The following is a 144179-nucleotide window of genomic DNA, read 5'->3' as shown; positions in this document are numbered from 1 at the left end:
CACAGTTATCTTAAATAATCCTGTGGGAACCATGCCAGAGGCCCTGATAGTCAAGGTCTTGTTGTTAGTACACCGGAATGGCCAAGGCCACTCTGAACACGGAAATCTTAATCAGAATGCTCAAAGCTAAGATACCATAGCAGGCGCAAGGTCACAGCAATCTCACTGTATACTGCACACATGTGCCCTTCGATAACCCAGATGATGGATGTCATTGTTCGCTTGAGGCCTCTTTTGTGTAATGGTATAATACATGGTACTGATCAGCCAGAGTGAACTGGAGAAGCTGAGGTAGGCACAGAGGGTGTAGCTACTATGGAAGGCTGGAGAGGTTGGAGAAGGTGCTGAGGCAGCAAGCTCAGGTGCCGCTACTATGTGAGGTGGTGAGTCTAGGAGCATCGTGCGGCTGCTCAGATAATAGCTGTGGGTACAGAGACTGATGCTGCTCAGTGAGAAAGATGTATTTTGTTCACCAGCCAGTGTGCGGCTACCTATATGGAACTTTGCTGTAAAGAACTGTTTTGTCTGATGGCTATATGGCCACTGGTTTCTGCAATAAAGACTCATTCTTATACACCCACAACTTCTCATGGCTCCTCCGTCTACCACCCAGCGTCCAAGAAGGTCCAGCCCCTGGCAAAGGGGTTCGGCCCCGACAGTTAGTGCAATGGTAGGGTTTGAAAAGAAAACTGCCCTGACAGGTGGCGTAGTCGTTGGCAGAATTCAGAAGAATATACGAACTCAGAGCAGCAGTGCTGTGCAGTGCTCCGTTTCTGACAACCCTCCTTGGAGGATTTTCTTCCTACAGTTGCTAAGACACAATGCCCCTTAAAACAATGGTGGGGAAGGGCCATCTGCTCTGCATTGAAGATCATGAAAGCTACCCTTTCAAGAGGGACCTAGTAACCAACGGGCTGCAATAAGAGCTCCTTACAAGTGCCAGGGAACGCCAGAAAGTCCTCACGCCTGAAGCCACCAAGCCCAGGCTTGTGAAAGACTGGGTGTGGTCCTGGCTCCAAGTGGCCCTCTTTTGTGCCTTCCTCCAGAGAATGTGTCCAGTCCAAAGAGACTAGCCTTTCTACTAGACATCTGATCTTGGACAAGTTGCTTAACCTCTCTGTCCCTCAGTTTCCTGAGCTGAAAATGGGACAATAATAGTATCCACCTCAAAGAGTTGACGAGAATATTAAATGAGATATTGCATCGAAAGCCCTGGAACACGGGACTTGCTCAGCAAGCTTCACCTATTGCTAGCTATTATTATTGAGTGCTACCAAGTGCTAGGCACCACTGAGCTTTTATCATAACGATCTTAAATACAACCATGAGGCAGCTTTCGTGTTGTTAATTTTTTTAACTAATTGTTGTTGATTGATTTGCACATGCATGTGGCTTTGGGGCCATAACCATTTAATGAGGAGTCTCTTTGGTTCCCGTGCCCACACTTTGCTGGAAGCCCTAGCCCAGTGCCACAGGAACACTGGGGTAGACACGACGACCTGGAATGTACGTGGCTTTGAACAAGTGGTACAGCGAGTCCGTGGTGGAGTCATAACTGGACCCACAGAGTTTTGGTTCTGTGGCACCATGGGGCTGCCTCTGCTCCTCCACCATCCCCCACTCTTCACAAACACCCGTGGGAAGCAAAGACACAAACACAAAAACGTGGGAAACCTAGCCTTTGTGTTTTACGCACGCGGTCATTTCCTATGTGCTCATTCTCTCCGCTTATGTAACTGTCACAGCAGCCCCACGTGGAAGCTACTAGTAGTGCCCCCATCTCCCAGGAATCCCAGAGACGACTGAGCACGAAAGTAGGCCATGGCCCCTGGAAATAGCGCTCCTGGTCCAGCCCCTTCCCCGCTCACCAGCTGTGGGAACTGGGGTCAGTTAAGGATCCTCTGTGTCTTGTTCTTAAAGACGGGAATAACGACCTCTACCCCACATATGTTCACTACATGTTGATTGAACAGCAAACAGTAGGAACTGTGCTATGTGCTTGATATATATATATATATATATATATATATATATATATACACACACACACACACACACACACACACACACTAGAGGCCCGGTGCATGAAATTTGTGCACTGGGGATGGGTGGGGGGTCCCTTAGCCCAGCATGTGCCCTCTTGCAGTCCGGGACCCCTCCCTTGTTACTGCCCAGCTGCTTGCTGCTTCCTACCGCTTGGCTTGCTGCTCCTTAGTGCTGCCACGAAGGCCTTGGGTCTGCTGGGTGCTGGGCCTGCGGGTTTGTGTCTCTGATACCCCCAGCAGCCCCAGCACCAAGGTCGCGGGCCTTGGGGCTGCTGGGTACAGGCCCCCCGTTGCGTGTTTGTGTCTTCTATCAGGCCCCCAGCAGCCCCAGCAGTCCCAGCACCACCTAAATAACTTAAGGGAAACTTTATTTAGTCTTCTTTTAAAAGCAATCTAGTTTAAAAATGAGTTGCAGTTAAGACAGAACAAAGAACATGGTACCTAAGAGTGAGATAGACTGACAGAGGAGAGGCTGGGCACTGGTCAGGGGCTTACATGCCAACTGTTCTCCACCTGGGAAATGATGTAAAATCGGTTTCTTTAGTTTTCTGCTTAATGGTCTTCTCCAGCACTGAGGTCAGAGGAGCCGCCTTCCAGTCCATAGGCTGCTTCTCAGAGTCGAAAATTTCACCATAGGCCTCTGCCTAGGACAGGACCTCTGCACCCCCAGGGTGCATAAACACACAGGGCTTCCATCAGGCTCCGCTGATCCCGGGTCGGGAGGCCTCTCGGCTCCGCTGATCCCAGGGCCCTGAGGCCTCTCGGCTCCGCTGATCCCGCGGCCGGGAGGCCTCCAGGCTCTGCTGATCCCTGGGCAGTGAGGCCTCTCTGCTCTGTGGCTTCAGGGCTGTTTGTCTTCGCTCTACCGCTTGGAGCCTGAGTATGCAGATTAACCACCATCTTTTAGCTTCTATAATTGAAACATTGTATCTTTTGGAGCTGTTGCTTCAGGAGCTCAGAGCCCAGCAGCTGCAGGCGGGAACCTTGGTTTCCTCTATCGCTGGGGCAACCAAGCATCCTGTTCTCAGCTGCCTGGCTGCCGGCCGCCATCTTGGCTGACAGTTAATTTGCATATACTCACTGATTAGCCAATGAAAAGGGTAGCGGTCGTATGCTAATTACCATGTTTCTCTTTTATTGGTATACTAGAGGCCCAGTGCACAAAAATTTGTGCACTCGGGGCGGGGGGGGGGGGGGTGTCCCCCAGCCCGGCCTGTGCCCTCTCGAAGTTTGGGACCCCCTCGGGAGATAACGACCTGCTGGCTTAGGCCTGCTCCCGGGTGGCAGGGGGCAGGCCCAATCCCTAGGTGCAGCCCCTGGTCAGGCTCAGAGCAGGGCCGATTGGGGAGTTGGGGCACCGCCCCATCATGCACAGAGCAGGGCAGATCGGGAGGTTGCAATGCCACCCTCAGTCACGCTCAGGGTAGGGCCAATTGGGGGGTTGGGGCACCGCCCCCTGTCACACTCAAGGCAGGGTCGATGGGGAGGTTGCGACGCCACCCCCTATGACGCACAGAGCAGGGCCCATCAGGGGGTTGGGGTGCTATCCCCTGTCACGCACAGAGCAGGGCCCATCAGGGGGTTGGGGTGCTGTCCCCTGTCACGCACAGAGCAGGGCCGATCAGGGGGTTGCGGCTCTGTACCCTGTCACGCACAGAGCAGGGCTGATCAGGGGGTTGAGGAGCTCCCCGCTGTCACTCACAGAGTAGTGCCGATAGGGGAGTTGGGGGTACCGCCCCCTGTCACACACAGAGCAGGGCGGATCAGGGGGTTGGGGCGCCGCCACTGTCACACTCAGGGCAGGGCCGATGGAGAGGTTATGGCTCTACCCTGTCACACACAGAGCAGGGCCCATGGGGGGCGGGGGGGTTTGGGGCGCCGCACCCTGTCACACACAGAGCAGGGCCCATGGGGGGGGGGGGGTGGTGCGCTGCACCCTGTCAAACACAGAGCTGCAGGGCAATCAGGGGATTGGGGAGCTCCCCCCTATCAGGCACAGAGCAGGGCAGATAGGGAGGTTGTGGCCCCGCCCCCTGTCACACACAGAGCCGCAGGGCGATCAGGGGTTTTGGGCGCTGCCCCCTGTCACGCTGATCCCGGTGCCGGGAGCCTCGCTGCTCCGCTGATCCCGGTGCTGGGAGGCATATTACCCTTTTACTATATAGGATAGAGGCCTGGTGCACGGGTGGGAGCTGGCTGGTTTGCCCTGAAGGGTGTCCTGGATCAGGGTGGGGGTCCCCACTGGGGTGCCTGGCCAGGCTGGCTGAGGGGCTGAGGGCTGTTTTCCGGAAGCGAGTGACTGAAGCTTCCAACCGCTCCTTGTTTTCTTTTTTCTTTTTTTAATTCTGGGCCAGCTTTAGCTCTGAGGCCTCGCCGCTGAAAACATCGATACAATGTTGCTAAAGCCCGGCTGACTGAAAGCCGGTTTCTGGGCTTTTGTTTCTTTTCTTATTTGCAACATAGTAGATAGTTGCTTAGAGTTGCAACTGAGAGGCCGGAAAGTGAGGCGGGAACGTTGGAGTCCGTAGTCACTGAAGCAAGCGAGCCTCCCTGCTCGCTTCAGTGCCTGGCTGCCAGCCGCCATCTTGGCTGACAGTTAATTTGCATATACTCACTGATTAGCCAATGAAAAGGGTAGCGGTCGTACGCCAATTACCATGTTTCTCTTTTATTAGTGTAGATATATATATATATATATATATACACACACACTGGAAAACAAAATGGGCTTAAATGAGATTTCTTATATAAAGCTCTTAGCACACAGCCTGGCAAATAAAACATGCTTAGTAATAGTTGATGTCATTATGATTACTATTATTGTGGCTCAGTCAGCGTTGGAATGAAAGTCTTTTTAAAAAAATATGTTTTTATTGATTTTTTAGAGAAAGAGGAAAGGAGAGGGATGGAGACTTAGAAACATCAATTGGCTACCTCCTGCTTGCCCCCCTACTGGGAATCAAAGCCTGCAGCCCAGGCATATGCCCTGACCAGGAATCGAACCAGCAACCTTTTGGTGCATGGGACGACACCCAATTAACTGAGCCACACTGGCCAGGGCAAGGTCTTTTTGACTCTCAAATCCTCTCCATAAAGAGGAGGTTTTATAGGGACCAGCATGAGATAAGAACAGAAGAGGACCTGGGGTTGTCCAGAGAAGACGACAAATGCTAGATTTTTATTATGTGCCATAGCCAGCTGCATGATTCCTTTTACTTCCAAAGCATTTAGGTCTTCTCCTTCCCTTCTCATCGTCCACCTGTCAGATGTACACATGTCTTTCAATTTCCATAAACATCCCCCTCTCTGTGGGAATAAATGCATGAACCCTTGAAAGTGAACCCCGTGTGTTTGATTCTCCGGAAAGGTGTAGAAACCACCCAGACACGGTGCTAATGGGATGTGACAGAACTCACAGCTTCTCCAGGCCTGGGAGGAAAAATGTTGACAAAAGGGAAGCTTAATGAGCTTCCACCCACATTTCAATTATCCTAACAAGCTGCCAGAGGAAGCCCTGTTTGCGGTGCCGTAATCCGGAAAGTTTTGACAAGCCTGGGAGGAATCTATCTGCGTGGCAGCTGAGAAGGCTCACGGAGGGAAAACAGTCTTCCTCTGGGAGAGATGCATACAGATGACAAGGCCACGCTGGCAGCCAGCTTTGCCACCTGGAACTGGAGAGGGCCCTCTGCTCAAAAACCTCCCTCCTTAGCGATGCCCATTCAGTTGTATCGGCTATCACCTGCCACCATAATGCCGCGTAACAAGCACAACACCTCCGTGGCATACAGTAATTATTGGTAATCTCAAGCCAATGGCATCTCAAATCACACAGGGACTCTTGATCCCAGGCTCAGAAAACGCATGAGATGACTTCTGCCGCGTTCTATTGGTCACAGTAGTAAGGTCAGCTGAAATCCAAGGTCTGGGAAATAGACTCCATCCTTTGATGGGAGGGACTACTGAGCACATGGCAAAGAGTCTGGGGTCAGGAAGACCACTGACTGGGCCCATCAGTACATCAGTCTCTCCCAACAATATAAACATAACACCCACCATTACTGAACAGCAACGACGTGCCTATGCTACGTCACAATGACAGGCTCTGAGTCTTGGTTTCAGCTGAGACACTCAAACCCTTGATGTTCCTAATCAAGAAGCCGGCCCTGCAGAGGCTCCAGGTGAAAACAGTTTTGTGCCTTTCGGTCCAACACCCACGCCCAGGGTGTACTAGTGAGAAGGCTGAAGTGGGGAACTGGGGAGAGGAACTTTTTTGGAGGAAGGAGTCCGGTGTGAAATGAGCCTCGGTCCCTCTTGGTGAGGACAATGACTCCTGGCCACAGCCTTGTATGAGGAACTTCAAGGGGACAGCTCTAGTTTGCTGTTTGTTCTCTGGGACCTGCGGGGGCTGGTATCTGACTCAGACCTGACAAACGTATAGACTAACAGACTGTGGCTGGAGGCTGTCAAGACCAGAGGACGAGGATGGAGGGTAGAAGTAGAAGAAGATGCCATGTCCATCTTGGGGCACCAAGGAAGCAGGAGTTTCCCACGAGTTGAGGAGATGTGCAGAACCTGGGATGGAGACAGCTTAAAAAATATCCCACCTGAAATCAATAGAAAAGGGCACTGACATCTACTCCCTGGCCCCCATGTCCCACCTTGTCCAGGACTGAGCCATGTGGAAGCCACTAGAAGGGGCACCAAAGAACACAAAGCACAACTCAAAAAAACACAAAAGACTCAGCTTGGACACCTGCCAACCCCAGAGGAACATTGAATGCCTGCCAAGCAGAGAGTGCCAACACCACTCCTGCCCTCGTCATCCTCCCTCTGTTCCCTCAGGCCTGTGGGGTCATAGGGAAGCCAACTACAACCCCTGTCCCAAAGCCTGAGCTAAGACAGGGGCAAAGCAGCGCTACCATTACCCACACAAACACTCCACCTTTGTTGGAACGTGAAAAAGGTGCCCCCCTGCAAGAAACTTTACTTCCGTCTGTCTGATGTTTGTCCTAATAAACTGTATGAGTTATCTATTGCTGCATAACAAAGTTCCCCAAGACTTAGTAGTTTAAAACAACAGCATTCATTACCTCCCAGTTTCTATGGGTCAGGAATCTAGGCACAGCTTAACTGGCCCTCTGGCTCAGGGCTTCTTACCAAGTTACAATCAAAATGTCAACTGGGCTGTGGTCTCAACGGAAAGCTTGACTGGGGAAGGATCCACTTTTAAGCTCATTCACATGGTTGTTGGAAAGCTATTGGTCTGAGGCGACATTCTTTGTTCCTGGCCTTATGGGCCTCTCCATGGAGTCATTCAACCTGGCCGCTTGCTTCATCAGAACAAGCACAAAAGAAGAGGAGAGAGGAGAGTACCAGCCAGATGGAAGACTGTCTTTTACCATCTAATCTCAGAAGTGACATTCCATCACTTTTAATGTTTTCTATTAGAAGCAAGTCACTAGGTCCAGCCCTAAAGGCTAGGGATCATACAGGGCACAAAACCAAGAGGAGGAGATAACTGGAGGGGGGGGGGGGGGGCGCACTGCAGAAGCTGGCCTACTTCATATACTGATTTTATTAGAGCAACACACCACTTCTACCGGCCAAAGACCTGCTATACGAAATGCACAGATCTGTACTGCCTATGACGTGAACATGCCCTCTAGTCTTACGTGCTATACAACCTACCAGTCATATGTGGCTGCCTGGAGGAGCTGCTTTAACATCCTTTTCAAATGTTTCATCGTAGGAGTTCCCAAGCATTTATAAAAGCAGGGGAAATAATGGAAGAAACATGGCTATTCTTGTTTCCCTTATGCCCCACCTTTTCCTGCAAACCACCCGTTATTGAAAGCAAATCTCAGACATCGCGTTATCTCGTCTCTAGTAATTCCACACGAAGCCCCCACCCCTATTTACCGTCCCACAGTGAGCACACGCGCCTGCATTTCACCTGCTGCTCAGCCAGGGCTCGCAGTTCTCAGGTCAGTTCAGAAAGGTCTCTCACAGTTGGTTTGTTTGGAAGAACCTTTAGCTTTAACTGAAGCCCCCGGTTTTAATCAGTCCTTCAGAGTCGGCATTTTAATTACCGAGACAGAGCTATTCTGTGAGTAGAAGTGACTGTAGGATGTTTTATTATCCAGGAATGACCAGCAAAGTGATGGAGGTGGCCCAGGACTTCACCCAGGGGCAGAGAGAGCCTCGCTCCCCGCGCTGTGTCCGTGGACAGTGGAGAAATGAACGAGCTGCCTTCTTGCCCGCTCCTCAGGAGGGCGACCTCTAATCCTCCTCCCGCCCTTCGAGGTCGGGCGTTATGATCCTCGTCTTCACCGATGAGAAAATGTAGATGCGGGAGAATTTCGTCTAAAGTCACATAGCTATTGCTTACAGCCGATACCCAACTCACGTCTGTTTCACCTTCCCAAGGGACTCTGGGAGCAAGCTAAAAACCGACACTCATAGGACATGACAATACTGTGAATGCCTTTTTTAGTTGTTTTTTTAAGATTTTTTCATTGCTTTTTAGAAAGAGAGAAAGGGAGAAGGGGAGAGAAACATGGATTGGCTGCCTCCTGCATGCCCCCTATGGGGGATCGAGCCTGCAACCCGGGCATGTGCCCTGAGGGGAATGGAACTGGCAACCTGTTGGGGCACGGGACGACGCCCAACCAACGGAGCCACACTGCCTCATCTCTCCTTGCGAAAGCCTTTTACTTGACATCGGCAAAACCTGAACCATATCGGCTATTGACTTTGGTTTCCTAGTACTTGGCACAGAACAGGGTACACAGCAGGTGCCTAATAAATGCAGCCTGTGAAAAGCCTGGCTGGCCAGCTTTAGCCCTGAAGTTGCCATCACACAGAACCCTGTACAAAGAAACCCCAGTTCTAACAGCCAGACAACCTGTCTGAAGAGCAGTTTTACTCCACGACCCCAGCCCCCCTCCGCTTTACCTCAGCTCTCACCCCTGGACAACGGTGGCAGCAACAGAGGGCGCAGCAGACGTGGTGAGCAGCGGATCCATGCCCACACTTTCACATTCTGGGAACACTCGGTTTTACTTGCTTTCTGGAAACTAGGTGTCGGGAAGAGTCTGGGGGAGGAGTTCCCAGAATTATTTCTTTTAACGGGGCAGCAATGGCCAAGGGAACGGCATTCTTTCCTTCCATGAGACCGTCTCCCAAGCTGCCTGAAACCTCCCACGCACCCCACTCCTTCTCTTTGCCAACGACTCCTAATCCTTCAGGACTCGGCATAAAGCTCATTTGCTCAGTGATGCCTTCGCTCCCTCTCCCCCCCGTGAACTTTCATTCCTCTACATGCCTATCACCTGCCCCATCTGTCTTTCCCTCAGAACCATCAGCCCAATGAGGCACAGCTGGCCTCTGTCTTGCACTGGAACACAGTAGGCACTCAAACACTCATTCCTGGCTGATTGATACTTTTTAAAAAATAAAGCCATATTAAAACGGCCTTTTCTGAAGTCTCTTAAAAATAATTACAGAGCCCAGAGGCATTCTATTCATAAAATAGAACAAAACTTGAAATTCATCTTTTCTCCCCATTACTGGTCCCACAGCCCATGACAACCAAATTCCTTTCCTCTATTTTGTAAACTCCCTACATCTCCGAACATAACTATGCCAGCTGTTTTGTGTTCTGACTCTCTCTTCCTATAATTTCTCTTATAATCCTTTCTGTCTACTTTGAGTTGTCATATCCATCCATTATCCAGATTCCAGAAAGCAAGGAAGGGCTAGACACAACCCAATAATCCTTAGAACGTGGGGTAGGACTGTAAACCTCTGAAGGCTGGGCTGTTTGCCCATTCTGTTCCCTGCTGTGTTCTCAGTTCCTAGGATAGTGCCTGGCACCTGGTTGGTAATCAATCAAGATTTATTGGTTGCACCCTAGCCGGTTTGGCTCCGTGGATAGAGCGTTGGCCTGCAGACTGAAGGGTCCTGGGTTCGATTCCTGACAAGGGCACATACCTTGTTTGCAGGCTCCTCCCTGGCCCGGGCCCTGGCTGGGGCACGTGCAGGAGGCAACCAATTGATGTGTTTCTCTCACATCGATGTTTCTCTCTGTCTTTCCCTCTTCCACTCTCCCTAAAAGTCAATGGAAAAATATCCTCAGGTGAAGGATATAAAAAAAGATTTATTCGTTGAATAATATATATTCTTTTAAATTTGTCACATATTTTTGTAGTTGTTAAATGAAATGGATGGACAAGTAACAAGAGGTGTTTCGGCAGAAAAAAGAAGGAAAAGATGAACAAAGCCGTATGAAAACTGCATCTTCTGGAGTCTCTTAAAGATAATCACAGCCGAGTCCGGTTTGGCTCAGTGGATAGAGCGTCAGCCTGCGGACTGAAAGGTCCCAGGTTCGATTCCGGTCAAGGGCATGTACCTTGGTTGTGGGCACATCCCCAGTAGGAGATGTGCAGGAGGCAGCTGATCGATGTTTCTCTCTCATCGATGTTTCTAACTCTCTCTCCCTCTCCCTCCCTTTCTGTAAAAAAATCAATAAAATATATTAAAATAAATAAATATATATATAAAGATAATCACAGAGATGGGAAGTTTGGCTGCCGAAGCAGAGCCATACCAAGTGGAGCACAGCCCTGGGCATTCTCAGACTAGAGGCTGCTGTCACCTGCTGACTCAGCAGCAAACAGCACTGGGGACCCGGGCAAGGTGCGGCTGGCAGCCTGGCAGCGATTTGGCTGACAATGTCCTCCTATGCGTCAGCATAATTGGATTAGCATCCATGGAGACCGTCTCCCAGACCCCGCAAATGCAATACCGAGAGGCAGGCGCCGCAATTCATCTGGCATTATGAGGCACTGAATTGCCATCCAGTCCCGCGCCGCTCCTCGCTGCTTCGTGTGTGCTCGTTAGAGGAAATGAGGTGGATGCGACGAGCCTGGGAACAATTAAAATCCCCCACTTAGCCGGTTCCCAGCAGCGGCGCCCACGTTCTCCCGATAAGCACTGTGGTTTGCCGAGCTCTTGTGCACAGACGTTCGAGGAGTGGGGGTGGAGGTTTCAAATTCTGAGCAGTGGCTACCAATTCATTTTGCTGTATCCAAGGATATTAGGATGGGTCGTCAGGGCAGAGGGAACGAGGACCGCCGTGATATGAACCAACCTGAACAGCATCCATAACAGACAGTGCCACGACCAGCAGTCCTGGGCTCAGGCCCACGGGGAAGAGTATTTCTCAGGATGCGTCTCAGCAATTCGGCTGGGTGCTGGGCCACGGTCAAGAGCCAGGAAGACAGGATGCAGCCTTGAGTCCAGAGGGTGCGTTAAGACTAGGAGTGGGAGAACTGGGAGCAGGAGGAAGTGGGGAGGAGAACATGGCGCTGGGCAGATGACTCAGAGCATCAAGAGACTGCTAGACTGAACTTCCTTGGAGGCTCGGGGTGGCCACTTCAAGGACTGTGTTTTGCTGGCTGCAGGCAGTGGCTTACAGCTGCTGGGGTGCAAGGCAGTGTGGGAGAAAAAGCAGATTCTGGGAGAAGTATGGATCCGAGACTGAATCCCAGTCCCACCATGCTCGATGGTTTAACCACTTCAGCCCTTGGCCCTTCTGATGGAGGAAAGACACCCATAGAGCACAACAGGAGAGGATCACGGTTGTGGAAAGGACTAGACGCAGTGGTTCTCAACCTTCTGGCCCTTTAAATACAGTTACTCATGTTGTGACCCAACCATAAAATTATTTTCGTTGCTACTTCATAACTGTAATGTTGCTACTGTTATGAACCGTAATGTAAATACCTGATATGCAGGATGGTCTTAGGCAACCCCTGTGAAAGGGTCGTTCGACCGCCAGAGGGGTCGCGACCCACAGGTTGAGAACCACTGCTGTAGAGAGAGCTGGTGGAGAGCTGTGACAGTTTTTTCTCCCCAACCCCCTGGGGGAGAAAGGGCTGTGCTCTCCTCATCTGGAGCCCAGTGGGAGGAGCTTGGAGAAGAACACATTGAGCATGATCTGTGTCCCCTGAAGATCCGAGGACGCTGTGACTAGAGAAACCTAAGGGAGAACTCTAAGGGCTGGAGTCTGGCAAGCAACCATACTCCCACCAAAGGCAAGTGTTTTCCTTGGGGAAGGAAAGGGAGAAGGAGAGGGAGAGATGGGGGGGGGGGGGGCAGGGGGGAGAACAGCTAGCTGACCTGCAGGTAAATGAAAGATGCTTTGCCTAAGAAGGCCTCCAGGAGGGATGCTGAGCCCGCAGTGTGGGGTGGCAGACTACAGAGAACCAATGTCAGAGGGAGCATCCGTCCTGGACAGTTGGAGAGCGCATCTCGAGTGCCCGCCAACTACAGGTGCGAGATGCGCGCCGAGTCCCTGCAGACAGGTGTGCCTCCGTGCACTGAACCAAGGCGCTGGCCCAGGAGGGTGTGAGCTGCAGAAACCCAGCCCCGTGCGGCTCTCAGGTGCACACTCAGTCCCTGGGAGGGGCTGGCATTGGGTTACCTCTAGGTTTGTTGTCCTGGGGGGCGATGGACTCCACCTTGGGCCTGTTTCTTTTTCTTAACACTCCGGTGTGGGGTGAATTTCCCGCCAAAATATAAGATGGCGCGGGCAATTATTTAGGTTTCCCGCGCAAAATCAGGGATTTTTATGATACCTATTACCCCAATGGGTATGAAACGGTTCGCATACGCAGGTAGGTATCTTTGTGAACGGCAAACAAACAAATATTTGGTAATACGCAGTTACAATCGGCCCGGGTTTACACGTTTCCCGCACTCCACCGCAAATCTATATGAACCGAGTTAAGACGGCTCCCGCGGAGTACGCGCAATTCACGCGAGCCGACTTAACTCGTTTCCCCCACTCCAAGTGTTAAGCATCATCATTTCCCTTTGACATCTTCTCATTTCCTCACAGTTATGTTCAGACAGTTGTGGTTCTCGCACCAAATTTAGTACAAAAATGGCCAGATCATCTATCGACTGAAGACACTTCGCATTGGGGGTATAAATCCTGTTACACAGTCTGTAGATATTGCCAGGGTTGCAAATAACCTGTTCGTGACCAGATAAGATCTTGTCCCTTCGGCAGTCTCCTCAGGCTCTCATTCTTCTCCCAGTAGGTCCTGGGGAAAGTAATCTGGCAGCAGACTTCAGCTTTCAAGCCAAAATTACATTTAGCATTCAGTTCCCAGTGTGGCAAACCTGACATTTTCAGACACTTCCAAAATGCCAAAGGGAAGAGCTGCATCTTTTGTTTCAAGCCAGTGTCTTCCAAGTCAGTTTTCTACTGAGTAATTTATCTGAGCCTTGATTGTTCCATCTGTAAAACGGAGCCACTGATAACCGTCCTCTCTCACAGGGTTGCTCTGAGGATGGATGAGTGACCGGAGAACTCGAGTTATTCCCACTGTTGCTTCCATCATCCCCTACGAGTCAGGGGGGGGAATCAGTGTGTCTGGTCCATGACCGCTGGTGGCCAACATTGCATCCAGGCTGAATTGATCAAATTCACTGTATTGAGCAAAACTGACCGACTGTGACACTTTGGGTGAATTCTGATCAAGTACGCGCCAACTGGTACGACGGCCAGGTTCTGTTTGGTTTTGGCTGTTCAACCCTTTCCGAGCTCTGGAAGCTGCAGAGAGAACAGGAAAGGCAGCCGTGCTCTAGGGCAGTGGAGGGGCCAGGCCACAGGGTTTGCGGAGAGAGTGGTGAAGGACAAAGCTACACGGAAGCAGGACAGGCCCTGACGGTGAACAGCTGGCTGCCAGGAGGAGGTGTCCAGCTATTCTCCCCTGAGCATCAGGGGCTGGGGAGAGAAATCAGGCCAGAAAAGAGTGCCTTTCCTCTGTGTGACTCAATGCAGGGACCACACAAGGAAAGGGGTGCATTTCTGCTATGAAAAGCCCCTAAAGAAAGAAAAAGGAGAGGTGAGAAAACCACGTCCTGGAGCCTCAGTGTCTCCATCTGTAGAATGGGAACTAGACCACAGAGTGCTGGTGAGACCTCACACACGGGAGAGGTGCACACTGTCCACACTCCTCCCTTCTTGGGGCGGGGGGGGGTCTCCCACCCCATCCTCACTGCTCTGTGGAAAGTCAAAGACCCAGCAGGCCCTGGAAGGAAAGGCTGTCGCTCTTGGGACCTAGAGGCAGAGAGCTAGGTCTCATTCATCTCTTTTCCCCACAGGGCTGCTCCCAGGACAGCAGTCAATCAATGATTCTTTTTTTTTTTCTTTTTTTCTTTTTATTGATTTCAGAGAGGAAGGGAGAGGGAGAGAGAGATAGAAACATCAATGATGAGAGAGAATCATTGATTGGTTGCCTCCTGCACGCCCCCTACAGGGGGGTCGAGCCTGCAACCCAGGCATGTGCCCTTGACTGGAATCGAACCTGGGACCCTTCAGTCCACAGGCCTATGCTGTATCCACTGAGCCCAACCAGCTAGGGCATCAGTGATTCTTCTTAAAACTTGCACACATGCCCGCACGCAATCAGGAGAGGGAGGAAATACACCAGCACGTCCCCGTCATCGCTCAGTGGTGGCACTCTATCTCCTGTCTGCTTATCTGCATTTTCTGGCCTTCCTAGAATACACGTGCATTTTTTGCGGCATTATCCACGATATTGAAAAGCACCCCTCCCCCACTGGTACTAGAGGTTACCTCTGGGAAATGGGATGGGAAAAATAGTTAATTACGGTAGGTTTTGTTTTGTTTTACATTATGTACATCCTGACTTTTCGCCTTACTTTTGTAATATTTTAAAAAGAAAAAGATAAGCCCTGTGCACAGGTAGCATCAGTGATGCCATGTGAAAGACTTGATTCCAAATCCTGGTTCATCCACATAGTAATCTCTCTAAACCTCAGTTTCTTCATCTGTAAAATGGGGGCAAAACCTCTCCATCTCACTGTGGTGAAAACACATTAGAAAAATGAAGGTGCATTTGAAAGAAATGACAGATACCAGACCTCTCCAAGATGGACAAAAAAACTACTTTCATTATCTACTTCCATTTCTATCCCACCACAAAGTCTTCCTCTGGAAAATTCATCAAGACCCTCTCCCCCGTCCCCAAGAGATCACCAGGAAGCGAGCTTTATCGCGGATAGGAAGGCAGCGCTGAGCTAATCTTTTCTATTGTCTTTGGGAGTTTGCTTGCCTGTGCGCCTAGGTGCCCCACACATGCTCAGTAAGCCTTCTGCCAAAGTTCATGAGCCATCTAGGCTTCTGTGATGCTATTCCGGGTCTCTTATTTTCTGGCATTAATTTAAAGCAACATCTTCTCACCTCTGTCGGCAGGCTGCCATGAGTTACAGGCTTACAAAAAGAATTGCAACAGATTTTGTCACAAATTGCCCAAAATAAAAATGTTTGGTTTCATTTCCTGTTTCATTTCCAAATGATTAAGCTGTAGCTGCCTGTGACACCCGTGAGGAAGGACTCTAAGACCATTCCCAGGCTAAACAAAAACAAAATAAACCAAACAGCAACCAAAGAACGCCATAGCCTTAGTAATTCGTGTTTTCCACTAATGAATGACTAATGTCGCTCGGGGCTGGTGACATAGCTGGCATCTCAAATCTAATAAAGCTTTTTCTCTTTTCATTGCAAAGAAGAGAACTGGTGGGAGTTCCATGTGCTACAATATGGCAGAAACAACAGCTATGGTTTATGGGGCGCCCTAAGAGTTAGGGGGCTCCCATACATAATAGTGCATATTATTGCAGCTCCCCCTTTATCAGGATAGCTTTGGTTACAAGCGTCAGACAACCAATTCACTCTAACTTAAGCAAAAAGGGAACCAATTGGGCTCATGTAACTAAGAGAACTGAGTTAGTGCTTAAAATCACAGGAAGGGTTTCAGAAACCAACCTTTGTGACTAGCTACAGAAACTTCCTCTCCCCATCTCTCATATTTAATTCTCTCTGCTGGCCTTTGCCTGTCGATCACATGGCCTGCTATAAACAAGCCCCTTCCTTATGAAGGGGAACATGGCTACCATTCTCCCAACGGGTATAAAGTGCTGCCTTCTCCCAACATGTGTATATCAGTCCCAGGATAAAATGCTGATTGGATCTTTTGGGTCACACATCCATTCCTTGCACCAATCGCTGTTTGTTGCCAAATGACTTGGTCAGAACTGGGTTACAGTCTCATCCTTTTGGCCAAGGGCTCTGTGTCCGTTCATAGGAGAAAGGTTTAACAAACTAATAGGTAGGTAAAAACAAGGTCACTATGAATAGCTGTGCATGTTGCATGCTGCCCACGGTTGCCAGCGGAGGGGCTAAACAGGGAATAAAATCCTGCCTCTGATCTGCTCAGTGAGGCATGCACCCTGGCCCCAGACACATCTGCTAGAAGAAGGGATGCCATTTTCCAGTTCATACCAAGATGTCATATAGGCCAGCAGCCGCCCTGAGCAAAAGCAACAGCAACTTCGGGCCACCACAATCTCTAGGAAGCCAGTAACAATGATCGCATTTTCAAGACGAGAAACTAGAGGTCCATAGAGGCCAAGTGACTCGTCCAAGGCTACACAGCAGGAAACAGTAGAGTCAGGGTTGGAACCCACACCCACCTGGCTCCAAAGCCCGTGTTTCTCCCTTAGTAACCCATTCAGCCGCCTCTGGGAAGTAAGAAAAGTGGGTTATGTGTGTCTCTTTTCTCTGAAAACCCACTCACTGCATGGGGACAATCTAACCAAGAAAGCCAAGCCCAAGACAAGACACTTCACAAACCCTGTGTTTGCAAGCAGCTTGCAAGTCACGGTGTTCCCCTTAAAAAGGTAATCTCTTGCTTGGAACGGTAAGAAATTAGATGCAATCTGTTCTGATTTCTTCCCAATTTAGGACACGCTTTAGTGACCCATCTGAAGGCATGCCAGCATCCTCGTCTGGAGGGTATGTTCGCTTGGTTTATGTCTGCACTCATCAAGGGCATCTAAATCATCCCACAGGAGAGCCCGGAATTGACACAGCAGGCATGGAGACGGGCTGCGCTGCCTTTTCCTGGATATTAATAATAATAATAATAATAATAATAATTACCATTCACTGGGCATTTACTGTGTGTCATGCCTGGTGCCAAAGACACCCATCACCACACAGCTCTATTAGAAAGTCTGGGCAGGGGATGGACCGGGGATTTGGGCTATTCAGCATTTGAACACTCTTCCTGTTGGAAAACCCTTTATTGGGAGTCTTTTTAAAGAATATTTTATATTATTGATTTTAGAGAGAGAGTAAGGGAGATGGATAGAGAGAAACATCACTGAAAGAGAAACATCCATCCGCTGCCTCCTGCACTCCCCCTACTGGGGATCGAGCCTGTAACCTGGGCATGTGCCCTGACTGTGAATCGAACCGGTGACCTCCTGGTTCATGGGTTGACACTCAACCACTGAGCAACACTGGCCAGGCTATTGGGAGATTCTTGGTGGGAGCTGGACCTGTTTCTACCACAGAATCAGAAGAGACCGGACCCCAATCGCCTTCCCGAACATCCCATTTTGCTTAAGTGTCTATGTCTGTTGTGTGCATCCAACACCTGCTACATACGAGTGTTGTTAACATGTTACAGATAAGACTCTGGCACTCAGAGGAGCCCAAGACTTAGAGAATAAAGAGCCAGAGGAGGGCAAAGCAGAGCTACGTGAAGGTACAAGAGGCACAATACAGCCAAGGTACGCATCGCTGTGTAGCCAGGCTGACTTGGCTGTGGATGTCAGCGTCACCAATGCCACGGGACCTCCAGCAAGGGAGTTAGCCTCTCTGTGGGAGTTAGTCTTCATCCAAAACACATGCAACTGTTATGTCAGTAGCATGGGATTCTTGAGAGCATTAAAAGAAATCATGGATGTATTGCTCACAACACAGTGTCTAACACACAAAAGGCACTTAACACATGTTAGCTATCACGTCTGTTATTACTCTTACAGGTTGGGGCAAAGTAGCTGTATGAGAACCACACAGTGTCTCTGTATTATTATTTGCTAATCATTATATCATTTTCCATACGAACAGCTGTGCACCTACTTCTGCCCCAGCCTGGATGTGTCCATTATTCCCTTTCTATCACATCCTGTTAGAGGTGAGGGCTCGCTGACGTTCTGGTGGGATTGATTTATTTCTGTCGTCCCTCCCACCTCCCAGAGACAGGGATGAAGGAAAGCAGAGTAATGCTTCCACTGGGAGTAATAGTCCACATCGGCGCACGAGGGGGATTCTGAAATCAGACGCGCACTCTGGTTCTCCAGGCGCCTCAGGAGGACCCGGCACCGAGCAGAGGTTGGTCCGCGCTCATCAATCACACTAATGACGACGGATGGCCAGCCCTTTGCCTCGATCGCCAGCTGCCCAGGGTTTTATCACCATTTCCCAGGGCAGAGCAGGCCACCCCCAACTCGTGCCCAGGCGGTTTTTTTCTTACTCCCTGTCACCCAGAACAGAGCCAATTAAAGCGCTCATTCATTTCTCCCCCGTCCGCCCTTTTAATTGCAAACAGTGCTGAGGGTTGAATAACGCAGAACAAAGGACAGATTTATTTACCCCAGGATATAAACACGATTATCAGAAACAAGCATTCAGAGCCCTTCGCTCCTGGGAGAATTTTAATTTGCTGACCCCTGCCTTACAGAAATCTCAGGTCTGTTCACGTAATTATAAAACCCCAAGAGTTTCGTCCGCTTGAGCTAGTTGTTGGCACACATGCATCACCCTGGCTCCTGCTCTCATTGGCCAACTCTGAGCCTCTGCACTGGGCTTCACACCAGGCTCTCTGAGCCCAGGCAGGAAGCCTGAAAGAACTTCTCTTCCCCTGGTGACATGCTCCTACCACAGGCCTCCTGGAGCGACCGAGGCAAAGTTACACTGGTGAGTTAGCATGCTTTTGGTTACAAATCATTTAACCTCACAGCAAAATGACATTAAGCCAAAAAGGGACACTCTATCGCAGGGGTGGGCAAACTTTTTGACTCGAGGGCCACAATGGGTTCTTAAACTGGACCGGAGGGCTGGAACAAAAGCATGGATGGAGTGTTTGTGTGAACTAATATAAATTCAAAGTAAACATCATTACATAAAAGGGTACGGTCTTTTTTTTTTTTTTTTTTTTAGTTTTATTCATTTCAAACGGGCCGGATTCGGCCCGCGGGCCGTAGTTTGCCCACGGCTGCTCTATCGGCTCCTGTAACTAAAAAGTTGACCATTAATGCTACCTTCAGGCATGGTCAGCTCAGGGCTCTAAGCAGGTCATTGGGCTCAGCCTCTCTCCCTCTCTCTCTCTCTCTCTCTCTCTCCCCTGGCTTCTCTCGCATGGGGCTATGTCTACCTCACTGGACAGCCTACGTATAGACAAGCATGTCAAACTCGCGGCCAGCAAATGCAGCCCACCGGCTGTGAGTTTGACATTCTTGGTCTACATCTTTCAGATTTAACCATCCCACCGGAGGAGGAAAATGGACCTTGAGAAAACTCCTGCCCAGATTGTCTGGTATAAGCACGGTCCTGAAGGTGCACATGGGCCTGAATGTGGGAATGTCACCCGACCCCTGCCTCATGTCTAGGAAAAAGGTACAATGACATAAAAGCTTCCAGATTCTGAGCTCCTGCAGTTTAACCAGTTCCCCACCATGTCCTTTTCCTATGTCATTGCCATTCCTCTCCTCAACTCAATGACGTATTATCATTATCCCCATTTTGCAGATGTGAAAACCGAGGCTTTGCAGGAATTTCTAATAGTAAATAACCAGATGTTATTGTTCTGTTTCTTTGTATAACACAGAGGGCCAGGGCCATAGGATGACATCATCTCCCTGAGGACAGGGTGAGATTTTCCCTGAAGGGAGTGGACAGACATCCGGAACTGAGGTCAGGCAATGGAGACACCACGAGGCTGGGCAGGAGTCGGGGCCAGCGCCCAGGCAGGCCACGCCCCAGCACTGCAGGCCTCACCAGGATGGGGAGCTCTGTAAGTGTTGGGTCCCTGGGCTCCCAGCACATTACCTCCCATGGCAGTTAGAAGCCACACTGTGCGTCTGCCTCCCTCCTACCGTCCTGGGACATTCAGGCAAGTCAGGGTAAAGTTGCAGCCTGTTCTCTGCTGCCGGGTGGGCAGTGAGGGCAGCAGCTGGAGCAGGAGGGAACGAGGGAGGGAAGCAGAGAGGCACCTGGAGGCGGGAGGGGGCTCCAGAGACCCCCACAGCTGAAGTAACAAGAAAGATGAATCTGTGAAACATGCATGGGTTCCGGTGGGGGAAACCTGGCTTCATGAAGGAAAATAAAAAGAAAAAAAGGGGAAAAACAAAAACAGAAAGAAAGGGGGAGAGAGAGAAGCTTATAGAAATTGAGTGGGATGGAGCTTGAACATCATAATTATAGTAAACATTTAAAGAGAAAGCAGCACCATAGACTGGTAAAATCTGAGGCCTACTGGTGAGCGAATGAATGAATGAAAAAATCCATGTGCCCAGCTGCTGGGCTAAGGCCTTTCCATGACTCATCTAACTTACTCCTCACAACAGCACCAAACCATCTCATTCGGTATGGATGAGGATACCGAGGCTCAGAGAGGTTAAAGAAATGAATCAAGCCCTAGCCAGTTTGGCTCAGTGGATAGAGTGTCAGCCTGTGGACTGAAGGGTCCCAGTTCAATTGCAGTCAAGGGCACATGCCCAGGTTGTGGGCTGGATCCCCAGTGGGGGTGTGCAGGAGGCAGCCAATCAATGATTCTCTCTCATCATTAATGTTTCTCTCTCTCTCTCTCCTTCCCTCCCTTTCTCCCTCCCTCCCTCTCTGAAATCAATAAAATATATAATTTTTTTTTAAAAAAAGAAGTGAATCAAGGTCACACAGCTAGGAACTAGTATAGTCAAGAATTGAATGTGAATCTGACTCCAAATCAGAGGCTCTTAACCACTACACTTGGGCTCCTTACTAGTAAGAGCTGTTCTGAAGAACACCATACCCAAAAGGTCTCTGTTTAAGGGGGCAAGTGGGGGGGGGGGGGGTGGATGGTTTGACCAAACACAGTTGGAAAATGCAGCGTATTCCCTCCACTGGGAAGGTCGCAGCACACAGCACACAGCAGCGCTGTGAGAAGCTGTTTACCTTGTCTGTGTAACAAACCAGCCCATGATGGTTCACCGTATGTCCATACCCAGCTACTTGGTTGAACGTTCGTCTCCATGTTACTGGGAAGGTGTTTTTAGATGAGGTTAACACTTAGGTCAGTAGACTTTGAGTAAAGGAAATTCCCCTCTGCAATGTGGGTGGGCCTCATCCAATCAGTTGAAGGCCGTAAGAGAAAAAGGCTGATGCCCCCTGGGAAAGAGGGAATTCTGCCTGCAGACAGCTTCAGACTTGAGCAACAGCTTCCCCTCTCCCCTGGCTCTCGCCAGCAAACGCTGAACTTGCCAGCCTCCACAATCACAGGATCCAACTCCTATATGTCTTACTGGTTCCGCTTCTCTGGGGGACCCAGTCGTATACGCAGACTAAACTTATGATGCCCCTGAAGTCTGTGGCTCAGGATTCAGACGGGGCACAGCAGGGACCACTCGTCTTTGCTCTATGGCTGGGACTACAACTGGAAACCTCTAACAGCTGGACTAAACAGTGCGGGCGGGAGGGAGCATCCCAGGTAGCCTTCCCCAGCTGCCTGGCTCTTTGGCAGGATGATGGGCGGGCTGGGCTCAGCTGGGACTGCTGGCCAGAGAGTATACCATGCCTCTCTGAGGGTGGCCACCTGGTGTTCCAACTCGGACATGGTGACCCCATGTTCCAGCCTCGGAAGTCACATAGTGTCATTTCCACCACACCTATCAGTCTCAGATTCCAGGGGAGGGGACAGAGGCCCCACCTCTAATGGGAGGAGAGATTTTACAGCAAGATTATAAAACCACCATAATGGCCCTACGACAAACACACGTGTTTCCTTTTGCTTGACGCAGCTTTTCTCCATCTTCTAACTGCGTCTTCCCAGGGTCGTAAGTTGAAGTCTTAACCCCCAGGATCTCAGCATGCGACCTTATTTGGAAACAGGGCTGTAGCAGGTGCAATCAGTTAAGATGAGGTCGTGCTGGAGTCCGGCGGGCCCCTCAGCCAACGACTGAGTCCTTTTTATAAAAAGGGGACATTTGGACACAGACGCACCCAGGCAGCATGCCATGGGACGATGCCGGCGACTAGCGAGGTTTTGCATTTACAAACCAAGGAACCTCAAAGATGGCCCGCAAACCTCCGGATGCTGGGAGGGAGCCATGGAACAGACTCTCCCAGCCTCAGGAGGAACCAACGTGCCAACATCTAGCCTCTAGAACCGTGAAACAAATTCCCATTGTGTAAGCCACCCAGTTCATGATACTTTGTTACTGTAGCCCTAGGAAGCAAATATATATTAATTCATTAACTCATTCACTCACTCACTTAGTTGAATTCAAGGCCCTTCGCAGCCGGGCCCCTAATGCTCGCCACTCCCTTCTCTGCATGTTCTGTTTTCTAAAAATAATGTACTCAAATACCTGGTAAACAGGATGCGCAGTAACGTCTCCGTTTGTCCTCTCATCATTCCTGCTTGTTGCACTGAGCCTGCTCCGGGGGTTTGCCCCGCCCCTGGGCTTCTCTTCCACACACACCTGAGCTCCCAATTTCCTAAAGAGGCTGGAGACTGGTTCCTCCCTCCCTCCGAGCCAGCTCCTCCTCCTGCTCTAAGCCGAGCCCCAGGCAGCCCCAAGGACTGGGCAGGGGCTCACAACACCGCTGTGGGAAGGCTGGGAGAGGGGTGGGCGGTGGCTGAACAAGCTTTTGGGACTTTTCTGGGTCTGATGGAAGCAGCAGAAAAGAGGGAATGCTGCAGGAGCCATGTGGGGGAACATCGCTGAGCGTCGGTAGGAGATGGTGCCCAGTCCAGGCCCTAATAAAAATCAGCTGTGTGACTTTAGGCAGGTCTCTGAACCTCTCTGGGCCTCAATCTCCCCATTGATGGAACCCAAATATCCATGGGGATCTTCTTTCCTTTAAACTCCAGACGAGATCAATACAGGTACCTTTAGTACAAATTGTAGAAAATCTGGTGCCCTCCCCCAAATTTCTGTGAATTCCTGGGGTGGGGTCGGGGGGCTTTCCTTTTGCTGTTAGTTCTATTTAAGGATCATCACTAATGGAGTCCCTTTCAACTGTGGGGCAGGCAGGTGAGGAATTCAGCTCCTTCCTCCACCTCCACCAAGCTAACCACTCACATGAGGTATCATGTGAATAAACAGGTATATTGTGTTTGCTGCCCACCACTGATTCTCCCAATATGAACCCAATATCCCAGAAAAACCTCTCCTCCATCTCAAACCAAGTGAGTGTGAATGTGATGCCACCTCTGGTTCCAAGGGTGAGCATGTGACCCAGTCCTGGCCAATCAAAGCATTCCATCCCTCCAGCCACAGTGATTGGTTCAAAGAAGTCATATGATCCCAGTCAATCAAATGAAAATTCATCCTGAGTCTTTTTTGGAAAAATTATTGAGAATCAATACATAAGAATGAACACAAAAAAAAAAGAAGAAGAAGGTATAAAGGGTCAATGACATCATTTAAGGCCCTGGGCCCCAGTCATGCCTGGTGTATTTAATTTCATAAGCAAATAAACACTCCTAACTTATTTTTTCTTAATCCAATTTGAGTTTTATTTCTATCACTTGCTCTTGAAAGAGACCTAATATTAAACCTTGAGAGGCTAGATGAATTGACAGCATAGCAACACAAACAATATAAATTCAATATTAGATATGCGTGTTTCTAGAAGTTCTTTGTTTCGTTGACTCAGGTCCTGCCCCCTCTGCCACGAGGCTCATGTGCTCCGTTCCAAATTCCTGTTTATTCCTGGGGCAGAGCGGTTCAGCCACACCCACTGCAGCACCCACCCCACAGCAGTTCCCCTTCCTTCCCTCGGGGAGTTCTTGTACCAGCTATCCACAAAACACACTCTTCAGTCCTCTGCATATAAAACGGAGGCTGGGCAAGGCCTCCTCTATGTTCCTGCCACTTTAAAACTCTGGAGTTCAAAATACAACAAAGCCATTAAAATTGGGGCCTAGGAGGCTGTTTTTCAAAATGCAAGTCACAACCCATTAGTGGGCCTGGAAATCAATTTATGTAGTCATAACCAGCATTTTTAAAAAATGAAAGCGAACAAAACAGAAAATAACGGAGTACATCATTCATAATAGAGGTGAGTAGTGGTTCATGAAACGTTCACTTCAATTATAAATATAGAGGTACTGCACGTACACTGTACTGGGTCAGAGTTTAAAATATATTTTTCACTGTGGGATCAAAAATGTGAACGCTAAGGGTGAAAATCAGCACTCGCTAGCAGGGAGAGATGTCAGTAAGTTAAAAATTAGTATATTTAATGTGATCTAATTTTTGTCAAATCACAGAAGGGATAAGCTATTGTTGTATCTGGAAAAATTATGAAATTGTGTATACCAAAAGGCTAAATTATTATCCCTGGCTGGAGAGATTGTGGTGTTTTTTATTTTCATGTGTATACTTTTTGTGTTATCTAATTTTTAAAAACAGATGTGTCACTTCTACAGTCAAAGATTTCTTCCAGCCCTAACCGGTTTGGCTCAGTGGATAGAGCGTCGGCCTGCAGACTCAAGGGTCCCAGGTTCGATTCCGGTCAAGGGCATGTACCTTGGTTGCAGGCACATCCCCAGTGGGGGGTGTGCAGGAGGCAACTGGTCGATGTTTCTCTCTTATCAATGTTTCTAACTCTCTATCCCTCTCCCTTCCTCTCTGTAAAAAATCAGTGAAATATATATTTTTTAAAAAGATTTCTTCCAGCTTACTTTTATTTGTAAAGGTATGTATACCCCTAAAAACCCTCTAAAAATATCTTTAAAAATTATACCTAAATATATGAATATATGCTGTTTTGGCTGGTTTTAATTTCCCGATGCTGCAGTGGGAGAAAGAAGTTTGCAAACAAAACTTGGAAAATGGGAAAACATCGTAAGGGGTGGGGCTGGTGGGGGCTAGGGGTGGCAGGCTATGCTAATTCTCCGAATGGATTTTCCACATCAGTGAGTTCCTACTGTCTTAGGAAGGTATCTGCTAGAATGTAGCTATTATATATTCCAAATGTCATAGGCCTCAACACCTGTTTGAAAGAGTGGAAGTGATGGAGAAAGAAGTGTCACTGAAGCTAAAGGAAAGAAAGACAGTTTCTAGCAAAGTGGCAGGAGTCGGTGACTGTAGGCAGGAATCCGCTGTGATTTCTGAGGCTGTCCTTGAACACGATGCAGAGGACAAAGCCAAAGAGAAGGAGGCCGAGAGAGTCTCTTCCAGGGAGATATTGTCAGGAAATTGAAAAATGGGGCCACCCCATCCAGACTGTCTAAACAATGACGCCTGGAGGAAGGCAACAGTGGGCAGATTGCCTCCCAAATGGTTAGCTGAATTGTGAGTTGAAAATGATAAGTTACACAAAGAAATTACAGGGGGGAAGTGGTGGGGGGTTGGTAGGAGAGAAAGGAGGGAGAGGAAGAGGAGACAATAGTGGTGAACCAAATTCTCAGCTGTCACTTTTCAGAAGAGCCGGGAGACATGCAGACTGGGGAAGAAGTGCTTTTGGGGTCAGATAAACACAAATAAATGCACATTTCAACCTTGTCTCGGCAATGATCTACTGCTCCCATGGAGAATGCTCAAGCTTTGTTCTTTTCAGAGGAAAACACTTTTCTCTGCTTCTATGTGCAAAATGGGGAAAGAACTGACATTGACTTCTATTTGTGTATTCTTAAAGTAATACATGCACATGAGTTAGAAAAACATTTCAAACAGCACAAAAGGCTATCCAGGGAAAAGTCAGTTACACTTTATGCTGGAGATCTGCTTGCCTACCTCCTCCTGTCTACTTTGTACCTCTATTGCACCAACAGGCTCTCATGGCCTCTCTGGCTTGTAGGTGGGTTGAGCCAATGGGAGGTGTTGGCAGAGCAAAGAAGCAGGCTGTGTTTGGGGTACCCTTCCTGCCAGGTTGCCTCAGACAGGCTGTATCTCTCAACTACAAATCCCTGGTCCTCTCAAGGATGCTTTCAAGACGTGATCTTTGTACAGAGGCAGAGCTGCCTCAAACTGATTGTCAAACTGCAGTGGGAAGGCCAGAGAGGGTTGGGGGGCAGAAGGGAGGGGAGTAAGAGATCAACCGAAGGACTTGTATGCATGCATATAAGCATAACTAATGGACATAAGACACTGGGGGGTAAGGGAGGGCAGGGGATTGTCAAGGGCGGGGCGGGGGGGGGGGAAGGACACATATGTAATACCGTTTGTAATACTTATTATAATATTTTTTTTAAAAAAATAGTCTTTGGACACAAAGTATTCTGTGTTTACTGTGGATGGAGTATAGACTTGAGAAAAAAATTTCCAAAGATCTTTTGTCAGGTTTAAGAGTGAACACAAAGACATCAAAGACTCTGGCAATTGAAAAAAAAAAAAAAAAAGACGTGATCTTTGTCCTTCAGGGGTTGTACCCACTCCCTCCCCTCAGTCCATAGAAATGGTCACAGCCCTTGGTTACTGCACTTTGTCCTCTGTCCCACTCTACCCACCCCCGTGTAATGGCCCCTTTGTACATACGCCCTCCTCATTCCGCCGTGATCTGAGCCGGCCACCTGTGTCCTGCTGGGCCCTGGCTCATACTCTCCTGTTCTAAGTCCCCAGTGCCATGGTCCCCCTCTGCAAGGTGGCCACTGGCACAGCTTCCTTCGCGGGGCTCTCTCGCTCTCTCTCTCTTTCCCTCCCTTCCTCCCTCCCCCCTCTTTCTCTTTAATAAAAAGTTAGCACATGATGTACCTTGTTTTCATCTCCTCTGCTTTTTAAACTCAATAGATGTTGAAGATTGTGCTGGATGCTTTCTATTTGCACAACCTCTGTCCACTCCATTCCTCACCCCTTTCCACATGCTCCGTGGGGTGACCTGTTTGGACTGCACCCTTGGGCTCCCTGGCCGCGTGGCCTCGAGTGGAGCCTTGCCCACGGATTGGAGGCACTGGCAGTGGGAAGAAGGCAGAGGGAAGTGGGTTCTGGGTGTCTGTCCCTCTGCGCCCTCCAGGTTGGCTGCTTCCCTCTTCAGAAGGGCAGCTCTGTTGTTGGGCGGCCCTCGGTACAGGCCCTCCTCATTCTGCTAACTGCTCCCCCTTTGCCCCTTCGGGTCTGCAGTTGGTACAGCTCCCACTCCTGCCTGCCTCGCAGAGTCTCACACCCCGCTGGGTTCCATGGATCTGCCTTTACCTGTAACTAAACTCTCTTCAGGGACCCCCTTTGACCATCTCCTTGTTCTTCCTGTGGTGACATCTCACCACAGTGCTTGTGAACCACCTCATTCTTTTTTTTCTTTTTAACAACGGAGACTGTAACATTGTTAATTTCACCAATTCCCATTAATTGATTTAAAAAAATATTTTTATTGGTTTCAGAGAGGAAGGGAGAGGGAGAGAGCGAAAACCATCAATGATGAGAGAGAATCATTGATCTGCTGCCTCCTGCACGCCCCTTACTTGGGATCGAACCCACAACCCGGGCATGTGCCCTGACCAGGAATCAAACTGTGACCTCCTGGTTCATAGGTCGACGCTCAACCACTGAGCCATGCCAGCCAGCCCCGATTATCGGTATTTGATTTGAAGGTACTAGCACGACTTATTTACAACCTATTTCTCCCCCTACTCCCCACTGCCTCTCAGCTGATTCACCCCCAAGTCCAAGTCTCAGATCCTGCCGTCAAGAATGGCCCACCTCTTGTGTGAGAGAAGATTTGGGGAGACTGGGACGGGAAATAATCCTCAGGTGGAAGAGAATGAAACTGGTCAACTCTTTTCAATGCAGGTGACAAAATATGGCCTCAAATCAACTTACAAACAGTAACAACGACCACAGCCACAGCAGCGCACTGTTATTCGTGGCTCACAGAAATGGATTTTGGATGGTGCCAGCCTCGAGCCCACCTGGGTCCAGGCACACACACACATTCCATCGGAACCCTATCTCTCTCTTAATCTGCTTCTCTGCGTGACCTCATTTTCTTCTCTTACACAAAGACTTTTCCTTGTGGCACAAAACAGTGTCCCAGGACAGAGCCCAATTCACACTCTTCTGGCGCCAGGACCTGAAAGGAAGACCCCTTTCCTTGAAACAATTCTGATTGGCTTAACTTGGCTGACATCCTTACGTCGGCCAATCACTGAGACCAGGTGGAATGGGGTTCTCTATTGGCCGGGGATGGTGATAAACTCACCCCTGTGCTTCGAGCAGGTTAGGACTCCTCCCCAAAGCAAGTGCAGATTCTGTGTCCACTCATGAGGCCTTGGCGGTGTGTCCTGACACCAGGTGGAGAGGTGGCTGATCGGCTAATGTTGATTTCAGGTCTATGCAACCAACAAAACATCCTCCCAAATGAACCACCGACTGCAGGCCCAGGATTAGAATACACGGGTCCTGTTCAGAACGAAGGAATTGGTTGGACAAACCATTCGAGAGCCATAAGATTGGGACTCCATTTTAGCGAGCACTCATTTAAAAACCATATTTAAAAATACGCATCTATAGAAATGGAAGGATGTTTACAGCTTATTATGTGAAAAAGCAGCTTACAAACAGGTGTGTGGCAGGGGTTCCTACCTGTGTGTCGGAGTCACCTGGGAACTTGACTTTTACTTAATTGAAAATTCACTGATGCCTAATGTTTAATTTTAAGCTGCTGACCCTGCAGAGGTGTGCTGCCTTCTTCTCCTAGGGTCCCAGTTGCGTGGAGAGGGAAATGGAGCTGGAGCAAGATGGGTGGGGTGTTTGTTTCCTGGGGCTGCTGTAACAAATTACCACTGACTGGGGGCAGGGAGGGGGGGGGGGGACGATGGAAACAACAGACATGTCTTTCCTTATAGTTCTCGAGCTAGAAGTCCGACATTGTCAGGGCCCTGCTCTCTCTGAGGACCCTGGGGGCGGACCCTTCCTTGCCTCTCTCCTGCTTCCAGTTGTTGCTGGCAATCCCTGGCATTCCTTGGCATGTAGATGCATCAACCAATCCCTTCCTCTGTGGTCACACGGCGTTCTCTGTGTGTTATGTCTCTATTTCCAAATTTCAATCATCTCCTAAGGACAGCAGTCATGGGACGTGGGCCCGCCCTAATCCAGGATGACCTCACCCCAACTTGATTTTAGCTGTAAAACTCTGCCCAGATGAGGTCACATTCACGGGCAGCAGAGTTTAGGACCTGAACGTATCTTTTGGGGAGACATGATTCTACCTGGTGGGAAGCAGGCTAGAGCGTGGGCTGAATAGGAAATTATGAGCAAGTTGGAAATCCATGGGAACACCGGGCAGGGGCGAGTTTTCCTCCCTGTGATGGGGAACTGAGATGTTTTCTGTGGATGTTCCAGCAAGTGCTCCCCCACCCAACCCCGCCAAAGGCTGGAGAAGTCAACATCTCCCAGGTAGCGTGAAAATCCCAATTGTCTAGCAGGGTTTGCAGCGATAACCCAGGTCGTTCTGTGAGCACACACACACCTTGCAGTGAAAGACCATCAGGACAGGATGACCGAGTGCTGAATAAATCGCTCACTTTGGAATCCTGAAGCCTGGGTTCTCGGGCGAGCTCCACCACTAACAAAGCACTACACCCAAGAGCTTCAAGTCCCACCTTTGTAAACGGGATGAATAATTCCATAGCTCCAGCCCGTCCTGCAGCCCAGCAAGCTGTGACGTAAAGCACGTGACAACGGAAAGCACCTTTGATGAAAACTGCGTGGGCCACACGCTAGGTTTCCGGGGGGGGGGGGGGGGGGGGCGGGGGCGGGGGGGATTCACTAAGAACATTCCTGGAAGCCCCACTCCTTCCTGGACCCCATAAAGGGAAAGAGGAGGGGCAGGAGGTTAACATTACTTGTTCTTCCTTTGTTTACACAAATCCCAAGGCACCTCCCCCTCTTGGGGTGTGGTTTGGAGGATGGGGTAGGAATGTGACATGGAACCACAGAGCCCCCAAGAGGCAAGGAAGCAAGCAGGAACCCTCCTTTCATTGGAGGAGGAACAGGAAAGCACACAGGTGGTGCCAATACACACAAGCCAGCGTTACTTTATCTGGGCAGCAATTCAGCAAGAGACTGCCAGCTTCCAGGGGCCAGGGGAGCCCCTAGCTTTACTCTGCCCTGGGCTCCGTAATTCCTAACCCGATGCTGACATCTCCGTCAAAATACCCAGAAGGAATGCTCTGGGGGCCAGATGCCACACAGGAAAGTCCTTTCAAGATATTTTTTAAAATGATGACTTTTCCAACAGGTTTTTAATGCCAAACATATGTATTACTGACTGGAACTCGAGTGCTGAGCAGATTTCGATATTTCACTTCAGCTACCACATTCCAAACATTTTCTTCTACTCAACACATCTCTTTCTAATGCCTTGCCTTTTGGCAAACTGGGAGGAGAGGATGCCTGTCACTTCACGTCTCTCAGTCTATATTTTGCATAAATCAACCAGGAATTAAGAATTAAACAATCACGTCGTCTCTTTGGTTGTCAAATATTTCGCTGCTGGGGGATGTGTTTGCATCACGGACGTGCTGTCCTTTCGGTGTTGAGGGAATGTGGAGAGTATCAGGCAACTCCTCGAGACATCCATGAGAGCAACGGCAAGATAGCGGCCATGGGCACGGTCACCAAAGGAGGTGGCACGTTCATGCAGCAGATGAGGGAAGGGAACACTCCTTGGTTATCCCACAGAGCACTGATCTCAGGGTCGCCCCAGAAGCAGACCCAGGAACAAGATTTTGGACTTAAGTGGTTTCTTTGGGAGGCCCAGAGGGGCGTAGGGAGGTGAAACAGGAAAAGGGAAGAAGCCAAAGCTGGGTCATTGGTGAGCAGGCACTAGGGCGGCCCCTAAGTCAGTCCTGAAGGGGACATCTGGAGGAATATAGAACACGCTCCAGAAATGCGCTGACAGGTGAGGAGGTGAGAAATCTATCTGCACCGCCCCCCCCATTTGTCTTTACCTCATGTCTACTCCTGTGGGTTTTAACTTCTTGCACATCCAGGCTGCTCAGCTCAAAGACAGAAAACATTCTTATAGCCCCATGGTTCCCAAACTATGCATCAAGGTACCCCATAATGCCACAGAATTTCACAGGAGAAGATTGGGGATGTTTGAAATCTCTGAGGGACACACAGCAACATCTATCCAACACTGTGTGCCATTAGCTCAGTGTTATGGTTGGTCTGTGTCCCTCCCAAATTCATAGATTGAGGTCCTAACCGCCAGGAGGTCAGCATGTGACCTTACTCAGTGGAACACCTCTAGGCTGGGGAGCTCATTTCTCCCTATGGAACAGGTCCCTTCGTGAACAGAGAGGGGAACCAGCATGCCCTGAGCCCTTACTGGGTACTGTGCTGTATACATTCATCCTTTCACCGAGTCCTCCCAACTCTATAAGGCGGGCATAACCATCACCACTTATATTCATGATGACACTAAGGCTCGGAGACCCAGGAACAAGATTTTGGACTTAAGGGGCTTCTTTGGGAGGCCCGGAGGGGTGTAGGGAGAGGTGAAGAGACTTGACCAAGAGCTCATTACCAGTAACTGGCAGAGCCAGGATTTGAACACAGGTCTTGATTCCAGAGCCCTTTCTACTTCCAGTTCTCACATGGCTCCGACAGGTGGGTATTAATAACAAGAAAATAAGAGTTGACATTTATTGAGGGCCTCCTTCTTGTTAGGCATTGTACTTCTCGTGGAGTACCCACTTTAGTCCTCTGAGATTAACAATGAGGCTGCTCAGGGGCCCAGTCAGCCTGACTCCAGGGCTCATGCCTTTGAAAACAATGCTCTGCTGTGGATTTCCTCATCTTGAGCCAAACCCTCTTCCCATTCTTTGGGCTCCTATGGAACTAGTTGAGTCTTTCTTCCCCAAGCCTGTCCCTTAAAGCCACGTGAATAGAGCCCTTTGTCTGTTCAGCTGGGGCTAAACATGCCTCGTTCTGTCTTGTTTTCTTATCCTTTCCCGCCCCAGCCCCACCTTCTGAACGTGATTCCATTTATCTGCTTCCTTCTGAAAGCCGCTGCTGATTGCTAACGCTGCCCCCAGAGGAAGCAGGAAGGGGAAAAACTTCCTGGGGAAAGAAGATCAGACTCAGTCTCCAGACAAAGGCTAGAAAATAATGACTTCCAAGCGTCCGCATGGGAGCTGTGCGGATCTGTATTTTGTATTCCGTGGAGGGTCATCTTGCAGCAGATGGCCTTCTAACGGGAAGGTGAAGTCACCATGCAGCCATGATGACATCATAATCCTCAGCAGTTCAAGGTTGAGAGATAAAATATGGGTCAGATTGATCCAGTGTGAAATAATGTCAAGGATAGAGCATGCAAATGAGAGCACATGTAATAAATTTTCTGCAAGCTGGCAACCTACCCCACAGGGTTATTGGAAGGATTAAATAAATTAATGTACGTAAAGCGCTTAGTAGAGCGCCTGGCACAGAGCGAGCGATCAATAAATATTAGTATTAATATCTGCTGTGAAATGAACACCGCACTGTAAACATGACCGATTCTTCCTGGGGAGGGTGTCAGAAGATAATGATGGTTGCCACTTAACGAGGACGCCCCATGTGCTCAGCCTCTGCATTCATTATCTGTTTTAATCCTCGCCAGCCTGGGGTAAAGTCCTTTTCCCCATCTAAAGCTATGGAGGCCAAGCCTCAGCAAAAGTAGGCATCTTACCCGGAGTCCTGCCGTCAGGCAGTTAAGAGCTTGGGTTTTAGAAATCGGACAGTCTGGCTTTGAATCCCAGCTCCAGCACTTTGTGTGAGACCTTAAGCACGTCATTCAGTCTCCCTGTGCCTCAGTTTCCTAGTCTATAAAACAGAGTCATACAATACCTTCCTTAAAGACGTTTTGTGAGGATGCGTTAATACATGTAAAACAGAGCAGGGTCTAGTACATTCTAAGCACTCAGTAAATGTCATGCACACACAGTGTGTGTGTGTGGGGGGGGGGGGGGGGGGGGACTTTGAAGGATGAGTAGGAGTTTGTCAGGTGAATAAAGAAGAGAAATAGGCCCCTCAGGTTAAGGTAATTGCGAGGCTAAAGGCACACACTGAGCTACCCAACCCAAGACACAAGGAATCACTAATGGGTTAGTGGCAGGACAGCACAGAGTTGGAAAGGAATAAGTCCTTGTAGTTAGAGAGAAAGGGTCGAGGTCCTCAGGCCTAAGAGGAGAAACCAGAGCTTGGAGAAAGTGGCTCCTTGGCCAGCCACCTGCTCTCTGCCATCATCCCAGCAGCCGGAGCTCGAAACCACGCCCCCACCAATCCCAGCCAATGAGGAAGCCCTCAACGGCGTCTCGTTGCTAGGCAACCAAGAGGCCCAGCCCGGCGGTTTTCAGCCGTTTTCTCTCCCTGTAATGGGAACCTGAGCTGCACATGGAGCCGCCTTAAAATGGGGATCTGAAGGGCCCTCGATGGGCCCCCCTCAGACTTATCAGTGGAGTTTATTTTTTTAGTTAATGTTTTATTTTTGTTTATAAGAGAGAAAGGTACCCCTTTTCAAAGAGGGGGAAAGCTCCTAAAAGTTTGTAACTTTCTAAAAAGTGAGTAATTACAGACTTTCCTTATCTGCTCCACCTGGACTTCCTTATCCTGTTGGTGGGAAACCCACCTGACTTGCTTTCCATTAGTCATGGGTCCGAAACCTCTTTGGAGCCTCTAATTGGCACTTGAGAGGGTGAAATTGCTGGAGCTTCTCACACCTGCTGAGGTAGAAGATTCTGGAAAATCTCTCCCCTTGGGGACACAGGCTAAGCCTGAAGGATTTCCAAGATGACCAAGACACCAGCCCCCAAGAAGATACAGAGTTCCCACAACTCAGGGGCCCTCCGGGCCGTTAATGCCTCAGATCCCCCATCACAGGTAAGTCTCCCCTCTCTGCCGAAACCGAACACGTTTTCAATACCAAGTGAAAAGGAATTAGCCTCCAACCAACAAGGGACGGGAAAGAGAGGAGAGTCCTGGTGTAATTGAAGGGTCAAGACACATCCCTGTTGCTATCACTGGTTGGTTTCTCATAAATAATGAAAATGGCAGCCAGAATGGTGAGCTAGGTCATCCCATTAGCCAATCATTGCCTCCTCGTGGGATTGCTGTGAGCATGAACTGAGGCACCCAAAGCTCCTAGAACAGCTCCTGACACATAGCAAGCATACCCTCGATGTCAGTTACATTGCACTTTCATTCATTAGGCCAACATTTATGAACCCTTGCTACCGTGCTCTTGTAACAAATGAGATCTGCTTTTAAAAATTTGATAATCTATAGTGTGCATGTTTGGGTTAGGATGTATAAGAGGTAATTATAATGCCGGGTGATTAATGATGTGCTGGGGATGTATCATTGGGTGCTGTGGGAACTCAGAGAAGGACAGCTAACTCAGATGTGTGTGTGTGTGTGTGTGTGTGTGTGCACGCGCACGAGTGAGATAGAGAGAGATGAGAAAGGAAGAAGCCATGTATTTGAGTAAGTGCAATGGAGTTGTCCATCTGAGAAGAAGAAAGTAGAGGAAGACATAGAGGTTGGAATGATATCTTTCTCTTGGGAAGAGGGTGGAGGTCAGGGAGGGGGAGAGGCTCCTAAGGAACTGTTGGATAAGCTAGGACCTCAGATGCCAACGACTCATTGAAATCCTGCTGCCTCCGCACCACGTTCTCGGGAACTATGAAGACCTCCAGGTGTCCCTGTGCATATCTGAAGGCTGGTGCCTTTAAAAAATTCAACTCTTTGAGCTACTACAAAGCACTGATTAATCGAAACCAGGCTAACTAGAAACTGACAAGCCACAGGGAAACATGTAGAGATTAGGATCGACGTCTGGTGCAAATCAAACCAGTAATTGTTGTGGTGGTGATAACGAGGATGACAGCTGGCGGGTACTGAGTGTTCACCATGTGCCAGGCTCTGAGCAAGTCTTCACGTGCGATATTTCAGAACCATCTACAATACTTGAGGTGTGAACTGTCACCTCCGAATGAGAGAGATGGCAACACCGGGTTCAGGGAGGACAGGCCCCTGACCCAAGCTCACCCTGCCGGCAAGGGACAGGGCAGGGACTTGAACTCCATTCTGTCTGGCTCCAGAACTCAAACCCTCCCTGCCTCTCCGTGCTACTCAGTGACAGTGAGCATGCGCCACAGGGGATAGAAAAAGAAGGCGTGAAGCACAGTCACTGGCTTCAAGTAGTTTTTATGTTTGTTGGGGCAGAGCGGGGGAGGTAACATATAAAAGGAGAATAACAAATGCCAGGCAGCCAGGGAACTGTCCAGTGAGAATTGTTTGGGGGAAGATCTGGCTTCTCAGGGGAGGAATGTCACTTACTGAGTCCGCCACGCATTAGCATAACAGGTGCCGCTGGGGAAACAACCTGGAACGGGCCCTGACGCCCTCTGAGTGAGCCACTCTCTTCCTCCAGAGGTGGGAGTCGTGACATCATCGCTGATGTTAAACAATGGCGCCCGCCTTGTACAACATCTACGCGTAGATTTTCAGTGGAAGGAATAGGAGTGATGGATGCAAACGCTCTGCCCGAATGTCTTCTCCTGCTGGGACCGTCTGTGGGGCTCCAGCTCCCTAACCGGACACTGGGCTCCCTTTGTTTCCCAGGGGGCAACAGAGACGTCTAATGGGGTTGCCGTGGAGGAGGGAGGGTGCAGGGCATGCTTGGCTACAGGGACCCACATTTTCCTCCTTGGAAAAGTAAAAAAAAAAAAAAAAAAAAAAAGAGGAGCACTTAGAACAGCCCATCCTAGAATGGAAATGCAGAAACGAGATTTGGCAAAAACCATAGAAAGGTGTGGAATCCTTTATACAAGCACTGTTTCTTGGTACCTGAAGTGTCTATCTCTCTGTCATTATAAACCCAGACAGAAAGGAGCTTCCTGCCCTGGACAGGGGCTCAGTTGGCTGGCCATCGTCCCATGCACCAAAGGGCCACGGGTTCGGTTCCTGGTCAGGGCACATACCCAGGTTTCAGGTTCGATCCCTGGTCAGGGCATGTGCGAGAGGCAGCCAATCAATGAAGATTAAAAGCTATGTTTGTCCCTTTTGCGAAGCAAACAGAGGCATCGGAGGAACCTTTGCAGCACATTTCCTATGATGTCTTATTTGCCAGAATAGTGACAACTGCCTCTTCTAACGGCAAGACTGGCGGGGACAGTGGGTACGTGACATGACTGTGGACAGCAGTGGCCAGGGGCAGGCGTGGAGGTGCTGAAGGTGAGTATCAGATTGACCCACCAGCAGTGACTGGCACAGATGATTTCACAAGAACTCAGACATTGGGGGTCCCAAGCAATACAGTGACAGAGAGTAACCTAAAAAGAGAGACATCCCCTGCTCTACACAACAACCGCTTAGGAATCCCAAGCGCGCGTGCCCATCGCGGTACTTTACAAACACAGCACAGTACCCGGCAGAGAGCTGTGTGGGCCGGGAGAAGACTATAGAAGCCCCCAATGGGAATGTTCATTCATTCAACTCACACAGGGTGGAGCAAAAGTAGGTTTACAGTTGTTCATGGGGAAAACAATACAATCATTAATAAATAATAATACCAGAGTAAGCACTGTTCGTATACACACAACTGTAAACCTTTTGCCCCACCCTGAAGTTACTGAGCTCCGGGAACGTGCCAAGCATGATTTTAGGAATTAGGGATACTGCAGTGAAACAAAGACAGCCCCGAGGAGCCTGCTTCTGGAAGCGATGAAACATAAACACTTCAGGAAATAACATGAAGAAAGAGCTGAGGCCGTGGAAGGGGCCCCCTCTTTGTTCCTATGACCTCCATCTGTTTGCACTGCTTGGGGGGGGGTGGGGCACTTGAAGAAATTCGGATAGACAAGCTTTGGCACAACTATAGGAAGAGACCTATTCTTGACCGGAGTTCAGCATTTCCATAGCCTGCAGACTCAGCTGTCAGCTGTTAAATTCAAAAGCTGCAGAATCCATGTGGGGTTCAGTGGCAAGTAGCACTTTCATAAAAGCTGACAGAAGCCAATTAAACCCTTCTTAGACGGAACAAACCAACATATTTCTCTCGGAGATCTTTCCGACAGCTAAATTCAGAGCATCATTGCTGGTAATGGGATACCTTCGATCGTGAGATGGTGGCACTTACCCTTCTCAATTCCTGTTTTCAGACTGCGAGGAAATTTCTTTCAGGGCTCCATTTTGATCTACTGCATTTCTGCCTAAATCTGAATGTATGCAATCGGTAGTCTTTTTTAATCAGGTGAAGATTGGCCACGCCCAGTGACCTGCAAGGGGTTTCTGGATTTCACAGAGTGGGAAGGGGACATAGCTATGGTGGTTTCTGGAATGGGGAGTCACAGGGTCCATGGTGGGCTGTTATTCAGTGGCAGAAATCATAGAAAACAATGCCCATGGTAGCCTGGTAACATGGTCAGGGTCACTTCTGAGATCTGTATTGAACAGCTACCATGATGGATGTCTGGGGTCCTCTCCCAAGGAACCCACAATTCCATTGGAGAGAAAATCCATAAATAACCACGGATCAAGACAGCAAATAGGAAGTACCGAAAAGAAAGGCAGAAAAAATACAGGAGTTACATACGTCCCATCCTATATAATAAAAGGGTAATATGCAAATTGTCCCCTCAACTGGGAGTTCAACTGGAGTTCGACCAGGGTGCTGGGCCAGCCCACTAACTACCCATGGCCCCTCCCCCCGGCCGCCCAGCCTAATTGGCCCTGAATGGGGCAGGCCGGGCAGACCCCACCCATGCACAAATTCGTGCACCGGGCCTCTAGTTATATATAACAGGTGACCCTATTCTGGCAAATGAGACATAATAGGAAATATCCTATATAATAAAAACCCAGTGACCATAACGGTGTAACAACCAGAATGACTGCTCATCCAGTCGCTATGAGGTGCACTGACCACCTCTTGGTCCCTCCCCGCCTCCCCCCGCCCGCAGGCTCCGATCGCTGGATGGTGAATGGGGAACTGGGGTGGGTGGCAGTGGGGTGGGTCTGGGGACTGGCAAACAGGCAGAAGGGCCACCTCTTGGTCCCTCCCCCCAGCCCACAGGCTTTGATCGCAGGATGGCGAACGGGGAACCGGGATGGGTGGTGGCAGGGCAGGACTGGGGACTGGTGAGCGAGCAGAAGGTGGCTCTGATCACAGGCTAGGCCTAGTGCGAGATTTCATGTGCTGGGCCTCTAGTATGGTATATAATTTCTACCCTGGGAAGAAATGTTACATCGGGGATCAGTGCATGTTACTGTTCTCCTGCAAGAAACTTCTTTCTTGGTACCATGTCTGATAAAATGCTCCCCCACAGAGTTCCAGGTCAACCTTTTAATACTTTCTCTCCATACACAAAGTTGCCAAAGTTTACCTACCCTGTGGGGTTGACAAATTAGGGAGGACTTTCCTCCATGAATTCCCACTAAAGTGTTCAATAACCAGAAAGGTCTAGTGTGTTACTTCTCGCAAAGGCTTTGCATTTGTTTCTTTCTTCCTGTCTTCCTTCCTTCTTTCCTTCCTTCCTTCCTTCCTTCCTTCCTTCCTTCCTTCCTTCCTTCCTTTTTTTCTTTCCCTCCTTCCTTCCTTCCTTTTGTTAATCCTCACCCGAGGATATTTTTTCACTGACTTTTAAGGAGAGTCAAAGAGAGAGGAAAAGACAGAGAGAAACATTGATGTGAGAGAAACACATCAATGGGTTGCCTCCTGCAGGAGCCCTGACCAGGGCCCTTGGCCAGGGAGGAGCCTGCAACCAAGGTACATGCCCCGAACCAGAATCAAATCCTGGACCCTTCCGTCCACAGGCCAACACTCTATCCACTGAGCCACACCAGTGAGGGCAAAGCTTTGCCTTTCTGCAGAGCAGAGGTTCTGAGCCTTGGCACTGCTGACATTTGTGGCCGATAGGCTGTCCTGTCCATTGTAGGGTGTCAAGCAGCATTCCAGGCCTATGTCTGCTAGATGTTAGTAGCATCTCCAGCAGTGACAACAATGTGTTCAGATATTGCCAAATGTCCCCTGTTGGCAAATGCATCCCCATGGAGAACCACAGCAGTAGATGATGACTAACGTCCTGAATTCTTACCCTCGTGGAATGCTGACTGGATGGTGAGACAGTCCCCATGTCTATATCCTATATAATAAAAGGGTAATATGCAAATTGACCCTAACATCAGAACGACTGGGAATGACTGGTCACTATGACACACACTGACCACCAGGGGGCAGACGCTCAATGCAGGAGCTGCCCCCTGTGGTCAGTGTGCTCCCATAGGGTGAGCTCTGCTCAGCCACAAGCCAGGCTGATGGCTGCCAGCACAGCGGTGGTGGTGGGAGCCTCTCCCGCCTCCTCAGCAGCGCTAAAGATGTCCGACTGCAGCTTAGGACTGCTCCCTACTGGCAAGTGGACATCCCCCAAGGGCGTCCAGGCTGCCAGAGGGATGTCTGACTGCCAGCTTAGGCCCAGTCCCCCAGGGAGTGGGCCTAAGCCAGCAGGTGGTCATCCCCCGAGGGGTCCCAGACTGTGAGAGGGCACAGGCCGGGCTGAGGGACCCCCCCCGAGTGCACAAATTTTTGTGCACTGGGCCTCTAGTACTAGTATAAAAGCCTAAGCGAACATTACAACCGAATGACCAGAACGACTGGAACGACCAGAGTGACTGGTCACTATGACGCACACTGACCACCAGGGGGCAGACACTCAATACAGGAGCTGCCCCCTGGTGGTCAGTGCGCTCCCACAGCCAACCTCCTCTGGCCAGCCAACCTCCCGTGGTCCCTCGCCCAGGCCAGCAGGCCCCGATTGCCCGCTGCAACGGGGAACTGGGGGGTGGGTGACGGCAGATGCGGCCCCTTTCCCAGGGGGGCCGAGAGCTGGCTCCCTCCTTGGGGCCAGCGGCCAACCTCCTTCCCCCCAGCCAGCAGGCCCTGATCAGCCCACCACCCGCCTGCCGCGGTCGTGGCGCAGCAGCAAGGGAAGTAGGAGAGGGAGAGGCGAGGAACCGGGCGGTGGCGGGGTGCCGACGATGGTGGCATCAGCGTCCAGCATCCATTCCTTTTGCACCCAGCCCGGCAACCGTCCCCTCCTCTCCCAACCCCGCCAGGGCCTTTGGGCACCAATTGGCCCAGCCCCAATTGGCCCAGTACCGATTGGCCCTGATTGCCAGCCAGGCCTAGGGACCCCACCTGTGCAGGAATTTCATGCACTGGGCCTCTAGTGAATAAATAATGCAATTGTGTACCCAAATGTTCAGAAACCTGAGCTTCCTCTTGACCACGCCTTCTCCATCACCCCTCAGGGTAGCTGTTGGATGGACATGGCCCTCGCCAGCCTAACCCCAGCCCTCTCGCTAACTAGCTGTATGACTTTGGACAGGTCACTTAACTTCCTCCTTCCCCAAGTTCACTACCTGGTCCAGGGCACATCGTCTCTAGCCGGGACTATTCCACCTGCCCCCTAACTGCCCTCTTTACCTTCAGTCTGACCTACTGCCAACCCATTCTCTTTCAATGCAAGCTTGATATTGTCTTTCCCCTGCTTTACATATATTATTAAAATCAACTCCCTGATCCTGTGGGACAGGTGCTATCATTGCCCCTATTTATAGAGATAAGGACACTGAGTCTTAGAGAGGTTGTTGTTTTTTTTAACTTGCCCTGAGAAACCCAGAAAAGTAGGTTATGGAGATGGGATTTGAATCCAGGACCAACTAAATAGACAGAGCTTCTATGCTCTTAAGTTCAGCCTGGCTCGCTGCAGGAAGAAGGGGCAATAGACAAGTCTCTCTCTCTCTCTCAAGGGGCATCCCTGGGTGAGATTTTAAAGTGTACATCTGAGAGTCTCCGGCAGAAAGAAGAAACTGGCAATCTTAGCTGTAGGCAATGCAAACGAGAAAGTGGCTGTGTCCATGACCACAGACAAGGACAGTTGGGTTTTCTTGAGCTCTTGGTAAAATATGCTTGCGAGCTTTTCTGAAAGAGAAACACAGCTAAGGACGGGGTGGGGTTAGGGGAAACTCTATACATGGCTTAGACTCATCTTTCTAAATTATGCTCATTTCAGTGAAGATTTATAAGCCATTTCTAATCAAAGTCACATTTCTAAGAAAAGCATATTTTGATCGTGGGTCAGTACACTGCCAAGACCTGCTGGATAAAACGGAGAGGACGACAGGCCCAGATAATGAGGAATGAGTTTCTGGCTGAGATGTTGATCGCCGTAAACAGCTTAATTGGGTAGAGTAATTTGGGCAAATATCTAGTTAAACGGATTCAGTCTGAATCCAAGTCCTAAACAGCTTTTCTAAACATACACACAAAAATATATTACCCTGCATCATAGTCGCCTACTTCTTTGTCTGACCCCACCTCTAGACTTGGAGCTCCTTGAGGGAGAGGACCATCATGCCTTGCTCATGATTCCATCCCCAGAGCCTAGCACAGTGCCTGGCACCAGGTAGAAGCTCAATGTTCTCGAGGACATCTCTACATATAGAGTGAGGCAACAACATATCCCTCAGTTAACTGTAAATTCCATTTGGACAAGAGCCACAAATGTTTTAATCCCAGGTATACCCCCCACACATGCTGGGCGCTCCGTAACTATGCATACCATCCCAATACTTGCTATGTCTGTGACCTTGGGCAAGCTACTCTCTGTGCCTCAGTGTCCTTATCTTCCATATGGAAATAATGAGTTCCTGTTCCAAAGGGTTGTTGGGAGGATCATTGAGATAATGCCACGCACAGCCCCTGGCACATAGTAAGTGTTCATTAAATGTTATCTCTTCACGGTTCCACTAGGGAGGGAAGCCACCGGCTCCCAAATATCAAGATTACAACATTTAAATACTGACATTTCCAGAGATGATGACTCTCACGCTGATCATTTTTTATGCATTCAGGAAAAGGCAGCCAAAAGGGTAGCATGACTAAAACATTACATTTCCAAGAGCCCTTGAAGAAAATGCCCCAGTGGCAATTAGCACATGACTGTCGCCTATGTTGCCATCGCTTACGAGCTGATTTTATCCTCTGCTAATCAAACTGCTTCTCTGATATTTTTAGACCTTTCAAAAGAGGCCTTTCAGAACACAGGAAGCAATGCTTATTAACAGGTAGCAAGGAATCTGAGAGAACGAGAATCTGCCATCCTCAGAGGGGAAGGAAAATGATAGGGGGTGGGGGGAGCATGCCGCAAGGTCCATGGGAACCAGGGTCTGAAGCCCGGACCATTCCGTAACCCCAAATAGCCTCTTCACCTTTTCTCTTTCTTCCCCAAACCAATAAATAGCCCATCTTCCTGCAGCTCCAGGGTGTGAGATCGAAACTGTTTCAGTAAAAGATAATTCTTGAGTTTCCTTGGCTGACCAGACAAACTCACGCCAGGCTGACTGGCAGCGCCTGGGTCATGGATCGGTTGGGCCTCTTGCTGCCTGCCTGCTCGGTGACCTCCATCTCTCTGCTGCACTTTCCTGATGCCTAGTTTTCTCACCTGTAATTGAATCTTGTGAAGATTCAAGATAATACCCGGAAAGACTGGATTCAAAATAGTAACTAAGGTGGATTTATGAGCGTTACTCCACCTCTTAGTGTTCCATGGACATCCTCACAGCGCCCCCCCCCCCCCTTCTGTCATGTGTAATGCCAACATTCATGGGGAGATATATACACACACACATATATATGTATTAGAGGCCCAGTGGGATCCCTCTGCCTGGGCTGCAGGGACTGGGACGAAAGCAGCTGTCCAACATCCCCTGAGGGGTCCCAGATTGCGAGAGGGTGCAGGCCACGCGGAGGGACCCCACCTGTACACAATCGGGGCTGGAGAGGGACCGTGGGAGGGCTCCTGGGCGTGTCCAGCCCATCTCACCCAGTCCCGATCGGCCAGACCCCAGCAGCAAGTTAACCTACCAGTTGGAGCATCTTCCCCCTGGTGGTCAGTGCATGTCATAGCAACTGGTTGAATGGTTGAACGGTCGGAGGGACAATTAGCATATTAGATTTTTACATATATATATATTCAAGGATAAGCAAAAGTAGGCTTACAATTTATTCTTGTATTATGATTTATTCATTTTTGTATTATTTGTCCTTTTCCATATGAATAATTGTAGATTTTTAAAGTGGTAAGAATTGGGATGGGGGGGTATTCTCGTAGAGCTACCTGCAGTTTGATGCCTGCAGAATCTTGGCTGCTCGGTCTCTACTATCCTACCTGTCTTGTCATCCTACCATTAACTGAGGTTTCAGTGCACCAGGTGACTTACAAACACTACCTTGAGGCCTTATGATAACCCTGTGAGGAAGGTGTAATCACCTCCATTTTGCGGAGAAGAAGACTGAGGCTCAGAGACCAAAATGACGTGTGTGATGGAGAAGCCAAGCCCCAAAGACCCATTCTCTGCCTCGCCCCCCTCCTCCCCATGATACCCAGAGCAGCACTATTTGCCGGGAGGAAGCCTGGCTTCCCTCCCAAGCATCCAAACTCAGTTGCAGACGTCGCTCCCATGGCCGGACCTGCTCAGCGCCCACGCCTTCTGAGCTCGCCAGCAGCTAGGAGCATTGTGGGGGGGACGTCGCGCTGTCCACAGACGTCGCATCCAATCAGCCCTCTCCTGGCTACTCACAAAACAGTGTCCCTTTTCCTCCTCTGTGATATCAGAGCACAGCCCTACTGCAAGCTGACCTGAAAGGACGCCAAACCCCATTGCCCCTTGACCTGTGTTTAATCCATGGTAGGGGCCTTAATGAAAGGGGGCGGTGGGGGGGGTCAGAGGTCAGAAACCTCTAGGCAGCCAGCCCTGATTCAGGAAAAATAAAAAACTCTCTCTAAATTCCTCTCTCTCTCTTCTTACTCTCCCTTCTCCCTGTCTCTCTCCACCCCTTCCCCTTTGTATAAATGCACTTAATATTTTTCAGCTCTTTCTATACTTCCTTTCAGCTTCTTTAATTATTGTAACAATTTCATCTGTTTCAAAAGAGAAAGCAAACACCCTAGAGACAGCCTGGCCACTTGGACACCAGGGAGGCAGCCTTTCAGGCCAACTGCCTGGCCATCTCATCCCGAAGACTCAGAATCATCACTGTTCTTGCGTCCGCCCTGGATGGTAAAAGCCTGCTCTGTAATGTCGGACTTTAGGTAAATAGATCGATCATTAGACAACACTGATAACGGAGTGGCCCAGGGAATGTTTTAAACCAAAAGCAGACGAGCGTGAGGCTGTCTCCAGCTGCAAATGGCCGGACCGACCGCAATTCCTGCCGTTTCGGGTCAGGGTGTGGGGTTTTTCAGCATAAACTGCCATTTTTCTGAAGACTAGCGTTCCGGCTTTAACAAAGAAAAGGGAGGCTTTCTTTCCAGCTAGACACAGAGCCTAGGGGTTCAGGCAAAGGGGGGTTTGTTTTGATAATGAACTTGATATCGGGTTATAATTGGTTAATATAGACAGGCCATGGCGTTGCAGCTAATTCCTTCATTTTACAAAGCCTGGTTCTCAACAAAGCATAGTACTGGCTTCAAATGGATAGAAAAGGAAAAGAGTGGATGCCACAAAGGCCCAGGGGGTGCAAGGCAGAAATGGCGCAGCTGTGTGGAAAGCGTGCACAAGCAGTGTGCTGCTGCTGCTGCTGCTGCTGCTGCTGCTGATTCAGCCAGCACCACAAAGCACCCAGGCACCCGCTGCTTTTACACAGAGGTGGGTTTCAGGCCAACGGAGCCCAGGCCAAGGAATTCCCCTCTAGGGCTCAGGAGGCAGAGCAATGCAGACCAGCAGAGCCCCGGTTCTGAAGAGCTCTGAGGAGGCGGACGCGCCCCCTGGAGTCACAGAGAACCTGCAAATGGAATCACACGGGCTCTGTTCCTCTGTCTGTAGCTTCTTCCACTCCGTGTGTCTTTGAGACTCATCCATGTTGTTGGGCACACCAGCCGTTCGGTCCCTTTCATGCTGAATTGTGTTCCATCGTACGAATACATCGACGTTTACCCGCTTACCTGTTGCTGGATATTTGGGTTGGTTCCCAGTTTTTCTTCCTTTTAACATCTGAACTGCTCTGAGAACTGCTGGCGCGTCTTGTAGTTGACACATTCTGGTGGGCAGAGCACAGCCCGCACCCTTGGGTGGGCCCTGGAGGGAGAGTCGCATCGGACAAGTCGTCTCAAGCACGAGGAGTGTTGCAGAAAGGCAGGCACAGGCTGGCACGGGAGGGACGGCAGCGCCTCTAGTTTAGCCCAGGGCTTCCGACAAAGCTCCCTGGAGAGGTATTCGAGTGAGAACCAGGGAGGACCGGTGTGAGCCAAGTGAAGACTGAGGCGGGCTCTGGGGGACAACAGAACACTCGCGGACACGGAGGCAGACAAAACGAGGACACCGCGGGACATCTCCACAGTGAGAGGCGCAGTGAGAGACTCTCAGAAACGTATTTCCCATAATCCTCATGACCACCATGACAAGCATACTGAGCTCCATTTTACCAACAGGGAGCCTGAGACTCGGGGGGATAAGGTAACTGTCCCGGCAACACCATCACTGATCAATCGAGATTTGACCCAGCAGTCCTGTCTGGGGCAAAACTCATGCTCCTTCCTGACCCCAGGCCACCCCTGGTGAGGTGACTTCAGGGGGGTGGAGAGGAAGCAACAGATGAGAGAAAAGTCCACACACCCCTGGCACGAATGGACATTAAAGAAGAAAGACCTACTCATTGAATGGGTAAATGTCTGAGAAAAGGAAACACTAGCATATTGTTTGTATTTCCTCACTTGTATTTACTTAATCGCTTATAAATGCAAGTAAAGAGATCTCACTTCCAAACTGATCAAATCCCACCCATTTTGCTCTCACTATGTCACATGATACAAAGGTAGACTGTGTGTGTGTGTGTGAGTGAGTGTGTGTGTGTGAGTGTGTGTGTGAATGTGTGTGTGTGAGTGCATGTGTGTGAGTGTGTGTGTATGTATGTGGTTTGCGGTCAGAGGCAAGCGCTAGCAGAAAGTGGGATCAGAGAGATGCCGAGAGATGTTTGCAAATTAAAGGGCCGAGGGGATCTATAGGTTAAGCCAAGTAAGATAAACAGCCCTGCCAATTAACTTCCTGTTCTCAGAAGCGGCGAGCAGAGGACGCTGCCTGAACAATGAAGCGTGCGGGAGCTTTCACCGTGGGTGCTGTCTGCCTGTCATCCGTTCCCCTTTACACAAGAATTCGTGGCACTAACTGGGGGGTGTGATTAGGATGCTGGCAGGGGCTCGCTTTGATGAGCAACACACAGGCAGGCACCCAACCTCCATGGCGATCAGAGCCAGTCCCTCTCCAGTAAACTCACAAATTGCAGGCCCCCTAGTCCGCTTGCTCAGGGAAGGGCACTGGGCTGTGATCACAACATTTAAAAGACCAGGCCTCCCGCTGGGGGTCCTGGCCTCGCAGGAACTGTGACACCGAACACGCGCCCACCGAGCTTAGAGGCTCACTGCTGTTCATGAACCTGCTCGTTTCCTCCTCTAGCATATCATCCCCATGACAGGATAAGAAAACTGGGGGTACAGAGGTGCGATGGCTTGGTCCAGGAAGCCCTTGGCTTTAACCTTGCTCTATCCTGCACCCACACCTCGTAGGGCAGTGAAGGGTGGGCACAGGGTGACGAACCCCATTTGCCCCCAACAGAGGTCCTGAGAAGCCCCACTCAGGTGCAGACAAGGAAACTGTGCTGAGGATGGGGGGTGTGGGGGGAGCCCCCCATGAGGAAATGTAAGTGTCAGAGAGAATCCCAACATCCCCATAAAAGGGAACAAATGACATGCAGACAGCACCCAATACGGAAGCTCCCAGTGGCGCCTTCATGGCTCAGCAGTGTTCTCTGAAGTCAACCAGCAGAGAACGAGCCCGTTCTCCTAATTTCATCTACAGGAACACGGGGGTCCACAGCAAGGACAGTGGGGCAGCGAGGGTGCACCTGTGGGACCAAGGTTAGCCAGCCCGGGAGACGGCCCCGGTAATGACAGAAGTGGCAGCAGACGCTCCCACTGTACTCACTGTGAGCCGGTCACTAGTCCAACCAGGTGTGCAAAAATGAACTCATTTAGCCTCCAAACAACCCTGCAGATGAGCACTGTTGTCATCTCCCTATGACGGAAGAGGAAACGCACAGAGAGGCTCAGGGTCCCACCCTCTGCCGTCAGCCCACCCCCCACCTTTCGCACAAGGCCTTCTACCTCAAGTCTCTGCTCTCCCAGGTCCCTCCACGTGGCTCACAGCTTTCCCTTCCTACGCAGTAATCCCACATCCGACATCCTAGGGACCCCACACTCTGAGTCTGCCGTGCAGGAGCGTCATATCTTTTCTCAACCATATGGAACGAGAGATCCATCTCAGGGTCTGTGTGCATGAGCTGAGGAGCAGACCTGGGTCTGAGTCCCGAGTTCGCCCTTGACTGTGACCTTCAGTAAGCTTATCCGCTGGAGAGGTCAACATGTGGGCCCTGTCCATCAGCTGACAAATGGATAAACAAGATGTGACACATCCATGTGACGGAATATTACTTGACCATGAAAGAGAGCAGAGTCCTGACACCTGCTACAACATGGATGAACTTTGAAAGCAGTCTGCTCAGCGAAAGAAGCCAGACACAAAGGACACGTGTTGTATCGTTCTGCTTATATGAGATGTCCAGCATCGGAAAATCTATAGGGACAGAAAGACTGGGAGATTCCAGGGGCTGGGCGACTGTAGGATAATGGGTTGATATCTGAAGAGGTGGGTTTTTTTGGTGTTTTTTGGTTTTTTTGGAGCGAGAGAACATGTTTTCAGATGGACTGTGGTGATGGTGGCACATATCTGTGAATATACTAAACACCACTGACCTGTACACTTTAAATGGGTGAGTCGTATGGTGTGTGAATCGCATGGTATTTCACAATGAAGATGCTGAAGAAGGAGAAAGGGGAGGAGGGGGAGGGGGGAGAGGGGAGGGGGGAGGGGAAAGACAGGCGAGGAGGGAGCTCTAGAGCAAGACTGCCTGGGCTCCAACCCCAGATCTGCCACCTCCTCGCCTGGAGCCATTGCCTGAGCCTCCCTTTCCCATCCAGTAACAGCTGAGGATGAGGACAGGGTATGAAGATGTCCAGCAATCACTGTGGCAGGGACTCTGGACATCTGTTAACCCTTCTGCTGCTGGGTCCTGTGGCGGTCCAGGGGGGTTGTGGGGACAGACCAGGTGGCCGGGGAAGAGGCACAGGGCATCACTCCTGCCAACCACTAAGAACCACACCTTCAGACTCTGAGCTTAGAAGTCTGCGACCAGGCAGAAGCCACCTGGAATTCGGTTTGTCAGCAGCAGCGACCGGAACACCGTTTTCCAGTGCAGAGATTTCGGTGTAATTAACACGAGTTCATCCATGTGCCCAACCTGGGTTTCCATGGAGATGCCCTGCGCTTAGTTAACGTGGCGGGGCTGCACCTGTTCCTCCGTCCGGCGAGCCGCACCTACTCGCCATCTTATTTTTCTTGCCCCGTGCTGCCCCGATTACTCTGCCGTTCTTTTTCCTCTTCTTCTTTCATGTTTCCTAATGAACATCCTGCGAGGAGAAAGAAGAGAGGGAGGGAGAAAAAGACAAAACCTGTTCTTTTCGGAGACAGAGGAAGAACTGGGGAAAGGTGAAGTGTCAGCCTCCCAGCACGTATGACTTATCAGCGGACGGAACTGGCCTCGGCTGCAGAATTCAGGCGCGTCTGTACAAGGAGATGAAAACCACACGAACGTGGCCTTATATGGGGCCTTTCTAGCCTCAGCTGGAGGAACAGACGCGAAATCCAGGCCTGAGAAGTCGCCATATTTGGAAAGACACTGGGGAAGGTGTTAAAAAGATTTACAATGCGCAGCCGAACAGCCTCCCTTTAAGTCCAGCAAGGGGTGAAAATTACAATTTGGTGGGGGGTTGGGGGGCTGACAAATGGCATCCCTCAGCGGGCGGGAGGAGCTGTCTGTCTCGCTGGAGTAAGAAACACTTGCATCTCACTGTGTTTTCTCAAACCTGCGGAACAGATGAGGTTCAGAGGCAGGAGAGTGCAAAGCCCAGCGAGTCCTTGAAATCTAACGTGAGCCGCCCCCCCCCGCCCACCCCCACCCCCGGGCATGGGGCATCAGTCTTGCCAGAGGAAAGTGACGTGTGGTGGTTAAGAACACGGACGCACCAGCTGCGCAACCACAGGCAGGTCATTTCGACTCTCTGAGCCTCCGAGTCCCCATCCATAAAAGGGGAGACAGCACTAGTATTTACTTAGGGGATCGTAACGAGGATAAGTGGGTCAGTGTTGAAGTGCGAGTAGTAACCATCGCCGAGTGTTCATTACTATCGTCCTCTCCCTCACTGGTACCCAGCACCAGGGCGTAGAGTAGATGCTAGTAAATGGTTGTCGAATGAATGAATGAATGAATGAATGGCATCCAGAGGTCAACCAAGGGTATGCACAAGTGCTGCTGCTGTTCTGCAGACATTTGTCTCTTGATCCACTTCCTGAAAGCAAGGATTTCAAAGTTAAATGCCTTCCAGGTCCAGGCAGGAAGTACGAGTGAGTGGAGCCGGCCTGGGGACTCCTACACGCTTACCCGCCCCTCTCTATCGAACACCAGGCAAGGCCAGGCCAGACCCAGCCTGGAGACCCCATCAGAAGCCCTGGTCACTCCACCTGTCGGAACCTGCCTGAACCTGCCCACCCTCTGCCTGGTCCCACGCCCACCCCTGCACTTAGTTCCAAACAACACAATCCAGTTTTGAAGTTCAATTTCTCTCTAATCCACAGTATCCATGATGAATTGAGAAAAGCATGTGAAATACAATCATGCATTGTTGCGAAGCTCTTGGCAAAGTTGCGCCGCTGGTACCCTCCTGGTCTGGGACGTGGTTTAAGTTGTCATGATAATGAATTGCCATGGTCACTCAGGTCTGGGAACGGATCCAGGATGTCACAGTGGGTTGTGAAAAGAAGTCCGCAGCAAAGGTGACACCTTGTACCTCATTTACGAGGCAGCAATCCCGACACGAATCACAGTGGGATGGGTGACAGAAGGTTCTTTTCGGCACAGCTCTTTAGAAATGGTACTTGAGGGTTCTGAAATCTACTTAAAGGGGCCTCGCGGGTGGAGCATTCCGTCCTCCCTGCCCATCTCAGCGACGTCTGTGACTTCCCACCATCAGCCTGGACTGGGAAGCTGAAATGCAGATGTGGGGTGGAGCATGCGCACAAACACTTGCACTCCACCTGTTTGGTCTCAAGCATGTGGGCAGCTCTGTAATCAGCCAGAGCCTAATAGCTAGAGGTTGGGTGCCTTGACGGTCCCTACCTGGCTCCATTTCTGGAAACATCCTCATATTTCTTCATTAAGCAGCTGTCAGTAGAGAATTGATTCCTTCTCTAAGAGAACAAGATTGGGAGGTTGTGTTTATAAATCAGTAAAATAGGTACTCGAGATAATTAACAAAAAAATGCAAGAACCTCCCCCCCGTCCCCCCCGGGATGTCTGTGGTCAGTGGGAGCAGGGGCTGGGAGGGGTGGCTTAAATCAAGAAAATTGCAGGGATTTATCTAGAGTCCAAATACCACAATAGATTATGATGACTGTATGTGACCTCTGGAAAATTTGGAATCAGGCAGAGAGGACAATGTCAGGTTTAAGTTGCAGAGTGGACGCTGGTGTCTTTATAAAATACTGAAATGCGAACAAGGTGACTGACCTTGACCCAACCCCAGAGCAACTTTTACTCCCCAGTGCTAAATGGGGAGCTCAGACTACGCCTCCGATTTCGTTCCAGTCATGAGATGCCTAGACAGCCCTAGCTGGGTTGCTCAGTTGGTTGGAGCGTTATCCACCGAAAGGCTGCGGGTTCAGTTCCCGGTCAGGCACATATCTAGGTTGTGGGTTTGATCCCCAGTCAAGGCACATATGGGAGGCAACCAATCAGTGTTTCTCTCTCACATCGATGTTTCTCTCTCTCCCTAAAAGAAAAATATTAAAATTACAAAACATATCCTCAGGTGAGGATTTAAAAAAAAAAAAAGCCTAGCACACAATCTGCAAACAATTGTGGTTCTTATCCTGGTGCTTCAGAGGAGATGGTTGTGGCCAACTGACCTAACGCAAAGCTGGGTTCCAATCCCCTTCAGCTCCACCCGCTGTTTTGTGATCCTGAGCAAGTTCCTTAACCTCTCCGAGCCTCAGTTCCCTCAGCAGCAGGTGGGGGTCTTCCTCAGACCAGCCCTGCTTATCAGAGTGAAGGCACATCCTGAGAAGCGCGCTCCAAACCACTCACATGCTTATTCATGTGGGACCATGTGCCTCGCACCATATTAAGCAATTTCTGCCAAAGTCAAAGCAGTGTGTGGGCTTGAAACCACACTCGTAAGAGTTTAGACTGTCAACCGATGGTTGTTGGTGCCAACTGCACACCAACAAGAATCCCCAGTGAAGAAGGAAACTTGATTCAGTGCAAAACAGCTCAATTGTGACAGCATGGCCGTGAACACAGCATGGCCGTGAACACAGCATGGCCGTGAACACAGCATGGCTGTAGAGCAGCTCTGGGAGGACGCCCCTCTGGCAGCTCTGTTCTGCAGGGTCTGCTTTGTGCTCTGTCCTTGGTGTTTCAGCTCAGATGGGTAGATGCAGTTTCCATTCTTTGGTGGAAAGGAAAAGAGTGCTCCAGGAGCCAGAGGGGAGCTAGGCTATATGGACAGAAGCCCCTGCCCCTGGTCCCTGATTGGTCCATTCTCATGCAAATGAAGACTCTGAATCCTCACAGTTTGATTGATCCAAAGGCAATGTTCTGATTGGTCAGTATAGAGCCACTCTGATTGGTTGGAGATGCCATGCTCTGACTGGATGGGGAAAGTCTCAGTCCTATTGGTCCAGGAATTCCTTTATCAGGTCTGGCTCAGATGGTAGAAACCCAGAACAGGCAGCAGTCTGGCACAGAAGCAGGCAGTTTAGTGTAGAAGCTTCTCTATGAAGTACAGTTAGCGTGAGCGGCCCCCGTGCAGAAACGGCTGCTAGGCTCTGCTTTTTTATTTGAGCCCAGTTAGCAACTAGGAGCCCTTCTTAGTGGGTGTCTTTTTCAAATCTTTTTTCTCAATGTCCACAAGACCCCAGCTCTGCAACCCCAAATTTATATAACCTTAGACAAAGTTGGGGGGGGTCTCGGTTTGCTCATCTGTAAAATGGAGGGGGTCCCCCTTCATTTCCACAAATTCTCATTAAGAAAAGCTTGGCTTGGCCCCATTTCGAGCCATCCAGATGTTTCTAAAATAGACCCGTTATGATATTGCAGAGACCAAATGTGGGTGATGGAGTGCATTTTCCACATTGCATTTGTCATCTAGACAGGTTTAAGGGCGTGGATAATGAACTCGGAATTCCAAATGAACTTAAACCAATTCCTTTCTTGCTCTCTCTTTGAGGCAAGAAAGGTTTCTTTGAAGGAAATGAGGAAAACTTCATCTTTGTCTGCTCCTGGCAGAACACCTGTGCTTGCCCGGGGCTGAGTAGTGGGAAGCTGACTGGCCAGAGGGAGAAGACAGATGCTGCAGCGGGAGTTAGACACAGGCCCTGGAATCCCAAAAAGCCCTGAGTTCAAGTCCTGCCTCTGCCACTTACTGGCTGTGACACTCTCATCCAGTTCCTTAAAATCTTGGGGGCTCCCCTTCATCGTGTGGATCACAATACCTATGTCCCTGGGTAATTGTGAAGACGAGTTATAGTAAAACATTAAACACAATGTATTTTACCACTCCTCCATGGCAACCACGAAGCAACTACCCTGTAAGGTTTGAGGCTCTTCTTATCCCCATTTTATAGATGAGAAAACTGAGGCACAGAGAGGTTAACCCACTTGCCCCACTTCAGAAGTAGTACGTGGTGGTGCTAGGAAAGGAGACATTGTAGAAATAATAAATACAGGGTGAGGCAAAAGTAGGTTTACAGTTACCTGTATGGAAAACAATACAATAATTAATAAATAGTAATACAAGAATAAACTCTGTTTCACATACTCACAACCGTAAACCTACTTTTGCCCACCCTGCACATAGATGATTACAATTGGGGAAGGAAAGGGTGTGATGAGAAATGCTATTAAGGGATGGCAGGGCTTAGGAATAATGCGTCTCAGGAACAGGTTTATACAGACAGAAATCTTTGCCCCAAAAGCCCGAGTTTGTAGTGCTTGCCAATTTCTGTGGTACAAATACTCCCACTGTGACTAATCTCCATGCCCCATGTGACATCACAGAGCACAGGGCGGGAAGGGAATGGCACAGTCAGCTCACACACACACACACACACACACACACACACACACGGTCTCTGTCACAAGCTCGTACACCAGTGTTCTGTCCCCACTGACTCCAGCTGGTTCCCCTGAAAGAACCCCTTGGCCTTCTTTCCTGGGCCACGCCCCTCAGCGGCTGCAAGCAGAGGCTCTGCGTGAGGCTCTGGGGCAGCTCACTGAGGGCTGGGTTTGACTCAGTCAGAATCGTGGGTGTGGGCTCGGAGTCGGGACAGTGTCCTCCTTGACCAGAACAGCTCCCTGCGCATGACGAAGACATTTTTCAGTAGAGTGGACAGCAGTGGAGCGTGCAGGGAAGTAGCTCTGATGTCATTTGAATCTCATGTGCTCCTGGTGCACGCGGAATGCGGGGTGTGTGGGGGGAGAGAGGGACTGCCCAAAGGGCCAGGGACCAGTTTTCAAAATGAATCAAGTCCCCAGCTCCTTCCTGCACTGACCACCCCTCCCTCAGGGCTCTTCAGGGAAAGTCTGACGAATGGAGAGCCGCCTAATTAACTTGCCTATTGTCGCCTAAAAAATGCCTCTTCTCCTGGCTTTCCTGTGGCAAAAAGAGGGAAGTGGTGATCAGGCGGGAAGGTCACAGTACACGAAGGAATGTGACTGTGTCGGAAGAGGGCCTGGACACCGCCTCCCCCGCCCAGATCCGCACGCTGGACACACGTCCTCTCTGTATTTCATGACGACCTGCCTTCATAGACGCCCATCTGCTGTCACCCCGGTGAAGCGTAGTCAGGGGATCCCTCTCAAGCTGAAGACTGGGGTTTCCCAAGCTGCCTTACTCCCCAGGGGCTCTTCCACAACCACCCTGCTTCCTCCTGCCCACCTTCCCAGGAATGCCTGCAGGCGGCCACCACAGCAGAATGAAGGAACTGGGTCACTGTGGCCGGAGGGACAGGTAGCCACGTCCACAAGGGCCCTTGGGGAAGCAGCAGCATTCCCATCGTTGAGACGGTTGTGCAAGGACAAGAGACCTGTTGGCTGCTGCGCGTGATAGTTTAAGGGGGAGGGTATTGAGTGGGGCAAGCCCTGAGACCACGCGTGAGGAGGTCGGACACCTGGGGAAAGGGAGGACGGGGACTGAGTGTCCGACGGCAGTGCAGCTCTGAGAAGGTGTCGGCCGCCCGATGGAGGCTCCAGAGCAAAGGCTGCCGCTGGCGGAATCCCACGCTGGGCAGAAATGGCCAGGCCCACAGCTCTGTTACCGCTGGGCTGTCCAGGCAGTGAGTGTCCTCAGCTCCAAGGCTTTGCCCTCAAAGAACTCAGGGGACTGACCTAAGCCCGAGGCAGACGTCAGCGCAGGATGCTGGCCTGGCTCGGCCCGTTCTCAATCCTCCTTTGGTGCCTATCCTTCAAGCCATTGCCCCTGTGTACTCCCCAAAGGGGCCACTCTGTAGGCAGTGGGGCTCCAGTGGCTGGGGGTAGGGGTGCCTTCCCCATTTCAGAACAAGGGGGTGTTCTGTAGCTGCAAGGACTTGGGGCGAAAGATTTTACTGTGCTCTGGGCCCAAGAGTGTCTGCAGGCTGCCACCCGACTAGCTGGATGGAGACTGTCCCCTCAGTATTCCACCCAAGTCACAAGAGACAGAGACGGAGAAGCAGCATGATTTTCCAAATATCATAAAGCCTCGTCTCTGTGGCCCACAAACATCTGGGAAACTCAAGTAACCAATTCTGTTTCCTTTTTATCCTCAGTGTCTCACATGCACAAATTATAACATAAACACACAAACCTTGTAAACAGTCACAATACTACAAATAAGATTAGAATATCTTTGACCATCACCCCAGACCAGCTCTTACCCCACAAGTAGGAGTCATTAGCAATTTAGTGTGATTCCTTCCAAAGTAAATGGGAAAACTCGGAATCAAACCCAGGCAATTTGGTTTCAAAGTCTTTCCATTCTAACTCTACACATTTTCTCCTACATTAACTGTAACTAACTGTGAACACAGGCTCTTAAATGCTTGCCAAGGAGCATAAAGAAGTACTCACTGTCTGCCAGCCACTGTGCTAAGCATCTCGATTAATCTTTGTAACAGGCTAAGTAACTGGCCATAGAGCTCGTAAGTGTCAGAGACGGGATTTGAACCCAGGTCTGTCCACACTCTTAACAAATACTGCACCTGCCTCCCAGGACATGGCTGAAATGTTATCTGCCTCCACCCTGTGACAGTGCATTGCTGAAATTGATTTCTGCTGCCAAACTCCCAAGCACAAGCCCGGACAACATCACAGGCAAAGCCCTATGCACGGGCCAAGCTTGACACAGGCTTGTCAAGCAGCTGGCAGTGGGCTCGCTGGACATGCGCAGAGAGCCGGGCCCAGGGATGACACCCTCCCTCTGTACTTGATGACAAGCCACTCATCTAAGATGTCGGTGACAATTAATGCTCAGTCCAGAGCCAACACATCCTGGTGGGGCCAGGACCGGAGGGGCACAGTCATCAGACGACCTGCTTGATCCAGCCGTTCTCCATTCATTCTGGAAACCCCCAGCTGGGCCTGGTGAGGCCATACCAGATAGTGGCCAATCAGGCAATGAAGGGGAGAAAAACAACAACATAACAGGAGCCGGTCCAAACCTTTGCTAGGAAACTAAAAATAGCTGTGCCTGCGGATGGCCACAGATCATGAAACGCATATGCCAACCTAACAGGCCTGTGTACAAGCACCCCGTGCGGGGTGTCCTCCAAGCCTCTCGCAATTAGGCTTAAGTGATGATATACAGGACATCGTTTTCCGGGTGGAGGACGCCCAAATGCTTCGTGGACGGGGCACCCAGGGAGGCGGTGGGAGGACTGGGCTTGACTGAGGAATGGTCAGAGCTTTGTCTGGAGCCACTGGCAGCCCCACGGCCATCAGTGAGGGTTGACTGGGGGCACTGCTCCTGGCTTTGCTGACGACAGGATTAAAGAGAAGGCACAGGACAGCGTGGCAGGGGTGGGTCAGCATCCTATTTCATCCCCACCACAGGTCTGCGACCAGACACTCTAATAATCACATAATGCCTGGCACATAGTGGGCCCTCAATGAAGTGTGATGCAGACCAGGTCTCCCTGAAAGTATTCACAGTGAAGTGTGCGAACGATCAGAGGAAGATTTAATTGCCATCGTAATGCACAGTGATTCACCTGCATCCAGATGCGGACGGTGATTGATGTGCGGGAGATGCCAGACCTTGACAGGGGATGGCTGGTGTGAACTGACCCAGGGAAGCTACTGGAGGGGGTAATAACTTAAACGGGCAGGAGTCCGAATACCTAGCGTGAATACAAAGCACAGCTGCAGGTGAGAAGGTACAGGAGGTGAAGTGCAGGGGTGAGTTACATACAGATGTGCATGAAGTGGACAAAGGGAAAGTCAAACCCAACTCTGGTGGCGGCTCGGACGTGTGTAGGGGGAGGCAGGCAGGAAGGCAGCTCTGAAACGTGTGAGTGCACTCGGATTGTGGCGTGCGACAACAGGAAGTCTTCTAGTTTCTCTCACATATGTGCTCTAGGAGATGGCCAAGTATCTCACAGGCATTTTGGAAACTTCCAAATATTGGATCTAAATCTCTGGGACGCTTACCACGGTGAAGGTTGTGACAGAGGAGGAGGATGGAGTGTACCGAGTGCTGGGGGAACACCTAACTGGTGAAGGGTGGAGGGAAAGGGTTCCTGCAGAGGGGATAGTATCTGTGAAGGCCCTGAGGTACGAGAAAGCGGGAGGAACTCAGAGGTCCAGGGTGACCCATACTCCAGGGCTGGCCCACAGTAGGCATCCAGTAGGTGTGAGTGAATGAGTGAATGAATGAATGAATGAATAGGCAGAGAGTATAAGAGAGAGAAAATGTGGATGGAGATGTATACCTGGGCTAACCATGAGATCTTTGAATTCTGCTACAAAGAATTTTGACCTTGATCATGACTTCAAGGAGAAGCCAATGGAAACATCCTAAACAGCAGTGATGTAATCATATCTATGCTTCTCCAGAAATACTGGGCCACTGAGCTGTGCCTGCTTCACCACCCACCCATCCTGACACCCTCGAATGTTAATAAGAAGCTTTATTTCTTCCCGGTGCCACGAGGCAGCTAAGAATGCCCCAGGCCCTTGGGAATTGTCTCTCCTTCCCTGCCAGCCTTCGGGAAACCACCGCAGAATGGCAGGCTGGAGGTGTATCCTCCACCGGCTGGGGCTGCTGGGAGGTGTTCGCTCCGGCTCACCTGTGTGCTGCGCCTGCCTGTGGGCCCAGCAGGCTCCCAGCACTCTGGGGAAAGATTTAAGGAGCAGATGCAGGTGCTGGAGGTGGGGGACTGCCATAGTGCATAGGCACTGTCCCCACCGCAGCAGCTGAAGTTGGAAGTAGGCCAGAGGATGGAGCTATATGCCATTTACTGGGCATTTACCATGTGCCAGACACATTCACCCACATTTAGACATGTGTCGACCCATTCAACCGACCCTGAAACACCACCTCCGTGTGCCCAATGAAGACACCAAGGCTTAGAGAAATGAACTAATTTGTGCAAGGGCACAGGTATGGAAGGGGTTGGAGTCCAGATCTGCTTTTGCCACCAAAGCATCCCTTTCTGGAAGTTCTAAAGATGTCATTCTGGACTCAGCCACACGTTCCCAGCTTCTGAGCTGGGAAGCTCTACAGCCAGAGCCCCACCCTCCAAGCCACACGATTGGACAGAGGAAAGCACCCAATCCAGGCTGCACCAATCAGAGGCTCTTACCTGGGAATTTGGACTCTGGGCACTGATCCAGATAGCCATCGAGTATCTGATGATCCCCTCGGTTGGGAGCACCATGTCAGCACAGCTTTTATAGGCTCCGTCAGGGAACAGAAGGAGCCAGGATGCTGAGAGGAAGAATAAAGAACCAGACATGCAGAAAAGGCAGCTCTGAGCCTTTCTGAAGAGCCTCAGAGACAGGGCAGGCAGCTGAGCTTCCCTGCCATTAGATTCCTTCCTTTATTTTTCACTTGAGTTGGGTGACTACATTTCTATTTCTGCTGACCTCGGATCCCTGAATAAAACACGACCTAAAAAAGACCCAAGCCGTACAAGAGGGCCCGTGCATGAGATGGGTGACCGTTTTATAGGCCGATGAGAGATCTGGGGTGTCTGGGTTTCTCTGTCATCTCTCTGCCTGTTTGCTTTAAAGAGACATCTTTAAAGAGATCCCATGCAGACGAGGGAGAGGGAGAGAAAAGTGTCACATGCCCGGCTGCAAAATGAAAGGCACTTCATTAGGGGTTTGGCGTCTGCTTCATTAAAAAAAAAAAAAAAAAAGAACAGGGACACAGCCCAGCCTTGTCTCTCACCACAGCTTTACCGCTAATAAAGCAGCCAGGTGATGGGTTTCTGTATCCGGTAGTTCCCACTCCATCCCCTCTCCTGGCTGTAACGTACTCCAGCTCGAGAAGAAATTAATACTCGGAGTCACTGTCAGCCGATCAAGGCTGAAAGACGAATTGCTCATTACAGTTCAGGGAGCCGGGGCCGGGAGGAGATGGCTGTGCCATCCCCGGCCAACACCAATGACTTAACTTCATCCAAGGACCCGCCCTGGCTTCTGCCTGCCTGTGGGTGTGGGGGGGGCTCCAGAGGGGCTGGTGCTGGGCTACAGCCTGTTTGGACCTCCTCAGGGCCCCTTGTAGGCCCTGTTTGTATCGTGTCATCCGTGTGGCCAAGCCTAAAGGTTTAGAAAAGTGGCCTGTGTGGGTCACCTGTCACCTGCTCATCCTTGGTCATCTCTCTGCCACTGGTTGCCCAGCTTGGGATACTGGCTTCACTCCCTGTGATATCCCCAGAGCAACCACCTGTATCTGTTGGATGAGTGGGTTCTGACCCCCAAAGTGGAGGCAAGCCCTCGGTTCCTTGGTGCTTTGTCACAGGCATCCTCTATTTGGCCACAGCCTGGCAGTTGGAACCTGGTCATGGGACCAGCCCTCCCACCTCACCTTTGTGTGGTCAGCAGCCCCCGAATCACCCTGTTCTCAACCATTTATTTCCGATGATAATTAGACCCTGTCTGGGGAAGTTCTGCTTTTCTCTCCTGCTGGGGAGTAAAAAGAATAGGCGACGTTCTTAGAGAAGCATCCTTCCTGATCGTCACGAAACGGGGTTTCCTCTGCGCCACAATTCTCCTTTCCCTTCTCCCGCCCCCCCCCCCCCCTTCCCACCTCGTTCTCCAGACCTCTCCTCCTAAACCGGTGCCAGCGGGGCTCCCTCCGCAGGATGAGCTCGCTCTGGGGCGGGGGGGGGGGGGGGGGGGGGGCGGGGGGGGTGGGTGGGCACACAGCGCCACGGGCCCGTTAGTCTGGGGAGGCACCATTGTGCAGCTGCTGTAAGGTGTGCGCCTTCCCGGTAGCCATGCGAGGGCTGCCGGGCACAAGGACCAGGTGATGGCATTCCAGTCCCGGAGACTGTGCCCTTGTCTCCCGCCAGGGTCTGGCAGAAATGACGGGATCAGAGAAAACAATGACTTAATGGCCGCACGGCAGGAACCTTGAGGTGAATGGTACCCAACCCAGGAATGAGAGCCGGGCAATTGTAGGCAACAACAGGAAGGCAATGACAACGCAGCCCATGCCCACCTCTCTGCTGTTACTGTCCGTCCGAGCATTCCGACGCCTCTCCCTCCGGAAGGTCCAATCTGTATGGTGCCAGGTAGTTGGGGGAAAGCTGGTGTTGGAAGACACAGGGCAGCTTTCTATACAGAACTCTCCAGAATCACCCCATCCACCTGCTCGCTCTTGCGAGTGCTCTCTCTCTCTCTCTCTCTCTCTTTCTCATTCAAACGATACAGCCCTTTCACTTTGCACAGCCACTTCCCACAAAGCCTTGTTTAGGCAGGTGAGGAAAAACAACATTGTCTACCAGACAAGCAGCTTTTGATGAAAAACACTGAACTCTGCCCCCGTGATTGCGCCACACACAAGGCAAACGTTTGAGGCCTGCGAGAAGCTCCTCTGTTCCCAGGAGCCCGGAGAGAGCGGCTAAAAAGAAACAGAAGACCTCCGGCTCGCTTCATCTGAAACTTACGATCTATACCTTCTAGCACTTGCTAGATTTTTCTATAATGAGCATGTGGGATGTTTACTATCCATTATTTTTAATGACAAAAGTTGTAAATGAAATCTGTTGACAGAAGGGCAACTGCTATACATGCATTAAAAAAAAGCAAAGACCTCTTTGACTATCACTTCCTGTCCATCTCCCATCTCCACAGGTAATATTCTTATATGGCTCCTCCCACACCCGTGCTCTATAGGAATGAATGCATATATATGAATCTTTACACACACTTTATTTTGAGGATAATTTTCTTTGTCATAACTGGGGTTCTGCCACATGTAGAACTTTTTTAAACTTAAGAATACGCCATGGCCCTAACCAGTTTGGCTCGGTGGATAGAGCGTCGGCCTGCGGACTGAAGGGTCCCGGGTTCGATTCCGGTCAAGGGCATGTACCTTGGTTGCGGGCACATCCCCAGTGGGAGGTGTGCAGGAGGCAGCTGATTGATGTTTCTAACTCTTTATCCCTTTCCCTTTCTCTCTGTAAAAAATCAAAAAATATATATATACTAGAGGCCCGGTGCACAAAAATTTGGGCACTCGGGGGGGAAGGGGGAGGTCCCTCAGCCCGGCCTGTGCCCTCTCGCAGTCTGGGACCCCTCAGGAGATAATGACCTGCTGGCTTAGGCCTGCTCCTGGGTGGCAGAGGGCAGGCCCAATCCCTAGGTGCAGCCCCTGGTCGGGCTCAGAGCAGGGCTGATTGGGGAGTTGGGGCACCGCCCCCTGTCATGCACAGAGTAGGGCGGATTGGGAGGTTGCGATGCCACCCTCAGTCACGCTCAGGGTAGGGCTGATTGGGGGGTGGGTACCGCCCCCTATCACACTCAAGGCAGGGTTGATGGGGAGGTTGCGGGGCCACCCCCTGTGACCCACAGAGGAGGGCCAATCAGGGGGTTGGGGCGCTGCCCCGTCACACACAGAGCAGGACCCATCAGGGGGGTTGGGGCTCCATACCCTGCAGGGCCAATCAGGGGGTTGGAGCGCTGCCCCCTGTCACTCACAGAGTAGGGCCGATAGGGGAGTTAGGGCACCGCCCCCTGTCACACACAGAGCAGGGCTGATCAGGGGTTTGGGGCGCCGCCACTCTCACACTCAGGGCAGGGCTGATGGGGAGGTTATGGCTCTACCCTGTCACACACAGAGCAGGGCCCGTGGGGACGGAGGGGGCGGGGTTGGGGCGCCGCACCCTGTCACACACAGAGCAGGGCCTATCTGGGGGTTGAGAAGCTCCCCCCTATCAGGCACAGAGCAGGGCCGATCAGGGGGTTGGGGCACCTTCCCCTGTCACACACAGAGCCGCAGGGCAATCAGGGGGTTTGGGCGCTGCCCCCTCTCACGCTGATCCCGGTGCTGGGAGGCATATTACCCTTTTACTATATAGGAAAGAGGCCTGGTGCATGAGTAGGGCCGGCTGGTTTGCCCTGAAGGGTGTCCTGGATCAGGGTGGGGGTCCCCACTGGGGTGCCTGGCCAGCCTGAGTGAGGGGCTGAGGGCTGTTTTCAGGTTGGCGGGTGACGGAAGCTCCCAACCGCTCCTTTTTTTCTTTTTTCTTTTTTTTATTCTGGGCCAGCTTTAGCTCTGAGGCTCCAGCTCTTAGGCCTCCGCTGCTGAAAGTAGGTATCTGGTTTGTTTCGGTTGGAAACAATGTATAACTCCAGCTCTGACTCCAGCTCTGAGATCCCAGCTCCCTGAAAGCTGGTTTCTGGGTTTTTTTTTTAGCTGCTATGTTTGTTACAATGTTCAAACTGCAGGCTCAGAGGCCTGCAAGGCAGGCGGGGAATGTTGGTTTCCTCCGTCACTGAAGGAAGCAAGCCTCATGTTAGTTTCAAGCTGCCTGGCTGCCGGCCGCCATCTTGGCTGTCAGTTAATTTGCATATCTCCCTGATTAGCCAATGGGAAGGGTAGTGGTCGTACGCCAATTACCATGTTTCTTTTTTATTAGTGTAGATTTTAAAAAGAACACACGCCATGGAGGCCTTTGCCTAGTGGAATCGGTGCATAAAAGCTTGATATATTATTTATAATGGCTGCCCAAGATTCAGTAGTGTTACCGAGCCATGGTTCATGTCATTGGGTCCCTACCGATGCATGTTCAGGTGACTCCTCACGTTGCGTTATTACATGCGATGCTATGATGAAATATGTGTACGTTGTTTACGTTGGCAGTGATAGTGTCTTACATGCACCCAGATGTTCCCACCTCCAGACATTTGCACAAGCCGCTCCCACTTCCAGAAGACTAAAGGCAGGGTTGTCATTATCCGGGTCCCCGTTTAGCAATCACTTCTCTAAAGAAACCCTCCCAATCCTCCCTCCAAGTGTCATCAGCAGGCCAGGTCCCGCGGTAATACTGCACTTCTTAGACCAGTGATGGCGAACCCATGACACGCGTGTCAGAGGTGACACGCGAACTCATTTTTTTGGTTGATTTTTCTTTGTTAAATGGCATTTAAATATATAAAATAAATATCAAAAATATAAATCTTTGTCTTACTATGGTTGCAAATATCAAAAAATTTCTTTATGTGACACGGCATCAGAGTTAAGTTAGGGTTTTTAAAAATGCTGACACGCCGAGCTCAAAAGGTTCGCCATCACTGGACTAGACTTTCCCATTGTGCTACTTGCCATAACAACAAAATCCATGTTTGTTTAATATCTTCCTCTCCCACAAGACTGTAAGCATACGCGCTTCTTTGGGGTATGTACCCAGAGGTGGACCTTCTAGTTTTCATTTCTTTTAAGGAACCGTCATGCTGTTTCCACAGCCGCTGTGTCATTTTCACACCCTGCGTATCTTCTCTTAAACGCCATCACCATCGGGGTGCTCTCAGGATTTAGAGATATTCTGAGCTATTGGCCTGAGGCCTTCGTTACTAACCACCAGTTACTGGAAGAATGGGCTATGGCTCAATGGTTCAGGCAAGGGAATAAGTGTTAGAGCTTGGACCTAGTCTCAGCCTGACCTGGACAGGAATACCAACTCCCACGCTTCATAGCTGTGTGTCTCTGGGCAAGTTACTCAGCCATTCTGAGCCTCCGTTTCTGCCTCTGTGCAATGACAGCGATGATAAAGGGCTGTTCCGCCGCCCCTTTCTCACTTTATAGTTCCTGCTGCCATTCCCTGTCTTGCCAGTGATTCCTTGTCCTGCTCTCACTATCCCTACAGAGTGTTCATGTTGTCTGAGTCTCCGCTTACACTGCAGGTTCAGAAAGGCACCTCCTAGAGATGTGTACTTGCATTAAACGGGAGAAAGCCCATGTTTTTAAATGTGGCTGCAGTAAGCGACTTTTGGAATGTCCCCGGAACAAACACAGGACCAACGTGATAGATCAGCTCCGCCTTGGAGGGCAGGTTCCAGGGAGGTTTTGCAAGTGGCACCTTCTCCCAGGGGTTAGAAAAGGGCCTTGGACGTGGGACCTGTGTCCACACCGAGGCAGGCGTCCAGAGGAGAGAAATGCCAGCCTGTGGCTTCCCGCTCCTGGGGACACTTTCAGCGAAGGGATCCAGCGAGGAAGACGGGACTCATTTCACAGACCTGCCCTCGGAGGGAGGTGTGGGCAGGTGGCCCAGCCGGGGCAGATGCAGCCGCCAGGCACTAACAAGGGCCTAGGAAGAGAGCGCCCGCGCACTTCTCTGTCTCTCGAACGGTGTTCAATAGCCCTCAGCACCTTGGGCTTAAACATTTTTGAGCCCCAAGACCTCAGCACAATGGCACATCCTTCAGAGGCCCCAGAAAATATCTGTTGAATTATAATATTCCCATCACACACACACACACACGATTTACCAACAGCTTGCTATGTGCCAGGTACTTGACCTACAGCGTCTAATGGCCACAACCGCACTGCAAGGCAGGTGTTAAGAGCATCCTCACCTTCTGACAGGTGAGAACAAAGAGGCTCATCCAGGGCGACCCCGTCAGGAAGCAGGAGACTGAGGATTTGAGACCCGTGTCTGTGGGACACTCAGGTCCATACTCTTTCCTCGTGTCCCCTCCACACCTCCCTGTAGCTTCTTCCGTGCACTCCCTCTGTCTTTCCTGCCTGTCCTGAAGGAAGCATGGACAGCGGCCATTGTATTGAGGGCTCACCCCAACCTCCTCGTAGCTCACTGCACCTGCAATGGCCCTATTTCCAGTAAGGTCCCGTTTAGAGGCTCCGGGGGGACAGGGATTGGGAGGAGGACACCATGCAGCCCGTTCTCAGTTGTAAGTGGCAAGACTGTGAGTGGGGATCCAGCCAGGAAGCCGGTCCCACAGAGGGAATGAGGCCTGATGCTGCCATAAAAGCAGGACCCATCGCCACACCAATGACTTGTCTGCGTGAGTCTCTTCTCAAGGGGGAGGGGAGGTAATGCACAGTGACTCCTGTCGGAAGGGACCTTAAAGATCAAACCACCCCCCTTTCCTCTGTTTACGGAGGAAAGTGGTGGGACCAGTGCCTTACAGCTGCGTCATCCGTCGGGAGGGTCCCTTCCTGTGTGTGAACTGCTTTACCGCACGCTGCCTCTCAGTCAGGGGTCGTGTTGAGGGGCCCCCAGGGGCCGAGGAGCTCCTCGGCAGAGCTCAGATCTGCCTCAGCCGCCCACGTGTATTAGGCCCGCACTGAGCGCCAGGTGCGTGCGAGAGGCCTGAGTCCCTGCGCTGTGGTCCTACAGCGTCTGTGACCAAGGGGAGCCCGTTAGGAACGTCCTCGTTTCCCCGGGAGGCACTCGGTGCGCAGTGAGGCTGCGGCCTGCCCAGGTCTCCCAGTGGAAGCTGCACTGGGACCAGCGCCAGGTGACCCACAGGCAGTTTTTAAAATGATGACGACGATGATGATGATGATGACATTAATAAAGATATATAGGGGGATGGGTTATAAACATTTGATCAATTCAAGTGGCCCCAATTTGTCTTGATCCCAAAGAGGATGTCTCCATGTCCCCAGTTTGGGATTAAGAAGCTCCGGGAGCGTAGATGACTCATTACTCTCACCGCCCCTGCGCCCCCGCCCGCCCCCCCACCCCCAGGTCTGTGGGCGACTCCAAAGGAGAGGCACAGGGGCCCAGAAGGTCACCCTCTCATCCAGTCAGGGGCCAGGGCTCCAACTTCATTAATCCCCGTCTCCCTGCCAGCATCTCCCTCGCCCTCCACTGTGCACAAGAAGCCCTTTCCTTCTCTAGGATTAAGGGACCTTTGCAGGTTGTTCAGAATCATGTTCCTTCAAACGAGTGGACAAGTTCTCCTTTCTCCTTTGAGCCCGAAGTGCCGAGCCAGCTGCTGGGTCGGGAAACGCTGCCTGTCATGCCCAGAGCTCAGGTGGTGTCTGCCTGAGTGGGTTTTTTCTCCCTTTTAATTATTCTTTTTCTGCAAAGGGTTCTGGACTGGCAAATCCCATCGCAAAGCCCCAAGAGGCGCCATGTCCCTCCCTAATGGCCCCAGCAAGGCTGAAGACACAGTGGGTGGGCAGGCAGAGGGTGACACCATCAGCCCCAGTGACTCAGCCCTGCCTCGTCCCACAGCTGCCTCTGCCCATGGCACTGCCTCTCGGCATCCTGCTCAGTCTACCGGTGCCCTCGGTGCCCTCAGTGCGGCCAGAGTAGGAGGTTACCTGTGGGTGGAATCTGAGGCTAGAGCCAGCATGGCCTCACCCTAAAACATTCTCCAACACACTAACCCTGGTCCATACCTAAAATTGCACCATTTGCCAAGCATCCCATTAAGCTTTGCCTGCTGCCTGCACGCCCATGCTCAGGGTGAAAATGCGACTGGCCTGAGTGATAGCCCATGTCACTCCCACCTTAGTATAAATTAGTCCACCGGTGGTTTCCAGAGGCCAGAGCAGCAGGAGAATACTTGGCACCTTGAGGTGGGGGGGCGGGGGGGAGGGGGGGGAGGAACAATGCGGAAAAGTAAATATTTAGACGTCACCAGAGACGGGAAGAAAAGAAGGAAGCCAAAAGCTGTTATGTACCTATTGCATGCCAGCCCTGGACAGCTACATTATTTCTGCTTTCATAACAACACTCCAAGGTTGGCATTCTCATCCACATTTCGGAGTTGACTCAGCAAAGCCCATCCCAGCTAAGTCGTCTAACCCAGTGGTTTCTGGACTTTAGTGGGCACAGGACCCCCCTGGGAGCCTGACGGAGATTCTGGCCCCATCCCCCGAGGTCCTGGTCTTGTATGGGACCCAGGAATTCGTAGGTATAATAAGCTCCTAAGTGATCTTATTCACCTGGCTAAGGACAGTTCAGAGGATGGGCCAGCTCAGCCTTCTTGGGCCAGTGAGGCATGAAAGGGGACTTGCCAGGGGCCTCGGAGAAGGAAGCCTGGACCCTGAGTGCTGCCACAGCCATTTTACAAACACGAGAGGAAGATGTCCAAGAGCAAAGCTGTGGAGACCTGACCCCGCGGGCAGCTCAGTGACGCGGCACAACCTGTAAGCCAACCCTACTCTGGACTCCCTCTCACACGAAGCAATAAAGCTCCTAGAGTTTAAGCAACAGCGGCTGGAGTTTCCTGTTACTTCCAGCTCAAAGCAGCCAGACACTAATATCATTTTCAAATGGAGAAAGTTTCAGTCCAAGCCCAAGGTCACACAGCTGGTAGCCCACGTCTGCCCAATGCCAAGTATGTTTCCAATTTGCCACCCTGCCTAAGTGGCCTTTTCTCCAATATCTGAGATGACTCCCCATCTACTGTGGCCCAAGTACTTGGGGGTCTTAACCATCTAATCTATCACCAATAGGTTAACAATTCCATCCATCCGTCCATCTGTCCATCCATCAATCCATCCACCCATCCATCCATCCACCCATCCATCCATCCACCCATCCATCCATCATCCACCCATCCTTCACCCATCATCCACCCATCCATCCATCATCCACCTACCATCCTTCACCCATCATCCACCCATCCATCCATCATCCACCCATCCTTCCCTTCTTCAAGCATTTATCCTGTGCTTGCATGTCAAGCATTGTGCTCCTTGCTGGTGGTCACTGTAGGTAAGACTCAGCCTGAGTCCTGAAGCACCTCCTCTACATTCTCAAGGCTTTGGCATTGCATTCAGCCCACTGACACCCAGTCCTGTTGAGGTGGCAGACAATAAAAGCCCAATCTTCTTTTATTCAACTCAGATTTATACACCTTTGGAAAGCTGGATTTTTTTTTTAACATCAGTAAAGCAATTCAAGATCTTCAGTAATAGGGACTGTATAAATAGTCAACCATCACATTTCCATGTTTATAGAGCATCAAAGTGCACTGCACATTATAAAACTTCTAATTAATCCTCGTAATGCTCTAGTGTCACGAGTAAAGGGCGGATAATAACCCTGTTTTACTGACGGGACCACCGCCACAGTAATTCAGCGACTTGCCCGTGGTCGTGTGGCAGATCACCTGCATTTTACACCTTCGTTAACAGCACAGCTCATTAATTATAACAATTACATTAACCACTAGTATTTACTGAGGACCCCATAAACCAGCTCCATCCTGAGACCGACCCTCGTTAGCACCTCGACTCTCCATCACAACCCTAGGAAGTAGGCCCTGTGCCTGAGGAAACTGAAGCTCAAAGAGGTGTTGTATTTGCCAAAAACCCTGGCCGTGAGCTCGGGTCTATGAGGCTCCAGATCCCATCCCGGCCTTGCTTTGCTGTGCCTGCGGGGAGTGAGGGCCTGTGTGCTTCTGTCCTGACCCTCCTGCTGCTTTACTCTGTGACCTTAGGAAAATCCACAGCCTCTCTGGTGACTGGGATGTCATCTGTTCGTGGAGCAGGGAGGGTACGGACTTTGAACCCAAATGGCCCCTCCACCTCTATCCCTTGCTTATTATGCAACTGGGGAAAGGCAACTAACCTGCCTGTGACTCCATTTTCTACCCATGACATGCAGTGAATAACAGTCCGATCCCACAAAATGTGCTGCACGAGTGAAATGGGTTCATACATGTAAAACACTGACAGCAGCGCCTGGCGCTAGGAGGACTCCATGAACGGCGGCCATTTCCGTGTTCCTATCATGGGTTGGGGGGTTGTGCTGGGCAATCGCCAAGCTCTGATGCTCTCTGGTAACTCTGACATTAATGGCCTCCCCTGGATTTCCGTCTAGCCACAAGGGAATGGCATAACTCCCCTGGGGTATAGTTTGGGGTCCTCTAGACAAAACACTTGCAATGCACTAACAAAATCACAATCAAGACCCTTTTTGTTGCCAATGATAGAAAAACCCAACCCAGCATGGCCTAACCTAAGCAAAAGAGAAGTGGTCTCAGGTAGACAAGCGTCCAGAGGTCAATCTACTAGCAGCTTCAGCCCATGGTACCTGCCTGCCTTCCTCTCCACTCCCCACCCCTGCCCCACCTGTGTGCTCCACTCGGACTGAGCCGTCTTCAGTCGCAAGTTCACGACACCTCCAGGCCTTTGCACGTGCCCTTACTTCTGCCTGCAACACCATCCTCCTTCCTCATCTTTGAGACCCTCCTAGTCCTTCCAGACTGCCTGGTCAGAGACCTCACTTCCTTCGTCCCTGAGCCCCTCTGCCCTTGCTTGGTTAGAGGTGTCCACAGCCCCCAAGCCCACTCCCACCACAGCCTCTGGAACGTGTCTGGTAATTTGCTTAGTTGTCTGACTGCCCCCATGAGACTCTGAGAGGGAGCGTTGGGAAGTGTGGGTATCTGAGCGCTGGGCTGGCACCCTCAGGTGGGCTCAGGAAGCCTTTTTTGAATGAAAGAATATCCGATATGCCCTGGCCAGCGGGGAGGAGTCGTTGACATGTCCAGGGGCAGGAGAACCAGGAGCAAGGCACAGAGTGTGCGAGGGAAGTGAGAAGACCCCAACAATTGTCAAGGGACCCCAACATTGATGGAGTCAGGTCGGTAGGTCTGCACAAGGTTAGGCAGATGGGGCCCACTTGAATCCCAGCTCTAGATAGGATCTTAACCTATCCCAAGTACCAGGTCTCAGAAAGATCTAGAAGGTGTGCCCAGCAAGGACCCTTTGGGACAAGGATCCTCCCCACCCAGGGCACATCCAAGGTGGTTTTACAGAAATCTTTGCAGTTCCTGCACAGAGCCCTGTGCTCTGAAAACACAGATGCTCGCTCCCCTGCCTCCGCGGCCTTTGGCTCCCGCCCGCCCCCCCCCCACCCCCCCCCCCTCATTTGCTGGCTCTCCCATGCTTGGCCCCAGGAAAACATGGAAATGAGCATTTGACACTGTCCAGGGCATGCATCCCTGCTTTCTCTGAAGAAGGGCTCTCGGCTCAGGCTGGCTGTCACATTAAAAAATAATAAGCAGGTTTAGCTTATTATTTCCCCCACCCCACGCTGCCAGCCAGTCTTCTCCGTCCCTCCTCACCCCGGGAACCACGTTTACCAACTCTGAGGAGGAAGGCGGGTGGCTTTTTCCAAACAAGGCTGAACCCCAATTAGTTTCTCAGCAACTTGATACTCGGTGGTGGCGGGTGGTGGCGGCCGCGGTTTCTCGTCTAGCGTCATTATTGATTTGGTCAGAAGTAATTAAAGAGATAATTCTTACTCAATTACATTTCCCTGAATTTCCCGAGGTTGCGCGCTCTGCTCCCTGGCTGTATTTTCTTTTCCAAATTAATTTTGTCTTGACTCCGAAATGAGAATGGATATTTATGCCTGTTAATTTTCATGGGAAGAAAGTGGGGCTCTGTGTTTTAATTCCAACCAGAGCTCTTGCATTCCTATAATTTCTCTTTTAAAAAAAAAATTCATGTAAAATATACACAAGTTAAAAAGAAAAAAACAGCCAGGGAAGTCTTCTACCAGAGAGGAGTCCCTCTTCCTTGCCATCCCCCGGCAGCCACTTCTCACACTTTCCATTATTTCTCCCAGGGACCCAAATTATTTAAGTTCTACCTCAATTTCTCAGTTTATACTTAAATCTTAACTGACTTAGTGACTGTCCGCTCTGAAAGATGAGAGGGTCTGGTTTCTTTGTAACCTTACACATCCCCACCCCAACTCCCATCCCCACCCAAATATAAGTTCCTCCACTGGCTAATTATGTCACTTTCCAAATATGTTATGAGGGCAGTTGGAGTATCACGACGGACACATGCCGGCATACATTTGTCCAAACCCACAGAATGTCCACCAAGAGTGCACCCTACTGCACACCATGGACTCTGTATGGCGGTGTGTCCGTGTAACCGCGTTGCCATGTTCATCCACTGGAACAAATGGACCACTCGGGTGGGGATGTAGATAACGGGGGAGGCTGCTCAGGTGTGGAGGTCGGGGGCATATTGGAACTCTCTGTACTTTCTGCACTAAAAACAAAAAAGTCTTAAAAATAAAAAACAACTCTGTTACACTTGCGTTCTTGCCCCGCTCGCCACAGAGAGTCTCTCTGGCCCTTACTTTGCAGACCTCGTCCGTCTCTGTGCGTCTCCTCTACCACCTGTGCATCGTCGGGACGGAGAACACCCACATTCTGCTCCAGACCTGCACTTCAGTTTTCCAGGCTTTGTCTGTGAGTTGAGTCTGAAAGTTAAAACTCAACGAATGCTACAGCTTTGTTTCCACCCCGAGTCCGCTCACTCAACAAATAACCGCCAGGAAACCGTCCGGAGGTGCTTGGTGTTGAGCCAGAGACCAAAGCTGCGGCGTGACAAGGTCACGCTCCCCGAGCGCATGGGAGGCTGGGGTACAGAGAAGAGAAAAAACACAATTTACAACATGCACGTAATAGCTGCTTAAATCAGGGGTTTTGAACTTTATGTTAAATATAGGACTATGAGAGAAAAATACGACTCTGAGACATCATAAAGAGGGAAGCAGAATACAGCAACAGCAACATGTTTAACGGGCGCTGCTTGGTTTTCCTTTAACCTTGTGAACACAAGCAGAGCCTTGTGCACAAAGCCCGCCCCTGTGCCCCTCCAGGGGCCCTCGGCGGAAGCCGGCCACCAGCGGGGTCCGCACACTGGGGACTCGTCCTTCCTCCAGGACAGAGAAATGGTGACAGCATCACGGTGGCAGTTCCACTCACATGGGTGATTCTCTCTCCCTCTCCTTCCCTCTCTCTCTGTAAAAATGAATAAAAACATACATATTTTAAAAAAAAAAAAACTGCATGCCCTTTTGTGTGTTTTTAAACCAGATGAAAATGCTACCTGTTCAAAAAAAAAAAAGAAATGAAATGAAACTGAAGGCTTCATCTCTGGTCCTTGGCTCGGGCCTCATCTTTACGCTTATTCCGCTGAAGTGGCTTCGGATGGCTTCTCAGCAGCATGACCAGCCTTCGGGTGCTGCTCCTGGGTCCGGATGTCATCACCGCCCCTGCCCATCGTCCTCTCCGTCCCAGGTCCTCACGCTCCCTCTGTCGGAAACACTTCTCCCTCCACATCCGTCCCACTCAGTGCGAACGCCGAACCTTCGGCCCAATCTGGGCTTGATGCCTGCGCACTGCAGCTGAATTAGTTTCCCACCGTCTCCTCCAGTCGCCTGGGAGCTCCTTGCGGCAGGAATGGTGCCTTTTTCCGTGTCACAGTCCAGCCAGTTTCTAACTCATGGTAGGTAATTAAAAAGGAGTCAAGTCTTGGCTGATTTGGCTCAGTGGATAGAGCGTCAGACTGCAGACTGAGGGGTCCCGGGTTCGATTCCAGTCAAGGGCACATGCCAGGTTGCGGCTCAATTTCCAGTAGGGGGTCTGCAGGAGGCAGCCGATCAATGATTCTCTCTCTCTCATCATTGATGTTTCTATCTCTCTCTCCCTTCCTCTCCGAAATCAATAAAAATATATTTATAATAAGAGATAGAGTCGAGCTAGTCTTGCCCAACCCAGGCTCATGGCATGGTCCATGAGCACCAAATGGCATCCTGCCGGCAGCATCATGGAATTACTATCACAGCAGCCTCGGGGTCACATGGAGGCTCATTCCAAGGGGAACTCCAGCCCCCAGCAGCTCTTCTTCCTCTTGGCTCTGCCCCTGCGCCACTGGCTTAGCCGGGCCCCGCTTCTGCTTCTCAGGTGGTAACTGGAGTGGACCGTGATTGACCCGTGGGAGCGGGTTTCTCCGGGCCTTCTGCAAAGAAGTCGACTTTATTTCCTCCCGTGGGCTCTACCCCGCCCTGCACATCCCCGCACCACGTTACTGACACTATAGAAGGAGACTGGCTTTCTTGGGTCCCGACTGGTTTCGTTTCTCTAGGATGAATCGCCAAGAAGCTTGTCTCACTTTCAAGAAAGGGAGTAACTTGTGTGAAAGGTCATACAGGAAGCCCTACAGTGAACCAGACTGGCTGACCTCAGGCAAGTTATCTAACTGATATGGGTCTCAGGTTCCTGAATCAGAAAAAAATAAAAAAACGGGAAGAAGAATAATTACAACCTTGAACATTTGGGGTGATCATGAGGATTCGATGAGAAAAGGCAGGTGAAGTGCCCAGCCCGGGTGTATGTCATGCTACTGCTTTTCCTTCCTGGGGCCACGGCAGACATCGCGAATCAACCAAAGAGCTCTTTTCTGATGATCTGCAGGGGGCTCCAGACGGCCAACGCTACTGATGGGTGGACTGAAGCGGGCACTGGAGTTGAGTCCATTTGCCATGTCTAGCCTAGCGCATTTCTAGGCACATGGGGGGAGCTGAAGACTCAGGCACTGCTGTGGTTTTTAAACAGAAGCACCGCTGGCAAGGCGGTGACCACAGCCTGGGGCCGGCGTCCTGAAACTCCTCCAGGACTCTGAGCAGCAGCCCTGTGGATTCCCATTGGCTACTGGTGCCCAACAGCTGGACTGCCCGCCTCGCATATCAGTCTTTCAAAAGAGCTTATGAGATTAATGCATTTGATTCAAGTTTCTCTATGTCTTTTTTCTTGTTTTAAACTGGGTGGATAGCACATTGGCTGTTGGTCAAGCCCAGGGCTCCTTGAGGCTGCTGGTAGCTAATTTTCATTTCCATGAGAGGTGGGAAATCCGGACTTGATTGAAAGCTATGGCATCTATCGCCACCTACTGTTATATTGCTGCATCACTACCATTGCTGTCTATCTTGGGGTTCTTGATAGCCTTAATCTGCCCTTAATTAGTTTATTTGGAAACATTTTTTGTAATTTCTCTCATGCTACAGTTTTTCTTTGTAATTTGTGATTCCATTTTGTAAAAATCCAGAGACTCCTGATATAGTGACAAGGACAGGGACACTGCCTTGGCATGTTTGGTTCACAAAACCTGTGTACCAAGCAGGCCCTTAGATCCCTCACAGATGTTAGGTGAGACTGGGCAGGTGCCAGGGGGGAGCCCTGAGGTACAGAGAACACGTGTGACCTGGGGCCTGGACTCCGAATCCACAGCCTATTCTCCCCCTGCGTCTGTCCCTCCACCCCTGGCTCACACCTTGTCAGGCCCCTCCAAGCACAATCCCCATCCCCAAAACGCCAGTGTGTGATGTAGATTCCGCTGCAAGTTTCTGGGAAGAGACAGAGGGGAGGGTCACGCTGCCTCCCATGGAAGAAAAACCAATAAAACAGTCCTTTAAACTTGTTTACTCCCCCACCCCCCCACCCCACCCCATATGTCCACTCCTCCCTCCCGGCCCCAAGGCTCCCTGCACACCCTGCATAATATACGAGTCGCCTTTACTAACTGGGACCATTCATCCTCTCTCTGTGCTTCTCCAGTGCATGTCCTTCACACTCATCTTCCCTCTCCACAGACCAATGACCACCTTAGAAAACAGGGAGGATTTAAGAAAAGAAAAGAAAATAGAATAGTATCTTTCCTTCTGATACGAAGGATTGGTGAGCAAGACTGTATTTTCTGGGAGGCTTAATAGATGAGGACCCAAGTTCTAAATACAAAGAGACTGGATGTATTAGAGTCCTTCAGAAAAACAGAACCAATAGGATGCATATAGACATAGACAGAAAGAGATGTACTAGTATTATAAGGAATTGGTTCATGTGATTCCAAAGGCTCACAAGTCCCAAGATCTGCCGTTGTCGAACTGGAGAGTGGGAGCAGGCAGTGTAAGTTCCGGTCTGAAGGCTGGCGGGCTCAAGACCCAGGAAGAGTCAATGTTTCAGTCGAGTCTGAAGGCAGGGGGAAAACTGATGCCCTAACCAGTGGTCGGCAAACTCATTAGTCAACAGAGCCAAATATCAACAGTACAACGATTGAAATTTCTTTTGAGAGCCCAATTTTTTAAACTTAAACTATGTAGGTAGGTACATTCAAATTTAAATTCACAGTTTTCGTCTTCCGTTTTTCTTTGCTTCTTCTTTGTAGCCATCTCAAACAGGGCACCTAAAAAATGTTTCATTTTATAATAATAAAGCCACCAACACAAAAGAATTACAATTCTTAAATTGATGACAAAAATATCTGTAGGATTTGCAGCTGGTTGGAAAAATATAGGTAACTTTATGCTTCAAGTAGGTACTTTTGTCACCCTCGCGCGATTTGCAGATGCGACTAGCACTAACCACTGCACAATGAGACTGCTGACTGACTGGCTCACTCAACTCGTGCATGAATCACGCGCGCCTCCCCTGCGCCGCGTCTCCCATCGCCGTCACCCGTCGCCTGACCGACTGACACCCCCCACTTCTAACGCCACTTCTTCAAAATAGACTTGCCCAGGCCAAAAACCGACTTCTGCGCATGGGCCACTAAGTTTCAATTGCACTGTGCATGCGCGCCCACACGTGGTATTTTGTGGAAGAGCCACACTCAAGGGGCCAAAGAGCCGCATGTGGCTCACGAGCCGCGGTTTGCCGACCACTGCCCTAGCGCAAAGGCCGTCAGGCAAGAGAGCTTCCCTCTTATTGGGAGCAGCCTTTTGCTCTACTCAGCCCTTCAACTGATGGGATGAGGCCCACCCACATCAGCGAGGACAATCTGCTCTACTCAGTCTATCAACTTAAATGTTAAACTCCTCCAAAAACACGCTCAGAGAAACACCCATTGGCCAAAATACATGACTGCTCTGTGTCCCAGTCAAGTTGAAACTCAAAATTAACCATCACAACAGGATTCTAGTCTTGGCTCTGCCAGGTGACCAGCCATGGGACTTAGGATACATCCTCTGTGCTTCCTCCATTTCTCCTTCTGCCAAATGGGTCTGTCAGTCACTGTCCGAAAGAGGCAACTGAGGCTGGTGGCACAAAATGCTCAGCACAGTGTTGATGTGCAGCAATTCCACAACCACTTGTCAATTTAGGAGACAGGCATTCCCTCGTTCCACAGCCCACCCCACTCACAAAGAAGCTCCACCTCTTACTACCTGTGTGACCTTGAAGAAGTGGCTTAATCTCTCAGATCCTGGACTTCCTTTTCAATAAAATAGGAGTGAGGATAGCTCATGGTTGGCATGAGGATTAAGTAAAACAATGGGAACAATGCTCCCTCCCCCAGTCTCCCCACCCCACACGAGGCGAGCTGCTCTCAGCTGCTCTCATGGTGGGGCATTCTCCGCCAGAGTGGATGCCGCTGGTGACAGATATGGGAAGTGTTTTATAAGAGTTAAAGGTCCCTTTGATGGTGGGATACACCACACTGACACTCAGATAGATGATAGGATCTCGGGTTCAATCCCAGTCAACCCCCGGTCAGGGCAACTAACAGGAGGCAACTAATCGATGTTTCTCTCTATCTCTCCCCGGCCCTTTCCCTTCCTCTCTCTCTCAAATCAATAAAACCATACCCTCAGGTGAGGATTGAAATTTTTTTAAAGAATTCAATAGCATACTTCATCATATTTCAGCTTGGAGGGTCTGCATGGGAATAGGTAGGTACCTGCCTTATCTTTATGACAAAGACACTTCACTCTCCCTGAAGGAAAGTGCCCATCACTACCATGGCACCAACAAAGGCTTAAGTATCAGTGTACAAGCCAAGATCCCTGGGCTCACCATGGAGTCTACCAACTCTCTACCTCGTGCCTTACAGCCTCTCCATAATGCGTCTGAAATGTGTTCGTCCTACTGCCTGCTCCTCCCTCCCCGTCACCACTCAACAGAACATCCCAGCTGTTCCCCTGATGTCTGTATCAGCCCAAGTACATTTAGCAGGAATTCATTTCCATCTCAATCTGATTCTAGGAAGTAGATCATATTATAAGAAATAACAAAGATGAGTTGGGAACACTCTTTCATAAAAGAAAAGAGAACCACAGATATTTAAAAGATTGGCTTTCCGGCCATGGTCTTCGGCAAATCATCTTGATTTTCTGTCGTATAAAAATGTTTGTGACTAAAATCTAACACAATTCAGTGGGCATGCTTTGGAGGTAACATCTGTACATTAATAACTGGCAACTGCTCTCCCTTATTTCACCCCCACTACCCAAGATGCAGCGGGGGCAGAATGAGGTAGAATTACCAACACGTGCTTTGATGTCACTTGAATTTGAGTTCAAATCCAGACTCAGCCTCTTACTAATAGCGTGGTGTTTGAAGCCTCAGGTGGCTCCTCTATGAAATGGGAAGAACAATACGGCCAGGTTTAAATGGACTCCTGCACTTAGGATCCTGTACGGCACATAGAGGAACAATAATGTTACTGGTAGGACAGCCTTAGCGCCATTTCACAGATGGGGAAACAGGCTCAGGGAGGTGTGTATGTAACTTACCTGCGATGATGCAACACCTAAGTGCAGAGCCAGGGTGCCAACCTGAGCCTTTCAGACAACAAAGCAAGCTCTCTCCCTGTATTCCTGCACCTCCCACTTCTCAACTGTCACGTTCCACCAAGTCGCTTCCAGCACATGAATTTTTTAAAACAGTTCCAGCACATGAATTTTTTTGTTGTTGTTAATCCTCACCCGAGGTTATTTTTTACAATGATTTTTAGAGAGAGTGGGAAAGAGGGAGGAAGAGAGAGAGAGACATTGATGTGAGAGAGACACACCAATTGGTTGCCTCCTACACATGCCCTGACCAAGGCTGGGGATCAAACATGCAACCCAGGTATGTGCCCTTGACTGGGAATTGAACCCATGTCCCTGGGTGCTCGGCCTGACACTTTAGCTACGGAGCCACATTAGGGCCCAGCACATGAATATTAATGTGAATATACCTGCCCCCCAAAATCATCCCCACCTAAGTCTTCACTATGAGTCTGTCTGAGTTCTCTCCTTCCCCCCTCTCCCCACACATATATCAGTGTTTACCCTGACTCATGACTGAACACCTGGTATTTCTCACAGTCCTGCTCCCAAAAACCCTTAACAGATGGGTCAGAGAAAGGCCATCTGCTGTAGAAAAAAGGTAGACAGGCCAGAGATTCAACTCTGTTTTCCAGGAAACAAAAAATGGAGGCATCCCCCACGCTTTGCAAAGCATTGGAAAAACAGAAAGCTCTTAGGGCCAGTGGTACTCCCAGGGGATGCAAGGACAGAACACTGAAGTCAGCTGCATTACGATGGCTTCTGTGAAACCCGGCTGGCCGGGAGCAGTCAGAGAGAGCAAGATCAGGGACATCCAAAGAGACGGTGATGGGGTTACACTCGGCTTTTATTTTCTCCTAAATTTTTATCTCTTCCTGATTTTTCTACCGTGTTCGTTAGTTAGTTTCATAACCAAAATATAATCCTAAATGTAGAGTTGAATTGCAAATGTGTTACTTGGGTCAGGAGACACTTTCATCAGTGTCAGGAAGGAAATACTTGGCACCAGGTTGTTTATCAACGATAAGGACCTGAAGGGCGTGAGGCATAGAACACACAGTTCTGATGCAAGAGGAGGTGGGCCACACAGATCTGCAGTGCACAGCACTTCTCGGGAAAGAAGCAGGCAGAAGTAGGAGGGTCCTGGATTCCCTAGACACGTGGGTTTCATTAATGATTTTGAGGTGACGGAGTGGGGAGGAAGAACTCTGGATATGTGTCTAAGCCGTGGAAAATTCTGGGGGTCTCAGGCTTAGGATCAAAAGATAAGGAATACACAAAGTTACTATCTGCAAAGGGAGAACCAGCTTGAGAGTCCCAAAATAGCTGGTCGGCACCTGAAGCCAAGTATTTGCATAAACTATAACCATAATCCTTTTTTTGACCTTCATTTCCATTTCCTGCTCCCCACAGGGTGCTGGGCCCTGTGAACTGCATTTCCCAGCACCCTTTCCAGCTGGCTTCCAGGGAGGGGGTGGAACCTTCCTCTCGGCTAATCTCGAGCTTACCTGGCCATCACTAACTTGGCTTTTCAGCTCTTGCAGCTCCTTTGGGCCTGCTCCCCTAAATTAAATTCCCCGAATTGAACTACCCGCATGAGTTCCGATTTCCTGCCTAGACCCTGCAGTGTGCTTAATACCGTGCATTACAATAAACTATTAACTTTCATCATATCCGACATTTAGATTACTCAACTTAAAATAGCATTGAAAAATCACATTTTGCTTATATTGGTAGAATTAGTCAGAATTGCTTTATAAACATGAAAAACACTATTATTTTACTACAGAAGTAATATATGTAAATTAGTTTAAAATTAAGGGAAAAGGATAACCCCACGTTGAAAATTATTATTTATGTAGAATTCAAATGCCCTGAGATAATATTGCTATTGACAGTTTGTTATATTTCCTTCCAGCTTGTTGTATAATTAAGCATAAACTTTGCCATGTATCGATGGCAAACATAATTTATGTCAGGTTATACAAAGTTTTAGAAATTTCTATCGATTTTTATAAATATAAGTCTTAAAACTCTCCATGATCTAAGTACTTCATATTTTGTAACATGTACATCGATAGCCACAATAAATAAATACCAGCACCAAATTCAAATGCATCACATACCACTGTCTGGAGAGATTGCGATTTATCCCCCCAGTGCCTACTGCTCACACGGAGATGTTCACTATTGTTCACCAGCTGCTATAGACATCCTCACAGGCGCCTTTTCATCCCTATGCATGGTTTCCTTGGCTAGAACTGGAGCTGCCGGGTGAAAGGAAATGTATCCCAAGGCTTGTCGTCCATGTGGTGGTAGTGCCATCAGAAGGTATTCTTGGAGGCCCTGTAAATTCTGACTTGTGTCCATATCGAATGGTGTTTGTAAACGCCCTGACAAGCAGACTGCCCTCACTCAAAGCCCATTATTACTGCCAGCTTATTACCACTGCAATTGAACAATGGTCATAAAGAAGATGGTTTCCTGAGAATCCACTAAAATGCTGACATGATTGTGGGGCGTGTGGGGAGGCTCTTGTCCTGCTAAAGTGTTGTGTCAAGTTGAGGACACAATTCGCTTTGCTGCTCTAGATTGTTCGGCACCCATTAGGTCAATACAGATTCACTCCGTTCCAATAGTGCGAATTCCTGGTGCCCCCAGGCAACTGAAATTAGGTGGGATTTGGGGGGTGAGGGTGATGCCTGAAATGTGGACAGTGTTGTCGTTTCTTCCTGAGGAGGGTGAAATGAGACGTTTATGAGAGGGATGGGTACATGGCGATGACATCAAGCAGGGTTTTGATCACATATTTTCAAATTATCTGGTGAGGAAATTTGAGTGTGTGTGTGTGTGTGTGTGTGTGTGTGTGTGTGTGTGTTCATAAGTATGTTTCATTCACAATGTATTTTAAGGAAGTCACTCTGGTCCTGAAGGAAAGAGTGAGTGGGGTGCGTAAAAGAAGAGAAGGATGAGGAAGAGGCAACCTGATTTTCCTGCTCGAGCTCAACATGGCCAATCCCCTGCCTTCACTGCAAAACGCACCAGGACAGAAGGCATCTGATTTGGATGCCTCAAGAGGGGAAGTGAGAGGGGGTAAGAGGACTAGTCTGCCTTGGCACGCCGGGGAGCGTACTTTAAAGAGCAATGTTATGGTTGCAGGAAACAGAAAAGCCAACTCAAACTGGTTTAAATAATAAAGGAAACGTTACAAAGTCCGGGTCCTAGTGAAGCCTGACCAGTTCGGCAAGGCACCCTGAGGTCACTCTTTCTTTGAAGATAGTACTAATAAGAGAAGCCTCGTTTTTCAAATGCTTGCTGTGAGTTGGGAATTTGGCGATTAATTTCATTGTCACAACACGGTAGGAATTAGTCCCCGGTTCTGCCGATGAAACCGAGGCCCAGAGAGGTGGAGTAATTTGTCCAAGGTCACACAGCCAGTCACCGGACAGAACCAGAATCAGAGCTCAGGTCTGCCTGTCTCTAAAGCCCTTGCTATTTCCACTGTCCCACATGCCCCTCGTTGGTGTAGAAAGGACGCTGGGCTGCCCAGACCCCCTCCAACCTGATCAGACACCTCAGATGAACACGTGAGCCTCCTGCAGCCTGGATCCACTTGTAACAGTTGTACTAACGTGTTTTTCTTTCACTTCTTGGCTTCCCATCAGATCCCAGAGAAGTCCTTGAAGAACATCAAGTATATGGAGAAGGAAGTAATGAACCTCAAAAAAGACCTGATGCGCAGCCGGTGGGTGAGCCCAGCATGGGATAACCCAGACACAGCCTGACAGGGATGATCAGGCTCCGGGGTGGCGGCCACAGGTCCTTGCCAGGTCCCGGTGCCCCGCCCCCACCCTGACTGACAGGAGGGCAACCCTGTAAGGATGCATTTCCTGGTTGGACTTTTCCAAAGAGTACCTGTACCAGACTTCTGTCCCCACTCGTGCGTGCCAGTCCCCTGCCTAGAGTTCCCTCTGCTTTCCCGCCTGGACCCGAGTCCAATTCAAGAGCATCCCTGTACTCTCCAAGTCGTTTCTTTTCACTCCGGGTCTGCAGCATGGTAGCTGGGAGTCGGGTAGGCTCGGTCTCAGTACTGGCCCTGCAACCTCCCACTGGTGACAGTGGAGGACTCATTTAACCTCCCTGAGTCTCTGGGTCCTCACCTGTGAAATGAATATAATGTGAGGCTGTTAGAAGCCCCGGGTGAAATGCCCCTGTATGGCCTTAATACAGTGCCCCTCCCCGGCCCACCAATCCCTTCCCTCCATGAGAGTGTGAGCAAACTCAGATCTAGGGCCATATTCACCCCCAGGCGGTGAGAGGGGATTAGTTTCCTCTCCCCTTACCTCCTCCCTGGGAGCTGGAAGGATCCAAGGTGTGATCATTTATGGGGCCCTGGGCCAAGCAACTCAAGGCCGATTAAGAGATGGAGGCTCGCTTAGCAAAAACTGCACAATGCCATGCCCAGGAGGGTAATGCAGGCAGCGTGCAAGGTCTGTTTATCTGAGCGTCTCCCACTCGGGCCAGACCACAGCGCAAATCACAGCGAGACGTTTCCTTTCTTCACCTCTACCATCCGGAAGCTCCTCCTCCTCCACGGCCCAGCCGCACCCCACCCTTGACGTGTCCCACAGCACAACTTGATGGAACTGGAGGACTGAGCCCCACAGGAGGAGGGAAGGTGCAGGCAAAGAAGGCGGGGAGAAGGGAAGGGTGAAAGGGACTAGGGCGGGGGTCAAGACAGGACCCCAGTGAATGATATCTCGCCACTGACCATGGGAGGAATGGCCGTGTCAGCTCTGGGGGGGTCTCTGGGCACCCGCTGTCCAGCAGAAACATAATGCAAGCCATGGGTAGCCGCACTCAAAAAGTAAAGTGAATCTGGTGAAAGTAATTCTAATTATATATTTTACTTAACCCAATATACCCGAGGTATTATCATTCAACCTGTAATCAGTAAGAAAAAAGTATTAATGAGACACTTTACATTCTGCTTTGAACACATGATGAAAAGTGATGAAAAATGATGATGAAAAACCCAAGTGTATTTTACCCTTAGAGAACGTATCAATTTGGGCCAAACATATTCCAAGTACTCAATAGTTGTTATGAATTGAATTGTGTTCCTTTTAAAATTCTTATCTTGAAGACCTACCCCCCCCATGTGACTGTAAAGACAAGACTATTAAAGAGGTAATTAAGATTAAATGAGGTCATAATGTTAGGGCCCTAACCAATATAAGTGATCTCCTTATAAGAAGAAGAAGAGATACCAGGAATATAAATTCACAAGAAAAGGCCATGCCAGGACACAGCGATAAGGTGCCCTCTGCAGGTCAAGGAGAGAGAAGCCTCAGGAGAAACCAACCCTACTGACACCTTGATCTTGGGCTTCCAGCCTCCCGAACGGGGAGAAAATGCCTGTTGTTTAAGCCAGTCAGTCTGAGGAATTCTCTGACAGCCTGGCCACACAAACGTAATAGCCAAGGTCGAGATGATGCTGCAGAGAACGTTCCCGGCTCAAGGGGGCTGATGGGTCTCAGTCTCAGAGTCTCACATGAAGCCAAACTCGAGGGTTTGTGGCTGTGAGAATTGAGAGCTAGGACCGCAGGGCCTCTTCTGTTAGTTGTGGACATGCTGGCCTCCACAGTGTTTGAAAACAGGCTGGAGGGCTTTTGAGGCTGATGCCTTGGGAAGCCTAACGCCCCAGGGACAGGGAAGACGTAGGGTCAGGAGGCCAAGAGTTATCTGAGTGGGGACAGCATCCTGGCTGAAGATGAACCTCCAACGGGATTTGTGCTCGGCCCCATGGCTGTGCTTGGAGGATATCCCAGGCTTCAGAAGGAATGGTGCCGAGGGAACCTGGATCAGAGGTGAGGTCCAAAATACAGAACCATCTGCATGCCGTGGCATCCATCACTAGGAACAGACCCTGGCCATACCCAGCCATGAAGACCATGTCAGTTCTTAGCAGCTGAATATTACCAGCCTTGAGGTGGATGATTCTAAACCAGATCCCCAGCTACAGACCAGAATCTCTAGAGCCCGAGAACTGAGAATTTCCACAATAATCTTTAGAGTAGACAAGAGCCGAGGGGAGAAGTACCAAGAGATGCTTTGAGCTGTGTTAAGTCCCAGACACCAAGCCTCACCCGATCCAGCCCAAGGAGGGCAACAAGCAGGGGTGAGCCCGCTTGTAACCAGAACCAATTGCTAAATTTTCAGGAAATTTGCAAGCCAATTACCAAACACAGCTATTGTTAAAAATTAAATTGTGTAAACGTACAATTAAATACATGATATTAAAACAAAGGCAATAGCAACTCGAAGCTCATCATTTCCTAATGATTTCATACATTTCCCTGTTGCTATCTATGCTCTTGAGGTTATTTCTGTCTGATGGGAAGAGTTTAAATGGGGCTACCGCAAATTTCTTCCCAGCTCCGCATTCACTCACATCACACTGGTCGCTCAAAGTCAGCCACGACGGGTATATTTATGTCACAGAAATCAGCAAACGCTACACATCAGGGCTGGCTTGTCCCCTTCGAGTTAAACACTCCTGGGAACATGGCCCCCAAAATAACCAGGGTTGAACTTCCCACTCACCCAGTATAACAGAGGGGCTTGACTAAAGGGTGATATAGAAGTGGCTTTTTTGCCACCCTTGAGTTGGCAAGCTGAGTCTCTCTCTCCTGCCAGGTGCATTTACCATGGCCCTGAAACTACCTCGAATGTAACATCCTCATGGAACAGGCTAGCCTGGCCAAGGTCTGGACGTGGAGGAGAAGGTGGGGGAAGCCAGACAGAAAAGCCACAAGCAAGAAAACAAGAATCGACAATAAAACGTTCCAGCTGGCCACTCTCTGGATCCCACTGACATTTCAGGAAGCAACGATTCCCCTTCCAAAGGAAACACCCTGCTTTCCAGGGGAATCACCTCTTCGAAAAGAGATCTAACCCCATGGCCCCATCTCCCAGGATTAAATGAGGTGAAATATTAGCACAGAGGAGGATGTCTTTTCCACGTAATCTTTTCCAAGTCTGCTTCGCCTATTAGAATCCAGCCAAACACCTTGACTGTCTGCTAGACTGTTATTTAATACTTCGGCCCCCTTATAATTCAATCGCACCATCCCTGGCTTCATGGCCAATTGAACACGATGCTAAAAAGAATAAAAACCTAACTGCTGTCCTCTTCGAGGCTCCGCCAGATGTTCGGCGGCCGAGCAGCCCGCTATGCCCTTACTTGCCCCGTTTCTCCTGCGCCAGTCCACACAGGGGCATCTGCGCATGCCCAGTTCTCGGACCCGGTTGACCGCGGACGCCAACCACGTCCCTTCCCCCGACGCTGCGGTGCTTTGCATTGGGAGTGTTTTAAGGAAAAGAAACACCTCGGCGACTCGAACAACTGAAAAGTTGGACCTGAAGCCATGATCTCCCCGTGGTCATGTTTCCTTAGGTCCAGGCAATAGCAAATGCACAGTGATGAGCAAGCCCCCTCCGGCGGACCTGGCAGGGCACGCATTATCCATGTACTCATGGGGTCTGAGACTTGGCTTTCCAGCTGCCTTTGACGGACAATTGAAATCAGGCAATTGAAAGAACAAGGGTGGGTTTTGGCCAAGGGAGAAACTCTTTTCTTTGTCTGAGGTTGACATGGCTCCTCCTCTGTTTTTTGTGCACATTCATTTTCTTCGACAAATATTTATTGAGTACCAGGTATCGTCTGGTGTACGCGGGCATCCTTGTAAAAGCTGGAGGCAGGGCAAGGAACAAAACAGACAAGATTCCTGTGAATGGGAGACAACGAGGTGTATTATAATGGGGTATACTAACCTCACCCAAATCCCTTTATGAACGAGGCTGATTTTAATTAGTGAATTAAATAGCTGGAAAAAATGTCGTTGACCTCAGACGTTTATCGACAGTTCTCCGTAGCTTCTACATCTCATCATTCAACACCCAGGACCTCCACATCCATAGCCTGTAACCCAGAAGGTCCTCATTTAGAAGTTCGAGCCTGATTCTTCCCACAGCCCCCTCCCCTGGATTTGAGACTTGCCTCAAAGCCCCAGAGCATTTAAGAGCATGGATTTATATACTGGTCAATACCCTGGATACAAGCAAAGTGAAGGCTTCTGAATTGCACTTTATAAATCATTCAAAGAAGACCTTAGTGCACCTTCCCCCCCACACCCCATCGCATCAACCTCATACCCTGCAGCCAGCAGGCAGACATTAATAAAGGCAAATGCTTGGCCCCATGTCCTTAGCCCAGAACTGATAAACACAGCCACAGGCCCAAAGGGTAGGTCACTGCTGAGGGCTGGAGGAACCTGGCTCAAGTTAATTGCATTTTTATCATCGTGAATGTGACCTGGGTTTCCTGCCCATTTTTTTCTCTGTTTCTGGTGTCTTCCTGTGTCTTTGACGCCTCTAGTTAGCCATAGTTCTAGGGCAAGTTTTCTTCTCTGCTTATCTTACACCACTCTCCACTGAAGGCAAATGTCCTTTTGTTCCCTTTCCTTCTGGCCAGGGCTGCCTCAGAGGATTCCACATCATAAGGAATTTAACTAGAAGATCAAAGTTGAGCATCAAAATATCTTGAACCCTTGAGCCTTTTGTCACATAAGGGTCTACTCAAAATGTTGTTTTCTGAAATTCTTCCCCAGATAACAGGTAGTGTGCTCAGTCTTACAGCTGGGCTTGGAGGGCTCATATAGCACAGTTGAAAATTCACTGGCTTTGGAGGCAGCTGTGGGGTCAAGTCCCAGCTCTACCAGTTATTAGCTGGGTGGCCATGGAGCAAATCCATTCACTTCTGTAGACCTCAGTTTCTTCTTCTGTGATATGGGATACAACATAGTGGGTGATTAAGAAATACCGTTGAATGAATGAACGCAGGCATGCTTCGGAATTCCCCTGGCATTTCCTAGGCATCAGGCTCAGGGGAGCGGAGGGAAGAGGGTGGGTGACTAGATGCATCCTTAAAAAGATCATGTGGTAGGCTGGGCCGGGAAGGAACCTACTTCAGGGCAGCAAGCACAGGGCCGGCTTCTGTCCCATGAGCCCACACAGGCTTTGAGCCAGACTTCTTGGGTTCAAATCCCAGCTCCACCACTTACAAGCCACGTAGTGATGAACGACCTGCCTAGTTTCTCTGATCCCCAAAATGGAGAATTATAAAAACACTTTCTCCCCCTCACAGGGCCGTTGTGAAGATTAAATGAATACACATAAAGCACTCAGAAGAGTGCCTGGCCATGGTCAGTGCTCAGTAAATGGCAGCTGTGTGCATTACATCATTCACGTTCCCGAGTGACTGTTTTACATGGATGTCTCCCTGTCCCCAGTCATGGGGCTGCAGCCCGCATGTCACACCCAATCCCAGATTCTGAACCTGGGAAGGCTATGTTTTTGGCACAGCTGGAGCCAACAGGATGGGGGGAGGGGAGGCAAAGTCAAGTTCATAAGTGGAGGCTGTGCAAATGCAGCTGTGAGTGCTGGATTTCCACATTAATTTTCAATCTCTTCCTATTGGGATTGTTCAACAAGCCATTACTCTAATGGATGCAGCCACAGGCTAAACAATAAAGCACTAATCCACCACTTAGCGTAGATGCTGCATGCATTAAGCCCTGTAATTTTTTAAACTTTCTATTGAAATATAACATAATACAGGAAAGCACACAAGTCATTCAGCATACAGCTCAACAGACTTTCACAAAGTGAAAGAAAGGCAACATGACCAAGATCCCCCCCAAAACCTCCTCATGTCCCCTCCCAGTCACTACCCCACCCCCGGAGAAAATCACTGTCCTGATTTGTAAACTTAGGTTAGTTTGTCCTGTTTTGAACTTAAAATAAGTGAAATTGTACAGTTGGCTTTTTTCCCCACGCAATACTGTGTTTCTGAGAGTTATCACACTGCCGTTCTCGCTCAGTTTTTTAATAGTTTACGCTGTGTGAAGACAGCACAACATGTCCGTTCTAGTACTGATGGACACTTGGGCTGTTTCCACGTTGGGGCTATTATTAATAGAGCTGCTATGAGCATTCTTGCACATGTGTTTGTGTGCGTGTGTGCATGTGTGTGTGTGTGTGTGTGTGTGTTGTTGTTGTTGTTGTTTTTGCTGAACATATGCATGCACTTCTGGTGAAAATATACCTAAAAGTGGATTGTTGGCTCACAGAGTTTGCATATGCTCAGTTTCCAAACTAGCAAACAAACCCTATATTTTAAGGAACTTTTAAAAAATACATAAATAAACCAATCTTAAAAAACTAGAAAATATAGGTAAGTCTACAAAAATCAGTAATGGAGAACCACCCACAATTACATCACCCAGGAATAGCTCTTATTCACATTTTGGCATAACAACTTTCAGTGTTTTTCTATATGGACACGTGTATTTTTTTTTTAACCAATAAAAACCCCATTCTGTGTGTACCATTTGGTAACCTGATTTTTATTTAGCAATAGATTATGAACGTCCTCCATGTCAACAGCTTCACTTTTAAGACCTTTTAGTGTGAAAATGTTCAAATCTCTACACGGCAGGCGGGGCTTGGCCAGATGGCTCCCGGACACTGCGGCTATCTGCACATGGCAGTTGCCTTCGGGCTCCAGAGTGCCCTCTCCATGCTCCATCTGAGGGAGCTGGGGTCTAACCAAATGGTCTTCTGGTCCTTTTCTTACTGAGAAACTTGTAGGGACAGCATACTTGGTTTTTGTTTTGTTTTGTAGAAACTCAGATATGTTACATAGATCCCTTCACTAGACGGACAATGACATGGAGTGGACTGTTTCCCCAGAGTCAACCCTCACCACAGCCTGGCCTTGCCGTACCCCACTGGACGAGAGGGACCCCTACAAACCTGCTCGGGCTTCATCCTCCCAACACGTCCCGCACCAGTGAGAACACATTCAGCAAGAATGCTCCCAGTGCTCTCCTGCCTGAGCTAAAAAGTGCAAGATGGCCAAACCAGACAGCCTGAGAGTCGGTCAGCCTGAGGAGTGTCGCAAACGATGCTTCGGAGCGTTCCCTGAAGTGACATCAGGGGCAGACAGAGTTTGGGGGCCAGGAAATTCTGAATGCCTTGGTGCTGCTATGTGAGGCCTGTGGGTCCCACTTAAAGAAAAGGCATGGCCTTGCCCTTCAGCGCATCTGACTGGGGGTTTAGCTTTAAGAATCGTCCCGACAAGAGTCGGATAAGCGTCAAACAAGAGCTTCCTGGCAGAAGGTGAGTGCAAATGTAAAGAAACCAGCTAGAACCTCGTTTTTGCAAGACGCTCTTTAAGCCAGAAGCGCTTATGCAGGGACCCATTCAGTGGAGCCAGATCCAAACAGCTAGTTACAGCGGGAATCTGACCTCCATCTCTGCCCTGAGACGGCTCAAAGTGCATATTAGCTGCCAAGCGCCCCTGAGGCCCCGTGAACTGTTCCTGAAGGTCTCCTATCGTCACCCCTGCGCAGGGCTCGGGTGGGGGTGGTGTATGTTCAGAGCAGGGCTGCCCCTTTGCACAATTCCAGAGGCCACGCTTCACAATGGACACTCCAGGGTGAATGGTAACCCCAAAATGCAACTTGTACAATACAATGTTAACAACACCCTGGGTTGTACACTCAAGCAGCCCTTTAGTGGTGCTCACACACATAAAAGTAAGATCTTAAAGCGCTCTGGGAGGAAGGGAGGGGAGAGAAAGTCCCAGGCAAGTTACTAGTAAGAGTGTCTACAGTGGTTTGCAAACTAGACACAGCCTTAAAAGCTGTGTGTTCAGGCCCGTTTACCTTTCACTAGCTACGCCCCTCTACAGCTCTACGTTTGCGCCTATTTGGTCTAGAAGAGCGAACAGGAAAGGACCAAAGGAGAGGCATACAGGGAGTCCGGGGAGGTGTCCCAGGCAAAGAAAACAATCTACACATGAGGCTCACAGCGGGGACCTGGAAGGCTAGGTGACTGTAGACACCTTTTACCAAGCTCCTGCTCTCTGTCAGGCACTGGGCTAGGAAATGAGGTAAGGACATCTCCAGTGCGAGAGGAAGTGAGAGGAGGTTGCCTAACTTGGAGGACCAGACAGTTAAGAGGCTAGTTTCCAACCGATACAGCTTAGCAGACCCTCGGGGGAGGGGCAGGGGAGGGGAGGGAGCTGGCCTGCGGTCCTGGGCAGAGGTTTTGCGTCTTCTAGGATCTGTCTGAATGCGCCCTGACAAGGACAAACAGTAGCAGATGATCACCCCACCCCGTGTTCAAGTGGCCACCAGAAGCACCTTCTCACGATGACAGGCAAGACCAAGTTGTGAAGTCAGAAAGGAAGCCGTGGACCGCGCACCCCCTCCAAAGGCTCTGCATCTCAGCCCCCTGGGATGCCCCTGGTGCTGACAATTAGTGGAAATGCCTTTGCAAACTCCTGAGGTGTCTGGGCCTCCCGCAAGTCCTCCCTGCCATCACTCCAGCAGAAGATCTTGGGTAAAAAGAGCGCGGGCCGGTGGTCTTGTGGGCCGGTGGTCTTGTGCCGCATTCCGCCGCCTGTTGTCTGCTCTGCAAATCGTCGGTGCACTCCAGCAAAAGCCTCGCTTTCTGCTCATGCATTTTTTATGTCCACACTGGCGGGTCCATGAGGAAGAATCCTCCCATTCATGCCATTTAGCCATTAAGCACAATAGGTAAGGATGGGTATTGCAGGGAGGTGGGGTTTGCATTCTTTAAAAAAAAAAAAAAAAAAGTCAGTTTATCTCCGAACTGAAAACTGACACTGAACTGCCTCCGAATGCCACCCTGTACCCCCATCCTCCCAGGCCCATCTGTCTGCGAGCTGACGGTGGCAGTGGTTACGATAGCGGCTCCTGGATTCAGGCAGACCAGGGTGCAGACGCTGGCCTCCCACCATCTTATCTGGTGACTTTAGGAGAGTGGCTGCAATTGTGAGTCTCAGTTTCCCCATCGTTGAAACTGTAATGCCCGCCTTGTGAGTCTACTGTAGGGATTAAATGAAATAATGCTTGCGGGGCATTAGGGCCCGGATAACAGGGATAAAGTGCTCCGTGAGGAGAGACTATCATTAGGATGAATTTGTAAGCCCGAGTCCTCCCCAAGGCTTTCGCCTCAGGATACCTAGCTGCTTCTGCATCCCCGCCAAGCCATAATTTGCTGTGAAGTCAGATGGGGTAAACAGACCAGAGGGGGGTGGTGGTGAGGGGAGCATTAGACTCCTTTGCAAGGCAGACCTGCCAACATTCCCTTTCCAAGGAGGCTCAGAACTCCTGAGAGCAGTTGCCTAGAAACCGGAGCTGTGGTGGGCTGCTGCTGCCTCCCAGAAGTCCCCCTAATTGGGATGCATGCAGAACTGTTTGTTGACACTTGGCAGGTTTTTCTCCTTCTTCTTCCGGCAGAGATGCGGTCCCCTCCTACGAATGCCAAATCACATTAATTAAGGCGTAGCCATGGGCCGCGGCACCCGGAAGCCAGTGCGGATGGCAGCCTTGTCCGCATCCTCTGACGAAATGGCCCCGTTAGGTCATGCTCACTATGTTGGCACTTCAGGATGTTTACAAGGTTTGCGGGGGCAGGACAGTGTGTGAATGAGGGTGTGTGTGTGAACAGTGCGGTTACATAAACTTGCCAAGTCCCGGAGGTCGTACCATCAATCGGAGCATGAGATGTGCCTACTGTGTCACCTGATAGCAACGCTGGATCTCCATTCTCTTCAGGGGTTTAGACACCACTTGTAGCCCTTTGGCATAAGGCGGGTGAGAGACCGCATTATGAGCTAAAGAAATAACTTTCCTGAGAGGCCCGTGGGGAGCCTGTTTCATTTGATCACTTCTTCCAGAACACAGCTAGTCTTGCTCCCAGCTGAAAACATGCATGTTTCAAAGGCAACCACTCATCTCCAGCCTGTTTGGATGATTCGGCGTCTGCGCAGATGGTTCTATACACCTACTCCACCCAAAGACAACATCGAAGTTGGGTGGCGGCGTCATTGTTACACGCTCCAAAGTCGCATGCATTTAATTAGGGCTGGAAATGCAAGGGTTTCTAATGGTTTCATTATTCGTGCAATACATATTTTCTGAGGACTCCCTCTGTGCCATTTTGAGGACACAGAAAAGATTTAGAAATTGTTCTGACCCTCAAGGAGCTCAGATTGGGGTGGAGGTGGGAGGAGGGAGTTCACGGACAGGCAAGTCAACCAGTAGCTCAGGATGGCACAGACCGAGGGTGCCGAACCCAGCCCGGGAAAGCAGAGGCAACTTCCGGTCCAGGGCGGGGTTCATGCCTGAACCTCTCTGTACTTCCATGGCCTCGCTGTGAAATGGCTCATAGGAAGACTCAGAGCTGCCTGGGAGGATTATCCTAAGAAGTTGAAGAGATCAGTAGCCGTAAAGCTTTTTCACAGTCACTGCCACATGGTATCACTCGTCTCCTAGCTGTGGTGGTGGTGGTGTGGTGGTGACAGTTATTCCTACTTACTGGAACAGAGAGGTTAATTATTCTGCCTAAATCACAGAGCCAGGTGTTGGTGGAGTCGGAGTTAGAACCTGGCGGTCTGACATTAATGTACATTCCACTTTTGCCTACACCCATATTAATGTCCCAGTGTTTCCCTGTGAAACATCACCAGGCTGTGATGTGGGTTCCTTCAATTCTTCTTCCCCTCTTTTCCTCCCTCTCTTTTTCCTCCTCCTCCTTTTCCTCTTTCTTCATTTTCTTTAGTGAAAATCTGAGCTAGAGATTAAATAAAGGAAGAACCCAGAAAAGAAAACCACTTGTTATTAGACATTTTCTGCATGTAATCTCTTAGTCAGCAGAGCAGAGGTTAATTCCCTGGCCCTTTAGTTTAATAAATTTCATTACGTACATGATAACCAAGCGTTTCTCCTACCCACCATGGACAGTAGGTTCACAAACCTTTATGAATTACCGAGTAAGGCAATTTACCAAATCCCAAAATAACTGCGGTCTAATTGGACTGTTTTGGCCGCCACCTTAGAGAAGAGAACCTCCTAAGCTCACCACTTGAACCAAGTGTCCCTTCCCAGAAGCCTGCGGGGCTCAGAGCCAAACCCCTGTCCTGGCTGTGGACACAGCCAGAGTTGCAACCGCAGTCATTCGCGGCTTGGATGGTGGTGGGGGTGAGGATGCCTGTGACTGCTGGATAACTGCTGCCATTTACTGACTGCCTCCGACGGGCCAGGCACCACGCTAAGTGCCTCTCGTGTGTGATTTCCACAGTATCCTGAGCTGGGCATTAACTTCCCAGTTTTACAGAGGAGGGAAGTACATCTCAAACAGGTGAAAGTGACTCACCCAAAGTCACAGACACTGAGAGACAAGGAAACGATGGCCAGTTAAAGCTAGAGCAGACCTTCGCCAAGCCCGTGCATTTCCCTCGCGCAGCACCCTGGGACCAGGCCACCTGGGTTTAGGTTCCAGCTCCACCAGCTATGAACCCGATGGTCAGACAACCGGGCCTCTCCCAGCCTTAGTTTGCTCAGCAGCCAAATAGGAAGCGGGTAAGTAGGAAGGGAGTAAAGGGAACAAAAGTACTGGTAAGGTCTCCATTTTACAGGCAAAACAAATTATTGTGGCCGCCCTAGAGCGGCATCCTCAGCTGAAGCCACTCTCTTCCGACTCAGACAGCATCTGCTGGGTGCACTTTTGCCCAGAACTCAGAGATGCCACTCAAGTTTTGCAAAGGAGCCAGAAAGAATACGAGTGAAGCAGTTAAGTGACTTTCCCACCGAGAGTCAAGTCTCCTAAGCCGTTATCACAGTCCCACCGCATCTTCCTCCCACCTGACTTATGGCCCAAAGGAATCCGTGAACAGGCCCTTTTCTGTTTGGGCTGAGCCATTCAGAAAGGAGAGAAATCCATCCTGAACTCTTGATCGGACTCCGCAAAGCTCCCATTGTTGGGTGTTACCATTAGCAAATGACCTAGGGTTAGAAAGAGATGTTCCAATGTGATTTAATAAGAACGTGGCCGCACCAAGCACTCAGAATATGGCTGCAATCAATTTGCTGTATACACAATATGCTACCAGAGCCATCTTTTGTGTTTTCAGTTGACCTTTATCTCAGCAATCTTGTCCTATAAAGAAGAGTGAGATCTCCACTGCAAATCGTTAGCACTCGGGGAATGACTAATTTGGATGCTGACAAAGATATTAACTTGAGGGGGCTGGTGAACAATACAACGCATCCTTTTGTCAGAAAGGCAGTTCAAAATCGGTGTTGTGACTACAGTTGACTGAAGTTCAATTACTGTAATAAATGTATTCCAAACTTCATCTCAATTGCATTTGCATTTTAATGAATGATTCTCACCTTCTTGTCAATTTGGCAGCCGGGCTAGATTTATTAAGTTATTGTATAAACAGGGCATTCTAATGCGGGAATTTAAATGGGAAAATATTTGCTCGGTGTGCATTTGAACTGGGGCTGCGTTACTAATTTGCCTGTTGTATGCGTTGCCTGAAAATTCAAGAATTTAAGGATAGCATTTTAGATCCCTTCTGGCCATCCTACTTGCCCTCTCTCTTCTGAAATCAATATATCTGGGTGGGCTGACCAAGCAAGGTGGGGGAGCCCGCTAGATGAAGTCGGCTCTCCAAGCCGCCAGCCTCCACAAACTGGAGAGAAACTGAATTATTGGCTATGATTTGAAAACAGTAAAATGTGTTCAGTGAAAGTTTCCCATGTAGGCAATTCCCTTCTGTAAGAGCAGGACATCCCTGAAATCGGGTTGCTAGGAGTGTGTGTTCATCTAAAAGTCATTCCTTCTCCGCGGAAGCACTCCTGGCTTTATAGCCCCATATTTCTTCAGGCAGAGACGGAAAATGTGAGTGAAAACCAGCTGGATGCAAAGCTTTAATACCATTCAAAGGGGTGTGTGTGTGTGTGTGTGTGTGTGTGTGTGACATTCGGGCTGTTGTTTTTTGACAAAGTGATTTGCAGTGGTTAATCCCATGCCCCCATAATAGAAAGGTTGAACTTAAGTTCCCTTCGTGGCCTCCAAACTGTCCAGCACTCCACAGCTTTTTGCATGGCCCGCCGTGAAGACAACTGGGACTGTGTCTTAGACGACCTCCAGTCCTCGCCTCGGAGCCTGAGGATGGAGGCTGACTCAGGCAGTGGGACAGTTATTGCAAGCAGAGTGCCCTCAAGGGTGACTGTCTCCTGCAGACACACTTAAAGAACTTTCTGAGATGAGCTGACTGCCAGCATGTGCCCCAAGTTTCATTTCAAACTCGTAGCAAGGGAATTGGACTTCTGCTAACGCCCGTTTGAAGATTTCTTTCTGGAGTCGTTTTTTTAATAGAGGGAAAGGGTGGCTGGACCAGTACAACCCAAATTTCAAGGTGCATAGGAATTACTTGGGGGTCCCGTTAAAATGCAGATTCTTACTCAGGAGGCCTTCCTGGGGCCCAGGATTCTGTGCCTCCAATAAGCTCTCAGGCGATGAGGATGCTACTGGTCCAGGGACCACACTTTGAGTAGCAAGGAGCCACACAGCATCACTCAAGGGAGAAATGGATAAAGGCCAATAGCTTTGTTACAAGTCTGAAGGGCCCCCTATGTGGTTAAATCTAACACCCCAGAAAGAACTCTTAATTTCATTAGGCTCTAATGATTAGAGGATATCAGACAAGTGCCCAAATATTTTACCAGATATGCTAGATGCTTCTCAGAAGGGGCTGTTAATTACTCTATGATCCAAGTTCTGTTCCAGACCATCTTTTCTTGGGCCTGAGGCAATTTCTTCCTTAATACCATATTTTATCATATTTAAGAGGCACTTTTCAACATCTCTGAACTGGAGATGCAATGTATAATCATGACTTAATGTAATTGGCATGGGTTTTTTTCTTCCTCGTGGTTCATGAAATAATGGTATGTCTTATAAGGGATGATGTATTGGTCAGCTATTTTCACCATAATATGCTGTGTAACAAGATGTCCCCAAAACTCTGTGACTTTTAGTATTTCTTCCTTGCTCATGTGTCTGTAGGTTAACTGGGGTTTTACTGGTCTAGGCTAACATTCGCTTGGTTCAGGTCTATTCCATGCCTTTCTCATTCTTCTGGATTTAGTGAAATAGTGAGGTTTCTTTCCTTGTCATGGACCTAAATGAGCAAGCTTATGTCAAGCTTCTCTTTAAGTCACATCTACTAACATCCCATTGGCCAAAGAAGTCACATTGGCAGAGCCTAAAGAAAGGCGGGAGTGGGAGGGATACGAGTATTTGCTGAACAGTGACCTAATATGCCACAGGTAGTGCCTTAGACCAGGTAAAGCCTGGTCCAGAGAGGAAGGGTAAGCCACCGTTTTCCTTCTAGAAGCCTAGAGGTGAACTCTGCACAATGGCCTGGAGACACACAAACTCTGCCCTTTAAAGCTTCCTCTGAATGTGCTTGCCATGTGCAGGTGGAGAGATACATTGTGAAATCGCCCCACGGGCTCCCAATCCCTGCTTGGCTCCTTTCCGGCTGTATGACCCTCGTCATCTACTTAACCTTTCCCTGTTTGCTCATCTGTAAGTCACACCAACCTCTCAGGACTCTTGGGTAAACTGACAATAACCATAGCTCCCAATCACTGAATCCTATGTACTGGGCACCAAACTGAGCTCTCGATGTCCCAATCCATTTCATCTAACCCTCCCAACAGCCCTCTGAGGCAAGAACTAATATTTTCCCCATTTGAAGGTGAAGAGGTTGACAACCTGCCTAAGGGAGTGGCAGAGTAGAGATCCCATCCCGGGGCTGCTGCCCACGCCTTACCTCTGCAGACACCTGCCCTCAAGCCTGAAGGTGTGGGGAGTGAAGCCTGGGTGCCCACTCCTGCCCTCTGTCCGTCTCAGCTAATCCCTGCTGAGTGTGTCCCGATTGGCCACAGGCACATTCCTCATTCACCAGCTCACACAGACTCCCCTGCAGAGAACATATGTCCCTTAAAAATAAAAGCCACCCTCAAGCGCCGGTTAAGAGGAAGTTGCATTGGGTAGAGGAAACTTCATTTTCTAATCCGCTTCTTCCCTCCGCTTGCCTGACGCAGTTAATTATTTCACTCCCCATCGTTCCTGCTGCGATGTTAGCCAGGGGAGTTTTCCATTGCGAAAAGCAGTGAGCAAGAGGTCCAAGTGAGTGGATTTAAAGGCAAAAACTGCTCTTCCCTACAAATAGCTCCCTTCACACAAATAGCCTGGTAATCAGCAATAAGATGAAGAAAATGTAGGGAATTAAATGGGAATTTGCTAGGATATTAAGCATTTTTTAAGTGGGCCTCCACGTGCCAGGGGAGCATTTCAAGCACCCTGAATGGACATCCTGCAGCCTGAAGTTCCCAGAATAGACTGGTGTGTCTGGCATGAGGGTCCAGACCCTCCTCCCAACTCTGTTCATCTCTCACACAGGTCTTTCCAGAGGTCTGGCAGGTGGGAGTCTGGCTGCCTTGGGTGAAGAGGGGCTGCAATTCCACCAGAAAACTTGCTAGATTTCCTCCAATTGGCCAACACCGACTCCCCTATCTCTTTCTGGGAGTTATTGACAAGACAGGCATTCATCACTCTGCATTTCCGAGTGTGTTGCAGGCTTGGCTTTTCACAGTGTCCTCCCTGTGCAGATCCTTGAGAGAAAACTCTTCCTAGTTCAGGACAAGGAATAGCTAAGCAACACCTGAACAGCTTTTTTAAAAACTTATGGGCATTAGAAATCACGTGAGGGATTGTGTTTCCTTCTTTGCATTGGCCACTAGGATGCTCAGGGCCAAATCTGTGCACTAGATCATGTGGCATGGATTTTGATACTTGTCTCACCTGATTTTATTTTGTTGTTTTTCCTGCCTTTTTCTTTTTCTTTTCTGCCTCTAATACTTTTTGGAATAAGGACAAAATAAGTCAAGTAAATAAATCTATTACCAACCTCCTAATTATGACCCCCCAAAAATAGATAACTAAGATGTGAATTCTTGGAGGATATGGTCACCTTTGCAATGCCAGTGCCTTAAACAGAACTTGAAACCGAATAAGTGCCCAGCACAGAATCTGACACATAACAGGTGTCCAGCCCAGGGCCTGGAACATAATATTCAAGCCCTCTGACTCACTGCACCATGGACCATCCGCCTGTCACTTATTATAAAATTGATTAATCAGGACGTTATTAACATGTTCACTCATACTGCATTCTTGTCCTACGGCCGCCCTAACATACTGCCAGTCAGGTGGCTTAAGCAACAGAAATGCATTGCCTCACACGTTTGGATGCTAGAATTCCAAGATCAAGGTGTCAGGAGGGCTGGTTTCTCCTGAGGACTGTGGGAATTTGCTCCACGACTCTCCCCTAGCTCCTGGTGGCTTGTTGGTGATCTTTGGCATCCCTTGGCCTATGGAAGCATCGCCCCATCTCTGCCTCATCTTCACGTGGCATTCTTTTTGCATGCGTGTCTTTGTCCAAATTTCTCCCTTTTATAAGGACACCTGTCGTATTGAATGAGGGGTCAGCCCTACGCCAACATGACCTCACCCTAACTAATTACACCTGCAATGACCCTATTTCCAAATAAGGTCCCCTTCGGACGTACCGGGGGTTAAGACTTCCAGCTATGAGTTTGGGGGGAACACAATTCCATCTATAACACAGGCATTTCAACATCCAATTGGCCACAAGTTCTGCAGGGGAAGGTGGAGGCTTTTGTCCAGTTACACACTGAAATCGGAGCCCAAAGCTCACCGAGCAGGCGGGGTCTGCCAGCGTCCCTGGAGCCCTCCCACTGCCACTCGAGATGGCCACACATGATGGGTGTCCTCTGCGCTGACCCCACGCTCTGCCTCCTGCATGTCCCCTACAGGGAATTGAATTAACAACCTTCCAGTGCCCAGGATGACGCCGACCCGAGCCACGCCGGCCAGGGCAAGACAGTGTCTTTCTTAATAGTCAACTCCTCTGTCTCCATCTCTCTAGCTTCCTGATTCGGTCTGTGAAGATAGGCCGCGGGTATTTTGCCATGCTGAGGGAGGAGAGCACACTGAAAAAGAGGCAACAGCAACTTCAGAAACTGAAAGAGGAAGAGGAACACAAGTTCCAACCAGCCAAAAAGATCTCAGAAATCCAATCCAGGGATACTGTTTTGGAGTAAGTAGACAGAATAGCTGTGGCGTAGTGGTCTTGGGCAGGACCTGGGACAGCGAACGCTGCCTGGCTGGGCTGAGGGATGGCAGCTATCTCAGCATGGGGACCCTTCTCCAGCTAGTGTCTAATGACTGGTTTCGTGTGGTCCAGCCTACCTTGCCACCCTCACCTTCTGGAATTCAGTGGAATATTTTCTGCTACATGTGTCTGTCCTCATATCCAACACCAAGAGCTACACAGGAAATCTTGCTGGTCCCCAAATGTGCCTCTTTCCCTCTCCTTCCCAGGCTTGTCCCTGCCTCTAGGCCTTTTCCCATGCTGTTCCTTGGGCCTTCCATTGCTCTTCCCTACATCCTTGTCCAACTAAGGTTCTAATTATCTTTAAAAGCCCAGCTTAAATGCTTTCCTCTCCCATTTTCTTGGATTTCAACCCAAACACCCCCCACAACCCATTTGGACTTTGGGTTCCCATAATGTGTCTGTATGCTAGTTCACTTTAATCCACACCGATACTCTAAGCCAGAGGTCAGCAAACTCATTAGTCAACAGAGCCAAATATCAACAGTACTTCTTCAAAATAGACTCGCCCAGGCCGAAAACCGACTTCTTCGCATGGGCCACGAAGTTTCAATCGCACTGTATGTGTGCCCGCACGTGGTATTTTGTGAAAGAGCCACACTCAAGGGGCCAAAAAGCCGCATGTGGCTCGCGAGCCGCAGTTTGCTGACCATGGCTCTAGGCCTTTGCCTGAAACTCTAGTCCAGTGGTTCTCAACCTCCTGGCCCTTTAAATAGTTCCTCATGTTGTGACCCAACCATAAAATTATTTTCGTTGCTACTTCATAACTGTAATGTTGCTACTGTTATGAATCATAATGTAAATATCTGATATGCAGAATGGTCTTAGGCAACCCCTGTGAAAGGGTCATTCGACCGCCAGAGGGGTCGTGACCCACAGGTTGAGAACCGCCACTCTAGGTCCAAGCTCAGTGTCCAGCAGGTGGACAAAAAATGTCTGTTGGTTTATTTAATAAAGTAGCCCCCCCTCTTTTGGGGGGTAAAGGTCTTTCCTCTAGTCAAGAGAGGACCAGATTCAGACTAACCCATTATGAAATGTTCATCATATAACAGCAGCAATTAATAATAACAACTACAACAATAATTATAATGGGTCTACTGTATCCTTTATGCACATCTTTCTGTCTAAATTTTAAAACAGTCCTATGAACTAGGTGTTATTATTAGCCCCATTTTAGAGATTAGAAATAAGGCTTAGAGATGCTCACATAATTCCTCTTAGGACTCAGGTCACCTGTGGTTTTTTTAAAATATATTTTATTGACTTTTTACAGAGAGGAAGGAAGAGGGATAGAGAGTTAGAAACATTGATGAGAGAGTAACATCGATCAGTTGCCTCCTGCGCACCCCCTTCTGGGGATGTGCCTGCAACCAAGGTACATGCCCTTGACCGGAATCGAACCTGGGACCCTTGAGTCCGCAGGCCAACCTCTATCCACTGAGCCAAACCGGTTACAGCCAGGTCATCTGTTAAAAGCATCCTGAGACCCCAACTGAATGACACCCGAATCCCTGGACGGTGCCACTCAGCATGAACAAAATCCTGGGATCCTTAGCTCATGCAGATGGAATGGGGCACAAATCAGGGATAGAAAGGAGGTGTTGAGGGACCCAGCAAAAGAGAGAGAGAGAGAGAAAGAGAGAGAGAGAGAGAGAGAGAGAGAGAGAGAGAGAAACATTGATGTGAGAATTGCCCATTGGTTGCCCTTTGCAGGCACCCTGACCGGAGACCGAACTCACAACCTTTTTGGTGCACAGGATCCTGCTCTGACCAACTGAGCTACCCGCGGGGGTAGTTCCAAGCTTCTAATCATGGCTTTTGGAAGCCATCCAGGAACCCACCAAGAGTTGCCTTATTAGAACAACAGACAATCCTGTCACCCAGGAAATTCCAATGAATTTAGGAATTGTGTGTCAGAAACCAAGGTCGAAGACCAAATATTAGAACAAAAGATGGTCCTAGTGCTAGGACATTACAAGGGTTTTTCGAGCTCTGTGCCAAAAACCAGAGGAAGAGACCGAGACAAATACTTTTCTATTATTTCACAATGCCCGTTCCCTCCAGTTTAGGGAATCTGGCAAGAATCTCAGAGGCAGGGCTTTTGAGCAGGATCTTTAATGCTGAGTGGGACTTCATTGGGTAACAAAAATAGGCGCTGTTAGACATATGCCTATCAGCCCACGAGAAATTCTTACAGCCAGCGTTTCTGGTTAGGAAGGCCAGGGCTGAAAAGGGAGGCTGTGATGGTATTTTTTGCCTAACGCCAGAAACATTAAACAAAAACAAAAAAAAGCAGGCACACCAGGACCTGAGCTTCCTCCATCCAGCCACTCAACGGCCATCATGAAGTGCCCTCATGGGACCCTGAAGGGGCAGGTGATGCAGAGAAGGGCACTCGATGATTGGGGGTGGGGGCCGAGAGGGGTACCCTCTCCATGAGGGTCTCAGGAGCTCAGAGCAAACAAACTCTGCCTCCCCTCAGCCGGCAGTGCCTATGGTCTGCTGCTCCCAAGTCACTGGCCAGCTGGCTGCCTTTCCTGCAATAAAGAGAAGGAATAAACCGGCTCTTTTGTGCAGAAGCTGTGCTCAGGGTAACAGGCAAGTGAACGGGGGCTGGGAGGGGCGGCGTCTGTTAAAGATCCTCGGTGACTGTTCAATTGTTCAGTTGTAACGTTCCCCTTGTTTGGATGGGGTTTTTAATCCATGGTCACAACACACCATTCTCCCCTCTCCGATCCATGTTTCCGGGTGAGAGACGTGGTTTACTTAAAGTTTAATAGGTATAAATATGCATGAGGTCGCTCCTCTTGTAGACACTGGTCTGGTTATGTCTTATCTGGTGAATTCGATGAGCTGTACAAGGCCAATTATTAAAATACTAGAGGTTCGGTGCACAACATTCATGCACCGGAGAGGGGGTCCCCTCAACCCTGCCTGTGCCCTCTCATAGTCCAGGACCCCTTGGGTGATGTCCGCCTGCCGGCTTAGACATATGCATAAGCCTGGGGATCAGGCCTAAGCCATCAGTCAGACACCCCCTGTCACAGTCCAGGGCTCTCGCAGTCCAGGACCCCTCGCTCCATACCGCCTGCCTGCAGTGGAGGCGGGAGAAGCTCCCACCACCGCTGCTGTGCTTGCCAGCATGAGCTCTGCTTCTGGCTGAGCGCCACTCCCCCTGTGGGAGCACACTGACCACCAGGGGGCAGGTCCTGCGTTGATCATCTGCCTCCTCATGGTCAGTGCGCATCATAGCGGCCGGTGATTCCACTGTCCAGTCGATTTGCATATTAGGGTTTTGTTATATAGGATAACCAGAAGCTATCACTGCCATTAAATGTAGCCATTGGGAGGCAAGGGTTATAGAATAACATTGATAGGTCATCCTGACCAGTACAGAGTAGTGGTTAAGAGCACAGGACTGGGTTCAAGTTCTGCCTTCCCCCATACAACTGTTTAACATTGGGCAAGTCACTGTGATTCTCTGAACCCCCTTTCTCTTCGTCCACACAATTGATACCAAATTCCCATGTTTATTCTGAGGAGTAAATGAAACAATGCTGAGCACAAAGTCTGGCATATGGAAGGTTCTCAGTGGTTGTTGGCTCCTATTATTCAATAAAAGGAATGTGATCTCTTTGGGCCTCAATTACCTAAAATCCTCAGATTTATAGCTAAAACCATTTTTGATGCTTTTATTGATTTTGGAGAGAGAGGAAGGGAGACGGAGAGAGAGAGAAACATTGATTGGCTGCCTCCTGTATTCCGCACCTACTAAGGATTGAGCCTGCAACCCGGGTATGTGCCCTGACCAGGAATCAAACCAGAGAGACCTCTCAATGCATAGGACAAGGCTCAACCAACTGAGCCGCACCAGCCAGGGCCATGGCTAAAAATCTTAACTTCCAGGCACACTTGAAAGCATCTCACATCTAAGAACTATGCTTCTATAATTCTAGTCACAGAAGTATCAGAAGTACAAGTGTTCACTTTTAAACAAGGTATTTGATCCTGTGTATTATAAAAGCAAAGGGGATTATTTTTCTCCCTTCTGGATCTAAGACCACAGGATAAGCTCTTTCAGACAAAAGTTTTAAGTCTGATAAACTATGCAGGGAAAAAAGAAAATCAAGCATGTCCCCAAAGATTTCTGCCTGCCCACAGCCTTTCCCACTGTGCTCAAGCTCGTTTTTCAGCTGAAAAGGTGGGGGGGGGGGGGGGGGGAGGAAACAAGAGGTAAAATTTGTCTTACTATCATGGTTGAGAGAAGACTTAAAACCAGAGGTTAAGGTGGGTAAAAGCTGGGTTAATTTCTGCATATTCTAAACCACTGGGGGTAAGAGTTGAGCCAGTAAGACAGGGCACTGCCATAAAAATGGTGCTAGAAGGAGACTTTACTTGGGGTGGTGAATATATAATACAATATACAGATGACATATTATAGAACTGTACACCTGAAAACTACATAATTTTATTAACCAATGTCACCCCAATAAAGTCAACAAAAAAGTGTAAAACCTGTCCACTGAAAACCACAAAACAACATTGAAAGAAATTAACAAAGACCTGAATAAATGGGAAGACATCCAAAAAAAAAAAAAACACAAAAAAAAAATCTAGACACTGCCAAGGTATTTGCTTGTGGCTTCCTCAGCTCTGGAGTTGAACAAAAAGCAAATGGAAATCAGGCAACCAAGATTCTGGTCCCATTTTTTCAGTTTACTCTGTGACCCCAGGATTGTCCTCAAATTCCTGGGAGGAAGGACAATTCCTAATATGTACCCCCGCCTCCCTTAGCCTCCTCTGCCCACACCATAGGCATTTCTCAAAACAGCAGCCAAAGGGATCTTTCTCAGATGCAGGTCAGAGCATGTATTCTCTCAGCTCAAAATCCTTTACACTCATTCAGAGCAAAGGCCAAAGTCCTTGCAGTGGTCCCCAAGGCCTGTTCTCTCTCACCACCCCCCTCTCCCTTCTCTCTCTATTGCTCACTCCACTCCAGCCACAATGGCCTCCTTGCTGTCTCTACAACCCAGGTGCACCTCAGGACATTTGCACATGTTGTACCCTCTCTCCAGAATGCTGTGCCCCAGACATCTCAACAGCTCCCTCCTTTATGCTCTGCAGATTTTTATCACATGTCACCTTCTCCATGACACCTTCCCAATCATCCTACTTAAAATTGCAACTCCCAGTGCTCCCAGCCCTTACAAATTCCTGCTCTGCTTTTTGCTCCCCATAGCATTTATCACTATCTGGAATAGGGTGGGGAGGCCATGCTGGCCAAATCCAGCCCCCAAGGCTGATTGTGTAAATAAAGTTTTATTGGAACACTGCCGTTACATGTTGTTTACATACCGTCAATGGCTGCTTTCATGCCAAAAGTAGTTGTGACATATACCCTATGTCCTACAAAGTCAGAAAGACTTGTCTGGCCCTTTAAGAAAATATATCCAACTGTATACTAGTACACCACACAATTTACCTATTCATCCTGCTCATTCTCTTCGCTCCTCCACTAGACTATGCGCTCCACGAGAGCAGAGATGTTTTGTTTTGTTGGTGTTTTTTTTGTTGTTGTTCTTGTTAATCCTCACGCAAGGATATTTTTCCCATTGATTTTTAGAGAGTGAAAGGGAGGGAAGGAGAAAGACAGAGCGGGGGTGGGGGGGTGAGAGAGAGAAACATCTTTGTGAGAGAGACATACTGATTGGTTGCCTGCCTCCCTCACATGCCCCAACAGGGCCTGGGGATCGAACCTACAATCTAGATATGTGCCCTTGACTGGGAATCAAACCATGACCCTTTGGTGTGTGGGCCGACACTCTAACAGCTGAGCCACACCAGCCGGGCAGCAGAGAGGTTCTCCTATGCTCTGTTCACTTTCTGCATCTAGAACCCTCATCTCTCAAACCATACTTACTGCCCAGCGTAAAGTTGGTGCCTAGTCGTATTTGCCAAATAACCCCTGGCGGGAGGTGTTTAAAACTGCTGCTCACTGTTGGCTGTTTCTCTTTCTGCCTGTCCTTCAGCACCTATGATGATGAGAAGATGAAGAAGGCAGAGGCTGAACTCATATCCCGCCCTTTCACCCCCAAGTACAGCTGCATCATCTCACCCTTGCTACCTGAGTCCCACGTGTAAGTACAGTCTCCCCTCTGGCTCGTCTGCCTCGCTAGCTTCTCAAGCGAAACCGAGGTGAAAGGACTCACCCAGCTGTCCCTGTGTCCTCCTGAAAGGGCCATGGAGCCTAGAGCCGACAACACTATTGTTGTATAAAAATAACAGAAAGCAGACATGGTGGTTTAGAGCTAAGTGGCAAATCAGCTGGGACTGAGTCACTCCGTTCCTTACCGAGCCAGACGCTCTAAATGTCAAATAGTTTGCAAAGCCTGATAGAATCTGTCTACAGCCTCACAGAGCATGTGCGATCACATCTCACCAGGCCTCAGGGGACAGCTTTTCCCCAAGACTCGCAGAGCTGTTTCCCAGAGAAGCCCTGCGTCTTCTGACCCCAGGCGTGAACTCATCATTGCAGGGTGTACTGGGCTAATCAACCCCCTGAAGGACGCTCTGGCTTTCCAAAACCTTGACATCTTTTCCCCTTGGGTCTATGCCAAAGCATTTCAGGTCCAACTTTTTCTCTTTTGCTAGTTAGCACTTTTCAATGGGAAGATTTCAGGCACAGAGATAGAAGCTTTTCACAGTAGGGCAGGCAGGGTTTCTCAACCTTGGCACTGCTGACATTTTGGGACGAGTAATTCCTTGTTGTGAAGAACTGTCCTGTGTATTGTAGGGTGTTTGGCAGCATCCATGGCCTCTACCCATTAGGGGCCAGTAGCACCCAACCCCTGGTTGTGACAACCAAAACTGTCTCCAGACATTGACAAATGTCCCCTGGGTGCAAAATCATACCCAGCGGCAAAAGAACATGATGCAATGAATTCTAGACTTCTCTGTCCACTGTCCACTGTCCACTCATTTGTCAAACAGAATTCGGCCCCCACGGTATGCACAGTAATAACAGTGCACTGCCTGCTCCGTAGGCATTACCTCATCCAGTCCTCTTCTGTAGGTATATTGTTGTCCCCTCTCTGCAGGGAGAAAGCAGAAGCCCAAGGTCATAGAGCTCAGTGTGTTGCTGTGCTGAGGTTTGAAGGCAAGTCTGCCTGACTTCAGAGCCTAAGCTGTCACCACCACCACACGGCACAGAAAGTATAACCCAACGCCTTTGAGGAGCTCACGATATGTGTACTTGAAGAGTAAAATAATGCAAAAGTGAAATCAGAGAATGAGATGGCAGACAAACGAAGATCATTAATAAGAGCACTTAGTTCATGTGTGGAAGATGCCACCATCATCATCACCACCATCATAACCATCATCATCACAATCACTATCATCATCATCACCACCATCATCACCATCATCATCACCATCACTATCACCATCACTATCATCATCACCATCACCACCACTACCATCATCATCACTATCACTATCATCATCATCACCATCACCACCACTACCATCATCATCACCATCACTATCATCATCATCATCACCATCACCACCACTATCATCATCATCATCACCATCACCATCACTATCATCATCACCATCACCACCACTACCATCATCATCACTATCACTATCATCATCATCACCATCACCACCACTACCATCATCATCACTATCACTATCATCATCACCATCACCACCACTACCATCAACATCACCATCACTATCATCATCATCATCACCATCACCACCACTATCATCATCATCATCATCACCATCACCACCACTATCATCATCATCATCACCATCACCATCATCATCACCATCACCACCACTACCATCATCATCACTATCACTATCATCACCACCATTACCATCATCGTCATCACCATCACTATCATCATCATCACCATCACCATCACCACCACTACCATCATCACCATCACTATCATCATCACCATCACCACCACTACCATGTGTTTTGACACATCCCTACCCTTCCCTAATATTCCAGCTTTTGACACCTCACTCCCACTTTCCTCCTACATACTTCCCTCTGGTAGATATTGTGATTGGCTTCTAGATAGACTTATTTGTTCAGGGACATTCCAACTGGCAGCTGAAGGATGATGTTCCTTTTTTTTTTCTTTTTTTTTAAATATATTTTATTGATTTTTTACAGAGAGGAAGGGAGGGAGATAGAGAGTTAGAAACATCGATGAGAGAGAAACATCGATCAGCTGCCTCCTGCACATCTCCTACTGGGGATGTGCCCGCAACCCAGGTACATGCCCTTGACCGGAATCGAACCTGGGACCTTTCAGTCCGCAGGCCGACGCTCTATCCACTGAGCCAAACCGGTTTCGGCAGGATGATGTTCTTAAAACATCAACAGGCCTTGCCATTTCTCCTAATGTCTCTTGGAAGCCTTTGTATTTCTGCCATGGATGAGCCTCTGAAACCAAATGGTGAAGATCAGTGGGTCTCGCTTTCACTTGCATCCCAGTCATCCAAGGATGGGAGGTGGGGGGAGTAGAGGGTGGGGGTGGAAAGCCTGGAAAAAATGTATGCCCCACCCTCCATTCATTTGGTGTGAGCAAACTGAGGCTCAAATCAACTGGAAGTAACTGGAAAGTTTCTTGCTCATCTTCCTTCAATGCCAGATGGGGAAACTGTAGCTCAGAGAGGGGGGAAACCCTGCCTAAGTTCTCTCAACAGGAATCCTGATCTCCTAGCTCCTTAGATCTTTGTATCAGGTTTGTTAGGTGGGCTACTACTATTATATTTATCATCATCATCATCATCATCATCTGTTATGCCCCAGACCAGGAATCAGCAAACTTTTTCTTAAATGGACAGACAATAAATAATTTAGCCTTTGCAGAGCAGATGGTCTCTCTTGAAACTATTTAGCTTTGCCGTGGCAGTATGAAAGCTACAATGAATGGATGTGGCCGTGTTCCAAAAAAAGTTTTATTTGCCAACACAGGCAGTAGGCCCACTGGCAGCAGTCTGCCGACTCCTGCCTGGACTGAAGCTGCACTTTCTTCTCCTTGGCTGCCAAAAGGCTCTGCTGCATTTGATGACTCTATCAGTAGTCTATTGCTGTGTTACAGACCAGCCTCAGAATGGGTGGCTTAAGACAGCAACCACTTGTTACTGCTCCTAAGTCTACAGGTTAGCTGGGTGGCTCTTCTGGTCCAGGCCAGCTTGGCTACTCCTGGCTGGGCTAGTGTATGTGTGTGCACCCTGCGGATGGGCGAGCTGAAGGTCGGCCCATCTAGGATGGCCTCATTCTCAGGTTGTTGGCTAGGGTAACAGGAGTGACTGAGCCCCGCGTCTCTCATCATCCCAGCTCAGGCTCGTTCATATGATGGGCATGAAGGTTCCAAGAACAAGAACCAAAGCATCTAGTCCAGCCGTGGGCAAACTATGGCCCGCGGGCCGGATCCGGCCCATTTGTAATGAATAAAACTAAAAAAAAAAATACCATACCCTTTTATGTAATGGTGTTTACTTTGAATTTATATTAGTTCACACAAACACTCCATCCATGCTTTTGTTCCGGCCCTCCGGTCCAGTTTAAGAACATATTGTGGCCCTCGAGTCAAAAAGTTTGCCCACCCCTGATCTAGTCTCTTGAGGCTTAAGCTCAAAATGGACACAGTGATCCTTCCACCACCTTCACTGGCCACAGCAAGGCATCAGTCCAGCCCAGATAACACGGAATAAGAAAAAATACTCCACCTCTTGCTGGGGGAGCTGCAAAGTCAGGGAGGGGTGGTGCATCGAGGCATTCTGTACTCAGTCTGCCAAAGGCAGGGCATGCGGTCAGTTCTCACATCCTCAGTCAGCATGTCAACCAGTGTGGACTGAGCTGCTTAGTCCCTTCAATCCCAATGCAACTGATCCCCAAACCAGCTGAAAATTCTCAACTAACTTTGTGAGGATCAATTCAATCATGTCAATGGAGACTTGACTTTGATCTTCATTTTTTAAAATATATTTTTATTGATTTCAGAGAGGAAGAGTGAGGGAGAGAGAGATAGAAACATCAACGATGAGAGAGAATCATTGATTGGCTGCCTCCTGCTCGCCCCCTTACTGTGGCTCAAGCCTGCAACCCAGGCATGTGCCCTGACCGAGAATCGAACCGTGACCTCCTGGTTCATAGGTTGATGTTCAATACTGAGCCATGCTGGCTGTGCTTGACTTTAATCATTGAAGGGGTGAGAGAGAATAGTCTCCAGGAATGAGAAACAGCACTGAGATGACTGGCCTGTCCCTTGCAGCCTTTCATTGAAGCGACTGTGTGGGGAGGGCAGTGCCCGTGACCTGCGTCCAGGTTTGCCCTTGGCAGTCTGCAATGGGGGCCTGGAAGGCCTTGGTAGGCATCTTCCGATTTCTCTTACTAAATGGGAAAAACATTGTCTTCTGTTCGGGGATGCTTACACCCTCACATACTCTGGCTGGCATGGCAGTTTCAACAAAGTGGGCTCTCCAGGCCCACTGACCACAGGGTGCCCAGGGGTTTCGGAAGCATGCGTGTGCACCCTGGTCAGCATTCTCATCCATTATGCCCTGCATTTCACAGGGAGGACAGGGCCGGGTGTGCACCTGTGCTTGTTACCTGCAGAATTGAATCTGATGCTCACGTATCCACATCCCCCTGCAACCAAGCAGACCCCACATCCCCAATGACCTCCCTTTACTCACCACCCCCCGTTCCCTGTACCCACCTCACCCAACCCAAAACCCAAGCCCGCAGGGGCTCTGAGTTGTAAACAGAAGAGGGGGGATCTCCAGGGCCTTTCACAACCTCCTGGGGATACTGTGAGGGTGATGTGCTGTGTTAGGCACAGGGCCAGGCACACAACCCAGCTCGCTGCTTGCTGCTCTTGGTGAAGTGCTGGACATGGCCCAGTGCCCAGAGCTGCCAAAAGGGGGTGGGGGCCAAGGTGGCGTTAAGGGGGAAGAGAGAGAAAATGGGAAGGGCTGCGGGCTGACAGGTCCTTTATATTAAAAGAGAAGGAATAGTGGGTGCTCAGTAAATAATCTGTGGAAGGAGGGAAAGGAGGCAGGAGGGGGCTCCAGAGGAGAAAAAAGAGCTGCTGGCCCTGGGTTTCTTCCTACGGCCTGGTGGATACGATCACCCCAGTCCCTTGGGATGGGACATGGGATGTGTGGGGTGCGTGGGGGCCGTGCCCCTTCAAGCTGAGTGAAACGATCGCCTCCGAAAGGGATTTCCAGGATGGCCCTGGGTCAGCTCGGGACGTGAGCCCAGGCGCGGGCGTCAGCCTCTGCTGTGGGGCTTTCCTGGAAGCAGGGCAGGTGGACTCCTTCCTGCCCCTGAGAGCAGGTGCAGGGGCCCTGGAGGCATCGATGAAGGCTGGGCACAGCTTCAGAGAAGAGCGACCACACAGGCTGATAATGGAGGCAGCTGGAGGCAGCGTGCCCATTAGCTTAAGAGGTGAAACGTGAGGGAGGGGGTGCTGGTGAGGACTCCACCTCTTCCCAGGAAACGTGCAGCAGCTTAACCCTCTGCTGACCTCTCCCTCTCAGGCAGCCGCTGCGCTGGCTTCGTCGGAGCCTCGAATAATCAGAGGTCAGGCCCAGGGAAGCACAGTTTCTGGGGTTAAACAAACTTGGGTTCAAATCCCCACTAATCCTCGAGGTCAAATCCGAGCGTGACCTCGGGCAACTCGCGTTACCTCTCTGAGCCTCGAGGCCCTGGTCCACAAGGAGAACATAATGGCAGTCCCCTCCCTACAGGGATGTTGGGAACATGAAGTGAGGCAGTCACATCCCATCTCTGTCACCAACAAGATGTGTGACCTAGAGCAAGATGACTGTGCCTCTCTGAGCTGTTTGCTCTTCTCTAACGTGTGGGTAATGATTCATACCCCCGCAGACCGGGGCCTAGTCAACGCCTGGCTCATTGTAACACAAGGTGCCCCCCAAATCAGCAAATACAGGTTAGACATATTTTAAACAGGATTTAGTTGGATTTTCAAATAATAGTTCAATATATTTTTCTTCAGTGTTCAAAAGATGTATACATTTAAAGCAATGGGTCCAACTGTTAATCTGGGGGTGGCAGAGAAGTATAGCGAATACACTAGTTTCCCTGGATTTCCAGACTTCTTCAACACTCTTAATGTATTTATTGTACCTTCACCAGGTGAACAGTTGGATACCTGTCGGATATTAATTTCCTTCAATCCCCTCATTGCCCAAGTCAAGAACTCCAGCCGTGGTACTCCTTCATCATCTCTCCTTTTCTCACACACTACTCCCCAGTCACTGGCATAGGGTATCTTATGTCAAATCATGGCTCTGCCACCTACTAGCCCAGCGACGTGGCACAGGTTCCTTAACTCCTCCGAGCCTCGGGTTCCTCATCTGTAAAATGGGGCCACTGCAAAGGTTTGATGAGTTGATGCATGCGGGGTACACAGGCATGAGCAGGACATCTCTAACTGGGAGCCAGCACAGTTGTGAAGAATGCTATTCTGACAGGATCTCACTGAGCTTCCTCTCTCTGCCTTTGCAGGGAACCCCTCTTCCGCCAGCTCTGTGCCCTCCACTGGCTTCTGGAGGCCCTGACTATCGACCACACCCACCACACCATGAAGCCCCTGATCACCTGCTGGAACACAAAGTAGGTCTCAACCCTTCCACCTGCTGCAACCAGTAATGGCCTGGGCAGGGGGGAGGAACGCCCACTTGTTCTCCCCCTGCCTTTGCTGTTTTTTGGTGGGCGGGCTGCTTTAGGAGTTTTCTCTCCTGTGTGTTCTGGGAGGTCCAAGCAGGGCTAGGTTGGAGCCCCAGGGCATACAGCTGTGGGAGACAACTGTGTGCATCTCCCCCAGCTCCACATTTGGTGATGTCACACTGGGAGCTTAAGATCAATCAGGCATAGTGGGCGTACTCACACACAGCCATTGGCCAGCTAGACGGGCACACCACCGGATGCACAGTCAGGCTCTGCTCTCCGCTTCTCTTCTTGGACCATGTCTCCCCAACAATATTTTATTATTTGCTCTTCTTTCTTTTCCTCCTCTTCCCTACCTTTTATTCTTTCCTTTCCTTTTGCCCTTGTATTTCTCCTTTCTTTCAAGTCTTTGGAGATATATATATATATATATATATATATATATATATATATAACTAATATACAAATTGACCAAACGGTGGAACAACCGTTTGCCATGATGCACACTGACCACCAGGGGACAGATGCTCAGTGCAGGAGCTGCCCCCTGGTGGTCAGTGCGCTCCCACAGGGGCAGTGTTGCTTAGCCAGAAGCTGGTGAGCGCAGCAGTGGTGGCGGGAGCCTCTCCCACCTCCATGGCAGTGCTAAGGATGTTCATCATTCAAACATCCCCTGAGGACTCCCAGACTGCAAGAGGGTGCAGGCTGGGCTGAGGGACCACCCCCACACCAGTGCATGATTTTCATGCACTGGGCCTCTAGTGTGTGTGTGTGTGTGTGTGTGTGTAGGGCCCGGTGCACAAAAATTCATGCACTCAGGGGGTCCCTCAGCCTGGCCTGTGCCCTCTTGCAGTCTGGGACCCCTCAGGTGATGTCCACCTGCTAGCTTAGGCCTGCTCCCCAGGGGATTGGGCCTAAGCTGGCAGTCAGACATCCCTCTGGCAGCCCGGGAGCCCTCGGGGGATGTCCACTTGCCAGCGGGGAGCAGGCCTAAGCTGCAGTTGGACATCCTTAGTGCTGCTGAGGAGGGAGGAGAGGCTCCTGCCATCACCACTGTGCTGGCAGCCATCAGCCTGGCTTATGGCTAAGCAGAGTTCCCCCTGTGGGAGTGCACCGACCACCAGGGGCAGCTCCTGCATTGAGCGTCTGCCCCCTGGTGGTCAGTGTGTGTCATAGTGACCAGTCATTCCCAGTCGTTCTGCTGTTAGGGTCGATTTGCATATTACCCTTTTATTATTATACTAGGGCCCAGTGCACGAATTTGTGCACCTTGAAAGGAATTGTGGGCCGTGAGGCTATTGTGGGCACAGGGGCGGGTCTCAGCCCATCCTCTGCACCCCCAGCCTGGCCCCTCCCACTATCGCTCATGATCACCTGTCTTCCAGGAGCCCCGCTCTCCCCGCTGCTCCCACGCACTGACAGTGCTGGCCCAGCTCGCACCCACTGACAGCACAGAGCAATTGGGGCTGGCACCAGCAGTGGGTGCGGGAGAGGTGGAGAAGCCCTCAGGGGCGATCAGGGCCAGCAGCCGCTGCTTGCACCTGCTGACGGCACTGAGCGATTGGCACCAGTGCCGGGTGCCTGCAGCTGATGCAAGCGGTAGCTCTGGTGCTGGCTGTGGGTGCAAGCAGGGCCATCACCGGCAGCAGGTGCAAGCACTGGGTGGGACTGTGGGGTGCAGGAGCAAAGAATTTTCAGTAACCACCAGAGGCTTGCCTTGATGACAGTGACTGGCATCCCACCTTGATCTGGCGCCCCTGCTCACCTGTTCCACCATCCCGCCTCAGCCGACGTCCGCCATGTTTCGTACACAGGCCCTGGTGGCCAGCGCACTTCATAGCAACCAGTCGTTTGGTTGTTCAGCCGTTTGGTCTATTTGCATATTAGCCTTTTATTTTATAGGACAGGATGGCTATTTCTCCACTTAGACCCAAGGGAATTGCTGTTCTGGTCCCTGAAGCAGCTGGGTTTTCTCAGGCACAAGCTCCAGCACATATTGTCTAGGCCAAGAAAAGTATTGGGTGTGTCCCCACCAGCAGGGTGGGCTCATGCAAAAGCCTAGAGGCCACTGCTGCAGGACTGCTCTGCACACAGACCGAACAAAGGACAGGCAGGCATGGAAAGCACTGGCCCTTTAAGGAGAATCATGCTCCCTGCAAGAATGGAGCAAAAAAGGAATCCCGACTTGGGGAATCGGATGTGCTGTGTGAAATCCAAGGCTGAGTTAAATAAAATAATGCCCCCTAGTGGGAACGCAACACTCCCACCCGAATATGCTTAAACCAATCAAAGGAGATAAAGGCGGTCCTTTCTGTCTTCTGGGCCCCAATCCTGCATTGGCCCCAGTCTTCTCTTCCAAAATTCTGAAGTCAATTCGCCCCTTCGCCCTGAGGATATTTACCACCCATCTCCCCACCCCATCCTCAGATCCCCACCCCACACCCTCCTCATCTCTTGCACCAGAGCCCAGATAAACTAACCTCAGGTGCAACAAGGAACACAAACCATGCATCTACTGATAGACCAGTGACTCCAACAGATTCCCTGTTCTCAGTTGGGATAAATTTAAAACTGTCATTTCCTTTGATGCAGTGGTTTATACCACCACCACCACCCTTTTTAAGCAGCAAAAATCCTTTTTTAAAAGAAATGGAAACCCCAAGAATGTAAAGCAAATTTTTCAAAATGGAGCTTCTAATGAAACGGAGGCTTGGGGGTCTGGGAGGCCCGGGCCTGCTCCCACTCCCACCAAGGCACCCTAGTTATTTCCAAAATATCTTTGTGGCTCATGAAATTTGTTTGAAAATCAAACAATTCCCACAATATTTTCTTTAAACAAAACTGCTAAAGTAATAAATATAATTTATTCCTATTAAACTTTTCCCAAAAATTCAGCAGTATATAAAATATGAAAGCCTTTATCCCGCCCCCCCAATCCTCAATTCATTTTCCTCCTTAGAAGAAATTCCTTCTGAAGATCTGAGGTGAGTCCTTCTACTGTCTTCCCCTTATAAGTACATACAGAAATGCATTTTTACAGAAATGGGATCATATTACACATTGCTTTCTACGTGACTCCCCCACCTGCCTTTTACAACATCTTTGGGCATCTTTCCATGATGGTATCTACAAAGTTTTCACATTTTTAAAAAAATATATTTTTATTGATTTCAGAGAGGAAGGCAGAGGGAGAGATAGAAACATCATTGATGAGAGAATCATTATCGCTGCCTCCTGCATGCCCCCTACTGGGGATCGGGTCTGCAACCTGGGCATGTGCCCTGACCTGGAATCAAACCGTGACCTCCTTATTCATAGGTCAACGCTCAACCATTGAGCCACACCAGCCGGGCCCAAGTTTTCACATTTTTAAAGACTTTCCACATTCCTTTAAGCGGATACTTGTATCCTATGGTACAAATGGGCCATAATTTAGATATCCATTTCTCTATTTATGGCTCTCAAATTTTTGCGTTTCAAATAGGGCTGCACGGAGCATCCTCGTGCACACACTTTAAACCCTGTTGGCAATATTTCTGTTGGCTAGATTCTGAGAAATCGAATTTCCAGGTCAAAGCAACGTCTAATTTTTTCACAGTTGACTGCTTAGATCCTAAGAAAAGGGCCCTCGGCCAATGGACTTCTAATAGCATTTCATCTCCCCAAGCCAGCTTCCAGCGGCAATGTGCTGCCTCTGACAGCTGAGCGCCCATTCTCCCAAACTGAGGTGAGAACATAATGCAGAATTGGGGCCAAGAAAACAGAAAGAACCGTCTTTATCTCCTTTGATTGGCTTCAGGAAGGTGCCCAGGCTGTGACCAAAAGAACTGTTGGCTGTGGTCACATTGCGAGGCCATGCAGGTTCTACGATGACTCCTCAGGGCAGAACCTCAGCCACACCTGGCAGCAGAGATTCCCAAAGGCAGTCAGGGTACTTGTTGGGGTTTGTGTTTTCTAGGGATCGACTTGCTCCTGGTGGTGATTTCAGTTCGGTGTCAGTGTATGCAGGTAAAGGGTCAATAACCGGTTCTCCCAGCAGGAGCAGCCATGACTTACAGTCAGGCCGTGTCCCTGTCTGTGGTGGAAATAGTCCGGCTGCGGCTGCGTCCAGGCTGAGCAGCATGATGTCACTGAACTCGCAGCTGGGAAGAGGCGCACACTGCAGTGCTTGTGAGCCGCTGTGGGCCACTCCAGCACAACGCTGCCTGAGACTGATTTTTTTTTTAATTTAGCAAATCAGTGGGGTGGGGTGGGGTGGGGAGAGGGGTTAAGTTCCCTAGAAAGTGCCAGAAAGTACCTTTTTACTTAGCAAGAAAGGCGAAGGGTATCTTTCTTCTCTTTAACACTTAATCCGTACTTGTGATGTTCCATCCTTATGTCATAATGAGAATGTCCCCAAATCTTCCACTGCATGTTTTAAAGCCTAGATGGATTAGAGGGATGAAGATCAGGACGTTGGCATCAGACAGACCTGGATGAGCCCAGGCCCTGCCTTGTAATGTGACCTTGGGCAAGTCACTTAGCATGCCTGGGCCTCTGTTTCTTCACCTACCAAGTGGGTTCCTGACCTAGAAGAGTTGTGAGGATTGAGAGAACGTGCATAGAGCATTTAGTCTGAGGTCTGGGAGCACAAGGAGTGCTCCCTGTAGGACAGCTGCTCAAGAATAAAATCCCTGTTTGAAGAGCAGTTAGCTCTGTGAGACTTAAGGCTAGAAAAGAAATAAAACTTCGTTTGCCAGACTTTCGCTCTTACAAAAGGCAATGTAGCCTGTTCTGAACAACACACACAACAGCAATTATTACACTGAAGTGGTTTTCCGCTGCTAGGTGCCCCCACCCCTGAAAAGCCTCATTTCCCTCAAACCTGCTGTTTTCAGGCGCCGCTGGAAGAAGAGACAACATCCCTGCTCTCCAGGTTCTGTTCTCGGGGAGGTGGGAGGGGCCACAGACAAACACGTAATAATCAAGATACTTTGGGATTTTAAGTGTCATGAAGAAACCGAGAGGGTGATGTGATAGTGACGAAGCGGTGGGGTGGGGAAGACTCAAGAGGTGACATCTGAGTGAACTCTCTGCCCTCCTCTCTGCACGGCTCTAATCGCATTCCTCCAGTCCTTTACCCAAGTGGCATCTCTAAGGAGTGGGGGGGGGGGGGGGGGGCAGGGCAGGGTGATCAGCATGCACCCCTCACAGGATAGGGAGACCTGCGTGGTGATCCCAAGAGCTTTGACTTCTGTCCTCTTCCTGGTGCAAAATCAGCAGTTACCTCCACTCTCCATCTGGGTCACAGACACACGACGCCTCCTAAACCAGACAACAGGCTTCCCACTCAGAGAAGAAGGTGAAACTTGGTTCAGAAGAGAGTGAAGTATCTGAGAAAAATTACTCTGATTGCCATGGTGGACAGACATCTTCAAGTGAACGTTAGGAACAAAATGTGCTGGAAAGAGATGGGAGAGTGCTGGGTGCCCTTGTCTCTGGATTCCCAGCAAACAGAATCTCCCACAAAGTGTCAGCAGGTGGAAATTATGGTCCAGAAATCATAGCCATCTCCCCCCAGTGGATCTGCCTTGGTATCTTGTCCCCCATCCCACAGCCCCTCCTCCAAGCCACAGTAAGATCTCTGTTGAAAAAGGGATATTGCTCTTAATAGTTTAACTGTATTCAGTTCTCTGTACAAGGAACTTCACCAAGTTCTTAGCAAGCCTCATTCCATTGCACCTTCACCACATAGCTAATACCACCCCATTTTACAGATGAGGAAACTGAGGTTCAGAGAGGCTCAATAACTTACACACACACACATCTAGGAAGCAGTGGGGGCAGCCAGTCTGCTCTTAAACCACCAAGGTATACCACTTTCCTGGTTCTGGCACTCAGAGAGACTTGCCTGAGGTCACAGACAGTAAATCAGGGACATCAATTAGGTAAACAGGGTTACACTGCCATAATGAACAACCCCAAAATCTTGGTGGCATCACACAACACAAGTTAATTCCTTGCTCACCCTGCATGTCATCAACATGGGGCTCTCTGCTCATTAGAGTCCCTCAAAGGCCCAGGCTGGTAGGAGCTCCATCTCAATGCAAGCTTCCGCCATCCACCCAGCAGAAAAGGGGCTCCGCCTCAAGGCCTGGCACCCTAAGTGCACATGTCACTCTCTCATGCATTCTTGAGCAAAGCAAGTCACGGTGTGACACCTGACTTCTAGGAGCCTGAAGACCGGGGACTATTTGGTGAACCACATAATGATCAACCCACCCAGCTACCAGAAGGGGCACCAATGGCTTTGCCCTTTCCGGAAAGGTGGGTAGTCAGCCCACGGTGGACGACAAAGCTCTGACGGTTTATTTCCGAGCCCCTATTGATCTTCCCTTTTGGTTTATTTGCTTCTGAACATGAAACATCGAACCAGGCCCTTTCTTCATCAGTGGCTTTGCAGGAGCTGGTACCGGGCTTTAAGATCCCTGGGAAGCTTGCTGTGTTAGCTCCTTTAGCCCGCTGCCTGAAGTTGCAATAGATTTCGGGTCGTCTTGGAAGTCGGTGTTAACAGAAAACCTCCATCTTCCCCAATCAGCCTGAATATTTAAAATTTTGAAAGCTTGGCTTGGACCGGATTTAATTTTAAAAGGGGAAGGGGTTGCTTTTGAACTTCAAGAAGGCTAGACGCCCAGCGGGGGGCTGTGTTAGCAAAGGGAACAGGCAAAACGCCCTGTAGAAAGAAATGCTCCAAGGAGGAAGCTCCGCTTCCAGTTGGTGAGCCTTAAATCAGATTTCAGAAGTGCCACCAGTTTAAATACTGTTTATAGGACTGAGGCATTGCTGCTCCTTTCTCTGGCTGGATTTTAAATATTCCCTAATTTGATTACTCAGGGGAGAGGCAGGCAGAACCAACGTTAAATGAGCTTTACTGTTAATTATTCAGAGGGCTTTTTATTGTGTAATCAAACATAAAGTCTTACAAAAAGCTTGAGGCACAGTCTCACCCTGCCCCCCAGCTGACTTCCACCTTGGTGTCTGGGCACATTTCATGCATTGTAGCCATGAGCTGGCAGGTGCCCAGCAAGGTTCTGCCAGTGAGGAGTGCACACCCCCCCTTTAGGCTGGTAAAGGCCTTTGGTCCTCTCCCCATGCCATGAGAAGCCAGTCTTAAGTAAGGTTGGTCTTGATCACCTTTTGCCTCCAATATCTGAGCATCTCCTCCCACCACTGGCCCTCTGCAGCCCCTGATAACTCTAGACCCCTGTCAGTGCCTATGCCCATCAAACTGGTCTAACCATCTCATTCCCTCAAGGCCTTCGTCTATGCCAGGTGACAGCCAGCCAAATGATTGAAAGGATCCCAGCCATCTAAAGTCCTTTCTGCAGAGAAAAGAGGAATAGAGAAAGAGATGGGTGGATGGATGGATGGATGGATGGATGGATGGACTGGATGAATGGAATGAAAGTAATGGATAGATTGGATGAATGGACTGGATGGAATGGACTAGATGGAATGGACTAGACTAGATGGACTGGATGGATGGATTGGATGAATGGGATGGATCAGATGGACTAGATGGATGGATTGGAGGGATGGGTGGGTGAATGGGTGGATGGATGGGATGGGATGGATGGATGGATTGAATGGACTGGATGGAATAGACTAGATGAACTGGATGGATGGATTGGAGGGATGGATGGATTGGATGAATGGGATGGATCAGATGGACTAGATGGATGGATTGGAGGGATGGGTGGGTGAGTGGGTGGATGGATGGATGGGATGGATGGATGGATGGATGGATGGATGGATGGATGGATTGAATGGACTGGATGGAATGGACTAGATGGACTGGATGGATGGATTGGAGGGATGGATAGATTGGATAAATGGGATGGACTGGATGGATTGGATGGATTGGGTGGATGGGTAGAGTAAGCAGTAGTCTCTCTAACCTTGATTTTCACTCACAAGACCAGTTATGGAGAACTGTCCCTCCCACTTCTTCACAAGTACAGGATGGAGGGGGGTGGGGGTAATCACTGAGACCAACCACCATTCATCATCTGTTTACTGCATTTCTTAAAAGGACTCGTAATAAACCGAGACTCGCCCGAGCCGGATTGGCTCACTGGATAGTGTCGGCCTGGGGATTGAAGAGTCCCAGGTTCGATTCCGGTCAAGGGCATGTACCTTGGTTGCAGGCAACGTCCCCAGTAGGGGGTGTGCAGGAGGCAGCTGATCGATGCTTCTCTCTCATCGATGTTTCTAACTCTCTATCCCTCTCCCTTCTTCTCTGTAAAAAATCAATAAAATATATTTTAAAAAAATAAAAAAATAAACCGAGACTCTGGAACTGGAAAACTCACTAAGCTGTTTCTGTTTCTCACTTAGGGACCCAGGTGGAAGCAAGAGCACAATAAAGAAAGTCATTAAAGACAAGTCCATGGTACAGCGGTGGGAGCACTTCCTCACGGCACCCAAGGTAACAGACGGCGAGTGCGACTCTGCCATCTGGTGACCAGCCCCTCCTTGTGCTGGAGGCATTCTCTCCAGTCTTTTCTCTCACTGGGTTCTTCTCTTCTAGCTGGTTCTCTGAGTGAGGGAAAGTCAGAACCACATTCAGTGGTTCTCAACCTTAAATACAGTTCCGTCATGTTGTGACCCAACCATAAGATTATTTTCGTTGCTACTTCATAACTGTAATGTTGCTACTGTTACGAATCGTAATGTAAATATCTAATATGCAGGATGGTCTTAGGCGACCCCTGTGAAAGGGTTATTCGACTGCCAAAGGGGTCACGACCCACAGGTTGAGAACCGCTGCCTAGTAGTCATCTGGAGATTAGAGGAGAAATGACATTTGGCTGGACACCATATCACAGAGAAGGGGAGGGGTGGCCATGGCGCTGCTCAATAGGATGTCACCAGAAGGAAATGGACTCACTCACTCACTCAATAATAGTCAGCTCTCTCTCTATCTCTATCTCTATCTCTAACACACACACACACACACACACACACACACACACACACACAGAAAATAAGTGAATGATTCAACAGACAGGGTTTTCTATAAACCAGAACATGTGTTTATTAAGAGAATATCAAGAGGTCTATTCTTTTCACCAAAAACTATTCTTAACCCCAAAATCTCCCAAACTCATCCACTCAACAAAGCACCAAAATAATAATAATGACAGATGATATTAGGTATGTAAAGGTCATTGAGAGAGCATACAACTACAGGGTTTGCTGAACCTTTCCTTTCACCTGCAAAATGGGTATGATGCTCATCCCTGTCTACTTCCCATTAGTAAAGGATGCCAGGAAGCAATACATACACTCACCTTGAAAATGTTCAAGTGCCGCCCTAACCGGTTTGGCTCAGTGGATAGAGCGTCGGCCTGCGGACTGAAGGGTCCCAGGTTCGATTCCGGTCAAGGGCATGTACCTCGGTTGCAGGCACATATCCAGTAGGAAGTGTACAGGAGGCAGCTGATAGATGTTTCTCTCTCATCGATGTTTCTAACTCTCTATCCCTCTCCCTTCCTCTCTGTAAAAAATCAATAAAATATGTTTCTTAAAAAAATGTTCAAGGGCCGCCCTACCTGGTTTGGCTTAGTGGATAGAGCATCGGCCTGCGGACTGAAGGGTCCCAGGTTGGATTCCGGTCAGGGGCACATGCCAGGTTGTGGGCTTGATCCCCAGTGATGGGGGGGGCATGCAGGAGGCAGCCCATCAATGGTTCTCTCTCATAATTGATGTTTCTATCTCTCTCTCCCTGTCCCTTCCTCTCTGAAATCAATAAACCATATTTTTTTTAAAAAATGTTCAAGTGCCGAGCATTATTGTGGCTATACAACTTTTAGAAGCCACTTTTTAACATCATTGCAATGGACCAGGTTCTGTGCTAAGGAAGCTAGTCTGTCCTCTTAATAATCCCATGAGGCACTATTCTGACCCAGATGGAAGAGGAGAAAATAGGGGCTCAGAGAGGTTAAGTGACTTGCATGAGGTCACACAGCTGGGTAATGGCAGAGCCAGGAGTTAATCCTGGCCTGTTTATTAAGCACTGTTTATGAAACGCTGAGCCTGGGAATGCATATTCTCCGCAGTATCATGATTATAATGGGCCCTCATAAAGAGTCTCGACATTTTCTTGCTCTTTCATCAGGGTGTTCATCGCTCTGAGAAGTCAGAATGCTGGTTTTTATCACAGAAAGTTGCTATGGAGATGGCGTGTGCATCTGTCTCCAGAGTTGCACAGAAAAAGCAGCAGGAGCCACAAACCTTTAACAAATATCCTTCGGGAACATACACAAGGGAAATCGGAGGAGGAGAGAATGAATCACCACACGTGAACTCTCACAAAATTGAATTCCCCAGGGCAAGTCTGTGGGTCAAGCTCTGGGCCACAGCGTGGTCCACTCTGGGGGTGGGGGAGTGCAAAATTAGGAATCAGGAGACCGCGCTCCGCCACCGGGACTCAGTTTGCTGTGTGGCATTGGACACGTCCTTTCATCTCTCCTGACCTCGGTTTCTCCACCTGTCTGATGAGCACTGTGAAAGAGAGGCTCTAGTCAGCTCACACAGCAAGAGATGTTCTTCCATCTGTGTAGAGCTTAATGGTGCTAAGGCAGCGTGCATAAGAGCCTGGCAAACTAAGTAAATAAAAAACAAGGCTGAGGAAAGCACTGCTGGGGGTGAGGTCTATGGCCAACAGGGATCCTCTGGCCCAGCTACAGGAAGAACCTCTGCTCAGCATTAGCTCATTTTGCCACGTGAGAATGGAAGCCGAGGGCTTCTCATTTTTAAGAGACCAACAGCCTCAGTTTTTATATAAAAATCTCCCCAATTTGTAAAATCTTGGGCAGCTAAACATGTTTCCCCATGAGCCATCAGTGCGGAACCCCTACTTCTCAGGCAGTATAAGGAATCCCTGCAGTCCCTACTGAGGTGTGACACAGCAGCTGGTTAACACAGCTCTTTTTTAAATATATATATATTTTATTGATGTTTTTACAGAGAGAAAGGGAGAGGGATAGAGAGTTAGAAACATCGATGAGAGAGAAACATCGATCAGCTGCCTCCTGCACACTCCCCACTGGGGATGTGCCCGCAACCAAGGTACATGCCCTTGACCGGAATTGAACCTGGGACCCTTCAGTCAGCAGGCCGACGCTCTATCCACTGAGCCAAACCGGTTAGGGCTAACACAGCTCTTGAGTGGAATACAAACAACAGAGAGGAAGCATAGGGGTTAAAGTCAATTTAGAGAGAGTCAGCTCAATAAAGGGCAAGGGAGATGCTGAGCCTGCCTGTCACATTCCCCCACTCTCAATTAATCAGGAGTGTCAGCCCTTCACTTTGGATTTCCTGATTGGGATTATTAATTGAATTTTAATTAATGGCAACTTCAGAAGCACAAAATGAAATCCTACCCAAGGAAGATATGAAAAGCTCTTCTCAGATCATCCCAGTCCCTCCTCTTTGTTTCACAGATGAGGAAACTGAGGCAAGGCTGAGTGACTTGCTCAAGGTCCCCCTGAAGTCCCCTGGCTCTGAGCCCAGTGCTCACTGCCTGACCCCAGGCTGCCCCCAGGGCACAACCTGTCTAGTCTTCAAAAATGACGTTGATCTAAAAACACCTGGTTTCTAGAGTTGGGAACTCGCATTGTGCCAGGGGAAACAGCAAGAGGCGTTACCCTTGAGCTTGAACATCCTCTCTCCCAGGGGGGCAGGGAGCAGAGGGGCTTTCTGTCAGGCTAGCAAGCTCTTGGCCAGTGTCAAGACAAAGAGGACACTGTATCACACTCCTACTTTATCCAAGGAGGGAACATGCCCTGACCGGGAATCCAGCCATGACCTCCTGGTTCATGGGTCAACACTCAACCACTGAGTCACACGGGCCAAGCCTTCCTTCCTTTCTAAAACCCCTCTTTCTTCTCTCTCTCCTTCAGATCAAGAAATTCAAAACTCCTACACAGCGCGCCACGAGCCGCAAACCAAGCCGGCGAGGCTCCATACTCAGCCTGTCCCGGGCTAGTGCAGGGTCCTCCCCGCTGAGCAGCATGATCTCCGTGAACCCCGGCTCGGATGAGCCCCCGAGCGTGACCGTCCAGGCAGCAGGCAACAAGGACATCGAGGACACGGAATCGTCCTCCACCAGGCCAGACGAGGACCTCCACATCAGTAAGTCCTGCCTGGGAGCTGACCAATCCACCCTGACGCTTCGCCTTGAAGCCAGATGTCAAGAGCTCCTCCTGTCCACTCCTGCCCTGACTCGATTAAGAGAGACACAGGGGTTCCCTGGTCCTGTTCTATCCCCTGGAACCCTCTGCTTTACTCCAGTGGAGATCAGAAATACACCCTCTAACCTGGGCGACTCTGAGCTATTTCTCCTTGGGAGACAGCCGCTCTCTGTTTACAATGTTAACAATACATTTCATTTAGCCCAGTTTATACAAAACATTATCCTTTAAACCTGTAACCAGAAAGTCGTGTGTAAAGCTCCACACATCACTTAGTTCCCCAACGCTGTGTGCCACCTCTTCTGGACCCGCTCCAATCCCTCTGCAGCTCCCCAGCCCGGAGAAGCAGGGGCGATATTAGGCTGGGGTGGGCCCTGTCCTGCACAGTCCGGTCTCAGGGGAGCCCTCCAGACAGTGAGCGCTCATGTTCCCATCAGATCTGCAGAAGCTCCTGGAGATGGTTCGGGAGGAGGCCCGGAGGACGATCATGATGGATTCCGAGGTGCAAAAAACAGCACCCAGGTATGTTCTCGCGACCCCTGGGCACATAGAGGGCACCAGAGTAAGAACGGTAACATTCCCAGTTCCTGAGCATTTTCTCTGCGACAGCACAGAGCACTGTGCTTTTCTCATGGGTATCATCTCCCTATGTTCTGACATGCACCCTACAAGGCAGGTACTATTATCTTTATTTTACAAATAAGGAAATGCGGCTCAGAGAGGCAACGGAACGTGCTGGAGGTCACCCAGCGGATGAATGTAAGACCACAACTGGAATCCAGATCTTTCTGGTTCCAGAAACCATTCTCTATAAGGTTATTCGTTCATTCTGTTAGTGGATATTTAAGAAAGTGTATGGGCTGTGTGCTAATTACAGAGGGTGGTGTTCTGGCAGGAAAGCTCAGACCTGTGAGAGTAAACAATACGGGTATCTGATCTTGTCTGGAATGGTGATCAGGGAAGGTTCCTCCAAGAATAAACATTAAGCTGAGATTTTTTAATGCAGCATGAAAAGGAGCTAGCAGGCAGAGTTGGGAGTGGCAAGGGAGAACACCTTAGGCAACACATACACATATGCGAACCTGGTCAAGGGACCATGCACCTTCAAAGAACTGAAATGCAGCAAAAAATGGATGGGAAGAGGCATGAGTCTACCTGGGACCCTGGAGGCCACCTCACCGAGTCTCGTGTCTATCCCAGGAGTCACAGGAATCCTTTGAAGTTTCAAAGCCGGCGACCAGCGGCATTGGTTCAGAGGGTCAGACTTGAACCTGAAGAGTCTTCCTTCCAGTGGGAAGCATTGTCCACAGAGCTTCTGGCCTCTGAAAGCCTCGGAGAGCACACGGGCTAGAGCTGAAGTTCCCTTCCCAAGGGTAGATCCCTCCCAATAAGCAAATTACTTGCTGAAAGTAAATGAGGCACCAGAAGAGGTTCATCATCGCCTTCAGCCCACTGAGATGCTGGCTATGACTTACTGGTTATTGTTGTCACCGTAATTACAGTTCACCAAGCACCTTCACCTTTGCTTGCAATGATGAATTTCTCAGCTGCTGCCTCAATTCGCATCAGGGCTTAGAGGCAGCATTGGCTCCCAAGGCCCTGCCTGCCTGATTCCTCAGCATTAAAGAGAGACAACAATGATGACCGTCAGCTCTACAAGGCCCCTCCTCCCTTTGTAAGAACTCCTCGTGTGAACACTGGCTTGGAGTCGACTGCACGGGTGCAAACCCTGAGGCTCTGGAACAAGTCCCTCAGCCTTTCTCCAAACCTCCGTTTCCTCGTCTAATAAAATGAGATCGGGCAGCATCAAAGCATTGGCCTTGGGACCAAACAGACGAAGGTTCATCTCCATCCTCATCATTTCACTGCTGTGTGATGTTGGGCAAGTTGTTTCACCGCTCTGAGCCTGACTCCCATTCCGTAAAATGAGGCTCAATGACAACCTATCCCAAAGGGTTGCAGTAAGAATTCAATGATACCAGCCTGGTAAAGTATTATTATTATTGTTATGGACGTAATGTCTACTCCAATGAGTTGTTTTTATGCATTTCATGAGATATAATGCATTTCACATATTAGCATGTGCCTGGCATACTGCAAGCATGCAACAAGAGGCAGTGGCGGTGGTGGTGGTGGTGATGGCCATGACTTTTATTTCACACACATAGTGTCCCACAGTCCTCGCTGCACCTTGACGAGACACACTTATTAACACCATTACCATCGCTCCGTCTCACAGTCATAGAAGAATGGTGGTGAGTGACTTGCATAAGGTCACCAAAGACAAAACCAGGCAAGAATCTGGTCCGCACAAAACTCATCACGTGGCCTCTGTGTCCGCTTTCATGATAAAATAACCATGGCTGCAGAGCAAGAACCCGCTGAAATGTCCCGTCCTCCTCCTTCCTCCAGGAGGAAAGTCTCCCCATCTCTCCCGAGGCCACAGGCAGTGAGGGCTTCTCCTCACTCTAGAATCAGGATTCCCTCCTCATTTTAGACATCAAATTGGCTTCCATCAAGGTTGACATGGAATCCGGGGGCTCCAACCTACCCAGGCCTCAGCCTCAAGGCCAGAGCGCCCTCTGTCATCTGTCTTTAGTCCATCTGGGCCGTTATCACAGAATGCCATGCACTGAGTGGTTCATAAACAACAGACATTTCTATCTCACAGTCTGGAGGCTGGAAAGCCAAGATCAAGGTGCGGGCAGATCTGGTGTCCTCTAAGGGCCCTTTGCCTCACCGACCGCTGTCCTCTCACTGTGACCTCACATGGCAGAGGGACAAGCTAGCTCCCTAGGGTCTCTTATGAAGGACACTATCCCATTCATGAGGGCCCCACCCTCATGATCTCATCGGCCTTTTCTTAAATTCCTCTAGCTGTGTTTTCCAAAGGTCCCCAAAGATCAGAATCAGCTGGGATGTTTGTGAAAAATGCAAATTTCTGGTCTTCACCCCAGATCCACTGGATCAGAATCTCCAGAGGAAACCGTATTTTTTAAAAATATGTTTTTATTGATTTCAGGGAAAGGTAGAGACAGACAGAAACATCAATGATGAGAGAGAATCATTGATCATCTGCCTCCTGCACTCCCCACACTGAGGATCGAGCCCACAATCCAGGCATGTGCCCTGACCAGGAATCAAACCATGATCTTCTGGTTCATAGGTTGACACTCAACCTGGGCGGAAACCATGTTTTTTAATAAGCACTTCCGGTGGTATTACATCACAGTGTGCTGACAAACTCTCAGGTTTCAAATGTGCTCCCTGCACATACGTATCAGAAGTGAGGGTGCGTGTGGCCGTATGTGCATGTGTGTGGTTTTAAATGCAGCTTCCGGGGGAGGGCCCCACTCCAGGCCTAATATATGCAAATCCCCGGGAGCATGGCCCAGGGATCCGTATTCTCAGCAGTCTCTCCAGGTGACTCCCTGTGCCCAGTAGTCTAAGGAGCCCTCCCACAGACCATGCCCGCCTCAGGAGCACCATAGGTCTGGTACCTCATTAAGAGATTCTTCTTGCTTTGCAGTATCTCGTCAATGTTGAAACAAACCAAGAGCGATTCTGCCTATAAAGACATGCAGATCACCCTCAAATCCAGGTAGGAAGGCCTGGGGCCCACAGCAGGTGGGTCAGGAGGCACCCCTCAGTGACAGGGGCGGTTGTACAGCGGCTCCTCACCAGACCATGGAATGGGGGGCAGGGAGGGTCAGTTTTTTCCTCCTTCACTAGAAATAATCCCGTTAACTCCCTGGCCCGGGTTGAGTACCCAGGCATTTCTCCCCAACAACCGCATACTAAGCAGCCCTGTGGTTCACAGCCTCCAGTACAGTGGGATGGAGTAGGGAGGATGTGTTACAGAGCTAGTCCTTCCCTCTTAATCGGGTGAGTTATAATGGGAGAGGGGAAATCTGCCCCCATCTCATTCATTTATCTCAAGAATATTCATTGAACCCACTCTGGGCCAGGAACTGTGCTAGGTTTTGGGGGGATTCTGCAGCAAATAAGACAACTGCAGTCTGCCCTCATGGATCTCATGGCCTGGACTGTGGTCGCCACTTTTCTGTGCCATAAGCAGTCGTAGGAAGCCTATGGAGCCTTCCAGATGCAAGTGATAAATCACCAAGGTTTACAAAGAAATCTATACTGAGATCGTAGATGGACTATGGTATTACAGCCGCATCTGGGATGTAGTAAATCTGTGAGCTTCTTCAGCAAACGCACCATGTAACAAGGCTGAGCGGCTGCTCTAGGAATGACCGTAATTTTGGATTAGTGTCGAGGGTAAATGATTTTTCAAAACAGCCTCCACAATTGCCATATGATGTGCAAATGCCTGCGATTTCCATTCCTGCGCACGGCTAGTTAAAATAAAGGTGTGACTTTTTTCCATCCGCATTTATGGACTCTTTGAATCCTGTCCATGGTTAAGAGTCACTGGTCCCATTTGATGAATGGGACAGTCATGCATGTATCAAATAACCCCCCAGAGTCAGCCCTGTAATCATGACTGTGGCTGAATGTTGAGCACCAGGGTCTTAACCAGGATGGACTTTGACATTTAAGCTGAGATCAGAACTATACAAGCATGTCAAACTCATTTAACATGCTTGAGCTTGTTATGCTTGAGTGGCTGGGAAAGGTGGGGATGGTGTTCCAAGCAGAGGAAAAGGCATGTGCAAAGGGCCTGAGACAGGGAGCAACTTATAGAGGCATTGAGCGAAGACCAGGATGGCTGAAACTTGGTGAGAGACAAGGGAAAGGAGACCGAGGCAGGCAAAAGGATCTTTTGTTGCTTGTATTTCTGTGTGTTTGTTTATCACAGCTAATCACACTGCTAGAAAAGAAGAATGTCATCTACAAGAGGAAGGTCACAGCCAGCACATTTCCCCAAATAATTCATCTGGAGGGTTGAGGCAGCTGGTGGAATCCAACACAGGGCCTTCTGGGTATTGTTACTGGGGCTCTGCCTTAGCTGAGTGGAGCATTTGCTCCACCACCTGCCAGGCCTAAGACCTCTAGGTCCAGTCCCATGATCCTCTGGGAAAAGCAGAAAAGGCCAGGACCTTTCCTATAGAGAGGGGTCTGGGAGAACGCCAGGCCTGCCTCCTTAAAGGAGTCCCAGAGGTCACAAGGCCAAAAGGAAAGGATTAGTCACATATCAGAGGGATATGAGAAATTCTTGCCCTCTAGAACCACACAGACAGAGCAGTCGAGTCCATTTTTGAGGCGTTTGGAATAAACAAAGGAAGACAGGGTGAGAGAGAAGGTGCTAGATCCTGGAGCTGAAGGCCTAGGTCACCAAAGGAGGACCTGGGAGAAGGCACAGAGGAGGGATGGGCTTGAGGCAAGGGAGCTTCTCCCACTCCCCAGGAGCCCCAGCCAGGCAAAGTCACAGGAAGATGCAGCCACTCAAAGAATTAAATCAGCCCCCACGTAAAAAAGGGGCAAATGGTACAAGGAGTTGACTGGGTACAGATGAGGAAACTGACATTCCGGAGCGAGTTCCTTGCCCACAGACCAGAGCTGGGCTCTGCACCCAGTTCTGTCTGCCTCCAGTCAAGTGAAGAGGATATTCAGCTCAAGGGACCAATTTAGAGGAGAGAATCCTTAAATGAAGAGGCAGTCTCAGGTCAGGAACACCCAGGACAACATGACGAGGAGGACTCAACCATCCCTTCTCCAAGTCTGCCCTCGGCCCCAGGTTAAGAGCTCATGGGTGTAGACGGGAGGACGGAAGGGTCCACAATGAACTTATCCTGCAGTTGGAGACCCATTTTATTCAAAAGAAACTGGGGTCCAGAAAATACATCATCCTGCCACCAGGCAGACAGAAGGTCAACGTGGGACCAGGGGAGTCGGAGCAGACAGAGCCTGCTGGAGACCATGAAACACTGCGGTAGTTGAGTAGGGAGAGAAGAAACAAGGACGCTCCAGGCAGGGTATGGGATGAGCAAAGGCAAAGAGGTGGGGAAAACACACACTGAGTTTTACAGCCTGTGTCGTGACTGGAACCACTCCCTGACCTGAATCCTGGAGGCCAGGGGACCCGAAACGTCCCTTCACGTAAAAAGCAGGCTCCAGGCAACTTGAAAGCATCCCTCTGTGTTTCAGTGACAGGTCCAGCAGTACAAGTGGAGAAACCCACAGCCAACCGATCCAGAAGAAGTCTAAAAGGTAAGCCAGGTGGGCAAGAGGGATTGTGGCGACCACACCCTCCACTTCCCAGGGGAAATAACCCAGTATGGACCAGGCCTCCGGAAGCCATAGACACGGCTGAAGGACCAGGGGCTCCCAGGGCAAGGGGCTCAAAGTTAAGATGCCGAGCAACAACACAAGCAACGGCAACAAATTCGTCCCCTGTGCCAGGCCCTGGGAAAAGCATTCCGTACTCACTATCTTGCTTATTCCTCAAAAGCAATCCTATGAGGTGGCAACATTATCCCATACTACAGAGAAACAGACCGACACCTGGCCAATGAAATGTCCTGCCCAACCCACGCATCTAAGAAGCGTGGCACTGGAGTTTGAACCTGGATCTCCCAGCTCCAAATTCCATCCTGATCTCAAGGTCCTTAACATTTGCTGGGCTCAAGTGGCCAGATGTCTCGCTGTGGGCTCATTTCATGAGGCCGGCACCACCAGCCTCATGCTGTCGGGAAGATCTGTCCTTCCTACATCCACGGTGATGCTGGGGAGGCTCCAGGGCGGGCGGAGAGCCCAGGTGGGTGCATGGAATCCCCACTGCAAAGCACTGTGGGGCCCAGAGAGGCCAGCCTCACGGGTCTGTCTCTTGGCCCTGATCCCCCAAACCTCTCTTGTCTGTGTCCACAGCCGCACCTACCATGACCTCATCCACTGCACGACCAGTGTGTGTACCACGATGCGGGCCAAGTTCTACAATGTAGCCCAGGAGGCCGGCTTCTGTCTGCAGGACAAGATAGAAATCCTCATGAAGTAAGGGCACATGCAGATGCACTCACTCAAAGGACATTCGTCTGACACCTACTATGCGCCCACACGATGCCGTGTGCTGGTGCTGAGGCTACAGCAGGGTACAGGAGGGATGCGTTCTCTGCCCTCAGAGAGCTTATCATCTCTCCTGGGAAATATGGGCAGAAACAAACTAACTGAATTAATAAACATATAGGTACAAATTATAATCATTATTATACAGGAAAAGGACAGGTGCTTTGAGAGGGAGAAACCGTGGGGACTTCATTTAGGTCAGGTAATCCAGGAAGACCTCACTCATGATAAGGAAGAGCTGGTGGGGTGGTGAGAGGATAGATGGACATTCCAGGCAGCAGGAAGGTGCAGACAAAGTCCTGAGGCTGAAAGGGACATAGAAAGTTTGAAGAGGAGAAGCAGCAGGTGACAGCTGCATCATGCACAGCCAGCCATAAATGTCATCATTAAAACTTGGAACTGGATTTTAAGAGCACCAGGAGGCCACTGGAAACTTTTTTATTCTGACAACCCAATAACTGCCTCCCACCCCAGCCTACTCCTTGACTGCCATGACCATTCACTCCAATGAACTTGTCCATTCACCAAAGGTTGCATGATGACCCCTTTGCCCTCTCAGCCTGGATGGACTGGCTGCTCTGGGCCACAGGATTAGAGGAGATTGGTCCCTGCCTTCTGGGAGCCCCATTCTAATGAGGGAGACAGAAAAGTAAACAGGCAATTACCACACAGAGTGATGAGGGCCAACAGGGAAGTGAGCAGGGGGCTAAGGGAACACGGGAAGAGGGTGTCCTTCCTAGCCTGCAACAGCAATCAGCAAGGTTGTCCTGGAGGAAACACTATTTTCAGCTTAATAAAGTCAGGTAGTATTTCCAGGGCACTTACTGTGTAGCAGTCATGGTGTAAGAGCCTTGTGTATATTTATCACTAAGTCCTCACTACAATCCTACGGGGTAGGTACTATTATTAGACCCATTTTATAGATGAGAAAAGTGAGCTCAGAGATGTCTCTTGTCAAAGGTCACCCAGGAGTTAAGCAGTAAAGGTGGCATTCAAACCCAGAGAGACACACAGGAAAAGGAGGAAGGCAGGGAGTTCCAGAGAAAGAACAGCAAAGTTCCAGAGGCTAGAGGGCCCAGTGGGTCAGGAACTACCAGTAGCCAGGTGTGGCTGGGACTTGGTTGTGGTTGCTTACAAGGTCATCAGAGAAAAACAGAGGCCAGATCATAAAAGGCCTTACCAATTCAGCTGTGGAGGTTGAACTTTATCTCAGTCTTTGATCAGGAGCCAAAGCATACAATTCTGGGAGAGAAGAGATGGAAAGGGTAGGGATAAAGCTGGAAAATGTTGTAGGGGCTGAAGAATCCAGAGCCTCAGAGAGCAAGTTACTCAGAGGACTTTATTCTGAGTAAAATGGGAAGCTATCCAAATGCATATAAGGTGAATGGCATGGTTATATTTATAAAGTCTCTTTGGAGAGATAGGACCTATGCACAAAATGATAAGGGCTGTGGATAAGAGAGAAAACAGCATGAGTTAAACGCCCACTGTGTGACTGGCAGGCACCAAGTTCAGCACTTTACACACATTGTATTATGTAATCCTCACCTCTGAGAGCTAGGAACCATTATTATTCTTCATTTACAGATGAGAAAGCTGTGCAAATACAATCAAAAGTAGGCTGATTTTTTTTAAAAAAAAATTACTGATTGTAGCAAGAAAAGAGCATTTCAGGACCTTGGAGAGAGGTGTGTCATCTTGTAGCCAAAGCCAGATAGTAAATTGGATAGTGGCTGGGAGGGTTAAGAACCTCATGCAGAAAAAAGTGTCTGAGTCCGACCTCAAAGGGCAGCGAGGATGGCTGAAGGAGGCAGGGCTCTGACTCTTCTTCCTCTTTCTCACACAACCTGTGATGCAGGCGCCAGGAAGAGAGAGGTCTCCAGAAGTTCCATTCTTTTGTCCTCGTCTCAAATTTTCAAAAGGACATAGCAAAAATGAGACATAAAGTGTCCACGGTAAAAGGCGACGCAGAAGAAATCGCAGACCACTGGTAAATACCCTGAGAGCCAGATAAGACGGTCCTCGAAGGGGGTGAAGGGAGGGCTTCTGTTACAAAATCCCATTTGGTCCCATTAGCTCTCGCCACATGGAGAGGCATCACCCCAAAGCTGCCCTTGGCCAGCACAGGGCCCCCCAAACAGGCTGTCTCCAGAGCAGTCAGGCAAGAACCCTTCAGTTCCCGAAGCACAGACAATCCGACCAGCTCTGTTCTCCACGTTTATCTTCTGTTTGATTCAGACTTGCAAATAGGGACCAACTCACCGGCCCTATGGGAGCGGCAGATGAGGCAAACCAACCTGAAAACTTCCAGAGTCAGAGGTCTTCAGGGCGATCACCATGTTCCCCAAGTAACTTAACCCCTTACAGCTACAGAACCAGGCAGGCATGTCCCAGGAACACTGTGCCCAGGGGTGATACGTATAACAAAAGGCCACAGGAATTGAGTGATGACTGGATGGCGGACACCACCCTGAGCAATGTTCGTACATTATCTATTGTATCCCCCACAAAAATGCTGAGGGGTGCACATCAATCCCCACTGTACGAACAAGGAAGTGTTAGGATTCAAAGCCCTGCCTGACCCCAGTCTCCATGCTCATCTACAGCACAGAATTGGAGTCGGATGGACTGTAATTTTATGAACCTAATCCTGGTAGGGTGAGTAAATCAAGCTCTAAGAGTAAGATGAGAAAGTCTAAAAATGTACCCAGAATCCCTTCCATGATTTTAATAATGTGGAACAGAAGCTTACAAAGAGACATAAATATATATAAATATATATCATAAAATATATAACTGGACGTACGAGGAGCCCAAAATGTATGGTGATCAATTTCTTCTTCAACTTTTTCCACAATGGATACATATATATCAGGGCGGGGGACTTTTAAAAGAGATGCTACCACCGCCCTCTTTTAAAAAGACCCTCTTAAACCCTGATCACACCTGACCCCCCTCGGGGCTAGAATCCACCTTGTTCCCACCATGGATTAGCAAAGGACCCTTGTACTCCACACAGTAGCATCAGAAAGCTTCACAGAGGTCCACTGAAATACACAGAGCTGTGGCCCAGGCTTCTCCACACAGAGACATGGGACATGCACACACTTCCTCCCCTCTTTATCTCCCTCCCATTCCCCCCCCCCTCCCCACACCCCTGCCTTTCCTCCTCCTCCTCCAGCTGGTGTGTGAGAGCCTCCTGCACTCTGGAGACTACCCCACAGATGAGTCCATGTCCTCCCTGGCCCCATTAACTTTCAAAAGTGACACTTCAAAACCTCAGTTACCTTTTCTTTCTTGCCAGCTTTTCTAGAAAAATAATAAATGCATCTCTTTAAAGTATATCCTGCCGTAACCGGTTTGGCTCAGTGAATAGAGCATCGGCCTGCGGACTGAAAGGTCCCAATTTTGATTCCGGTCAAGGGCATGTACCTTGGTTGCGGGCACATCTCCAGTAGGGAGTGTGCAGGAGGCAGCTGATCGATGTTTCTCTCTCATTGATGTTTCAAACTCTCTCCCTTCCTCTCTGTAAAAAAAAAAAAAAAAAAAAAAAAAAAAAAAAAAAAAAAATCAATAAAATATATTTAAAATAAATAAAATAAAATAAAGTATATCCCTAATTTGTTTTTCTAATGAGATGCAAATCGTGCTCCAGCTCTTACTGCCCTTAAAAATTAAAGATGTGCCCGATCTGCAGGCCCCTTACATTTAGGATGGAGGAAAGTCCCCCAGATAAAGACTAATGCTGCCCTGGAGGCATCGAGTGACAGGCAGAGAGAGATGGAGAACCTGAGGTGCCCTCTCTTCTTGAAATCCAAGGTACTTTGATCTTCTGTCCAAACTCCCCGAAGATCTGAAGAATTTCCGCCCCGCCAAAAAGATCCTGGCCAAACTGCAGAAGTTCGGGGAAAACCTGGACCTGAGGATCAGGCCCCACGTCCTCCTGAAAGTGCTACAGGAGCTGAGGACCTGGGAACTGTGCTCCCCAGACGTCGCTGTGGCTATCGAGGTAACTGCCACATACTTTCCCCTCCCCACGCGCCCCCCCCCCCCCCCCCCCCCGGGCCCTCATCCCGCCACCTCTCAACACCCAGGCACCATGTGAGTGCTGGGAACACAACATGAAAGACAGAGATCTCTGCCTTCTGGGAGCTTATCATTAACCGTGGTCGGCAAACTGCGGCTCGCAGGCCACGTGCGGCTCTTTGGCCCCTTGAGTGTGGCTCTTCTACAAAATACCACGTGCGGGCGCACGTACCGTGCAATTGAAACTTCATGGCCCAAGAGCAGAAGTTGGTTTTCGGCCTGGGCAAGTCTATTTTGAAGAAGTACCGTTGATATTTGGCTCTGCTGACTAACGAGTTTGCCAACCACTGATCTAGTAGAAGAGGGGTTGTCACATGACCTTGGTTGTTCAACTCCAGGGACATTATGTTCTTTGTAAATGGTCCGCCCCCCCCCCCCCCCCCGAGAAACTGGAGGCCTTGGAGATACAGAAATAAATGGACAAGGGAATAAAATAACTGGCGATCATAACGAGGAGCCCTCTAGATCTGGCTAAAACTGTGGCCCATGGACCAACAGCATAGACCTCGCCTGGGAGCTTCTTAGCAATGCAGAATCTTAGCCAAACCACATCTGCCAATTCAGAGTCTGCATTTCAATGAGTCCTTGGGTGATTTTTTAAAGTTTGAGGAGCGCTCGTTCAAGGTCAAGGTAGAGGGGACCTATCTTAGCCAGAGCAACTGGGGAAGGTGAGTTTTAAGCCAAGACTTGAATGATGAAAAGACAGCACTAAGAAGAGTAGGGGAACAGACAGGTCAGGCAGAGGGAAGACCACGTGCAAAGACCTCAGCGCAGAACGTGAACTGTTGGAGGAACTTGCAGGCAGTCAGTGGGGGTGAAAGCAAGCAAGCAAGGGGCCCTTCAGGAAAGGCTGCTAGTCCAAAACCAACTCCAGAGCAACTGTCCAACCTCCGCTTGCCAGCTATGGGGTCTACCTTTAACCTGCCAGTTATGGGGCCATCTCTGAATGGGCAAGAGGAGGGGGGATGTGGAGGCTCCCCCCATTCTCCGAGGCGAGTGCATGGCCCCAGCTAGTGAAACTCAGCATGTTCCTCTCCCAGTGAGAACCTCACAGAACTTCCTGGATGTGGGTGTCTTAACCTAGAATCTATTTGAAACTACATTCTGTGTCTTAGCCCTTTCCTGGAAGCAAGCCCACAGCTGTAATCAATTCTCAAAGGGGTTTATGAACCAAAATAAGTTTAAGGGCACATTACTTTTTTTAAAAGATATTAAGGAATAGAAAAGAAAGAAACATGCAGACAGCTGAGTTTTCCTGATCTCCCTAAATTTCTCAGGGTCAACAGAAAAGGCTTAAAATGAGCCTTCGGGCTGAACCAGGACCCTAGAAAGGGGTCTTTTTCTAGAAGGAACACCCAGCACGATGCTGCAGGCACTCCGAATGTCTGCATGGTTGGAGGCACCCTGGACCACCACCCTCAATCACACATATTTCAGTATCTTGGGGGGAGGGGAGGTCAAGGAATCTAGCTTTCAGACCAAATCTGAGGCTGCCGCTGTATTCGCCCTGCAGTTTGTGCGAGAACACATTATCCACATGCCTCATGAGGATTACGTCAACTGGCTGCAGAACCGGGTCAGCATCCCCGTCCGGCCCCAGACTGCCCGGACATAGTGTGGGCCGGGCCGGCCAGCTGTCCCGGTGGAGGAGGCTCATCTACACTGTGCTCCTGCTTCCTGCCTGTTCTGGATGCTCATGACCTAGCAGGGCCACCTGGAGACCAACTTCTGGCAACAGAAAGGGAGCTACTCCCAAGTAGAAACTCCTCTTCCCCTCACACCCCAGTCCAACCTCCCAGTCTCCGTTCCTCACTGGCCTGGCCTGACTCTACCACTCCCTTCTCCAGATTCCTGCACTGCATCCTCAAATTCCAGATAATAAAATTGAGCTGAATGTTTGATGTCTGGCTGGGAAAGAGTTGGAGCTGGAATCTGGGTGTGGTATTCAGATACTAACGAGCTTTTGCTATTCAATGGGCTCCATGCTGGGTGCTATTATGGCCTCATAATATCATTTACAATCATGTTCAGCTGCCTCTGCATTCCCTCCCTACCCCTACTGACCCTCAGCCCTCACTGCACGGGACAAGGAGGTCACAAAAGCTATCTTGCTTTTGGAATCATTCCCAAAGGATCGCTCTAATGGCGGGGCTTCCTGGCACCATATTAACTTCGATTTGCACAGCAATCCGCAGTTTGCAAATTAGATAATACTCCAGCAGCATCATATGCGACGCTCAGAACATCCCTCTGAGGTAGGCTTTGTTATCATCGCCATTTCACAAGTAAGGACACCAAAACCTAAGGTCATCTGCCAACAGTCACATAGGCAGTAAGTGGCAGAGCCAACTCTAAAATGGGTGTCTGTCTGTCTAGCACAGGGGAGATGCTGAAATCACAGGACTTACTCCACCCTCCTGCTTGCCACTTTCCAAGGCTATTTCTCAGAGCTGCGGCACCACCTAGTGGTTTATGTTAGTATTATGCTTCCATCATGTTGGCCTGCAAAATATAACCTTCTACTGAAAAGGCAGGCAGCAAGCATTACCAGCAGCAACAAGACCTACTTTGGTTAGGCAAGGAACATTTATTCAAACAAAGACTCTTCTACTACTAAAGTAGATTAGGGACTAGGGGGAGGCACTACATCACCTCCCAGATCCCAGCCTCAAAGAAGAGCCGCAGGGAGAAATACTTATTTTAGAGGCTTTTGTCTTGGGACTCAAATTGGTCATCTTTTGGTGGAGGTCAGAGCCAGTTATTCAGTCATAATACATTTTTAAAACCATTTAAATCTTCCAAATGGCAAAATTAACTATGCCAACACCTTCCCAAAGATGTAAAATTCTTCTCACCAAAAAATGGGGAGGTTGGAGGACAATGAGCCATCCTAAGGCGCTTCATGAGGCACATTCACATCCAAAGTCCCAAAAGCGAAACAAAGATGGAAAAAAAACAAAACACTGACTATTGGGGCAAACTTTCCACTTGACATGGCCTTGAAGAAGGTGTTCATGGGAACAGGTGTGTGAAGGAGGAGAATGATTCCTGTTAAGTGGAAAACAAGTCCTGAGGTGGCAACTGGGTGAATGGAGTTGAGGGAGGAAAGGGTGCCACTTGGTGGGTGGGAGGTGGGAGGGCAGCTCATGATGGTCATGGAGTGTTTGAGCCAGGTTAGACCTTGTCATCTACTTGAGCTTGAGTATGTGAGAGAGATCACAGGTGTAAAAAGACACCTAGACCCTATCCTCCAGGATTATGCAGAAGGTTTGAACAGTGGTCCTATAGCATGATGGTTAAGAGAAAAGGTTCTGGTGTCAGATTGGGAAAATCCATATCCTAACTGTGCTCTCTCACGAGCTACGTGACTTTGGAAGGTGTCTTCACTTCCACATACCTCATCTTTAAAATGGGTATAACAGCCCTAACCTGTTTGGCTCATTGGATAAAGCGTCAGCCTGTGGACTGAAGGGTCCCAGGTTCAATTCCAGTCAAGGGCATGTACTTTGGTTGTGAGCACATCCCCAGTAGGGGGTGTGCAGGAGGCAGATGATGGATATTTCTCTCTCATCAATGTTTCTAACTATTCCTCTCCCTTCCTCTCTGTAAAAAATCAATAAAATATATTAAAAATAAAATAAAATGGTATAACACCACGGAATCAATGCGAGAGCATGGGTAAAGCATACAACTCCCAATAAGACTCAATACACATCATAACGATGGAGGTGGCGACAGGCAAAGTGGTGCAGATGGAGCACACAGAAAGCCACCCCCCCCCCAACCTGGCAAGTCGAGGAAGGCGCAGCAATGCCTTTAGACACCTGCAATGAAATCCAATCCTGGCTCATTTCACCGAGCCTCTACATTACTACCTCTGAGGACATGAAGGTCAGGTTGCCAAAGCCTCAGTCACATGACCACATCCAAGCTGCATGAAAGCTGAGAAAGCAGATTCTGACTTTTTCAACTTTTATAATATGAGGACAATTCATATCATAAAGTGCAAGATTCCCCCAAAAAGGAAAGAAGTTCAGATGCGAGCCACAAGAAAATAAGCCGGTGTCCTCTAGAGAAAGCTTCCTGGGATAAGTACCAGCTTAGCTGAGTCAAAATGATCTACATCCCATATGTTACCAATGAAGAGACGGGACAGACAGGTGGACTCCTCCAAGGCTACAGCTTTGGGAAGAAGAGAGAATGGGGCTGGGAAGAGCGAGCAGTGGGGTTCAGGAGGAGACCCAGAAGGGACCTCTGATGAGGCTGTGGGAGGAAGATGCTAAAAATCTCAGCCAGAAGTTGATGTTGGGTCTAGAAGTGGTGGCAGCAGAGAAGAATAGGGGACCGTGGTTAATATCCAAGCCTGGGAAGAAGTTGGAATCCAGCATAGAAGACTATCTCATATAATAAAAGGCTAATATGCAAATTGTCCCCTAGGGAGTTCGACCAGGAGACTGGGAGTTCAATTGCTCGCTATGACGTGCACTGACCACCAGGGGGCAGCGTGGAACATGGCAGGTGACTAGCAGTGGCCCATGGGGCAGGGAGGCTGGGAGGCAGGGAACCTGATCGGCCCTGATTGCTGGCCAGGCCTAGATACCCTACCCATGCACGAATTTCATGCATCAGACCCCTAGTAGTATAATAAAGAAATTGTCTGGGTTTTTATGCCCAATTCCTGGGGCAGAACCTCTAAATCCTTGGAAGTTTTCAAATAATAGAAGCATCTTTGTTATTCATAGTGGGGCCCTCAGGCCACACCTGAATTTATGCTAATGAGGTGACTATAGTGGGCAATTGGATAGTTTTAGATTGGGGGCTAGCCATACTAGAAAGATCAGTCATGTGATTAGAAGGTTGGTGCTCTGAGTCATGTGATGTCAGTCTGTCCCTCCTGAAGGTCAGGGAAAGAAGTGAGATCAGGTTCAGTCACAGGGTTAATGATTCAATCAGTCACGCCCACATAATGAAACCCTAATAAAAACTCTGAATGCCAGGAGCATCAGCGAGCTTCCCTGGTTGCTAACCGTATACTAACCGTATACGATGTACCAGAAGGGTGATAATCTTGAGGAGAAGGAAGCTTCAAAGTTTGGAACCCTCCCAGCCCTCTTCCTGTGTAACTCTTCATTCCAATGGTCTTTATTTACACCCTTTACAATAAAATTGTAATCATAGGTGTCACATTGCCCTGAGTTCTGTGAGTTGTTCTATTGAATGGTTGGACCTAAGGGGCTATTGGTATCCCCTAAATCGGTGATGGCGAACCTTTTGAGCTCGGCGTGTCAGCATTTTGAAAAACCCTAACTTAACTCTGGTGCCGTGCCACATATAGAAATTTTTTGATATTTGCAACCATAGTAAAACAAAGATTTATATTTTTGATATTTATTTTATATATTTAAATGCCATTTAACAAAGAAAAATCAACCAAAAAAATGAGTTTGCATGTCACCTCTGACACTCGTGTCATAGGTTCGCCATCACTGCCCTAAATTGTCTAATGAATTATTGGACCTAGGGGCTACAGGTAACCCCCAAATTTGAGCCATTTGGTCAGAAGTGTAGGTGGTCTGGGAACTCCTGAACTTATGGCTATCTTAGGGCATTCTTGTTGGGGACTGTGCCCTTAAGCTGTGAAATCTGACCTAACTCTGGGTAGTTAGCATCACAATTGCATTGTCAGGAGAAATTGCCAACCAGGCAGAAAGCTCTGCTGTTCCAACCCTGCGGTTGAGCCTCCATCAAGGGAAGTCCTCATTCAAAGGTGTGGAAGGCAGGTGTAGCTCGTGCTTTCACACCCCTCCCCTTTAGGTAACGGCCCCTTCCCCTGGATTTTCATTCATTGTGATGGGACAGTGCTTCAACCCCAGTACCAGGTGTGGTCATGTGACCAAGACCTGGCCAATCCAAGCATTACATTTACCTGACCATAGCCAATGGTTCAGAGATGGACACCCGAGGGAACCCAATAAAAGTCTATCCCTGAGCTTCTGTTGGAATTGATGAGAACAAGAAGAATTCTTCTGGAATTGTTTGCTTCAAGGATAAAATAAGCCTAGAGCTTCTGGGAACCACCACTCACAGAGACACTGCCAACAGAGGAAAACCAAGCTGGAGAAGGCAGTCAGAGAGATGATAAATCTCAGTGACATTGTTTTGAGCTACCTGGACACACCCAGACCCTCAAACTACTTAGTTACAGGAGCTAACAAATTCTCGCTCCTGCTTAAGCCAGATTCGGTTGGGTTTCCTTCTCCTTTGTTCTTAATTAATGCAACAGGAAAGAGAAAAGGAATCTGTGGCCAACCATGGCCAAATTCCAGATGCCCCTGAGGAAGCGCCTGTCCTCTCACAGGGCTGGTGGGACAGCAGCGGGAGAGATTATCACCAGGTATATCATGCAGGAAAAGCTAAGAGAAAATCCCACGTTAAACCCACCTCATCAATCAATCAAGAGAAAAAGACCAAGAACACAGATGTTTTATCACTGAGCTTTGCAGCAGGTGTGAAAGTGCCCATTTGGATTTAAAAGAGCATGAAGTGAATGTCAGGTGGGGACTGTCATCAGAGCCAATTCTCGTGTTATCTGCCACCGTGCAAAGTGGTGCTGGGTAAGTGAATGTCTTAGCTCCATGGTCTCCAAAGTGTGGGTGTGAGGGGGGGCGGGGGGGGAGGCACCCGAGGCTCCCTTAGGGAGAGGAAATATTGGAATGTATATTTACAGTTATCTTTTTTCTTTAAGTAGAGTTGATACGTTGTGTTAGTTTCGGGTGTACAATAGAATGATTCGACATTTATATATCATCTCCACACTAAGTCTAATTTATCACAGTTTTATTGACTATATTCCCCTTCACCTATTTATAAATATCTTAAGTATGTTTTAAGCGTGACTAGTAATGTAAATGTAGACTGACCCTGGAACCTTCACTCTGTCTCTACTGACAACAACACCACATGTCTGGTATCAAACAGACAAGCCAGCAAACACAATGGGGAGGAGGGTTCTGCAGTATGAAGTGGTTAACAATGGCATCATTGACTTCTCATCCACACTCTTATTCCAAGAAACTACAAAGCCTCTTCTTTTCCCCCTCCCCCACTTTTTTAAATATATATTATTATTGATTTCAGAGAAGAAGGGAGAGGAAGAGAGAGAAATATCAATGATGAGAGAGAACCATTGATTGGCTGCCTCCTGCATGCCCCCCACTGGGAATCAAACCCACAACCCTGGCATGTGCCCTGACCTGGAATCAAACCAGTGACCTCTTGGTTCATAGGTCAATCAATGCTCAACCACTGAGCCAAGCCGGCCGGGCTTTTCCCCCCACTTTTAATGGTTTTTTTAAATTGAGACATACTTGACATATAACATTGCATTAGTTTTAGGTGTATAGCATAATGATTATATATATACTAGAGGCCCAGTGCATGAAAATTCATGCACTCGGGGGAGGAGAGGTCCCTCAGCCCGGCCTGCACCCTCTTGCAGTCTGGGACCCCTCGGGGGATGTCCGACTGCCGGCTTAGGCCCACTCCCCGCAGGGCTAAGTCACCAGTCAGACATCCCTCTCGCAGTCCAGGAGCCCTCGCTCCTTACCGCCTGCCTGCTTGCTGCTCCTTAGCGCTGCCTCAGAGGCAGGAGAGGCTCCTGCCACTGCTGCTGCACTCACCAGCCCTGAGCCTGGCTTCTGGCCGAGCGGCGCTCCCCCTGTGGGAGCACACTGACCACCACGGGGAAGCTCCTGCGTTGAGCATCTGCCCCCTCGTGGTCAGTGTGCACCACAGCGACCGGTTGTTCCATGGTTTGATTGATTTGCATATTAGGCTTTTATTATATAGGATTGAAAGGATCACCACAATAAGTCTAATTAACATCTGTCACCATACATACTTACAAATTTTTTTCTTGTGATAAGAGTTTTTAAGATCTACTCTCACCAATTGATGTTTCTTTCTCACATCAATGTTTCTCTCCCTCCCTTTCTCCCTCCCTCTCCCTGTCCTCTTTCTCCCTTCCTCTCTCTCAAATCAATGAAAACATATCCTCAGATGAGGATTTACGTAAAACAAAATATCTACTCTCTCAGCAACTTGAAAATGCAGTAGTCCCCCCTAATCTGCAGAGCATACATTCCAAGACCCCCAGTGTATGCCTGAAACCCCAGATAACTCTAAATCCTACGTTTTCTGTTTTTCCCTACACATACATGCCTATAATAAAGTTTACACTTCTCTTTGGCATGTCTGAATTGCCAATATCACAGCTCTTATACTTTGATACTGTTATTAAGTAAAATAAAAATTACTTGAACACAAGCACCGTGATACCGAGATAGTCGATCTGATAACCAGACGGCGACTAAGTGACGAATGGGCAGGCAGGGAGTATCTACCACACGGACATGCTGTCAAAGGGATGATTCACATCCCAGGCCGAGATGGAGCAGGACAGCGCAAGATCTCATCGTGCTACTCAGAATGGCTCACAATTTAAAATGTACGAATCTTCCATTTAATATTTCAGACGGCGGTTGACTACAGGTAACTGAAACTGTGGAAAGCAAACAACAGGTGGGGGGGGACTGCTGTATACACTATAGTGTTGTGAGCTATAGTCACCATGCCATCAGTGTATTATATTCCCAGGACTTATTTTTCTTATAATTGGAAGTTATGGCCTCCTTCGTGCAACCCACCCGCCCCTTCTCTGGCAACCACTGGTCTGTTCTGCGTATCTGTGTGTTTGGCCTTTTCAATGCCTTCTCTGCCATGTCAGTTCTAGAACATGGGACATGCCTGTGAAATGGGCGTTGCTCTCTGTACCCCAGTGAGGCTCGAAGGTCCTGGGAGGTTTGCTACCTGAACCTGGGCTAAATGGCTCCAGGCAGCCGCTTTCCTAACTAACCCTTCCCCTGTCTCCTCCTGGGCTCTCTGGCTTCTCTCCCAGCAAACAGGTTGCTAGGAGAAACTTGGACCAATCTTGTCCAATTACAAAGCTTACGTTCACACAGAGCTGTCTTTTTACCTAAGTCCCATATTCATGGTCACATTTCCAAATGGCTGAGACTACCCGGCAGTCAGACGGCCAAGACCCTGAGTTAAAGCACATGAAACAGCACTCTGCAATGCTATCCACACAAGCGGGCTCTTCTGGCACATTCTAACCATCTCTCAGCCGGGACAACAAAGAGAGTTGATGCTTCCAGCGATCAAAGAAAGCAGATGATCCGCCCCAAACAATGTTTACTGCGGGAGGCACAGAAACGCCTCCATCCCTGGGCTCTGCTCCAACAGCAGCGGGATCTCACCCGTAAGCAGCCCCAACTGGGGAGGGGAGGGATTAAAACTTACAAAATCCACTGATTCACACGCTCTTCTCTCTTTACACCAGAACTCGCAAGAGGATCCCATTACACATCCAACAACTCTAGGGCTTCTGGAATATGGTCTCACACACATACTGTTTACACTGTATTATTTCATGAACCACTGACGACATAAAGCAGATCTGCTTTCCTCATCTCTTCTTCAAGCTAACATCATTTTACATTTCCAGGAAACTTACCGGTGAACAGCAGGATAGCTGATTAGGGCGAGCCAGGAAGTGGGCCAGCGGGCAACAGATTTAGTCTTTTTCTCTTCTGGGACCTCAGTTTCCCCATCTGTAAAATGAGAGGGTTAGATCATGAGGTCCCAAAACG

General features: G+C 49.4%; 1 protein-coding gene across 1 annotated transcript; it reads left to right on the top strand.

Moving 5' to 3' along the window:
- The first annotated feature begins 33545 nt into the window (after window positions 1–33545).
- On the top strand, window positions 33546–136423 carry CCDC60 (coiled-coil domain containing 60). The gene is made up of 14 exons (XM_070400013.1): window positions 33546–34001; window positions 80837–80916; window positions 98140–98310; window positions 104415–104522; window positions 110957–111064; window positions 119495–119585; window positions 123064–123295; window positions 123792–123876; window positions 126884–126955; window positions 129469–129531; window positions 130189–130311; window positions 132242–132373; window positions 134203–134392; window positions 135983–136423. The coding sequence occupies exons 1-14, from the start codon at window positions 33912–33914 to the stop codon at window positions 136082–136084; spliced, it is 1647 nt and encodes a 548-aa protein (XP_070256114.1). The 5' UTR covers window positions 33546–33911; the 3' UTR covers window positions 136085–136423.
- The last annotated feature ends 7756 nt before the right edge of the window (window positions 136424–144179 follow it).

This window comes from Myotis yumanensis, unplaced genomic scaffold, assembly GCF_028538775.1.
Source record: "Myotis yumanensis isolate MYYU_CA2020_CCGP unplaced genomic scaffold, mMyoYum1.0.hap1 SCAF_19, whole genome shotgun sequence".
NCBI classification, from domain to species: domain Eukaryota; kingdom Metazoa; phylum Chordata; class Mammalia; order Chiroptera; family Vespertilionidae; genus Myotis; species Myotis yumanensis.
Note: the sequence above shows the minus strand (reverse complement) of the source record. Positions and strands in the feature narration are given on the sequence as shown.

Excerpts from the sequence above, each read along its gene's own strand:
- CCDC60 (XM_070400013.1), top strand. The coding sequence starts at position 33,912 with ATGACCAAGACACCAGCCCCCAAGAAGATACAGAGTTCCCACAACTCA. Across the intron at positions 34,002-80,836 it reads CCTCAGATCCCCCATCACAG|ATCCCAGAGAAGTCCTTGAA; the intron begins GTAAGTCTCCCC and ends GCTTCCCATCAG. Across the intron at positions 130,312-132,241 it reads AAGATAGAAATCCTCATGAA|GCGCCAGGAAGAGAGAGGTC; the intron begins GTAAGGGCACAT and ends CCTGTGATGCAG.